Below are 143,692 nucleotides of genomic sequence, written 5' to 3'. Positions count from 1 at the left end.
CAAAGGCACAATTGTTAGTAGGAATGCAGGTATTGAAGGGGCATTAGCTGTTGGCTGATCGCACAGGGCAATTCATACCCATTTTCAAAAGAAAAAATAAATGTTTTAAAAAATAAAATAAAAAATGCCCCGCAGATTCCAGACATTGGATTAGAACTCAGGTCTCCAAAATTCCAAGACCAAGCACTTACCACTTGAGCCACTGGCGAATGTGCTTCTGAGAGTTGGTTTTGGGCCAATATATCTTTCTTCTGCATGCCCCTGCGAGCATACCCATTTGCATTGTGAAACATGTTCACTGAAGAAAATGAGGAAAGAACATCTGCCCCCCCAGCTCCACCAAATACCAGCTAACTGCAGTGGCTTAGAGGTTAAGTGCTTGCGTTACAGCGCTGGGGGCCTGGGTTCGAGTCCTGCTTTCGGCACTTAAACGGAATAGTGGGGTAATCTCCTTGTACAGTTGCTGTGAAACATAGCAGAGAAGTGGGACTGTGAAAGTGAGGGAGTGCAGGCTGAAGGAGGAAGGGGGGCAAGCTAAAGGAGGAGGTAGGGCAGGCAAAAGGGAGAGGGAGGGGTGGATGCAGTGGTCGTGTGGAGAGGAGGCGGGGTAGATCTAGAAGGGCATGGCGTAGGTTCCCTGGTAAAGGGAGGAAGAAGGAATAGAGGAGGCCAGGAAGTGCCCGCTAGTGCCGGATGAGGATAAAAATGTCAGCCCATTGTGGGGTCCATTCCATCTTCCCCTTCCTCAATGGCCCCTTTCCCCACATTAGAACCCTCCCTCCACTATTCAGGGCCCACTTTATCCCACCCCCCCACTCACCCAGGCCGCTCCTCTTCTCCACAGCGACCCCTTCATCCAGCCCTACCTTCCCTTTTTGCCTACCCGGCCTCCTCCTTTATTTACTCTGCACTTCCTCTCCCCCACCTCTACAGTCCTGCCTCCTTTCCACCCTCCCTTTACCAGGGAACTCATTACATAACCACTGAACCTTTTAGAAGGACTGGGTCCCCTCAACTGATTACCCAACTACTCTGTTTCTGTGCCGAAAGCAGGACTCGAACCCAGGCCCCCAGTGCTGTAACACAAGTACTTAACCTCTAGGCCACTGCAGTTAGCTGGTGTTGGGTGGAGCGGGGGGCCAGATGGTCTATCCTCCTTGGCTCCAGTGAACATGTTTCACAACTGAAATGGTTATGCTCACGGGGGCATGCAGAAGAAAGATATATACGCCCAAAAGCTACCCTCAGAAGCACAGCCACCGATGGCTCAAGTAGTAAGTGCTTGGTCTTGGAATGCTGGAGACCTGAGTTCTAATCCAATGTCTGCAATCTCCTGGGCATGTTTTTTTTAATTAAAAAAATATATTTTTTAGTTGAAAATGGGTATGCATTGCCCTGAGCAATCAGCCAACAGCCAATGCCCCTTCAATACCTGCATTCCTACTAGCAGTTGTGCCTTTGTTTTCTGCACTCTGGCCTAGGTAACACCCATACAAAAGTTTGTCTCTCTGGCCCCAGTTGCCTGGAAAAAAACGAGGGGAAAAGGTGTAATCTACGGGTCATGGTTGATACAATAATTGCCCTGGGACTCAAACAGGACACCTTCACGAGGTGCTATGAGGTGACCACCGGCCCCTGCATAGCAAGCAAACCTGTATCAGCATCTCACCAGCAACTGAATGTGTCGCCTGCAGGCTACACATAAGAGGCTGCAGTAGGTGCATTAACCCATCGGGCTGTGGACCCTCCTTCCTCTGAGAGCAGGAAACTGAATTTCCATGTTGCCTTCCTTTGGCACATTTGATCTATCTTTCAACCCAATTCAGAGGGTGTTTTGCTTCACGGAGAGATGATAATCATTGTGAGGTGTCAGCCACTAATAGCTAAGCAGGTCAGTTAAATCTTTGACTTTGTCATTGGGGTGTACTGATATGCGCTGGGCAGTCTTCTGTCCTGTGCTACTGTATGCATTCTTATTGCTGCTTGTTCACGATTCCTAAATGTAAACATTGAAAGATTTGAAAGACTCTTGATGCACCAAGCATTTCCCACTCTTTGCCCTGGGGGTGAGAGGGCTGCTTTCGACCTTCAACACCCTCAATTATGGAGTGGCCGGCTCCACCACTGAGAATGAGGGGCTAATCCTGGTCGGAAACGGGCAGAGGTCTGCGCCCTGCGTCCTCCACGCGTCCCTAACGCTCCCAAACGCGACCACAGCCCTTACGGGCACAGCCCTATGTCGGTGCAGCCTCTATGGTGCAGCCACCCAGGTAGCTTAGGGTTAGGATATGTGCTCTTCAACATAAGCCTGGCCAACCAGGCCCTGGAGAGTGTCACAGCATGCTCTGTAATCCCCTAGTGATGGTGGCCTTGGTGACGATGATCTTGCTGGAATACTGATGCCTTTTTTCCTCCCAGAAGCCCCAGAAGCCTATTGAAATGAAGGGGTGTGCACCTCTCACTGGCCTCTGTTTACCCTCTGGCTAACTGAAATTAGTTCTGGGCTTTCCAGGCAAATGTATCCATTCGGGAGAGAGCTAGGAATAGGAAGGCTCTTTCTGCAGGCTCGGTGGGGAAGAGTCAGAGAGCTACATGCCTGAGGCATCTTTCTTCCTCCTTTGCTCATTGTGTTCCCTAACTTCTAACTCTCTGCCAGGCCAGGCCCTGTTTCTTTTACTGCCAACCCCCCCTAACCCCTCGTCTTCCACCTACTTCCCGCTCTATTATGCCTTCTCCTTTTCTGCTCTCTTCTGTGGCCCTTTGAAAATGAATGCAGGCCTAGCTAAGCCTCATGAAGGAAATCTACCAACAAAAGATGCATTCCTTGCTTATGGGAGGTGCTGTGAGACGAGCAAGAAGGGCTGAAGGGGTGATTGGGTTGTTGAGTCGGGAAGCACTAGAGGTGTAGCCAGGATTGTCTAGCAAATGGAGCCTGATGCTAATGTAGTTGGGCCCACTGCACTGACAAAAATATCTGTAAATACCCACACAGCGCTGCTGAGTGGGCATTTACAGATTTTTGGTGGGCCTTGCCCCTCAGGCCCTACCCTGCCTACGCCTCTGTTCTCTCCCCCAGGGCAAAGAGTGGGAAAGGCTCGCTACAGCAAGAGTCTATCAAATCTTTCACTTTTGAGAGCAGAGTGTTTACATTTAAAAATCTTGAACAAGCAGCAATACCAAAGCATACAGTAGTAGTGGACAGAAGACTGCCCTGCACATATCAGTACACCCCAATGACAAAGGCAAAGATTTAACTGACCTGCTTAGCTATTAGTGGGTGACACCTCACAATGAGTATCATCTCTCCGTGAAGCAAAACATCCTCTGAATTGGGGTGAAAGACAGATCTAATGTGCCAAAGGAAGGCAACATGGAAATTCAGTGTTCTGCCCTCAGGAAGGAGGGTCGACAGCCCAATGGGTTAATGCACCTACTGCAGCCTCCTATGTGTAGCCTGTAGGCGACACATTCAGTTGCTGGTGAGATGCTGATAAGGTTGCTTGCATTGCAGGGGCCGGGGGTCACCTCACAGCGCCTCGAGAAGGTGTCCTGTTTGAGTCCCTGTGCAAATATCTTCTCAACCATGACCCGTAGGTTACACTTTTCCCCTCGTTTTTTCCAGTCAGTTGGGGCCAGAGAGACAAGCTTTTCTATGGGCGTTACCAAGGCCAGAGTGCAGAAAACAAAGGCACAATTGTTAGTAGGAATGCAGGTATTGAAGGGGCATTAGCTGTTGGCTGATCGCACAGGGCAATTCATACCCATTTTCAAAAGAAAAAATAAATGTTTTAAAAAATAAAATAAAAAATGCCCCGCAGATTCCAGACATTGGATTAGAACTCAGGTCTCCAAAATTCCAAGACCAAGCACTTACCACTTGAGCCACTGGCGAATGTGCTTCTGAGAGTTGGTTTTGGGCCAATATATCTTTCTTCTGCATGCCCCTGCGAGCATACCCATTTGCATTGTGAAACATGTTCACTGAAGAAAATGAGGAAAGAACATCTGCCCCCCCAGCTCCACCAAATACCAGCTAACTGCAGTGGCTTAGAGGTTAAGTGCTTGCGTTACAGCGCTGGGGGCCTGGGTTCGAGTCCTGCTTTCGGCACTTAAACGGAATAGTGGGGTAATCTCCTTGTACAGTTGCTGTGAAACATAGCAGAGAAGTGGGACTGTGAAAGTGAGGGAGTGCAGGCTGAAGGAGGAAGGGGGGCAAGCTAAAGGAGGAGGTAGGGCAGGCAAAAGGGAGAGGGAGGGGTGGATGCAGTGGTCGTGTGGAGAGGAGGCGGGGTAGATCTAGAAGGGCATGGCGTAGGTTCCCTGGTAAAGGGAGGAAGAAAGAATAGAGGAGGCCAGGAAGTGCCCGCTAGTGCCGGATGAGGATAAAAATGTCAGCCCATTGTGGGGTCCATTCCATCTTCCCCTTCCTCAATGGCCCCTTTCCCCACATTAGAACCCTCCCTCCACTATTCAGGGCCCACTTTATCCCACCCACCCAGGCCGCTCCTCTTCTCCACAGCGACCCCTTCATCCAGCCCTACCTTCCCTTTTTGCCTACCCGGCCTCCTCCTTTATTTACTCTGCACTTCCTCTCCCCCACCTCTACAGTCCTGCCTCCTTTCCACCCTCCCTTTACCAGGGAACTCATTACATAACCACTGAACCTTTTAGAAGGACTGGGTCCCCTCAACTGATTACCCAACTACTCTGTTTCTGTGCCGAAAGCAGGACTCGAACCCAGGCCCCCAGTGCTGTAACACAAGTACTTAACCTCTAGGCCACTGCAGTTAGCTGGTGTTGGGTGGAGCGGGGGGCCAGATGGTCTATCCTCCTTGGCTCCAGTGAACATGTTTCACAACTGAAATGGTTATGCTCACGGGGGCATGCAGAAGAAAGATATATACGCCCAAAAGCTACCCTCAGAAGCACAGCCACCGATGGCTCAAGTAGTAAGTGCTTGGTCTTGGAATGCTGGAGACCTGAGTTCTAATCCAATGTCTGCAATCTCCTGGGCATGTTTTTTTTAATTAAAAAAATATATTTTTTAGTTGAAAATGGGTATGCATTGCCCTGAGCAATCAGCCAACAGCCAATGCCCCTTCAATACCTGCATTCCTACTAGCAGTTGTGCCTTTGTTTTCTGCACTCTGGCCTAGGTAACACCCATACAAAAGTTTGTCTCTCTGGCCCCAGTTGCCTGGAAAAAAACGAGGGGAAAAGGTGTAATCTACGGGTCATGGTTGATACAATAATTGCCCTGGGACTCAAACAGGACACCTTCACGAGGTGCTATGAGGTGACCACCGGCCCCTGCATAGCAAGCAAACCTGTATCAGCATCTCACCAGCAACTGAATGTGTCGCCTGCAGGCTACACATAAGAGGCTGCAGTAGGTGCATTAACCCATCGGGCTGTGGACCCTCCTTCCTCTGAGAGCAGGAAACTGAATTTCCATGTTGCCTTCCTTTGGCACATTTGATCTATCTTTCAACCCAATTCAGAGGGTGTTTTGCTTCACGGAGAGATGATAATCATTGTGAGGTGTCAGCCACTAATAGCTAAGCAGGTCAGTTAAATCTTTGACTTTGTCATTGGGGTGTACTGATATGCGCTGGGCAGTCTTCTGTCCTGTGCTACTGTATGCATTCTTATTGCTGCTTGTTCACGATTCCTAAATGTAAACATTGAAAGATTTGAAAGACTCTTGATGCACCAAGCATTTCCCACTCTTTGCCCTGGGGGTGAGAGGGCTGCTTTCGGCCTTCAACACCCTCAATTATGGAGTGGCCGGCTCCACCACTGAGAATGAGGGGCTAATCCTGGTCGGAAACGGGCAGAGGTCTGCGCCCTGCGTCCTCCACGCGTCCCTAACGCTCCCAAACGCGACCACAGCCCTTACGGGCACAGCCCTATGTCGGTGCAGCCTCTATGGTGCAGCCACCCAGGTAGCTTAGGGTTAGGATATGTGCTCTTCAACATAAGCCTGGCCAACCAGGCCCTGGAGAGTGTCACAGCATGCTCTGTAATCCCCTAGTGATGGTGGCCTTGGTGACGATGATCTTGCTGGAATACTGATGCCTTTTTTCCTCCCAGAAGCCCCAGAAGCCTATTGAAATGAAGGGGTGTGCACCTCTCACTGGCCTCTGTTTACCCTCTGGCTAACTGAAATTAGTTCTGGGCTTTCCAGGCAAATGTATCCATTCGGGAGAGAGCTAGGAATAGGAAGGCTCTTTCTGCAGGCTCGGTGGGGAAGAGTCAGAGAGCTACATGCCTGAGGCATCTTTCTTCCTCCTTTGCTCATTGTGTTCCCTAACTTCTAACTCTCTGCCAGGCCAGGCCCTGTTTCTTTTACTGCCAACCCCCCCTAACCCCTCGTCTTCCACCTACTTCCCGCTCTATTATGCCTTCTCCTTTTCTGCTCTCTTCTGTGGCCCTTTGAAAATAAATGCAGGCCTAGCTAAGCCTCATGAAGGAAATCTACTAACAAAAGATGCATTCCTTGCTTATGGGAGGTGCTGTGAGACGAGCAAGAAGGGCTGAAGGGGTGATTGGGTTGTTGAGTCGGGAAGCACTAGAGGTGTAGCCAGGATTGTCTAGCAAATGGAGCCTGATGCTAATGTAGTTGGGCCCACTGCACTGACAAAAATATCTGTAAATACCCACACAGCGCTGCTGAGTGGGCATTTACAGATTTTTGGTGGGCCTTGCCCCTCAGGCCCTACCCTGCCTACGCCTCTGTTCTCTCCCCCAGGGCAAAGAGTGGGAAAGGCTCGCTACAGCAAGAGTCTATCAAATCTTTCACTTTTGAGAGCAGAGTGTTTACATTTAAAAATCTTGAACAAGCAGCAATACCAAAGCATACAGTAGTAGTGGACAGAAGACTGCCCTGCACATATCAGTACACCCCAATGACAAAGGCAAAGATTTAACTGACCTGCTTAGCTATTAGTGGGTGACACCTCACAATGAGTATCATCTCTCCGTGAAGCAAAACATCCTCTGAATTGGGGTGAAAGACAGATCTAATGTGCCAAAGGAAGGCAACATGGAAATTCAGTGTTCTGCCCTCAGGAAGGAGGGTCGACAGCCCAATGGGTTAATGCACCTACTGCAGCCTCCTATGTGTAGCCTGTAGGCGACACATTCAGTTGCTGGTGAGATGCTGATAAGGTTGCTTGCATTGCAGGGGCCGTGGGTCACCTCACAGCGCCTCGAGAAGGTGTCCTGTTTGAGTCCCTGTGCAAATATCTTCTCAACCATGACCCGTAGGTTACACTTTTCCCCTCGTTTTTTCCAGTCAGTTGGGGCCAGAGAGACAAGCTTTTCTATGGGCGTTACCAAGGCCAGAGTGCAGAAAACAAAGGCACAATTGTTAGTAGGAATGCAGGTATTGAAGGGGCATTAGCTGTTGGCTGATCGCACAGGGCAATTCATACCCATTTTCAAAAGAAAAAATAAATGTTTTAAAAAATAAAATAAAAAATGCCCCGCAGATTCCAGACATTGGATTAGAACTCAGGTCTCCAAAATTCCAAGACCAAGCACTTACCACTTGAGCCACTGGCGGATGTGCTTCTGAGAGTTGGTTTTGGGCCAATATATCTTTCTTCTGCATGCCCCTGCGAGCATACCCATTTGCATTGTGAAACATGTTCACTGAAGAAAATGAGGAAAGAACATCTGCCCCCCCAGCTCCACCAAATACCAGCTAACTGCAGTGGCTTAGAGGTTAAGTGCTTGCGTTACAGCGCTGGGGGCCTGGGTTCGAGTCCTGCTTTCGGCACTTAAACGGAATAGTGGGGTAATCTCCTTGTACAGTTGCTGTGAAACATAGCAGAGAAGTGGGACTGTGAAAGTGAGGGAGTGCAGGCTGAAGGAGGAAGGGGGGCAAGCTAAAGGAGGAGGTAGGGCAGGCAAAAGGGAGAGGGAGGGGTGGATGCAGTGGTCGTGTGGAGAGGAGGCGGGGTAGATCTAGAAGGGCATGGCGTAGGTTCCCTGGTAAAGGGAGGAAGAAAGAATAGAGGAGGCCAGGAAGTGCCCGCTAGTGCCGGATGAGGATAAAAATGTCAGCCCATTGTGGGGTCCATTCCATCTTCCCCTATGGCCCCTTTCCCCACATTAGAACCCTCCCTCCACTATTCAGGGCCCACTTTATCCCACCCCCCCCCACTCACCCAGGCCGCTCCTCTTCTCCACAGCGACCCCTTCATCCAGCCCTACCTTCCCTTTTTGCCTACCCGGCCTCCTCCTTTATTTACTCTGCACTTCCTCTCCCCCACCTCTACAGTCCTGCCTCCTTTCCACCCTCCCTTTACCAGGGAACTCATTACATAACCACTGAACCTTTTAGAAGGACTGGGTCCCCTCAACTGATTACCCAACTACTCTGTTTCTGTGCCGAAAGCAGGACTCGAACCCAGGCCCCCAGTGCTGTAACACAAGTACTTAACCTCTAGGCCACTGCAGTTAGCTGGTGTTGGGTGGAGCGGGGGGCCAGATGGTCTATCCTCCTTGGCTCCAGTGAACATGTTTCACAACTGAAATGGTTATGCTCACGGGGGCATGCAGAAGAAAGATATATACGCCCAAAAGCTACCCTCAGAAGCACAGCCACCAATGGCTCAAGTAGTAAGTGCTTGGTCTTGGAATGCTGGAGACCTGAGTTCTAATCCAATGTCTGCAATCTCCTGGGCATGTTTTTTTTAATTAAAAAAATATATTTTTTAGTTGAAAATGGGTATGCATTGCCCTGAGCAATCAGCCAACAGCCAATGCCCCTTCAATACCTGCTTTCCTACTAGCAGTTGTGCCTTTGTTTTCTGCACTCTGGCCTAGGTAACACCCATACAAAAGTTTGTCTCTCTGGCCCCAGTTACCTGGAAAAAAACGAGGGGAAAAGGTGTAATCTACGGGTCATGGTTGATACAATAATTGCCCTGGGACTCAAACAGGACACCTTCACGAGGTGCTATGAGGTGACCACCGGCCCCTGCATAGCAAGCAAACCTGTATCAGCATCTCACCAGCAACTGAATGTGTCGCCTGCAGGCTACACATAAGAGGCTGCAGTAGGTGCATTAACCCATCGGGCTGTGGACCCTCCTTCCTCTGAGAGCAGGAAACTGAATTTCCATGTTGCCTTCCTTTGGCACATTTGATCTATCTTTCAACCCAATTCAGAGGGTGTTTTGCTTCACGGAGAGATGATAATCATTGTGAGGTGTCAGCCACTAATAGCTAAGCAGGTCAGTTAAATCTTTGACTTTGTCATTGGGGTGTACTGATATGCGCTGGGCAGTCTTCTGTCCTGTGCTACTGTATGCATTCTTATTGCTGCTTGTTCACGATTCCTAAATGTAAACATTGAAAGATTTGAAAGACTCTTGATGCACCAAGCATTTCCCACTCTTTGCCCTGGGGGTGAGAGGGCTGCTTTCGGCCTTCAACACCCTCAATTATGGAGTGGCCGGCTCCACCACTGAGAATGAGGGGCTAATCCTGGTCGGAAACGGGCAGAGGTCTGCGCCCTGCGTCCTCCACGCGTCCCTAACGCTCCCAAACGCGACCACAGCCCTTACGGGCACAGCCCTATGTCGGTGCAGCCTCTATGGTGCAGCCACCCAGGTAGCTTAGGGTTAGGATATGTGCTCTTCAACATAAGCCTGGCCAACCAGGCCCTGGAGAGTGTCACAGCATGCTCTGTAATCCCCTAGTGATGGTGGCCTTGGTGACGATGATCTTGCTGGAATACTGATGCCTTTTTTCCTCCCAGAAGCCCCAGAAGCCTATTGAAATGAAGGGGTGTGCACCTCTCACTGGCCTCTGTTTACCCTCTGGCTAACTGAAATTAGTTCTGGGCTTTCCAGGCAAATGTATCCATTCGGGAGAGAGCTAGGAATAGGAAGGCTCTTTCTGCAGGCTCGGTGGGGAAGAGTCAGAGAGCTACATGCCTGAGGCATCTTTCTTCCTCCTTTGCTCATTGTGTTCCCTAACTTCTAACTCTCTGCCAGGCCAGGCCCTGTTTCTTTTACTGCCAACCCCCCCTAACCCCTCGTCTTCCACCTACTTCCCGCTCTATTATGCCTTCTCCTTTTCTGCTCTCTTCTGTGGCCCTTTGAAAATAAATGCAGGCCTAGCTAAGCCTCATGAAGGAAATCTACTAACAAAAGATGCATTCCTTGCTTATGGGAGGTGCTGTGAGACGAGCAAGAAGGGCTGAAGGGGTGATTGGGTTGTTGAGTCGGGAAGCACTAGAGGTGTAGCCAGGATTGTCTAGCAAATGGAGCCTGATGCTAATGTAGTTGGGCCCACTGCACTGACAAAAATATCTGTAAATACCCACACAGCGCTGCTGAGTGGGCATTTACAGATTTTTGGTGGGCCTTGCCCCTCAGGCCCTACCCTGCCTACGCCTCTGTTCTCTCCCCCAGGGCAAAGAGTGGGAAAGGCTCGCTACAGCAAGAGTCTATCAAATCTTTCACTTTTGAGAGCAGAGTGTTTACATTTAAAAATCTTGAACAAGCAGCAATACCAAAGCATACAGTAGTAGTGGACAGAAGACTGCCCTGCACATATCAGTACACCCCAATGACAAAGGCAAAGATTTAACTGACCTGCTTAGCTATTAGTGGGTGACACCTCACAATGAGTATCATCTCTCCGTGAAGCAAAACATCCTCTGAATTGGGGTGAAAGACAGATCTAATGTGCCAAAGGAAGGCAACATGGAAATTCAGTGTTCTGCCCTCAGGAAGGAGGGTCGACAGCCCAATGGGTTAATGCACCTACTGCAGCCTCCTATGTGTAGCCTGTAGGCGACACATTCAGTTGCTGGTGAGATGCTGATAAGGTTGCTTGCATTGCAGGGGCCGGGGGTCACCTCACAGCGCCTCGAGAAGGTGTCCTGTTTGAGTCCCTGTGCAAATATCTTCTCAACCATGACCCGTAGGTTACACTTTTCCCCTCGTTTTTTCCAGTCAGTTGGGGCCAGAGAGACAAGCTTTTCTATGGGCGTTACCAAGGCCAGAGTGCAGAAAACAAAGGCACAATTGTTAGTAGGAATGCAGGTATTGAAGGGGCATTAGCTGTTGGCTGATCGCACAGGGCAATTCATACCCATTTTCAAAAGAAAAAATAAATGTTTTAAAAAATAAAATAAAAAATGCCCCGCAGATTCCAGACATTGGATTAGAACTCAGGTCTCCAAAATTCCAAGACCAAGCACTTACCACTTGAGCCACTGGCGGATGTGCTTCTGAGAGTTGGTTTTGGGCCAATATATCTTTCTTCTGCATGCCCCTGCGAGCATACCCATTTGCATTGTGAAACATGTTCACTGAAGAAAATGAGGAAAGAACATCTGCCCCCCCAGCTCCACCAAATACCAGCTAACTGCAGTGGCTTAGAGGTTAAGTGCTTGCGTTACAGCGCTGGGGGCCTGGGTTCGAGTCCTGCTTTCGGCACTTAAACGGAATAGTGGGGTAATCTCCTTGTACAGTTGCTGTGAAACATAGCAGAGAAGTGGGACTGTGAAAGTGAGGGAGTGCAGGCTGAAGGAGGAAGGGGGGCAAGCTAAAGGAGGAGGTAGGGCAGGCAAAAGGGAGAGGGAGGGGTGGATGCAGTGGTCGTGTGGAGAGGAGGCGGGGTAGATCTAGAAGGGCATGGCGTAGGTTCCCTGGTAAAGGGAGGAAGAAAGAATAGAGGAGGCCAGGAAGTGCCCGCTAGTGCCGGATGAGGATAAAAATGTCAGCCCATTGTGGGGTCCATTCCATCTTCCCCTATGGCCCCTTTCCCCACATTAGAACCCTCCCTCCACTATTCAGGGCCCACTTTATCCCACCCCCCCCACTCACCCAGGCCGCTCCTCTTCTCCACAGCGACCCCTTCATCCAGCCCTACCTTCCCTTTTTGCCTACCCGGCCTCCTCCTTTATTTACTCTGCACTTCCTCTCCCCCACCTCTACAGTCCTGCCTCCTTTCCACCCTCCCTTTACCAGGGAACTCATTACATAACCACTGAACCTTTTAGAAGGACTGGGTCCCCTCAACTGATTACCCAACTACTCTGTTTCTGTGCCGAAAGCAGGACTCGAACCCAGGCCCCCAGTGCTGTAACACAAGTACTTAACCTCTAGGCCACTGCAGTTAGCTGGTGTTGGGTGGAGCGGGGGGCCAGATGGTCTATCCTCCTTGGCTCCAGTGAACATGTTTCACAACTGAAATGGTTATGCTCACGGGGGCATGCAGAAGAAAGATATATACGCCCAAAAGCTACCCTCAGAAGCACAGCCACCAATGGCTCAAGTAGTAAGTGCTTGGTCTTGGAATGCTGGAGACCTGAGTTCTAATCCAATGTCTGCAATCTCCTGGGCATGTTTTTTTTAATTAAAAAAATATATTTTTTAGTTGAAAATGGGTATGCATTGCCCTGAGCAATCAGCCAACAGCCAATGCCCCTTCAATACCTGCTTTCCTACTAGCAGTTGTGCCTTTGTTTTCTGCACTCTGGCCTAGGTAACACCCATACAAAAGTTTGTCTCTCTGGCCCCAGTTGCCTGGAAAAAAACGAGGGGAAAAGGTGTAATCTACGGGTCATGGTTGATACAATAATTGCCCTGGGACTCAAACAGGACACCTTCACGAGGTGCTATGAGGTGACCACCGGCCCCTGCATAGCAAGCAAACCTGTATCAGCATCTCACCAGCAACTGAATGTGTCGCCTGCAGGCTACACATAAGAGGCTGCAGTAGGTGCATTAACCCATCGGGCTGTGGACCCTCCTTCCTCTGAGAGCAGGAAACTGAATTTCCATGTTGCCTTCCTTTGGCACATTTGATCTATCTTTCAACCCAATTCAGAGGGTGTTTTGCTTCACGGAGAGATGATAATCATTGTGAGGTGTCAGCCACTAATAGCTAAGCAGGTCAGTTAAATCTTTGACTTTGTCATTGGGGTGTACTGATATGCGCTGGGCAGTCTTCTGTCCTGTGCTACTGTATGCATTCTTATTGCTGCTTGTTCACGATTCCTAAATGTAAACATTGAAAGATTTGAAAGACTCTTGATGCACCAAGCATTTCCCACTCTTTGCCCTGGGGGTGAGAGGGCTGCTTTCGGCCTTCAACACCCTCAATTATGGAGTGGCCGGCTCCACCACTGAGAATGAGGGGCTAATCCTGGTCGGAAACGGGCAGAGGTCTGCGCCCTGCGTCCTCCACGCGTCCCTAACGCTCCCAAACGCGACCACAGCCCTTACGGGCACAGCCCTATGTCGGTGCAGCCTCTATGGTGCAGCCACCCAGGTAGCTTAGGGTTAGGATATGTGCTCTTCAACATAAGCCTGGCCAACCAGGCCCTGGAGAGTGTCACAGCATGCTCTGTAATCCCCTAGTGATGGTGGCCTTGGTGACGATGATCTTGCTGGAATACTGATGCCTTTTTTCCTCCCAGAAGCCCCAGAAGCCTATTGAAATGAAGGGGTGTGCACCTCTCACTGGCCTCTGTTTACCCTCTGGCTAACTGAAATTAGTTCTGGGCTTTCCAGGCAAATGTATCCATTCGGGAGAGAGCTAGGAATAGGAAGGCTCTTTCTGCAGGCTCGGTGGGGAAGAGTCAGAGAGCTACATGCCTGAGGCATCTTTCTTCCTCCTTTGCTCATTGTGTTCCCTAACTTCTAACTCTCTGCCAGGCCAGGCCCTGTTTCTTTTACTGCCAACCCCCCCTAACCCCTCGTCTTCCACCTACTTCCCGCTCTATTATGCCTTCTCCTTTTCTGCTCTCTTCTGTGGCCCTTTGAAAATGAATGCAGGCCTAGCTAAGCCTCATGAAGGAAATCTACCAACAAAAGATGCATTCCTTGCTTATGGGAGGTGCTGTGAGACGAGCAAGAAGGGCTGAAGGGGTGATTGGGTTGTTGAGTCGGGAAGCACTAGAGGTGTAGCCAGGATTGTCTAGCAAATGGAGCCTGATGCTAATGTAGTTGGGCCCACTGCACTGACAAAAATATCTGTAAATACCCACACAGCGCTGCTGAGTGGGCATTTACAGATTTTTGGTGGGCCTTGCCCCTCAGGCCCTACCCTGCCTACGCCTCTGTTCTCTCCCCCAGGGCAAAGAGTGGGAAAGGCTCGCTACAGCAAGAGTCTATCAAATCTTTCACTTTTGAGAGCAGAGTGTTTACATTTAAAAATCTTGAACAAGCAGCAATACCAAAGCATACAGTAGTAGTGGACAGAAGACTGCCCTGCACATATCAGTACACCCCAATGACAAAGGCAAAGATTTAACTGACCTGCTTAGCTATTAGTGGGTGACACCTCACAATGAGTATCATCTCTCCGTGAAGCAAAACATCCTCTGAATTGGGGTGAAAGACAGATCTAATGTGCCAAAGGAAGGCAACATGGAAATTCAGTGTTCTGCCCTCAGGAAGGAGGGTCGACAGCCCAATGGGTTAATGCACCTACTGCAGCCTCCTATGTGTAGCCTGTAGGCGACACATTCAGTTGCTGGTGAGATGCTGATAAGGTTGCTTGCATTGCAGGGGCCGGGGGTCACCTCACAGCGCCTCGAATAGGTGTCCTGTTTGAGTCCCTGTGCAAATATCTTCTCAACCATGACCCGTAGGTTACACTTTTCCCCTCGTTTTTTCCAGTCAGTTGGGGCCAGAGAGACAAGCTTTTCTATGGGCGTTACCAAGGCCAGAGTGCAGAAAACAAAGGCACAATTGTTAGTAGGAATGCAGGTATTGAAGGGGCATTAGCTGTTGGCTGATCGCACAGGGCAATTCATACCCATTTTCAAAAGAAAAAATAAATGTTTTAAAAAATAAAATAAAAAATGCCCCGCAGATTCCAGACATTGGATTAGAACTCAGGTCTCCAAAATTCCAAGACCAAGCACTTACCACTTGAGCCACTGGCGGATGTGCTTCTGAGAGTTGGTTTTGGGCCAATATATCTTTCTTCTGCATGCCCCTGCGAGCATACCCATTTGCATTGTGAAACATGTTCACTGAAGAAAATGAGGAAAGAACATCTGGCCCCCCAGCTCCACCAAATACCAGCTAACTGCAGTGGCTTAGAGGTTAAGTGCTTGCGTTACAGCGCTGGGGGCCTGGGTTCGAGTCCTGCTTTCGGCACTTAAACGGAATAGTGGGGTAATCTCCTTGTACAGTTGCTGTGAAACATAGCAGAGAAGTGGGACTGTGAAAGTGAGGGAGTGCAGGCTGAAGGAGGAAGGGGGGCAAGCTAAAGGAGGAGGTAGGGCAGGCAAAAGGGAGAGGGAGGGGTGGATGCAGTGGTCGTGTGGAGAGGAGGCGGGGTAGATCTAGAAGGGCATGGCGTAGGTTCCCTGGTAAAGGGAGGAAGAAAGAATAGAGGAGGCCAGGAAGTGCCCGCTAGTGCCGGATGAGGATAACAATGTCAGCCCATTGTGGGGTCCATTCCATCTTCCCCTTCCTCAATGGCCCCTTTCCCCACATTAGAACCCTCCCTCCACTATTCAGGGCCCACTTTATCCCACCCACTCACTCACCCAGGCCGCTCCTCTTCTCCACAGCGACCCCTTCATCCAGCCCTACCTTCCCTTTTTGCCTACCCGGCCTCCTCCTTTATTTACTCTGCACTTCCTCTCCCCCACCTCTACAGTCCTGCCTCCTTTCCACCCTCCCTTTACCAGGGAACTCATTACATAACCACTGAACCTTTTAGAAGGACTGGGTCCCCTCAACTGATTACCCAACTACTCTGTTTCTGTGCCGAAAGCAGGACTCGAACCCAGGCCCCCAGTGCTGTAACACAAGTACTTAACCTCTAGGCCACTGCAGTTAGCTGGTGTTGGGTGGAGCGGGGGGCCAGATGGTCTATCCTCCTTGGCTCCAGTGAACATGTTTCACAACTGAAATGGTTATGCTCACGGGGGCATGCAGAAGAAAGATATATACGCCCAAAAGCTACGCTCAGAAGCACAGCCACCGATGGCTCAAGTAGTAAGTGCTTGGTCTTGGAATGCTGGAGACCTGAGTTCTAATCCAATGTCTGCAATCTCCTGGGCATGTTTTTTTTAATTAAAAAAATATATTTTTTAGTTGAAAATGGGTATGCATTGCCCTGAGCAATCAGCCAACAGCCAATGCCCCTTCAATACCTGCTTTCCTACTAGCAGTTGTGCCTTTGTTTTCTGCACTCTGGCCTAGGTAACACCCATACAAAAGTTTGTCTCTCTGGCCCCAGTTGCCTGGAAAAAAACGAGGGGAAAAGGTGTAATCTACGGGTCATGGTTGATACAATAATTGCCCTGGGACTCAAACAGGACACCTTCACGAGGTGCTATGAGGTGACCACCGGCCCCTGCATAGCAAGCAAACCTGTATCAGCATCTCACCAGCAACTGAATGTGTCGCCTGCAGGCTACACATAAGAGGCTGCAGTAGGTGCATTAACCCATCGGGCTGTGGACCCTCCTTCCTCTGAGAGCAGGAAACTGAATTTCCATGTTGCCTTCCTTTGGCACATTTGATCTATCTTTCAACCCAATTCAGAGGGTGTTTTGCTTCACGGAGAGATGATAATCATTGTGAGGTGTCAGCCACTAATAGCTAAGCAGGTCAGTTAAATCTTTGACTTTGTCATTGGGGTGTACTGATATGCGCTGGGCAGTCTTCTGTCCTGTGCTACTGTATGCATTCTTATTGCTGCTTGTTCACGATTCCTAAATGTAAACATTGAAAGATTTGAAAGACTCTTGATGCACCAAGCATTTCCCACTCTTTGCCCTGGGGGTGAGAGGGCTGCTTTCGGCCTTCAACACCCTCAATTATGGAGTGGCCGGCTCCACCACTGAGAATGAGGGGCTAATCCTGGTCGGAAACGGGCAGAGGTCTGCGCCCTGCGTCCTCCACGCGTCCCTAACGCTCCCAAACGCGACCACAGCCCTTACGGGCACAGCCCTATGTCGGTGCAGCCTCTATGGTGCAGCCACCCAGGTAGCTTAGGGTTAGGATATGTGCTCTTCAACATAAGCCTGGCCAACCAGGCCCTGGAGAGTGTCACAGCATGCTCTGTAATCCCCTAGTGATGGTGGCCTTGGTGACGATGATCTTGCTGGAATACTGATGCCTTTTTTCCTCCCAGAAGCCCCAGAAGCCTATTGAAATGAAGGGGTGTGCACCTCTCACTGGCCTCTGTTTACCCTCTGGCTAACTGAAATTAGTTCTGGGCTTTCCAGGCAAATGTATCCATTCGGGAGAGAGCTAGGAATAGGAAGGCTCTTTCTGCAGGCTCGGTGGGGAAGAGTCAGAGAGCTACATGCCTGAGGCATCTTTCTTCCTCCTTTGCTCATTGTGTTCCCTAACTTCTAACTCTCTGCCAGGCCAGGCCCTGTTTCTTTTACTGCCAACCCCCCCTAACCCCTCGTCTTCCACCTACTTCCCGCTCTATTATGCCTTCTCCTTTTCTGCTCTCTTCTGTGGCCCTTTGAAAATGAATGCAGGCCTAGCTAAGCCTCATGAAGGAAATCTACCAACAAAAGATGCATTCCTTGCTTATGGGAGGTGCTGTGAGACGAGCAAGAAGGGCTGAAGGGGTGATTGGGTTGTTGAGTCGGGAAGCACTAGAGGTGTAGCCAGGATTGTCTAGCAAATGGAGCCTGATGCTAATGTAGTTGGGCCCACTGCACTGACAAAAATATCTGTAAATACCCACACAGCGCTGCTGAGTGGGCATTTACAGATTTTTGGTGGGCCTTGCCCCTCGGGCCCTACCCTGCCTACGCCTCTGTTCTCTCCCCCAGGGCAAAGAGTGGGAAAGGCTCGCTACAGCAAGAGTCTATCAAATCTTTCACTTTTGAGAGCAGAGTGTTTACATTTAAAAATCTTGAACAAGCAGCAATACCAAAGCATACAGTAGTAGTGGACAGAAGACTGCCCTGCACATATCAGTACACCCCAATGACAAAGGCAAAGATTTAACTGACCTGCTTAGCTATTAGTGGGTGACACCTCACAATGAGTATCATCTCTCCGTGAAGCAAAACATCCTCTGAATTGGGGTGAAAGACAGATCTAATGTGCCAAAGGAAGGCAACATGGAAATTCAGTGTTCTGCCCTCAGGAAGGAGGGTCGACAGCCCAATGGGTTAATGCACCTACTGCAGCCTCCTATGTGTAGCCTGTAGGCGACACATTCAGTTGCTGGTGAGATGCTGATAAGGTTGCTTGCATTGCAGGGGCCGGGGGTCACCTCACAGCGCCTCGAATAGGTGTCCTGTTTGAGTCCCTGTGCAAATATCTTCTCAACCATGACCCGTAGGTTACACTTTTCCCCTCGTTTTTTCCAGTCAGTTGGGGCCAGAGAGACAAGCTTTTCTATGGGCGTTACCAAGGCCAGAGTGCAGAAAACAAAGGCACAATTGTTAGTAGGAATGCAGGTATTGAAGGGGCATTAGCTGTTGGCTGATCGCACAGGGCAATTCATACCCATTTTCAAAAGAAAAAATAAATGTTTTAAAAAATAAAATAAAAAATGCCCCGCAGATTCCAGACATTGGATTAGAACTCAGGTCTCCAAAATTCCAAGACCAAGCACTTACCACTTGAGCCACTGGCGGATGTGCTTCTGAGAGTTGGTTTTGGGCCAATATATCTTTCTTCTGCATGCCCCTGCGAGCATACCCATTTGCATTGTGAAACATGTTCACTGAAGAAAATGAGGAAAGAACATCTGGCCCCCCAGCTCCACCAAATACCAGCTAACTGCAGTGGCTTAGAGGTTAAGTGCTTGCGTTACAGCGCTGGGGGCCTGGGTTCGAGTCCTGCTTTCGGCACTTAAACGGAATAGTGGGGTAATCTCCTTGTACAGTTGCTGTGAAACATAGCAGAGAAGTGGGACTGTGAAAGTGAGGGAGTGCAGGCTGAAGGAGGAAGGGGGGCAAGCTAAAGGAGGAGGTAGGGCAGGCAAAAGGGAGAGGGAGGGGTGGATGCAGTGGTCGTGTGGAGAGGAGGCGGGGTAGATCTAGAAGGGCATGGCGTAGGTTCCCTGGTAAAGGGAGGAAGAAAGAATAGAGGAGGCCAGGAAGTGCCCGCTAGTGCCGGATGAGGATAACAATGTCAGCCCATTGTGGGGTCCATTCCATCTTCCCCTTCCTCAATGGCCCCTTTCCCCACATTAGAACCCTCCCTCCACTATTCAGGGCCCACTTTATCCCACCCCCCCACTCACTCACCCAGGCCGCTCCTCTTCTCCACAGCGACCCCTTCATCCAGCCCTACCTTCCCTTTTTGCCTACCCGGCCTCCTCCTTTATTTACTCTGCACTTCCTCTCCCCCACCTCTACAGTCCTGCCTCCTTTCCACCCTCCCTTTACCAGGGAACTCATTACATAACCACTGAACCTTTTAGAAGGACTGGGTCCCCTCAACTGATTACCCAACTACTCTGTTTCTGTGCCGAAAGCAGGACTCGAACCCAGGCCCCCAGTGCTGTAACACAAGTACTTAACCTCTAGGCCACTGCAGTTAGCTGGTGTTGGGTGGAGCGGGGGGCCAGATGGTCTATCCTCCTTGGCTCCAGTGAACATGTTTCACAACTGAAATGGTTATGCTCACGGGGGCATGCAGAAGAAAGATATATACGCCCAAAAGCTACGCTCAGAAGCACAGCCACCGATGGCTCAAGTAGTAAGTGCTTGGTCTTGGAATGCTGGAGACCTGAGTTCTAATCCAATGTCTGCAATCTCCTGGGCATGTTTTTTTTTAATTAAAAAAATATATTTTTTAGTTGAAAATGGGTATGCATTGCCCTGAGCAATCAGCCAACAGCCAATGCCCCTTCAATACCTGCTTTCCTACTAGCAGTTGTGCCTTTGTTTTCTGCACTCTGGCCTAGGTAACACCCATACAAAAGTTTGTCTCTCTGGCCCCAGTTGCCTGGAAAAAAACGAGGGGAAAAGGTGTAATCTACGGGTCATGGTTGATACAATAATTGCCCTGGGACTCAAACAGGACACCTTCACGAGGTGCTATGAGGTGACCACCGGCCCCTGCATAGCAAGCAAACCTGTATCAGCATCTCACCAGCAACTGAATGTGTCGCCTGCAGGCTACACATAAGAGGCTGCAGTAGGTGCATTAACCCATCGGGCTGTGGACCCTCCTTCCTCTGAGAGCAGGAAACTGAATTTCCATGTTGCCTTCCTTTGGCACATTTGATCTATCTTTCAACCCAATTCAGAGGGTGTTTTGCTTCACGGAGAGATGATAATCATTGTGAGGTGTCAGCCACTAATAGCTAAGCAGGTCAGTTAAATCTTTGACTTTGTCATTGGGGTGTACTGATATGCGCTGGGCAGTCTTCTGTCCTGTGCTACTGTATGCATTCTTATTGCTGCTTGTTCACGATTCCTAAATGTAAACATTGAAAGATTTGAAAGACTCTTGATGCACCAAGCATTTCCCACTCTTTGCCCTGGGGGTGAGAGGGCTGCTTTCGGCCTTCAACACCCTCAATTATGGAGTGGCCGGCTCCACCACTGAGAATGAGGGGCTAATCCTGGTCGGAAACGGGCAGAGGTCTGCGCCCTGCGTCCTCCACGCGTCCCTAACGCTCCCAAACGCGACCACAGCCCTTACGGGCACAGCCCTATGTCGGTGCAGCCTCTATGGTGCAGCCACCCAGGTAGCTTAGGGTTAGGATATGTGCTCTTCAACATAAGCCTGGCCAACCAGGCCCTGGAGAGTGTCACAGCATGCTCTGTAATCCCCTAGTGATGGTGGCCTTGGTGACGATGATCTTGCTGGAATACTGATGCCTTTTTTCCTCCCAGAAGCCCCAGAAGCCTATTGAAATGAAGGGGTGTGCACCTCTCACTGGCCTCTGTTTACCCTCTGGCTAACTGAAATTAGTTCTGGGCTTTCCAGGCAAATGTATCCATTCGGGAGAGAGCTAGGAATAGGAAGGCTCTTTCTGCAGGCTCGGTGGGGAAGAGTCAGAGAGCTACATGCCTGAGGCATCTTTCTTCCTCCTTTGCTCATTGTGTTCCCTAACTTCTAACTCTCTGCCAGGCCAGGCCCTGTTTCTTTTACTGCCAACCCCCCCTAACCCCTCGTCTTCCACCTACTTCCCGCTCTATTATGCCTTCTCCTTTTCTGCTCTCTTCTGTGGCCCTTTGAAAATGAATGCAGGCCTAGCTAAGCCTCATGAAGGAAATCTACCAACAAAAGATGCATTCCTTGCTTATGGGAGGTGCTGTGAGACGAGCAAGAAGGGCTGAAGGGGTGATTGGGTTGTTGAGTCGGGAAGCACTAGAGGTGTAGCCAGGATTGTCTAGCAAATGGAGCCTGATGCTAATGTAGTTGGGCCCACTGCACTGACAAAAATATCTGTAAATACCCACACAGCGCTGCTGAGTGGGCATTTACAGATTTTTGGTGGGCCTTGCCCCTCAGGCCCTACCCTGCCTACGCCTCTGTTCTCTCCCCCAGGGCAAAGAGTGGGAAAGGCTCGCTACAGCAAGAGTCTATCAAATCTTTCACTTTTGAGAGCAGAGTGTTTACATTTAAAAATCTTGAACAAGCAGCAATACCAAAGCATACAGTAGTAGTGGACAGAAGACTGCCCTGCACATATCAGTACACCCCAATGACAAAGGCAAAGATTTAACTGACCTGCTTAGCTATTAGTGGGTGACACCTCACAATGAGTATCATCTCTCCGTGAAGCAAAACATCCTCTGAATTGGGGTGAAAGACAGATCTAATGTGCCAAAGGAAGGCAACATGGAAATTCAGTGTTCTGCCCTCAGGAAGGAGGGTCGACAGCCCAATGGGTTAATGCACCTACTGCAGCCTCCTATGTGTAGCCTGTAGGCGACACATTCAGTTGCTGGTGAGATGCTGATAAGGTTGCTTGCATTGCAGGGGCCGGGGGTCACCTCACAGCGCCTCGAATAGGTGTCCTGTTTGAGTCCCTGTGCAAATATCTTCTCAACCATGACCCGTAGGTTACACTTTTCCCCTCGTTTTTTCCAGTCAGTTGGGGCCAGAGAGACAAGCTTTTCTATGGGCGTTACCAAGGCCAGAGTGCAGAAAACAAAGGCACAATTGTTAGTAGGAATGCAGGTATGCAGGTATTGAAGGGGCATTAGCTGTTGGCTGATCGCACAGGGCAATTCATACCCATTTTCAAAAGAAAAAATAAATGTTTTAAAAAATAAAATAAAAAATGCCCCGCAGATTCCAGACATTGGATTAGAACTCAGGTCTCCAAAATTCCAAGACCAAGCACTTACCACTTGAGCCACTGGCGGATGTGCTTCTGAGAGTTGGTTTTGGGCCAATATATCTTTCTTCTGCATGCCCCTGCGAGCATACCCATTTGCATTGTGAAACATGTTCACTGAAGAAAATGAGGAAAGAACATCTGGCCCCCCAGCTCCACCAAATACCAGCTAACTGCAGTGGCTTAGAGGTTAAGTGCTTGCGTTACAGCGCTGGGGGCCTGGGTTCGAGTCCTGCTTTCGGCACTTAAACGGAATAGTGGGGTAATCTCCTTGTACAGTTGCTGTGAAACATAGCAGAGAAGTGGGACTGTGAAAGTGAGGGAGTGCAGGCTGAAGGAGGAAGGGGGGCAAGCTAAAGGAGGAGGTAGGGCAGGCAAAAGGGAGAGGGAGGGGTGGATGCAGTGGTCGTGTGGAGAGGAGGCGGGGTAGATCTAGAAGGGCATGGCGTAGGTTCCCTGGTAAAGGGAGGAAGAAAGAATAGAGGAGGCCAGGAAGTGCCCGCTAGTGCCGGATGAGGATAACAATGTCAGCCCATTGTGGGGTCCATTCCATCTTCCCCTTCCTCAATGGCCCCTTTCCCCACATTAGAACCCTCCCTCCACTATTCAGGGCCCACTTTATCCCACCCCCCCACTCACTCACCCAGGCCGCTCCTCTTCTCCACAGCGACCCCTTCATCCAGCCCTACCTTCCCTTTTTGCCTACCCGGCCTCCTCCTTTATTTACTCTGCACTTCCTCTCCCCCACCTCTACAGTCCTGCCTCCTTTCCACCCTCCCTTTACCAGGGAACTCATTACATAACCACTGAACCTTTTAGAAGGACTGGGTCCCCTCAACTGATTACCCAACTACTCTGTTTCTGTGCCGAAAGCAGGACTCGAACCCAGGCCCCCAGTGCTGTAACACAAGTACTTAACCTCTAGGCCACTGCAGTTAGCTGGTGTTGGGTGGAGCGGGGGGCCAGATGGTCTATCCTCCTTGGCTCCAGTGAACATGTTTCACAACTGAAATGGTTATGCTCACGGGGGCATGCAGAAGAAAGATATATACGCCCAAAAGCTACGCTCAGAAGCACAGCCACCGATGGCTCAAGTAGTAAGTGCTTGGTCTTGGAATGCTGGAGACCTGAGTTCTAATCCAATGTCTGCAATCTCCTGGGCATGTTTTTTTTAATTAAAAAAATATATTTTTTAGTTGAAAATGGGTATGCATTGCCCTGAGCAATCAGCCAACAGCCAATGCCCCTTCAATACCTGCTTTCCTACTAGCAGTTGTGCCTTTGTTTTCTGCACTCTGGCCTAGGTAACACCCATACAAAAGTTTGTCTCTCTGGCCCCAGTTGCCTGGAAAAAAACGAGGGGAAAAGGTGTAATCTACGGGTCATGGTTGATACAATAATTGCCCTGGGACTCAAACAGGACACCTTCACGAGGTGCTATGAGGTGACCACCGGCCCCTGCATAGCAAGCAAACCTGTATCAGCATCTCACCAGCAACTGAATGTGTCGCCTGCAGGCTACACATAAGAGGCTGCAGTAGGTGCATTAACCCATCGGGCTGTGGACCCTCCTTCCTCTGAGAGCAGGAAACTGAATTTCCATGTTGCCTTCCTTTGGCACATTTGATCTATCTTTCAACCCAATTCAGAGGGTGTTTTGCTTCACGGAGAGATGATAATCATTGTGAGGTGTCAGCCACTAATAGCTAAGCAGGTCAGTTAAATCTTTGACTTTGTCATTGGGGTGTACTGATATGCGCTGGGCAGTCTTCTGTCCTGTGCTACTGTATGCATTCTTATTGCTGCTTGTTCACGATTCCTAAATGTAAACATTGAAAGATTTGAAAGACTCTTGATGCACCAAGCATTTCCCACTCTTTGCCCTGGGGGTGAGAGGGCTGCTTTCGGCCTTCAACACCCTCAATTATGGAGTGGCCGGCTCCACCACTGAGAATGAGGGGCTAATCCTGGTCGGAAACGGGCAGAGGTCTGCGCCCTGCGTCCTCCACGCGTCCCTAACGCTCCCAAACGCGACCACAGCCCTTACGGGCACAGCCCTATGTCGGTGCAGCCTCTATGGTGCAGCCACCCAGGTAGCTTAGGGTTAGGATATGTGCTCTTCAACATAAGCCTGGCCAACCAGGCCCTGGAGAGTGTCACAGCATGCTCTGTAATCCCCTAGTGATGGTGGCCTTGGTGACGATGATCTTGCTGGAATACTGATGCCTTTTTTCCTCCCAGAAGCCCCAGAAGCCTATTGAAATGAAGGGGTGTGCACCTCTCACTGGCCTCTGTTTACCCTCTGGCTAACTGAAATTAGTTCTGGGCTTTCCAGGCAAATGTATCCATTCGGGAGAGAGCTAGGAATAGGAAGGCTCTTTCTGCAGGCTCGGTGGGGAAGAGTCAGAGAGCTACATGCCTGAGGCATCTTTCTTCCTCCTTTGCTCATTGTGTTCCCTAACTTCTAACTCTCTGCCAGGCCAGGCCCTGTTTCTTTTACTGCCAACCCCCCCTAACCCCTCGTCTTCCACCTACTTCCCGCTCTATTATGCCTTCTCCTTTTCTGCTCTCTTCTGTGGCCCTTTGAAAATGAATGCAGGCCTAGCTAAGCCTCATGAAGGAAATCTACCAACAAAAGATGCATTCCTTGCTTATGGGAGGTGCTGTGAGACGAGCAAGAAGGGCTGAAGGGGTGATTGGGTTGTTGAGTCGGGAAGCACTAGAGGTGTAGCCAGGATTGTCTAGCAAATGGAGCCTGATGCTAATGTAGTTGGGCCCACTGCACTGACAAAAATATCTGTAAATACCCACACAGCGCTGCTGAGTGGGCATTTACAGATTTTTGGTGGGCCTTGCCCCTCAGGCCCTACCCTGCCTACGCCTCTGTTCTCTCCCCCAGGGCAAAGAGTGGGAAAGGCTCGCTACAGCAAGAGTCTATCAAATCTTTCACTTTTGAGAGCAGAGTGTTTACATTTAAAAATCTTGAACAAGCAGCAATACCAAAGCATACAGTAGTAGTGGACAGAAGACTGCCCTGCACATATCAGTACACCCCAATGACAAAGGCAAAGATTTAACTGACCTGCTTAGCTATTAGTGGGTGACACCTCACAATGAGTATCATCTCTCCGTGAAGCAAAACATCCTCTGAATTGGGGTGAAAGACAGATCTAATGTGCCAAAGGAAGGCAACATGGAAATTCAGTGTTCTGCCCTCAGGAAGGAGGGTCGACAGCCCAATGGGTTAATGCACCTACTGCAGCCTCCTATGTGTAGCCTGTAGGCGACACATTCAGTTGCTGGTGAGATGCTGATAAGGTTTGCTTGCTATGCAGGGGCCGGGGGTCACCTCACAGCGCCTCGAGAAGGTGTCCTGTTTGAGTCCCTGTGCAAATATCTTCTCAACCATGACCCGTAGGTTACACTTTTCCCCTCGTTTTTTCCAGTCAGTTGGGGCCAGAGAGACAAGCTTTTCTATGGGCGTTACCAAGGCCAGAGTGCAGAAAACAAAGGCACAATTGTTAGTAGGAATGCAGGTATTGAAGGGGCATTAGCTGTTGGCTGATCGCACAGGGCAATTCATACCCATTTTCAAAAGAAAAAATAAATGTTTTAAAAAATAAAATAAAAAATGCCCCGCAGATTTCAGACATTGGATTAGAACTCAGGTCTCCAAAATTCCAAGACCAAGCACTTACCACTTGAGCCACTGGCGGATGTGCTTCTGAGAGTTGGTTTTGGGCCAATATATCTTTCTTCTGCATGCCCCTGCGAGCATACCCATTTGCATTGTGAAACATGTTCACTGAAGAAAATGAGGAAAGAACATCTGGCCCCCCAGCTCCACCAAATACCAGCTAACTGCAGTGGCTTAGAGGTTAAGTGCTTGCGTTACAGCGCTGGGGGCCTGGGTTCGACGGAATAGTGGGGTAATCTCCTTGTACAGTTGCTGTGAAACATAGCAGAGAAGTGGGACTGTGAAAGTGAGGGAGTGCAGGCTGAAGGAGGAAGGGGGGCAAGCTAAAGGAGGAGGTAGGGCAGGCAAAAGGGAGAGGGAGGGGTGGATGCAGTGGTCGTGTGGAGAGGAGGCGGGGTAGATCTAGAAGGGCATGGCGTAGGTTCCCTGGTAAAGGGAGGAAGAAAGAATAGAGGAGGCCAGGAAGTGCCCGCTAGTGCCGGATGAGGATAAAAATGTCAGCCCATTGTGGGGTCCATTCCATCTTCCCCTTCCTCAATGGCCCCTTTCCCCACATTAGAACCCTCCCTCCACTATTCAGGGCCCACTTTATCCCACCCCCCCCACTCACCCAGGCCGCTCCTCTTCTCCACAGCGACCCCTTCATCCAGCCCTACCTTCCCTTTTTGCCTACCCGGCCTCCTCCTTTATTTACTCTGCACTTCCTCTCCCCCACCTCTACAGTCCTGCCTCCTTTCCACCCTCCCTTTACCAGGGAACTCATTACATAACCACTGAACCTTTTAGAAGGACTGGGTCCCCTCAACTGATTACCCAACTACTCTGTTTCTGTGCCGAAAGCAGGACTCGAACCCAGGCCCCCAGTGCTGTAACACAAGTACTTAACCTCTAGGCCACTGCAGTTAGCTGGTGTTGGGTGGAGCGGGGGGCCAGATGGTCTATCCTCCTTGGCTCCAGTGAACATGTTTCACAACTGAAATGGTTATGCTCACGGGGGCATGCAGAAGAAAGATATATACGCCCAAAAGCTACCCTCAGAAGCACAGCCACCGATGGCTCAAGTAGTAAGTGCTTGGTCTTGGAATGCTGGAGACCTGAGTTCTAATCCAATGTCTGCAATCTCCTGGGCATGTTTTTTTTAATTAAAAAAATATATTTTTTAGTTGAAAATGGGTATGCATTGCCCTGAGCAATCAGCCAACAGCCAATGCCCCTTCAATACCTGCTTTCCTACTAGCAGTTGTGCCTTTGTTTTCTGCACTCTGGCCTAGGTAACACCCATACAAAAGTTTGTCTCTCTGGCCCCAGTTGCCTGGAAAAAAACGAGGGGAAAAGGTGTAATCTACGGGTCATGGTTGATACAATAATTGCCCTGGGACTCAAACAGGACACCTTCACGAGGTGCTATGAGGTGACCACCGGCCCCTGCATAGCAAGCAAACCTGTATCAGCATCTCACCAGCAACTGAATGTGTCGCCTGCAGGCTACACATAAGAGGCTGCAGTAGGTGCATTAACCCATCGGGCTGTGGACCCTCCTTCCTCTGAGAGCAGGAAACTGAATTTCCATGTTGCCTTCCTTTGGCACATTTGATCTATCTTTCAACCCAATTCAGAGGGTGTTTTGCTTCACGGAGAGATGATAATCATTGTGAGGTGTCAGCCACTAATAGCTAAGCAGGTCAGTTAAATCTTTGACTTTGTCATTGGGGTGTACTGATATGCGCTGGGCAGTCTTCTGTCCTGTGCTACTGTATGCATTCTTATTGCTGCTTGTTCACGATTCCTAAATGTAAACATTGAAAGATTTGAAAGACTCTTGATGCACCAAGCACTTCCCACTCTTTGCCCTGGGGGTGAGAGGGCTGCTTTCGGCCTTCAACACCCTCAATTATGGAGTGGCCGGCTCCACCACTGAGAATGAGGGGCTAATCCTGGTCGGAAACGGGCAGAGGTCTGCGCCCTGCGTCCTCCACGCGTCCCTAACGCTCCCAAACGCGACCACAGCCCTTACGGGCACAGCCCTATGTCGGTGCAGCCTCTATGGTGCAGCCACCCAGGTAGCTTAGGGTTAGGATATGTGCTCTTCAACATAAGCCTGGCCAACCAGGCCCTGGAGAGTGTCACAGCATGCTCTGTAATCCCCTAGTGATGGTGGCCTTGGTGACGATGATCTTGCTGGAATACTGATGCCTTTTTTCCTCCCAGAAGCCCCAGAAGCCTATTGAAATGAAGGGGTGTGCACCTCTCACTGGCCTCTGTTTACCCTCTGGCTAACTGAAATTAGTTCTGGGCTTTCCAGGCAAATGTATCCATTCGGGAGAGAGCTAGGAATAGGAAGGCTCTTTCTGCAGGCTCGGTGGGGAAGAGTCAGAGAGCTACATGCCTGAGGCATCTTTCTTCCTCCTTTGCTCATTGTGTTCCCTAACTTCTAACTCTCTGCCAGGCCAGGCCCTGTTTCTTTTACTGCCAACCCCCCCTAACCCCTCGTCTTCCACCTACTTCCCGCTCTATTATGCCTTCTCCTTTTCTGCTCTCTTCTGTGGCCCTTTGAAAATGAATGCAGGCCTAGCTAAGCCTCATGAAGGAAATCTACCAACAAAAGATGCATTCCTTGCTTATGGGAGGTGCTGTGAGACGAGCAAGAAGGGCTGAAGGGGTGATTGGGTTGTTGAGTCGGGAAGCACTAGAGGTGTAGCCAGGATTGTCTAGCAAATGGAGCCTGATGCTAATGTAGTTGGGCCCACTGCACTGACAAAAATATCTGTAAGTACCCACACAGCGCTGCTGAGTGGGCATTTACAGATTTTTGGTGGGCCTTGCCCCTCAGGCCCTACCCTGCCTACGCCTCTGTTCTCTCCCCCAGGGCAAAGAGTGGGAAAGGCTCGCTACAGCAAGAGTCTATCAAATCTTTCACTTTTGAGAGCAGAGTGTTTACATTTAAAAATCTTGAACAAGCAGCAATACCAAAGCATACAGTAGTAGTGGACAGAAGACTGCCCTGCACATATCAGTACACCCCAATGACAAAGGCAAAGATTTAACTGACCTGCTTAGCTATTAGTGGGTGACACCTCACAATGAGTATCATCTCTCCGTGAAGCAAAACATCCTCTGAATTGGGGTGAAAGACAGATCTAATGTGCCAAAGGAAGGCAACATGGAAATTCAGTGTTCTGCCCTCAGGAAGGAGGGTCGACAGCCCAATGGGTTAATGCACCTACTGCAGCCTCCTATGTGTAGCCTGTAGGCGACACATTCAGTTGCTGGTGAGATGCTGATAAGGTTTGCTTGCATTGCAGGGGCCGGGGGTCACCTCACAGCGCCTCGAGAAGGTGTCCTGTTTGAGTCCCTGTGCAAATATCTTCTCAACCATGACCCGTAGGTTACACTTTTCCCCTCGTTTTTTCCAGTCAGTTGGGGCCAGAGAGACAAGCTTTTCTATGGGCGTTACCAAGGCCAGAGTGCAGAAAACAAAGGCACAATTGTTAGTAGGAATGCAGGTATTGAAGGGGCATTAGCTGTTGGCTGATCGCACAGGGCAATTCATACCCATTTTCAAAAGAAAAAATAAATGTTTTAAAAAATAAAATAAAAAATGCCCCGCAGATTCCAGACATTGGATTAGAACTCAGGTCTCCAAAATTCCAAGACCAAGCACTTACCACTTGAGCCACTGGCGGATGTGCTTCTGAGAGTTGGTTTTGGGCCAATATATCTTTCTTCTGCATGCCCCTGCGAGCATACCCATTTGCATTGTGAAACATGTTCACTGAAGAAAATGAGGAAAGAACATCTGCCCCCCCAGCTCCACCAAATACCAGCTAACTGCAGTGGCTTAGAGGTTAAGTGCTTGCGTTACAGCGCTGGGGGCCTGGGTTCGAGTCCTGCTTTCGGCACTTAAACGGAATAGTGGGGTAATCTCCTTGTACAGTTGCTGTGAAACATAGCAGAGAAGTGGGACTGTGAAAGTGAGGGAGTGCAGGCTGAAGGAGGAAGGGGGGCAAGCTAAAGGAGGAGGTAGGGCAGGCAAAAGGGAGAGGGAGGGGTGGATGCAGTGGTCGTGTGGAGAGGAGGCGGGGTAGATCTAGAAGGGCATGGCGTAGGTTCCCTGGTAAAGGGAGGAAGAAAGAATAGAGGAGGCCAGGAAGTGCCCGCTAGTGCCGGATGAGGATAAAAATGTCAGCCCATTGTGGGGTCCATTCCATCTTCCCCTTCCTCAATGGCCCCTTTCCCCACATTAGAACCCTCCCTCCACTATTCAGGGCCCACTTTATCCCACCCCCCACTCACCCAGGCCGCTCCTCTTCTCCACAGCGGCCCCTTCATCCAGCCCTACCTTCCCTTTTTGCCTACCCGGCCTCCTCCTTTATTTACTCTGCACTTCCTCTCCCCCACCTCTACAGTCCTGCCTCCTTTCCACCCTCCCTTTACCAGGGAACTCATTACATAACCACTGAACCTTTTAGAAGGACTGGGTCCCCTCAACTGATTACCCAACTACTCTGTTTCTGTGCCGAAAGCAGGACTCGAACCCAGGCCCCCAGTGCTGTAACACAAGTACTTAACCTCTAGGCCACTGCAGTTAGCTGGTGTTGGGTGGAGCGGGGGGCCAGATGGTCTATTCTCCTTGGCTCCAGTGAACATGTTTCACAACTGAAATGGTTATGCTCACGGGGGCATGCAGAAGAAAGATATATACGCCCAAAAGCTACCCTCAGAAGCACAGCCACCAATGGCTCAAGTAGTAAGTGCTTGGTCTTGGAATGCTGGAGACCTGAGTTCTAATCCAATGTCTGCAATCTCCTGGGCATGTTTTTTTTAATTAAAAAAATATATTTTTTAGTTGAAAATGGGTATGCATTGCCCTGAGCAATCAGCCAACAGCCAATGCCCCTTCAATACCTGCCTTCCTACTAGCAGTTGTGCCTTTGTTTTCTGCACTCTGGCCTAGGTAACACCCATACAAAAGTTTGTCTCTCTGGCCCCAGTTGCCTGGAAAAAAACGAGGGGAAAAGGTGTAATCTACGGGTCATGGTTGATACAATAATTGCCCTGGGACTCAAACAGGACACCTTCACGAGGTGCTATGAGGTGACCACCGGCCCCTGCATAGCAAGCAAACCTGTATCAGCATCTCACCAGCAACTGAATGTGTCGCCTGCAGGCTACACATAAGAGGCTGCAGTAGGTGCATTAACCCATCGGGCTGTGGACCCTCCTTCCTCTGAGAGCAGGAAACTGAATTTCCATGTTGCCTTCCTTTGGCACATTTGATCTATCTTTCAACCCAATTCAGAGGGTGTTTTGCTTCACGGAGAGATGATAATCATTGTGAGGTGTCAGCCACTAATAGCTAAGCAGGTCAGTTAAATCTTTGACTTTGTCATTGGGGTGTACTGATATGCGCTGGGCAGTCTTCTGTCCTGTGCTACTGTATGCATTCTTATTGCTGCTTGTTCACGATTCCTAAATGTAAACATTGAAAGATTTGAAAGACTCTTGATGCACCAAGCACTTCCCACTCTTTGCCCTGGGGGTGAGAGGGCTGCTTTCGGCCTTCAACACCCTCAATTATGGAGTGGCCGGCTCCACCACTGAGAATGAGGGGATAATCCTGGTCGGAAACGGGCAGAGGTCTGCGCCCTGCGTCCTCCACGCGTCCCTAACGCTCCCAAACGCTCCCAAACGCTCCCAAACGCTCCCACAGCCCTTATGGGCACAGCCCTATGTCGGTGCAGCCTCTATGGTGCAGCCACCCAGGTAGCTTAGGGTTAGGATATGTGCTCTTCAACATAAGCCTGGCCAACCAGGCCCTGGAGAGTGTCACAGCATGCTCTGTAATCCCCTAGTGATGGTGGCCTTGGTGACGATGATCTTGCTGGAATACTGATGCCTTTTTTCCTCCCAGAAGCCCCAGAAGCCTATTGAAATGAAGGGGTGTGCACCTCTCACTGGCCTCTGTTTACCCTCTGGCTAACTGAAATTAGTTCTGGGCTTTCCAGGCAAATGTATCCATTCGGGAGAGAGCTAGGAATAGGAAGGCTCTTTCTGCAGGCTCGGTGGGGAAGAGTCAGAGAGCTACATGCCTGAGGCATCTTTCTTCCTCCTTTGCTCATTGTGTTCCCTAACTTCTAACTCTCTGCCAGGCCAGGCCCTGTTTCTTTTACTGCCAACCCCCCCTAACCCCTCGTCTTCCACCTACTTCCCGCTCTATTATGCCTTCTCCTTTTCTGCTCTCTTCTGTGGCCCTTTGAAAATGAATGCAGGCCTAGCTAAGCCTCATGAAGGAAATCTACCAACAAAAGATGCATTCCTTGCTTAAGGGAGGTGCTGTGAGACGAGCAAGAAGGGCTGAAGGGGTGATTGGGTTGTTGAGTCGGGAAGCACTAGAGGTGTAGCCAGGATTGTCTAGCAAATGGAGCCTGATGCTAATGTAGTTGGGCCCAGTGCACTGACAAAAATATCTGTAAGTACCCACACAGCGCTGCTGAGTGGGCATTTACAGATTTTTGGTGGGCCTTGCCCCTCAGGCCCTACCCTGCCTACGCCTCTGTTCTCTCCCCCAGGGCAAAGAGTGGGAAAGGCTCGCTACAGCAAGAGTCTATCAAATCTTTCACTTTTGAGAGCAGAGTGTTTACATTTAAAAATCTTGAACAAGCAGCAATACCAAAGCATACAGTAGTAGTGGACAGAAGACTGCCCTGCACATATCAGTACACCCCAATGACAAAGGCAAAGATTTAACTGACCTGCTTAGCTATTAGTGGGTGACACCTCACAATGAGTATCATCTCTCCGTGAAGCAAAACATCCTCTGAATTGGGGTGAAAGACAGATCTAATGTGCCAAAGGAAGGCAACATGGAAATTCAGTGTTCTGCCCTCAGGAAGGAGGGTCGACAGCCCAATGGGTTAATGCACCTACTGCAGCCTCCTATGTGTAGCCTGTAGGCGACACATTCAGTTGCTGGTGAGATGCTGATAAGGTTTGCTTGCATTGCAGGGGCCGGGGGTCACCTCACAGCGCCTCGAGAAGGTGTCCTGTTTGAGTCCCTGTGCAAATATCTTCTCAACCATGACCCGTAGGTTACACTTTTCCCCTCGTTTTTTCCAGTCAGTTGGGGCCAGAGAGACAAGCTTTTCTATGGGCGTTACCAAGGCCAGAGTGCAGAAAACAAAGGCACAATTGTTAGTAGGAATGCAGGTATTGAAGGGGCATTAGCTGTTGGCTGATCGCACAGGGCAATTCATACCCATTTTCAAAAGAAAAAATAAATGTTTTAAAAAATAAAATAAAAAATGCCCCGCAGATTCCAGACATTGGATTAGAACTCAGGTCTCCAAAATTCCAAGACCAAGCACTTACCACTTGAGCCACTGGCGGATGTGCTTCTGAGAGTTGGTTTTGGGCCAATATATCTTTCTTCTGCATGCCCCTGCGAGCATACCCATTTGCATTGTGAAACATGTTCACTGAAGAAAATGAGGAAAGAACATCTGCCCCCCCAGCTCCACCAAATACCAGCTAACTGCAGTGGCTTAGAGGTTAAGTGCTTGCGTTACAGCGCTGGGGGGAGTCCTGTTTTCGGCACTTAAACGGAATAGTGGGGTAATCTCCTTGTACAGTTGCTGTGAAACATAGCAGAGAAGTGGGACTGTAAAAATGAGGGAGTGCAGGCTGAAGGAGGAAGGGGGGCAAGCTAAAGGAGGAGGTAGGGCAGGCAAAAGGGAGAGGGAGGGGTGGATGCAGTGGTCGTGTGGAGAGGAGGCGGGGTAGATCTAGAAGGGCATGGCGTAGGTTCCCTGGTAAAGGGAGGAAGAAAGAATAGAGGAGGCCAGGAAGTGCCCGCTAGTGCCGGATGAGGATAAAAATGTCAGCCCATTGTGGGGTCCATTCCATCTTCCCCTTCCTCAATGGCCCCTTTCCCCACATTAGAACCCTCCCTCCACTATTCAGGGCCCACTTTATCCCACCCCCCCACTCACCCAGGCCGCTCCTCTTCTCCACAGCGACCCCTTCATCCAGCCCTACCTTCCCTTTTTGCCTACCCGGCCTCCTCCTTTATTTACTCTGCACTTCCTCTCCCCCACCTCTACAGTCCTGCCTCCTTTCCACCCTCCCTTTACCAGGGAACTCATTACATAACCACTGAACCTTTTAGAAGGACTGGGTCCCCTCAACTGATTACCCAACTACTCTGTTTCTGTGCCGAAAGCAGGACTCGAACCCAGGCCCCCAGTGCTGTAACACAAGTACTTAACCTCTAGGCCACTGCAGTTAGCTGGTGTTGGGTGGAGCGGGGGGCCAGATGGTCTATCCTCCTTGGCTCCAGTGAACATGTTTCACAACTGAAATGGTTATGCTCACGGGGGCATGCAGAAGAAAGATATATACGCCCAAAAGCTACCCTCAGAAGCACAGCCACCGATGGCTCAAGTAGTAAGTGCTTGGTCTTGGAATGCTGGAGACCTGAGTTCTAATCCAATGTCTGCAATCTCCTGGGCATGTTTTTTTTAATTAAAAAAATATATTTTTTAGTTGAAAATGGGTATGCATTGCCCTGAGCAATCAGCCAACAGCCAATGCCCCTTCAATACCTGCATTCCTACTAGCAGTTGTGCCTTTGTTTTCTGCACTCTGGCCTAGGTAACACCCATACAAAAGTTTGTCTCTCTGGCCCCAGTTGCCTGGAAAAAAACGAGGGGAAAAGGTGTAATCTACGGGTCATGGTTGATACAATAATTGCCCTGGGACTCAAACAGGACACCTTCACGAGGTGCTATGAGGTGACCACCGGCCCCTGCATAGCAAGCAAACCTGTATCAGCATCTCACCAGCAACTGAATGTGTCGCCTGCAGGCTACACATAAGAGGCTGCAGTAGGTGCATTAACCCATCGGGCTGTGGACCCTCCTTCCTCTGAGAGCAGGAAACTGAATTTCCATGTTGCCTTCCTTTGGCACATTTGATCTATCTTTCAACCCAATTCAGAGGGTGTTTTGCTTCACGGAGAGATGATAATCATTGTGAGGTGTCAGCCACTAATAGCTAAGCAGGTCAGTTAAATCTTTGACTTTGTCATTGGGGTGTACTGATATGCGCTGGGCAGTCTTCTGTCCTGTGCTACTGTATGCATTCTTATTGCTGCTTGTTCACGATTCCTAAATGTAAACATTGAAAGATTTGAAAGACTCTTGATGCACCAAGCATTTCCCACTCTTTGCCCTGGGGGTGAGAGGGCTGCTTTCGGCCTTCAACACCCTCAATTATGGAGTGGCCGGCTCCACCACTGAGAATGAGGGGCTAATCCTGGTCGGAAACGGGCAGAGGTCTGCGCCCTGCGTCCTCCACGCGTCCCTAACGCTCCCAAACGCTCCCACAGCCCTTACGGGCACAGCCCTATGTCGGTGCAGCCTCTATGGTGCAGCCACCCAGGTAGCTTAGGGTTAGGATATGTGCTCTTCAACATAAGCCTGGCCAACCAGGCCCTGGAGAGTGTCACAGCATGCTCTGTAATCCCCTAGTGATGGTGGCCTTGGTGACGATGATCTTGCTGGAATACTGATGCCTTTTTTCCTCCCAGAAGCCCCAGAAGCCTATTGAAATGAAGGGGTGTGCACCTCTCACTGGCCTCTGTTTACCCTCTGGCTAACTGAAATTAGTTCTGGGCTTTCCAGGCAAATGTATCCATTCGGGAGAGAGCTAGGAATAGGAAGGCTCTTTCTGCAGGCTCGGTGGGGAAGAGTCAGAGAGCTACATGCCTGAGGCATCTTTCTTCCTCCTTTGCTCATTGTGTTCCCTAACTTCTAACTCTCTGCCAGGCCAGGCCCTGTTTCTTTTACTGCCAACCCCCCCTAACCCCTCGTCTTCCACCTACTTCCCGCTCTATTATGCCTTCTCCTTTTCTGCTCTCTTCTGTGGCCCTTTGAAAATGAATGCAGGCCTAGCTAAGCCTCATGAAGGAAATCTACCAACAAAAGATGCATTCCTTGCTTATGGGAGGTGCTGTGAGACGAGCAAGAAGGGCTGAAGGGGTGATTGGGTTGTTGAGTCGGGAAGCACTAGAGGTGTAGCCAGGATTGTCTAGCAAATGGAGCCTGATGCTAATGTAGTTGGGCCCACTGCACTGACAAAAATATCTGTAAGTACCCACACAGCGCTGCTGAGTGGGCATTTACAGATTTTTGGTGGGCCTTGCCCCTCAGGCCCTACCCTGCCTACGCCTCTGTTCTCTCCCCCAGGGCAAAGAGTGGGAAAGGCTCGCTACAGCAAGAGTCTATCAAATCTTTCACTTTTGAGAGCAGAGTGTTTACATTTAAAAATCTTGAACAAGCAGCAATACCAAAGCATACAGTAGTAGTGGACAGAAGACTGCCCTGCACATATCAGTACACCCCAATGACAAAGGCAAAGATTTAACTGACCTGCTTAGCTATTAGTGGGTGACACCTCACAATGAGTATCATCTCTCCGTGAAGCAAAACATCCTCTGAATTGGGGTGAAAGACAGATCTAATGTGCCAAAGGAAGGCAACATGGAAATTCAGTGTTCTGCCCTCAGGAAGGAGGGTCGACAGCCCAATGGGTTAATGCACCTACTGCAGCCTCCTATGTGTAGCCTGTAGGCGACACATTCAGTTGCTGGTGAGATGCTGATAAGGTTTGCTTGCATTGCAGGGGCCGGGGGTCACCTCACAGCGCCTCGAGAAGGTGTCCTGTTTGAGTCCCTGTGCAAATATCTTCTCAACCATGACCCGTAGGTTACACTTTTCCCCTCGTTTTTTCCAGTCAGTTGGGGCCAGAGAGACAAGCTTTTCTATGGGCGTTACCAAGGCCAGAGTGCAGAAAACAAAGGCACAATTGTTAGTAGGAATGCAGGTATTGAAGGGGCATTAGCTGTTGGCTGATCGCACAGGGCAATTCATACCCATTTTCAAAAGAAAAAATAAATGTTTTAAAAAATAAAATAAAAAATGCCCCGCAGATTCCAGACATTGGATTAGAACTCAGGTCTCCAAAATTCCAAGACCAAGCACTTACCACTTGAGCCACTGGCGGATGTGCTTCTGAGAGTTGGTTTTGGGCCAATATATCTTTCTTCTGCATGCCCCTGCGAGCATACCCATTTGCATTGTGAAACATGTTCACTGAAGAAAATGAGGAAAGAACATCTGCCCCCCCAGCTCCACCAAATACCAGCTAACTGCAGTGGCTTAGAGGTTAAGTGCTTGCGTTACAGCGCTGGGGGGAGTCCTGTTTTCGGCACTTAAACGGAATAGTGGGGTAATCTCCTTGTACAGTTGCTGTGAAACATAGCAGAGAAGTGGGACTGTGAAAGTGAGGGAGTGCAGGCTGAAGGAGGAAGGGGGGCAAGCTAAAGGAGGAGGTAGGGCAGGCAAAAGGGAGAGGGAGGGGTGGATGCAGTGGTCGTGTGGAGAGGAGGCGGGGTAGATCTAGAAGGGCATGGCGTAGGTTCCCTGGTAAAGGGAGGAAGAAAGAATAGAGGAGGCCAGGAAGTGCCCGCTAGTGCCGGATGAGGATAAAAATGTCAGCCCATTGTGGGGTCCATTCCATCTTCCCCTTCCTCAATGGCCCCTTTCCCCACATTAGAACCCTCCCTCCACTATTCAGGGCCCACTTTATCCCACCCCCCCACTCACCCAGGCCGCTCCTCTTCTCCACAGCGACCCCTTCATCCAGCCCTACCTTCCCTTTTTGCCTACCCGGCCTCCTCCTTTATTTACTCTGCACTTCCTCTCCCCCACCTCTACAGTCCTGCCTCCTTTCCACCCTCCCTTTACCAGGGAACTCATTACATAACCACTGAACCTTTTGGAAGGACTGGGTCCCCTCAACTGATTACCCAACTACTCTGTTTCTGTGCCGAAAGCAGGACTCGAACCCAGGCCCCCAGTGCTGTAACACAAGTACTTAACCTCTAGGCCACTGCAGTTAGCTGGGTTTGGGTGGAGCGGGGGGCCAGATGGTCTATCCTCCTTGGCTCCAGTGAACATGTTTCACAACTGAAATGGTTATGCTCACGGGGGCATGCAGAAGAAAGATATATACGCCCAAAAGCTACCCTCAGAAGCACAGCCACCGATGGCTCAAGTAGTAAGTGCTTGGTCTTGGAATGCTGGAGACCTGAGTTCTAATCCAATGTCTGCAATCTCCTGGGCATGTTTTTTTTAATTAAAAAAATATATTTTTTAGTTGAAAATGGGTATGCATTGCCCTGAGCAATCAGCCAACAGCCAATGCCCCTTCAATACCTGCATTCCTACTAGCAGTTGTGCCTTTGTTTTCTGCACTCTGGCCTAGGTAACACCCATACAAAAGTTTGTCTCTCTGGCCCCAGTTGCCTGGAAAAAAACGAGGGGAAAAGGTGTAATCTACGGGTCATGGTTGATACAATAATTGCCCTGGGACTCAAACAGGACACCTTCACGAGGTGCTATGAGGTGACCACCGGCCCCTGCATAGCAAGCAAACCTGTATCAGCATCTCACCAGCAACTGAATGTGTCGCCTGCAGGCTACACATAAGAGGCTGCAGTAGGTGCATTAACCCATCGGGCTGTGGACCCTCCTTCCTCTGAGAGCAGGAAACTGAATTTCCATGTTGCCTTCCTTTGGCACATTTGATCTATCTTTCAACCCAATTCAGAGGGTGTTTTGCTTCACGGAGAGATGATAATCATTGTGAGGTGTCAGCCACTAATAGCTAAGCAGGTGAGTTAAATCTTTGACTTTGTCATTGGGGTGTACTGATATGCGCTGGGCAGTCTTCTGTCCTGTGCTACTGTATGCATTCTTATTGCTGCTTGTTCACGATTCCTAAATGTAAACATTGAAAGATTTGAAAGACTCTTGATGCACCAAGCATTTCCCACTCTTTGCCCTGGGGGTGAGAGGGCTGCTTTCGGCCTTCAACACCCTCAATTATGGAGTGGCCGGCTCCACCACTGAGAATGAGGGGCTAATCCTGGTCGGAAACGGGCAGAGGTCTGCGCCCTGCGTCCTCCACGCGTCCCTAACGCTCCCAAACGCGACCACAGCCCTTACGGGCACAGCCCTATGTCGGTGCAGCCTCTATGGTGCAGCCACCCAGGTAGCTTAGGGTTAGGATATGTGCTCTTCAACATAAGCCTGGCCAACCAGGCCCTGGAGAGTGTCACAGCATGCTCTGTAATCCCCTAGTGATGGTGGCCTTGGTGACGATGATCTTGCTGGAATACTGATGCCTTTTTTCCTCCCAGAAGCCCCAGAAGCCTATTGAAATGAAGGGGTGTGCACCTCTCACTGGCCTCTGTTTACCCTCTGGCTAACTGAAATTAGTTCTGGGCTTTCCAGGCAAATGTATCCATTCGGGAGAGAGCTAGGAATAGGAAGGCTCTTTCTGCAGGCTCGGTGGGGAAGAGTCAGAGAGCTACATGCCTGAGGCATCTTTCTTCCTCCTTTGCTCATTGTGTTCCCTAACTTCTAACTCTCTGCCAGGCCAGGCCCTGTTTCTTTTACTGCCAACCCCCCCTAACCCCTCGTCTTCCACCTACTTCCCGCTCTATTATGCCTTCTCCTTTTCTGCTCTCTTCTGTGGCCCTTTGAAAATGAATGCAGGCCTAGCTAAGCCTCATGAAGGAAATCTACCAACAAAAGATGCATTCCTTGCTTATGGGAGGTGCTGTGAGACGAGCAAGAAGGGCTGAAGGGGTGATTGGGTTGTTGAGTCGGGAAGCACTAGAGGTGTAGCCAGGATTGTCTAGCAAATGGAGCCTGATGCTAATGTAGTTGGGCCCAGTGCACTGACAAAAATATCTGTAAATACCCACACAGCGCTGCTGAGTGGGCATTTACAGATTTTTGGTGGGCCTTGCCCCTCAGGCCCTACCCTGCCTACGCCTCTGTTCTCTCCCCCAGGGCAAAGAGTGGGAAAGGCTCGCTACAGCAAGAGTCTATCAAATCTTTCACTTTTGAGAGCAGAGTGTTTACATTTAAAAATCTTGAACAAGCAGCAATACCAAAGCATACAGTAGTAGTGGACAGAAGACTGCCCTGCACATATCAGTACACCCCAATGACAAAGGCAAAGATTTAACTGACCTGCTTAGCTATTAGTGGGTGACACCTCACAATGAGTATCATCTCTCCGTGAAGCAAAACATCCTCTGAATTGGGGTGAAAGACAGATCTAATGTGCCAAAGGAAGGCAACATGGAAATTCAGTGTTCTGCCCTCAGGAAGGAGGGTCGACAGCCCAATGGGTTAATGCACCTACTGCAGCCTCCTATGTGTAGCCTGTAGGCGACACATTCAGTTGCTGGTGAGATGCTGATAAGGTTTGCTTGCATTGCAGGGGCCGGGGGTCACCTCACAGCGCCTCGAGAAGGTGTCCTGTTTGAGTCCCTGTGCAAATATCTTCTCAACCATGACCCGTAGGTTACACTTTTCCCCTCGTTTTTTCCAGTCAGTTGGGGCCAGAGAGACAAGCTTTTCTATGGGCGTTACCAAGGCCAGAGTGCAAAAAACAAAGGCACAATTGTTAGTAGGAATGCAGGTATTGAAGGGGCATTAGCTGTTGGCTGATCGCACAGGGCAATTCATACCCATTTTCAAAAGAAAAAATAAATGTTTTAAAAAATAAAATAAAAAATGCCCCGCAGATTCCAGACATTGGATTAGAACTCAGGTCTCCAAAATTCCAAGACCAAGCACTTACCACTTGAGCCACTGGCGGATGTGCTTCTGAGAGTTGGTTTTGGGCCAATATATCTTTCTTCTGCATGCCCCTGCGAGCATACCCATTTGCATTGTGAAACATGTTCACTGAAGAAAATGAGGAAAGAACATCTGCCCCCCCAGCTCCACCAAATACCAGCTAACTGCAGTGGCTTAGAGGTTAAGTGCTTGCGTTACAGCGCTGGGGGGAGTCCTGTTTTCGGCACTTAAACGGAATAGTGGGGTAATCTCCTTGTACAGTTGCTGTGAAACATAGCAGAGAAGTGGGACTGTGAAAGTGAGGGAGTGCAGGCTGAAGGAGGAAGGGGGGCAAGCTAAAGGAGGAGGTAGGGCAGGCAAAAGGGAGAGGGAGGGGTGGATGCAGTGGTCGTGTGGAGAGGAGGCGGGGTAGATCTAGAAGGGCATGGCGTAGGTTCCCTGGTAAAGGGAGGAAGAAAGAATAGAGGAGGCCAGGAAGTGCCCGCTAGTGCCGGATGAGGATAAAAATGTCAGCCCATTGTGGGGTCCATTCCATCTTCCCCTTCCTCAATGGCCCCTTTCCCCACATTAGAACCCTCCCTCCACTATTCAGGGCCCACTTTATCCCACCCCCCCACTCACCCAGGCCGCTCCTCTTCTCCACAGCGACCCCTTCATCCAGCCCTACCTTCCCTTTTTGCCTACCCGGCCTCCTCCTTTATTTACTCTGCACTTCCTCTCCCCCACCTCTACAGTCCTGCCTCCTTTCCACCCTCCCTTTACCAGGGAACTCATTACATAACCACTGAACCTTTTAGAAGGACTGGGTCCCCTCAACTGATTACCCAACTACTCTGTTTCTGTGCCGAAAGCAGGACTCGAACCCAGGCCCCCAGTGCTGTAACACAAGTACTTAACCTCTAGGCCACTGCAGTTAGCTGGTGTTGGGTGGAGCGGGGGGCCAGATGGTCTATCCTCCTTGGCTCCAGTGAACATGTTTCACAACTGAAATGGTTATGCTCACGGGGGCATGCAGAAGAAAGATATATACGCCCAAAAGCTACCCTCAGAAGCACAGCCACCGATGGCTCAAGTAGTAAGTGCTTGGTCTTGGAATGCTGGAGACCTGAGTTCTAATCCAATGTCTGCAATCTCCTGGGCATGTTTTTTTTAATTAAAAAAATATATTTTTTAGTTGAAAATGGGTATGCATTGCCCTGAGCAATCAGCCAACAGCCAATGCCCCTTCAATACCTGCATTCCTACTAGCAGTTGTGCCTTTGTTTTCTGCACTCTGGCCTAGGTAACACCCATACAAAAGTTTGTCTCTCTGGCCCCAGTTGCCTGGAAAAAAACGAGGGGAAAAGGTGTAATCTACGGGTCATGGTTGATACAATAATTGCCCTGGGACTCAAACAGGACACCTTCACGAGGTGCTATGAGGTGACCACCGGCCCCTGCATAGCAAGCAAACCTGTATCAGCATCTCACCAGCAACTGAATGTGTCGCCTGCAGGCTACACATAAGAGGCTGCAGTAGGTGCATTAACCCATCGGGCTGTGGACCCTCCTTCCTCTGAGAGCAGGAAACTGAATTTCCATGTTGCCTTCCTTTGGCACATTTGATCTATCTTTCAACCCAATTCAGAGGGTGTTTTGCTTCACGGAGAGATGATAATCATTGTGAGGTGTCAGCCACTAATAGCTAAGCAGGTCAGTTAAATCTTTGACTTTGTCATTGGGGTGTACTGATATGCGCTGGGCAGTCTTCTGTCCTGTGCTACTGTATGCATTCTTATTGCTGCTTGTTCACGATTCCTAAATGTAAACATTGAAAGATTTGAAAGACTCTTGATGCACCAAGCATTTCCCACTCTTTGCCCTGGGGGTGAGAGGGCTGCTTTCGGCCTTCAACACCCTCAATTATGGAGTGGCCGGCTCCACCACTGAGAATGAGGGGCTAATCCTGGTCGGAAACGGGCAGAGGTCTGCGCCCTGCGTCCTCCACGCGTCCCTAACGCTCCCAAACGCGACCACAGCCCTTACGGGCACAGCCCTATGTCGGTGCAGCCTCTATGGTGCAGCCACCCAGGTAGCTTAGGGTTAGGATATGTGCTCTTCAACATAAGCCTGGCCAACCAGGCCCTGGAGAGTGTCACAGCATGCTCTGTAATCCCCTAGTGATGGTGGCCTTGGTGACGATGATCTTGCTGGAATACTGATGCCTTTTTTCCTCCCAGAAGCCCCAGAAGCCTATTGAAATGAAGGGGTGTGCACCTCTCACTGGCCTCTGTTTACCCTCTGGCTAACTGAAATTAGTTCTGGGCTTTCCAGGCAAATGTATCCATTCGGGAGAGAGCTAGGAATAGGAAGGCTCTTTCTGCAGGCTCGGTGGGGAAGAGTCAGAGAGCTACATGCCTGAGGCATCTTTCTTCCTCCTTTGCTCATTGTGTTCCCTAACTTCTAACTCTCTGCCAGGCCAGGCCCTGTTTCTTTTACTGCCAACCCCCCCTAACCCCTCGTCTTCCACCTACTTCCCGCTCTATTATGCCTTCTCCTTTTCTGCTCTCTTCTGTGGCCCTTTGAAAATGAATGCAGGCCTAGCTAAGCCTCATGAAGGAAATCTACCAACAAAAGATGCATTCCTTGCTTATGGGAGGTGCTGTGAGACGAGCAAGAAGGGCTGAAGGGGTGATTGGGTTGTTGAGTCGGGAAGCACTAGAGGTGTAGCCAGGATTGTCTAGCAAATGGAGCCTGATGCTAATGTAGTTGGGCCCACTGCACTGACAAAAATATCTGTAAATACCCACACAGCGCTGCTGAGTGGGCATTTACAGATTTTTGGTGGGCCTTGCCCCTCAGGCCCTACCCTGCCTACGCCTCTGTTCTCTCCCCCAGGGCAAAGAGTGGGAAAGGCTCGCTACAGCAAGAGTCTATCAAATCTTTCACTTTTGAGAGCAGAGTGTTTACATTTAAAAATCTTGAACAAGCAGCAATACCAAAGCATACAGTAGTAGTGGACAGAAGACTGCCCTGCACATATCAGTACACCCCAATGACAAAGGCAAAGATTTAACTGACCTGCTTAGCTATTAGTGGGTGACACCTCACAATGAGTATCATCTCTCCGTGAAGCAAAACATCCTCTGAATTGGGGTGAAAGACAGATCTAATGTGCCAAAGGAAGGCAACATGGAAATTCAGTGTTCTGCCCTCAGGAAGGAGGGTCGACAGCCCAATGGGTTAATGCACCTACTGCAGCCTCCTATGTGTAGCCTGTAGGCGACACATTCAGTTGCTGGTGAGATGCTGATAAGGTTTGCTTGCTATGCAGGGGCCGGGGGTCACCTCACAGCGCCTCGAGAAGGTGTCCTGTTTGAGTCCCTGTGCAAATATCTTCTCAACCATGACCCGTAGGTTACACTTTTCCCCTCGTTTTTTCCAGTCAGTTGGGGCCAGAGAGACAAGCTTTTCTATGGGCGTTACCAAGGCCAGAGTGCAGAAAACAAAGGCACAATTGTTAGTAGGAATGCAGGTATTGAAGGGGCATTAGCTGTTGGCTGATCGCACAGGGCAATTCATACCCATTTTCAAAAGAAAAAATAAATGTTGCCCCAGAAGCCTATTGAAATGAAGGGGTGTGCACCTCTCACTGGCCTCTGTTTACCCTCTGGCTAACTGAAATTAGTTCTGGGCTTTCCAGGCAAATGTATCCATTCGGGAGAGAGCTAGGAATAGGAAGGCTCTTTCTGCAGGCTCGGTGGGGAAGAGTCAGAGAGCTACATGCCTGAGGCATCTTTCTTCCTCCTTTGCTCATTGTGTTCCCTAACTTCTAACTCTCTGCCAGGCCAGGCCCTGTTTCTTTTACTGCCAACCCCCCCTAACCCCTCGTCTTCCACCTACTTCCCGCTCTATTATGCCTTCTCCTTTTCTGCTCTCTTCTGTGGCCCTTTGAAAATGAATGCAGGCCTAGCTAAGCCTCATGAAGGAAATCTACCAACAAAAGATGCATTCCTTGCTTATGGGAGGTGCTGTGAGACGAGCAAGAAGGGCTGAAGGGGTGATTGGGTTGTTGAGTCGGGAAGCACTAGAGGTGTAGCCAGGATTGTCTAGCAAATGGAGCCTGATGCTAATGTAGTTGGGCCCACTGCACTGACAAAAATATCTGTAAATACCCACACAGCGCTGCTGAGTGGGCATTTACAGATTTTTGGTGGGCCTTGCCCCTCAGGCCCTACCCTGCCTACGCCTCTGTTCTCTCCCCCAGGGCAAAGAGTGGGAAAGGCTCGCTACAGCAAGAGTCTATCAAATCTTTCACTTTTGAGAGCAGAGTGTTTACATTTAAAAATCTTGAACAAGCAGCAATACCAAAGCATACAGTAGTAGTGGACAGAAGACTGCCCTGCACATATCAGTACACCCCAATGACAAAGGCAAAGATTTAACTGACCTGCTTAGCTATTAGTGGGTGACACCTCACAATGAGTATCATCTCTCCGTGAAGCAAAACATCCTCTGAATTCTGGTGAAAGACAGATCTAATGTGCCAAAGGAAGGCAACATGGAAATTCAGTGTTCTGCCCTCAGGAAGGAGGGTCGACAGCCCAATGGGTTAATGCACCTACTGCAGCCTCCTATGTGTAGCCTGTAGGCGACACATTCAGTTGCTGGTGAGATGCTGATAAGGTTTGCTTGCTATGCAGGGGCCGGGGGTCACCTCACAGCGCCTCGAGAAGGTGTCCTGTTTGAGTCCCTGTGCAAATATCTTCTCAACCATGACCCGTAGGTTACACTTTTCCCCTCGTTTTTTCCAGTCAGTTGGGGCCAGAGAGACAAGCTTTTCTATGGGCGTTACCAAGGCCAGAGTGCAGAAAACAAAGGCACAATTGTTAGTAGGAATGCAGGTATTGAAGGGGCATTAGCTGTTGGCTGATCGCACAGGGCAATTCATACCCATTTTCAAAAGAAAAAATAAATGTTTTAAAAAATAAAATAAAAAATGCCCCGCAGATTCCAGACATTGGATTAGAACTCAGGTCTCCAAAATTCCAAGACCAAGCACTTACCACTTGAGCCACTGGCGGATGTGCTTCTGAGAGTTGGTTTTGGGCCAATATATCTTTCTTCTGCATGCCCCTGCGAGCATACCCATTTGCATTGTGAAACATGTTCACTGAAGAAAATGAGGAAAGAACATCTGCCCCCCCAGCTCCACCAAATACCAGCTAACTGCAGTGGCTTAGAGGTTAAGTGCTTGCGTTACAGCGCTGGGGGCCTGGGTTCGAGTCCTGCTTTCGGCACTTAAACGGAATAGTGGGGTAATCTCCTTGTACAGTTGCTGTGAAACATAGCAGAGAAGTGGGACTGTGAAAGTGAGGGAGTGCAGGCTGAAGGAGGAAGGGGGGCAAGCTAAAGGAGGAGGTAGGGCAGGCAAAAGGGAGAGGGAGGGGTGGATGCAGTGGTCGTGTGGAGAGGAGGCGGGGTAGATCTAGAAGGGCATGGCGTAGGTTCCCTGGTAAAGGGAGGAAGAAAGAATAGAGGAGGCCAGGAAGTGCCCGCTAGTGCCGGATGAGGATAAAAATGTCAGCCCATTGTGGGGTCCATTCCATCTTCCCCTTCCTCAATGGCCCCTTTCCCCACATTAGAACCCTCCCTCCACTATTCAGGGCCCACTTTATCCCACCCCCCCCCCCACTCACCCAGGCCGCTCCTCTTCTCCACAGCGACCCCTTCATCCAGCCCTACCTTCCCTTTTTGCCTACCCGGCCTCCTCCTTTATTTACTCTGCACTTCCTCTCCCCCACCTCTACAGTCCTGCCTCCTTTCCACCCTCCCTTTACCAGGGAACTCATTACATAACCACTGAACCTTTTAGAAGGACTGGGTCCCCTCAACTGATTACCCAACTACTCTGTTTCTGTGCCGAAAGCAGGACTCGAACCCAGGCCCCCAGTGCTGTAACACAAGTACTTAACCTCTAGGCCACTGCAGTTAGCTGGTGTTGGGTGGAGCGGGGGGCCAGATGGTCTATCCTCCTTGGCTCCAGTGAACATGTTTCACAACTGAAATGGTTATGCTCACGGGGGCATGCAGAAGAAAGATATATACGCCCAAAAGCTACCCTCAGAAGCACAGCCACCAATGGCTCAAGTAGTAAGTGCTTGGTCTTGGAATGCTGGAGACCTGAGTTCTAATCCAATGTCTGCAATCTCCTGGGCATGTTTTTTTTAATTAAAAAAATATATTTTTTAGTTGAAAATGGGTATGCATTGCCCTGAGCAATCAGCCAACAGCCAATGCCCCTTCAATACCTGCTTTCCTACTAGCAGTTGTGCCTTTGTTTTCTGCACTCTGGCCTAGGTAACACCCATACAAAAGTTTGTCTCTCTGGCCCCAGTTGCCTGGAAAAAAACGAGGGGAAAAGGTGTAATCTACGGGTCATGGTTGATACAATAATTGCCCTGGGACTCAAACAGGACACCTTCACGAGGTGCTATGAGGTGACCACCGGCCCCTGCATAGCAAGCAAACCTGTATCAGCATCTCACCAGCAACTGAATGTGTCGCCTGCAGGCTACACATAAGAGGCTGCAGTAGGTGCATTAACCCATCGGGCTGTGGACCCTCCTTCCTCTGAGAGCAGGAAACTGAATTTCCATGTTGCCTTCCTTTGGCACATTTGATCTATCTTTCAACCCAATTCAGAGGGTGTTTTGCTTCACGGAGAGATGATAATCATTGTGAGGTGTCAGCCACTAATAGCTAAGCAGGTCAGTTAAATCTTTGACTTTGTCATTGGGGTGTACTGATATGCGCTGGGCAGTCTTCTGTCCTGTGCTACTGTATGCATTCTTATTGCTGCTTGTTCACGATTCCTAAATGTAAACATTGAAAGATTTGAAAGACTCTTGATGCACCAAGCACTTCCCACTCTTTGCCCTGGGGGTGAGAGGGCTGCTTTCGGCCTTCAACACCCTCAATTATGGAGTGGCCGGCTCCACCACTGAGAATGAGGGGCTAATCCTGGTCGGAAACGGGCAGAGGTCTGCGCCCTGCGTCCTCCACGCGTCCCTAACGCTCCCAAACGCGACCACAGCCCTTACGGGCACAGCCCTATGTCGGTGCAGCCTCTATGGTGCAGCCACCCAGGTAGCTTAGGGTTAGGATATGTGCTCTTCAACATAAGCCTGGCCAACCAGGCCCTGGAGAGTGTCACAGCATGCTCTGTAATCCCCTAGTGATGGTGGCCTTGGTGACGATGATCTTGCTGGAATACTGATGCCTTTTTTCCTCCCAGAAGCCCCAGAAGCCTATTGAAATGAAGGGGTGTGCACCTCTCACTGGCCTCTGTTTACCCTCTGGCTAACTGAAATTAGTTCTGGGCTTTCCAGGCAAATGTATCCATTCGGGAGAGAGCTAGGAATAGGAAGGCTCTTTCTGCAGGCTCGGTGGGGAAGAGTCAGAGAGCTACATGCCTGAGGCATCTTTCTTCCTCCTTTGCTCATTGTGTTCCCTAACTTCTAACTCTCTGCCAGGCCAGGCCCTGTTTCTTTTACTGCCAACCCCCCCTAACCCCTCGTCTTCCACCTACTTCCCGCTCTATTATGCCTTCTCCTTTTCTGCTCTCTTCTGTGGCCCTTTGAAAATGAATGCAGGCCTAGCTAAGCCTCATGAAGGAAATCTACCAACAAAAGATGCATTCCTTGCTTATGGGAGGTGCTGTGAGACGAGCAAGAAGGGCTGAAGGGGTGATTGGGTTGTTGAGTCGGGAAGCACTAGAGGTGTAGCCAGGATTGTCTAGCAAATGGAGCCTGATGCTAATGTAGTTGGGCCCACTGCACTGACAAAAATATCTGTAAATACCCACACAGCGCTGCTGAGTGGGCATTTACAGATTTTTGGTGGGCCTTGCCCCTCAGGCCCTACCCTGCCTACGCCTCTGTTCTCTCCCCCAGGGCAAAGAGTGGGAAAGGCTCGCTACAGCAAGAGTCTATCAAATCTTTCACTTTTGAGAGCAGAGTGTTTACATTTAAAAATCTTGAACAAGCAGCAATACCAAAGCATACAGTAGTAGTGGACAGAAGACTGCCCTGCACATATCAGTACACCCCAATGACAAAGGCAAAGATTTAACTGACCTGCTTAGCTATTAGTGGGTGACACCTCACAATGAGTATCATCTCTCCGTGAAGCAAAACATCCTCTGAATTGGGGTGAAAGACAGATCTAATGTGCCAAAGGAAGGCAACATGGAAATTCAGTGTTCTGCCCTCAGGAAGGAGGGTCGACAGCCCAATGGGTTAATGCACCTACTGCAGCCTCCTATGTGTAGCCTGTAGGCGACACATTCAGTTGCTGGTGAGATGCTGATAAGGTTTGCTTGCTATGCAGGGGCCGGGGGTCACCTCACAGCGCCTCGAGAAGGTGTCCTGTTTGAGTCCCTGTGCAAATATCTTCTCAACCATGACCCGTAGGTTACACTTTTCCCCTCGTTTTTTCCAGTCAGTTGGGGCCAGAGAGACAAGCTTTTCTATGGGCGTTACCAAGGCCAGAGTGCAGAAAACAAAGGCACAATTGTTAGTAGGAATGCAGGTATTGAAGGGGCATTAGCTGTTGGCTGATCGCACAGGGCAATTCATACCCATTTTCAAAAGAAAAAATAAATGTTGCCCCAGAAGCCTATTGAAATGAAGGGGTGTGCACCTCTCACTGGCCTCTGTTTACCCTCTGGCTAACTGAAATTAGTTCTGGGCTTTCCAGGCAAATGTATCCATTCGGGAGAGAGCTAGGAATAGGAAGGCTCTTTCTGCAGGCTCGGTGGGGAAGAGTCAGAGAGCTACATGCCTGAGGCATCTTTCTTCCTCCTTTGCTCATTGTGTTCCCTAACTTCTAACTCTCTGCCAGGCCAGGCCCTGTTTCTTTTACTGCCAACCCCCCCTAACCCCTCGTCTTCCACCTACTTCCCGCTCTATTATGCCTTCTCCTTTTCTGCTCTCTTCTGTGGCCCTTTGAAAATGAATGCAGGCCTAGCTAAGCCTCATGAAGGAAATCTACCAACAAAAGATGCATTCCTTGCTTATGGGAGGTGCTGTGAGACGAGCAAGAAGGGCTGAAGGGGTGATTGGGTTGTTGAGTCGGGAAGCACTAGAGGTGTATCCAGGATTGTCTAGCAAATGGAGCCTGATGCTAATGTAGTTGGGCCCACTGCACTGACAAAAATATCTGTAAATACCCACACAGCGCTGCTGAGTGGGCATTTACAGATTTTTGGTGGGCCTTGCCCCTCAGGCCCTACCCTGCCTACGCCTCTGTTCTCTCCCCCAGGGCAAAGAGTGGGAAAGGCTCGCTACAGCAAGAGTCTATCAAATCTTTCACTTTTGAGAGCAGAGTGTTTACATTTAAAAATCTTGAACAAGCAGCAATACCAAAGCATACAGTAGTAGTGGACAGAAGACTGCCCTGCACATATCAGTACACCCCAATGACAAAGGCAAAGATTTAACTGACCTGCTTAGCTATTAGTGGGTGACACCTCACAATGAGTATCATCTCTCCGTGAAGCAAAACATCCTCTGAATTCTGGTGAAAGACAGATCTAATGTGCCAAAGGAAGGCAACATGGAAATTCAGTGTTCTGCCCTCAGGAAGGAGGGTCGACAGCCCAATGGGTTAATGCACCTACTGCAGCCTCCTATGTGTAGCCTGTAGGCGACACATTCAGTTGCTGGTGAGATGCTGATAAGGTTTGCTTGCTATGCAGGGGCCGGGGGTCACCTCACAGCGCCTCGAGAAGGTGTCCTGTTTGAGTCCCTGTGCAAATATCTTCTCAACCATGACCCGTAGGTTACACTTTTCCCCTCGTTTTTTCCAGTCAGTTGGGGCCAGAGAGACAAGCTTTTCTATGGGCGTTACCAAGGCCAGAGTGCAGAAAACAAAGGCACAATTGTTAGTAGGAATGCAGGTATTGAAGGGGCATTAGCTGTTGGCTGATCGCACAGGGCAATTCATACCCATTTTCAAAAGAAAAAATAAATGTTTTAAAAAATAAAATAAAAAATGCCCCGCAGATTCCAGACATTGGATTAGAACTCAGGTCTCCAAAATTCCAAGACCAAGCACTTACCACTTGAGCCACTGGCGGATGTGCTTCTGAGAGTTGGTTTTGGGCCAATATATCTTTCTTCTGCATGCCCCTGCGAGCATACCCATTTGCATTGTGAAACATGTTCACTGAAGAAAATGAGGAAAGAACATCTGCCCCCCCAGCTCCACCAAATACCAGCTAACTGCAGTGGCTTAGAGGTTAAGTGCTTGCGTTACAGCGCTGGGGGCCTGGGTTCGAGTCCTGCTTTCGGCACTTAAACGGAATAGTGGGGTAATCTCCTTGTACAGTTGCTGTGAAACATAGCAGAGAAGTGGGACTGTGAAAGTGAGGGAGTGCAGGCTGAAGGAGGAAGGGGGGCAAGCTAAAGGAGGAGGTAGGGCAGGCAAAAGGGAGAGGGAGGGGTGGATGCAGTGGTCGTGTGGAGAGGAGGCGGGGTAGATCTAGAAGGGCATGGCGTAGGTTCCCTGGTAAAGGGAGGAAGAAAGAATAGAGGAGGCCAGGAAGTGCCCGCTAGTGCCGGATGAGGATAAAAATGTCAGCCCATTGTGGGGTCCATTCCATCTTCCCCTTCCTCAATGGCCCCTTTCCCCACATTAGAACCCTCCCTCCACTATTCAGGGCCCACTTTATCCCACCCCCCCCCCCACTCACCCAGGCCGCTCCTCTTCTCCACAGCGACCCCTTCATCCAGCCCTACCTTCCCTTTTTGCCTACCCGGCCTCCTCCTTTATTTACTCTGCACTTCCTCTCCCCCACCTCTACAGTCCTGCCTCCTTTCCACCCTCCCTTTACCAGGGAACTCATTACATAACCACTGAACCTTTTAGAAGGACTGGGTCCCCTCAACTGATTACCCAACTACTCTGTTTCTGTGCCGAAAGCAGGACTCGAACCCAGGCCCCCAGTGCTGTAACACAAGTACTTAACCTCTAGGCCACTGCAGTTAGCTGGTGTTGGGTGGAGCGGGGGGCCAGATGGTCTATCCTCCTTGGCTCCAGTGAACATGTTTCACAACTGAAATGGTTATGCTCACGGGGGCATGCAGAAGAAAGATATATACGCCCAAAAGCTACCCTCAGAAGCACAGCCACCAATGGCTCAAGTAGTAAGTGCTTGGTCTTGGAATGCTGGAGACCTGAGTTCTAATCCAATGTCTGCAATCTCCTGGGCATGTTTTTTTTAATTAAAAAAATATATTTTTTAGTTGAAAATGGGTATGCATTGCCCTGAGCAATCAGCCAACAGCCAATGCCCCTTCAATACCTGCTTTCCTACTAGCAGTTGTGCCTTTGTTTTCTGCACTCTGGCCTAGGTAACACCCATACAAAAGTTTGTCTCTCTGGCCCCAGTTGCCTGGAAAAAAACGAGGGGAAAAGGTGTAATCTACGGGTCATGGTTGATACAATAATTGCCCTGGGACTCAAACAGGACACCTTCACGAGGTGCTATGAGGTGACCACCGGCCCCTGCATAGCAAGCAAACCTGTATCAGCATCTCACCAGCAACTGAATGTGTCGCCTGCAGGCTACACATAAGAGGCTGCAGTAGGTGCATTAACCCATCGGGCTGTGGACCCTCCTTCCTCTGAGAGCAGGAAACTGAATTTCCATGTTGCCTTCCTTTGGCACATTTGATCTATCTTTCAACCCAATTCAGAGGGTGTTTTGCTTCACGGAGAGATGATAATCATTGTGAGGTGTCAGCCACTAATAGCTAAGCAGGTCAGTTAAATCTTTGACTTTGTCATTGGGGTGTACTGATATGCGCTGGGCAGTCTTCTGTCCTGTGCTACTGTATGCATTCTTATTGCTGCTTGTTCACGATTCCTAAATGTAAACATTGAAAGATTTGAAAGACTCTTGATGCACCAAGCACTTCCCACTCTTTGCCCTGGGGGTGAGAGGGCTGCTTTCGGCCTTCAACACCCTCAATTATGGAGTGGCCGGCTCCACCACTGAGAATGAGGGGCTAATCCTGGTCGGAAACGGGCAGAGGTCTGCGCCCTGCGTCCTCCACGCGTCCCTAACGCTCCCAAACGCGACCACAGCCCTTACGGGCACAGCCCTATGTCGGTGCAGCCTCTATGGTGCAGCCACCCAGGTAGCTTAGGGTTAGGATATGTGCTCTTCAACATAAGCCTGGCCAACCAGGCCCTGGAGAGTGTCACAGCATGCTCTGTAATCCCCTAGTGATGGTGGCCTTGGTGACGATGATCTTGCTGGAATACTGATGCCTTTTTTCCTCCCAGAAGCCCCAGAAGCCTATTGAAATGAAGGGGTGTGCACCTCTCACTGGCCTCTGTTTACCCTCTGGCTAACTGAAATTAGTTCTGGGCTTTCCAGGCAAATGTATCCATTCGGGAGAGAGCTAGGAATAGGAAGGCTCTTTCTGCAGGCTCGGTGGGGAAGAGTCAGAGAGCTACATGCCTGAGGCATCTTTCTTCCTCCTTTGCTCATTGTGTTCCCTAACTTCTAACTCTCTGCCAGGCCAGGCCCTGTTTCTTTTACTGCCAACCCCCCCCAACCCCTCGTCTTCCACCTACTTCCCGCTCTATTATGCCTTCTCCTTTTCTGCTCTCTTCTGTGGCCCTTTGAAAATGAATGCAGGCCTAGCTAAGCCTCATGAAGGAAATCTACCAACAAAAGATGCATTCCTTGCTTATGGGAGGTGCTGTGAGACGAGCAAGAAGGGCTGAAGGGGTGATTGGGTTGTTGAGTCGGGAAGCACTAGAGGTGTATCCAGGATTGTCTAGCAAATGGAGCCTGATGCTAATGTAGTTGGGCCCACTGCACTGACAAAAATATCTGTAAATACCCACACAGCGCTGCTGAGTGGGCATTTACAGATTTTTGGTGGGCCTTGCCCCTCAGGCCCTACCCTGCCTACGCCTCTGTTCTCTCCCCCAGGGCAAAGAGTGGGAAAGGCTCGCTACAGCAAGAGTCTATCAAATCTTTCACTTTTGAGAGCAGAGTGTTTACATTTAAAAATCTTGAACAAGCAGCAATACCAAAGCATACAGTAGTAGTGGACAGAAGACTGCCCTGCACATATCAGTACACCCCAATGACAAAGGCAAAGATTTAACTGACCTGCTTAGCTATTAGTGGGTGACACCTCACAATGAGTATCATCTCTCCGTGAAGCAAAACATCCTCTGAATTGGGGTGAAAGACAGATCTAATGTGCCAAAGGAAGGCAACATGGAAATTCAGTGTTCTGCCCTCAGGAAGGAGGGTCGACAGCCCAATGGGTTAATGCACCTACTGCAGCCTCCTATGAGTAGCCTGTAGGCGACACATTCAGTTGCTGGTGAGATGCTGATAAGGTTTGCTTGCATTGCAGGGGCCGGGGGTCACCTCACAGCGCCTCGAGAAGGTGTCCTGTTTGAGTCCCTGTGCAAATATCTTCTCAACCATGACCCGTAGGTTACACTTTTCCCCTCGTTTTTTCCAGTCAGTTGGGGCCAGAGAGACAAGCTTTTCTATGGGCGTTACCAAGGCCAGAGTGCAGAAAACAAAGGCACAATTGTTAGTAGGAATGCAGGTATTGAAGGGGCATTAGCTGTTGGCTGATCGCACAGGGCAATTCATACCCATTTTCAAAAGAAAAAATAAATGTTTTAAAAAATAAAATAAAAAATGCCCCGCAGATTCCAGACATTGGATTAGAACTCAGGTCTCCAAAATTCCAAGACCAAGCACTTACCACTTGAGCCACTGGCGGATGTGCTTCTGAGAGTTGGTTTTGGGCCAATATATCTTTCTTCTGCATGCCCCTGCGAGCATACCCATTTGCATTGTGAAACATGTTCACTGAAGAAAATGAGGAAAGAACATCTGCCCCCCCAGCTCCACCAAATACCAGCTAACTGCAGTGGCTTAGAGGTTAAGTGCTTGCGTTACAGCGCTGGGGGCCTGGGTTCGAGTCCTGCTTTCGGCACTTAAACGGAATAGTGGGGTAATCTCCTTGTACAGTTGCTGTGAAACATAGCAGAGAAGTGGGACTGTGAAAGTGAGGGAGTGCAGGAGGAAGGGGGGCAAGCTAAAGGAGGAGGTAGGGCAGGCAAAAGGGAGAGGGAGGGGTGGATGCAGTGGTCGTGTGGAGAGGAGGCGGGGTAGATCTAGAAGGGCATGGCGTAGGTTCCCTGGTAAAGGGAGGAAGAAAGAATAGAGGAGGCCAGGAAGTGCCCGCTAGTGCCGGATGAGGATAAAAATGTCAGCCCATTGTGGGGTCCATTCCATCTTCCCCTTCCTCAATGGCCCCTTTCCCCACATTAGAACCCTCCCTCCACTATTCAGGGCCCACTTTATCCCACTCACCCAGGCCGCTCCTCTTCTCCACAGCGACCCCTTCATCCAGCCCTACCTTCCCTTTTTGCCTACCCGGCCTCCTCCTTTATTTACTCTGCACTTCCTCTCCCCCACCTCTACAGTCCTGCCTCCTTTCCACCCTCCCTTTACCAGGGAACTCATTACATAACCACTGAACCTTTTAGAAGGACTGGGTCCCCTCAACTGATCACCCAACTACTCTGTTTCTGTGCCGAAAGCAGGACTCGAGCCCAGGCCCCCAGTGCTGTAACACAAGTACTTAACCTCTAGGCCACTGCAGTTAGCTGGTGTTGGGTGGAGCGGGGGGCCAGATGGTCTATCCTCCTTGGCTCCAGTGAACATGTTTCACAACTGAAATGGTTATGCTCACGGGGGCATGCAGAAGAAAGATATATACGCCCAAAAGCTACCCTCAGAAGCACAGCCACCAATGGCTCAAGTAGTAAGTGCTTGGTCTTGGAATGCTGGAGACCTGAGTTCTAATCCAATGTCTGCAATCTCCTGGGCATGTTTTTTTAATTAAAAAAATATATTTTTTAGTTGAAAATGGGTATGCATTGCCCTGAGCAATCAGCCAACAGCCAATGCCCCTTCAATACCTGCTTTCCTACTAGCAGTTGTGCCTTTGTTTTCTGCACTCTGGCCTAGGTAACACCCATACAAAAGTTTGTCTCTCTGGCCCCAGTTGCCTGGAAAAAAACGAGGGGAAAAGGTGTAATCTACGGGTCATGGTTGATACAATAATTGCCCTGGGACTCAAACAGGACACCTTCACGAGGTGCTATGAGGTGACCACCGGCCCCTGCATAGCAAGCAAACCTGTATCAGCATCTCACCAGCAACTGAATGTGTCGCCTGCAGGCTACACATAAGAGGCTGCAGTAGGTGCATTAACCCATCGGGCTGTGGACCCTCCTTCCTCTGAGAGCAGGAAACTGAATTTCCATGTTGCCTTCCTTTGGCACATTTGATCTATCTTTCAACCCAATTCAGAGGGTGTTTTGCTTCACGGAGAGATGATAATCATTGTGAGGTGTCAGCCACTAATAGCTAAGCAGGTCAGTTAAATCTTTGACTTTGTCATTGGGGTGTACTGATATGCGCTGGGCAGTCTTCTGTCCTGTGCTACTGTATGCATTCTTATTGCTGCTTGTTCACGATTCCTAAATGTAAACATTGAAAGATTTGAAAGACTCTTGATGCACCAAGCACTTCCCACTCTTTGCCCTGGGGGTGAGAGGGCTGCTTTCGGCCTTCAACACCCTCAATTATGGAGTGGCCGGCTCCACCACTGAGAATGAGGGGCTAATCCTGGTCGGAAACGGGCAGAGGTCTGCGCCCTGCGTCCTCCACGCGTCCCTAACGCTCCCAAACGCGACCACAGCCCTTACGGGCACAGCCCTATGTCGGTGCAGCCTCTATGGTGCAGCCACCCAGGTAGCTTAGGGTTAGGATATGTGCTCTTCAACATAAGCCTGGCCAACCAGGCCCTGGAGAGTGTCACAGCATGCTCTGTAATCCCCTAGTGATGGTGGCCTTGGTGACGATGATCTTGCTGGAATACTGATGCCTTTTTTCCTCCCAGAAGCCCCAGAAGCCTATTGAAATGAAGGGGTGTGCACCTCTCACTGGCCTCTGTTTACCCTCTGGCTAACTGAAATTAGTTCTGGGCTTTCCAGGCAAATGTATCCATTCGGGAGAGAGCTAGGAATAGGAAGGCTCTTTCTGCAGGCTCGGTGGGGAAGAGTCAGAGAGCTACATGCCTGAGGCATCTTTCTTCCTCCTTTGCTCATTGTGTTCCCTAACTTCTAACTCTCTGCCAGGCCAGGCCCTGTTTCTTTTACTGCCAACCCCCCCTAACCCCTCGTCTTCCACCTACTTCCCGCTCTATTATGCCTTCTCCTTTTCTGCTCTCTTCTGTGGCCCTTTGAAAATGAATGCAGGCCTAGCTAAGCCTCATGAAGGAAATCTACCAACAAAAGATGCATTCCTTGCTTATGGGAGGTGCTGTGAGACGAGCAAGAAGGGCTGAAGGGGTGATTGGGTTGTTGAGTCGGGAAGCACTAGAGGTGTAGCCAGGATTGTCTAGCAAATGGAGCCTGATGCTAATGTAGTTGGGCCCACTGCACTGACAAAAATATCTGTAAATACCCACACAGCGCTGCTGAGTGGGCATTTACAGATTTTTGGTGGGCCTTGCCCCTCAGGCCCTACCCTGCCTACGCCTCTGTTCTCTCCCCCAGGGCAAAGAGTGGGAAAGGCTCGCTACAGCAAGAGTCTATCAAATCTTTCACTTTTGAGAGCAGAGTGTTTACATTTAAAAATCTTGAACAAGCAGCAATACCAAAGCATACAGTAGTAGTGGACAGAAGACTGCCCTGCACATATCAGTACACCCCAATGACAAAGGCAAAGATTTAACTGACCTGCTTAGCTATTAGTGGGTGACACCTCACAATGAGTATCATCTCTCCGTGAAGCAAAACATCCTCTGAATTGGGGTGAAAGACAGATCTAATGTGCCAAAGGAAGGCAACATGGAAATTCAGTGTTCTGCCCTCAGGAAGGAGGGTCGACAGCCCAATGGGTTAATGCACCTACTGCAGCCTCCTATGAGTAGCCTGTAGGCGACACATTCAGTTGCTGGTGAGATGCTGATAAGGTTTGCTTGCATTGCAGGGGCCGGGGGTCACCTCACAGCGCCTCGAGAAGGTGTCCTGTTTGAGTCCCTGTGCAAATATCTTCTCAACCATGACCCGTAGGTTACACTTTTCCCCTCGTTTTTTCCAGTCAGTTGGGGCCAGAGAGACAAGCTTTTCTATGGGCGTTACCAAGGCCAGAGTGCAGAAAACAAAGGCACAATTGTTAGTAGGAATGCAGGTATTGAAGGGGCATTAGCTGTTGGCTGATCGCACAGGGCAATTCATACCCATTTTCAAAAGAAAAAATAAATGTTTTAAAAAATAAAATAAAAAATGCCCCGCAGATTCCAGACATTGGATTAGAACTCAGGTCTCCAAAATTCCAAGACCAAGCACTTACCACTTGAGCCACTGGCGGATGTGCTTCTGAGAGTTGGTTTTGGGCCAATATATCTTTCTTCTGCATGCCCCTGCGAGCATACCCATTTGCATTGTGAAACATGTTCACTGAAGAAAATGAGGAAAGAACATCTGCCCCCCCAGCTCCACCAAATACCAGCTAACTGCAGTGGCTTAGAGGTTAAGTGCTTGCGTTACAGCGCTGGGGGCCTGGGTTCGAGTCCTGCTTTCGGCACTTAAACGGAATAGTGGGGTAATCTCCTTGTACAGTTGCTGTGAAACATAGCAGAGAAGTGGGACTGTGAAAGTGAGGGAGTGCAGGCTGAAGGAGGAAGGGGGGCAAGCTAAAGGAGGAGGTAGGGCAGGCAAAAGGGAGAGGGAGGGGTGGATGCAGTGGTCGTGTGGAGAGGAGGCGGGGTAGATCTAGAAGGGCATGGCGTAGGTTCCCTGGTAAAGGGAGGAAGAAAGAATAGAGGAGGCCAGGAAGTGCCCGCTAGTGCCGGATGAGGATAAAAATGTCAGCCCATTGTGGGGTCCATTCCATCTTCCCCTTCCTCAATGGCCCCTTTCCCCACATTAGAACCCTCCCTCCACTATTCAGGGCCCACTTTATCCCACCCCCCCACTCACCCAGGCCGCTCCTCTTCTCCACAGCGACCCCTTCATCCAGCCCTACCTTCCCTTTTTGCCTACCCGGCCTCCTCCTTTATTTACTCTGCACTTCCTCTCCCCCACCTCTACAGTCCTGCCTCCTTTCCACCCTCCCTTTACCAGGGAACTCATTACATAACCACTGAACCTTTTAGAAGGACTGGGTCCCCTCAACTGATTACCCAACTACTCTGTTTCTGTGCCGAAAGCAGGACTCGAACCCAGGCCCCCAGTGCTGTAACACAAGTACTTAACCTCTAGGCCACTGCAGTTAGCTGGTGTTGGGTGGAGCGGGGGGGCCAGATGGTCTATCCTCCTTGGCTCCAGTGAACATGTTTCACAACTGAAATGGTTATGCTCACGGGGGCATGCAGAAGAAAGATATATACGCCCAAAAGCTACCCTCAGAAGCACAGCCACCAATGGCTCAAGTAGTAAGTGCTTGGTCTTGGAATGCTGGAGACCTGAGTTCTAATCCAATGTCTGCAATCTCCTGGGCATGTTTTTTTTAATTAAAAAAATATATTTTTTAGTTGAAAATGGGTATGCATTGCCCTGAGCAATCAGCCAACAGCCAATGCCCCTTCAATACCTGCTTTCCTACTAGCAGTTGTGCCTTTGTTTTCTGCACTCTGGCCTAGGTAACACCCATACAAAAGTTTGTCTCTCTGGCCCCAGTTGCCTGGAAAAAAACGAGGGGAAAAGGTGTAATCTACGGGTCATGGTTGATACAATAATTGCCCTGGGACTCAAACAGGACACCTTCACGAGGTGCTATGAGGTGACCACCGGCCCCTGCATAGCAAGCAAACCTGTATCAGCATCTCACCAGCAACTGAATGTGTCGCCTGCAGGCTACACATAAGAGGCTGCAGTAGGTGCATTAACCCATCGGGCTGTGGACCCTCCTTCCTCTGAGAGCAGGAAACTGAATTTCCATGTTGCCTTCCTTTGGCACATTTGATCTATCTTTCAACCCAATTCAGAGGGTGTTTTGCTTCACGGAGAGATGATAATCATTGTGAGGTGTCAGCCACTAATAGCTAAGCAGGTCAGTTAAATCTTTGACTTTGTCATTGGGGTGTACTGATATGCGCTGGGCAGTCTTCTGTCCTGTGCTACTGTATGCATTCTTATTGCTGCTTGTTCACGATTCCTAAATGTAAACATTGAAAGATTTGAAAGACTCTTGATGCACCAAGCACTTCCCACTCTTTGCCCTGGGGGTGAGAGGGCTGCTTTCGGCCTTCAACACCCTCAATTATGGAGTGGCCGGCTCCACCACTGAGAATGAGGGGCTAATCCTGGTCGGAAACGGGCAGAGGTCTGCGCCCTGCGTCCTCCACGCGTCCCTAACGCTCCCTAACGCTCCCAAACGCTCCCAAACGCTCCCAAACGCTCCCAAACGCGACCACAGCCCTTACGGGCACAGCCCTATGTCGGTGCAGCCTCTATGGTGCAGCCACCCAGGTAGCTTAGGGTTAGGATATGTGCTCTTCAACATAAGCCTGGCCAACCAGGCCCTGGAGAGTGTCACAGCATGCTCTGTAATCCCCTAGTGATGGTGGCCTTGGTGACGATGATCTTGCTGGAATACTGATGCCTTTTTTCCTCCCAGAAGCCCCAGAAGCCTATTGAAATGAAGGGGTGTGCACCTCTCACTGGCCTCTGTTTACCCTCTGGCTAACTGAAATTAGTTCTGGGCTTTCCAGGCAAATGTATCCATTCGGGAGAGAGCTAGGAATAGGAAGGCTCTTTCTGCAGGCTCGGTGGGGAAGAGTCAGAGAGCTACATGCCTGAGGCATCTTTCTTCCTCCTTTGCTCATTGTGTTCCCTAACTTCTAACTCTCTGCCAGGCCAGGCCCTGTTTCTTTTACTGCCAACCCCCCCTAACCCCTCGTCTTCCACCTACTTCCCGCTCTATTATGCCTTCTCCTTTTCTGCTCTCTTCTGTGGCCCTTTGAAAATGAATGCAGGCCTAGCTAAGCCTCATGAAGGAAATCTACCAACAAAAGATGCATTCCTTGCTTATGGGAGGTGCTGTGAGACGAGCAAGAAGGGCTGAAGGGGTGATTGGGTTGTTGAGTCGGGAAGCACTAGAGGTGTAGCCAGGATTGTCTAGCAAATGGAGCCTGATGCTAATGTAGTTGGGCCCACTGCACTGACAAAAATATCTGTAAATACCCACACAGCGCTGCTGAGTGGGCATTTACAGATTTTTGGTGGGCCTTGCCCCTCAGGCCCTACCCTGCCTACGCCTCTGTTCTCTCCCCCAGGGCAAAGAGTGGGAAAGGCTCGCTACAGCAAGAGTCTATCAAATCTTTCACTTTTGAGAGCAGAGTGTTTACATTTAAAAATCTTGAACAAGCAGCAATACCAAAGCATACAGTAGTAGTGGACAGAAGACTGCCCTGCACATATCAGTACACCCCAATGACAAAGGCAAAGATTTAACTGACCTGCTTAGCTATTAGTGGGTGACACCTCACAATGAGTATCATCTCTCCGTGAAGCAAAACATCCTCTGAAATGGGGGTGAAAGACAGATCTAATGTGCCAAAGGAAGGCAACATGGAAATTCAGTGTTCTGCCCTCAGGAAGGAGGGTCGACAGCCCAATGGGTTAATGCACCTACTGCAGCCTCCTATGAGTAGCCTGTAGGCGACACATTCAGTTGCTGGTGAGATGCTGATAAGGTTTGCTTGCATTGCAGGGGCCGGGGGTCACCTCACAGCGCCTCGAGAAGGTGTCCTGTTTGAGTCCCTGTGCAAATATCTTCTCAACCATGACCCGTAGGTTACACTTTTCCCCTCGTTTTTTCCAGTCAGTTGGGGCCAGAGAGACAAGCTTTTCTATGGGCGTTACCAAGGCCAGAGTGCAGAAAACAAAGGCACAATTGTTAGTAGGAATGCAGGTATTGAAGGGGCATTAGCTGTTGGCTGATCGCACAGGGCAATTCATACCCATTTTCAAAAGAAAAAATAAATGTTTTAAAAAATAAAATAAAAAATGCCCCGCAGATTCCAGACATTGGATTAGAACTCAGGTCTCCAAAATTCCAAGACCAAGCACTTACCACTTGAGCCACTGGCGGATGTGCTTCTGAGAGTTGGTTTTGGGCCAATATATCTTTCTTCTGCATGCCCCTGCGAGCATACCCATTTGCATTGTGAAACATGTTCACTGAAGAAAATGAGGAAAGAACATCTGGCCCCCCAGCTCCACCAAATACCAGCTAACTGCAGTGGCTTAGAGGTTAAGTGCTTGCGTTACAGCGCTGGGGGCCTGGGTTCGAGTCCTGCTTTCGGCACTTAAACGGAATAGTGGGGTAATCTCCTTGTACAGTTGCTGTGAAACATAGCAGAGAAGTGGGACTGTGAAAGTGAGGGAGTGCAGGCTGAAGGAGGAAGGGGGGCAAGCTAAAGGAGGAGGTAGGGCAGGCAAAAGGGAGAGGGAGGGGTGGATGCAGTGGTCGTGTGGAGAGGAGGCGGGGTAGATCTAGAAGGGCATGGCGTAGGTTCCCTGGTAAAGGGAGGAAGAAAGAATAGAGGAGGCCAGGAAGTGCCCGCTAGTGCCGGATGAGGATAAAAATGTCAGCCCATTGTGGGGTCCATTCCATCTTCCCTTCCTCAATGGCCCCTTTCCCCACATTAGAACCCTCCCTCCACTATTCAGGGCCCACTTTATCCCACCCCCCCACTCACCCAGGCTGCTCCTCTTCTCCACAGCGACCCCTTCATCCAGCCCTACCTTCCCTTTTTGCCTACCCGGCCTCCTCCTTTATTTACTCTGCACTTCCTCTCCCCCACCTCTACAGTCCTGCCTCCTTTCCACCCTCCCTTTACCAGGGAACTCATTACATAACCACTGAACCTTTTAGAAGGACTGGGTCCCCTCAACTGATTACCCAACTACTCTGTTTCTGTGCCGAAAGCAGGACTCGAGCCCAGGCCCCCAGTGCTGTAACACAAGTACTTAACCTCTAGGCCACTGCAGTTAGCTGGTGTTGGGTGGAGCGGGGGGCCAGATGGTCTATCCTCCTTGGCTCCAGTGAACATGTTTCACAACTGAAATGGTTATGCTCACGGGGGCATGCAGAAGAAAGATATATACGCCCAAAAGCTACCCTCAGAAGCACAGCCACCAATGGCTCAAGTAGTAAGTGCTTGGTCTTGGAATGCTGGAGACCTGAGTTCTAATCCAATGTCTGCAATCTCCTGGGCATGTTTTTTTTAATTAAAAAAATATATTTTTTAGTTGAAAATGGGTATGCATTGCCCTGAGCAATCAGCCAACAGCCAATGCCCCTTCAATACCTGCTTTCCTACTAGCAGTTGTGCCTTTGTTTTCTGCACTCTGGCCTAGGTAACACCCATACAAAAGTTTGTCTCTCTGGCCCCAGTTGCCTGGAAAAAAACGAGGGGAAAAGGTGTAATCTACGGGTCATGGTTGATACAATAATTGCCCTGGGACTCAAACAGGACACCTTCACGAGGTGCTATGAGGTGACCACCGGCCCCTGCATAGCAAGCAAACCTGTATCAGCATCTCACCAGCAACTGAATGTGTCGCCTGCAGGCTACACATAAGAGGCTGCAGTAGGTGCATTAACCCATCGGGCTGTGGACCCTCCTTCCTCTGAGAGCAGGAAACTGAATTTCCATGTTGCCTTCCTTTGGCACATTTGATCTATCTTTCAACCCAATTCAGAGGGTGTTTTGCTTCACGGAGAGATGATAATCATTGTGAGGTGTCAGCCACTAATAGCTAAGCAGGTCAGTTAAATCTTTGACTTTGTCATTGGGGTGTACTGATATGCGCTGGGCAGTCTTCTGTCCTGTGCTACTGTATGCATTCTTATTGCTGCTTGTTCACGATTCCTAAATGTAAACATTGAAAGATTTGAAAGACTCTTGATGCACCAAGCACTTCCCACTCTTTGCCCTGGGGGTGAGAGGGCTGCTTTCGGCCTTCAACACCCTCAATTATGGAGTGGCCGGCTCCACCACTGAGAATGAGGGGCTAATCCTGGTCGGAAACGGGCAGAGGTCTGCGCCCTGCGTCCTCCACGCGTCCCTAACGCTCCCAAACGCGACCACAGCCCTTACGGGCACAGCCCTATGTCGGTGCAGCCTCTATGGTGCAGCCACCCAGGTAGCTTAGGGTTAGGATATGTGCTCTTCAACATAAGCCTGGCCAACCAGGCCCTGGAGAGTGTCACAGCATGCTCTGTAATCCCCTAGTGATGGTGGCCTTGGTGACGATGATCTTGCTGGAATACTGATGCCTTTTTTCCTCCCAGAAGCCCCAGAAGCCTATTGAAATGAAGGGGTGTGCACCTCTCACTGGCCTCTGTTTACCCTCTGGCTAACTGAAATTAGTTCTGGGCTTTCCAGGCAAATGTATCCATTCGGGAGAGAGCTAGGAATAGGAAGGCTCTTTCTGCAGGCTCGGTGGGGAAGAGTCAGAGAGCTACATGCCTGAGGCATCTTTCTTCCTCCTTTGCTCATTGTGTTCCCTAACTTCTAACTCTCTGCCAGGCCAGGCCCTGTTTCTTTTACTGCCAACCCCCCCTAACCCCTCGTCTTCCACCTACTTCCCGCTCTATTATGCCTTCTCCTTTTCTGCTCTCTTCTGTGGCCCTTTGAAAATGAATGCAGGCCTAGCTAAGCCTCATGAAGGAAATCTACCAACAAAAGATGCATTCCTTGCTTATGGGAGGTGCTGTGAGACGAGCAAGAAGGGCTGAAGGGGTGATTGGGTTGTTGAGTCGGGAAGCACTAGAGGTGTAGCCAGGATTGTCTAGCAAATGGAGCCTGATGCTAATGTAGTTGGGCCCACTGCACTGACAAAAATATCTGTAAATACCCACACAGCGCTGCTGAGTGGGCATTTACAGATTTTTGGTGGGCCTTGCCCCTCAGGCCCTACCCTGCCTACGCCTCTGTTCTCTCCCCCAGGGCAAAGAGTGGGAAAGGCTCGCTACAGCAAGAGTCTATCAAATCTTTCACTTTTGAGAGCAGAGTGTTTACATTTAAAAATCTTGAACAAGCAGCAATACCAAAGCATACAGTAGTAGTGGACAGAAGACTGCCCTGCACATATCAGTACACCCCAATGACAAAGGCAAAGATTTAACTGACCTGCTTAGCTATTAGTGGGTGACACCTCACAATGAGTATCATCTCTCCGTGAAGCAAAACATCCTCTGAATTGGGGTGAAAGACAGATCTAATGTGCCAAAGGAAGGCAACATGGAAATTCAGTGTTCTGCCCTCAGGAAGGAGGGTCGACAGCCCAATGGGTTAATGCACCTACTGCAGCCTCCTATGAGTAGCCTGTAGGCGACACATTCAGTTGCTGGTGAGATGCTGATAAGGTTTGCTTGCATTGCAGGGGCCGGGGGTCACCTCACAGCGCCTCGAGAAGGTGTCCTGTTTGAGTCCCTGTGCAAATATCTTCTCAACCATGACCCGTAGGTTACACTTTTCCCCTCGTTTTTTCCAGTCAGTTGGGGCCAGAGAGACAAGCTTTTCTATGGGCGTTACCAAGGCCAGAGTGCAGAAAACAAAGGCACAATTGTTAGTAGGAATGCAGGTATTGAAGGGGCATTAGCTGTTGGCTGATCGCACAGGGCAATTCATACCCATTTTCAAAAGAAAAAATAAATGTTTTAAAAAATAAAATAAAAAATGCCCCGCAGATTCCAGACATTGGATTAGAACTCAGGTCTCCAAAATTCCAAGACCAAGCACTTACCACTTGAGCCACTGGCGGATGTGCTTCTGAGAGTTGGTTTTGGGCCAATATATCTTTCTTCTGCATGCCCCTGCGAGCATTCCCATTTGCATTGTGAAACATGTTCACTGAAGAAAATGAGGAAAGAACATCTGCCCCCCCAGCTCCACCAAATACCAGCTAACTGCAGTGGCTTAGAGGTTAAGTGCTTGCGTTACAGCGCTGGGGGCCTGGGTTCGAGTCCTGCTTTCGGCACTTAAACGGAATAGTGGGGTAATCTCCTTGTACAGTTGCTGTGAAACATAGCAGAGAAGTGGGACTGTGAAAGTGAGGGAGTGCAGGCTGAAGGAGGAAGGGGGGCAAGCTAAAGGAGGAGGTAGGGCAGGCAAAAGGGAGAGGGAGGGGTGGATGCAGTGGTCGTGTGGAGAGGAGGCGGGGTAGATCTAGAAGGGCATGGCGTAGGTTCCCTGGTAAAGGGAGGAAGAAAGAATAGAGGAGGCCAGGAAGTGCCCGCTAGTGCCGGATGAGGATAAAAATGTCAGCCCATTGTGGGGTCCATTCCATCTTCCCCTTCCTCAATGGCCCCTTTCCCCACATTAGAACCCTCCCTCCACTATTCAGGGCCCACTTTATCCCACCCCCCCACTCACCCAGGCTGCTCCTCTTCTCCACAGCGACCCCTTCATCCAGCCCTACCTTCCCTTTTTGCCTACCCGGCCTCCTCCTTTATTTACTCTGCACTTCCTCTCCCCCACCTCTACAGTCCTGCCTCCTTTCCACCCTCCCTTTACCAGGGAACTCATTACATAACCACTGAACCTTTTAGAAGGACTGGGTCCCCTCAACTGATTACCCAACTACTCTGTTTCTGTGCCGAAAGCAGGACTCGAACCCAGGCCCCCAGTGCTGTAACACAAGTACTTAACCTCTAGGCCACTGCAGTTAGCTGGTGTTGGGTGGAGCGGGGGGCCAGATGGTCTATCCTCCTTGGCTCCAGTGAACATGTTTCACAACTGAAATGGTTATGCTCACGGGGGCATGCAGAAGAAAGATATATACGCCCAAAAGCTACCCTCAGAAGCACAGCCACCAATGGCTCAAGTAGTAAGTGCTTGGTCTTGGAATGCTGGAGACCTGAGTTCTAATCCAATGTCTGCAATCTCCTGGGCATGTTTTTTTTAATTAAAAAAATATATTTTTTAGTTGAAAATGGGTATGCATTGCCCTGAGCAATCAGCCAACAGCCAATGCCCCTTCAATACCTGCTTTCCTACTAGCAGTTGTGCCTTTGTTTTCTGCACTCTGGCCTAGGTAACACCCATACAAAAGTTTGTCTCTCTGGCCCCAGTTGCCTGGAAAAAAACGAGGGGAAAAGGTGTAATCTACGGGTCATGGTTGATACAATAATTGCCCTGGGACTCAAACAGGACACCTTCACGAGGTGCTATGAGGTGACCACCGGCCCCTGCATAGCAAGCAAACCTGTATCAGCATCTCACCAGCAACTGAATGTGTCGCCTGCAGGCTACACATAAGAGGCTGCAGTAGGTGCATTAACCCATCGGGCTGTGGACCCTCCTTCCTCTGAGAGCAGGAAACTGAATTTCCATGTTGCCTTCCTTTGGCACATTTGATCTATCTTTCAACCCAATTCAGAGGGTGTTTTGCTTCACGGAGAGATGATAATCATTGTGAGGTGTCAGCCACTAATAGCTAAGCAGGTCAGTTAAATCTTTGACTTTGTCATTGGGGTGTACTGATATGCGCTGGGCAGTCTTCTGTCCTGTGCTACTGTATGCATTCTTATTGCTGCTTGTTCACGATTCCTAAATGTAAACATTGAAAGATTTGAAAGACTCTTGATGCACCAAGCACTTCCCACTCTTTGCCCTGGGGGTGAGAGGGCTGCTTTCGGCCTTCAACACCCTCAATTATGGAGTGGCCGGCTCCACCACTGAGAATGAGGGGCTAATCCTGGTCGGAAACGGGCAGAGGTCTGCGCCTTGCGTCCTCCACGCGTCCCTAACGCTCCCAAACGCGACCACAGCCCTTACGGGCACAGCCCTATGTCGGTGCAGCCTCTATGGTGCAGCCACCCAGGTAGCTTAGGGTTAGGATATGTGCTCTTCAACATAAGCCTGGCCAACCAGGCCCTGGAGAGTGTCACAGCATGCTCTGTAATCCCCTAGTGATGGTGGCCTTGGTGACGATGATCTTGCTGGAATACTGATGCCTTTTTTCCTCCCAGAAGCCCCAGAAGCCTATTGAAATGAAGGGGTGTGCACCTCTCACTGGCCTCTGTTTACCCTCTGGCTAACTGAAATTAGTTCTGGGCTTTCCAGGCAAATGTATCCATTCGGGAGAGAGCTAGGAATAGGAAGGCTCTTTCTGCAGGCTCGGTGGGGAAGAGTCAGAGAGCTACATGCCTGAGGCATCTTTCTTCCTCCTTTGCTCATTGTGTTCCCTAACTTCTAACTCTCTGCCAGGCCAGGCCCTGTTTCTTTTACTGCCAACCCCCCCTAACCCCTCGTCTTCCACCTACTTCCCGCTCTATTATGCCTTCTCCTTTTCTGCTCTCTTCTGTGGCCCTTTGAAAATGAATGCAGGCCTAGCTAAGCCTCATGAAGGAAATCTACCAACAAAAGATGCATTCCTTGCTTATGGGAGGTGCTGTGAGACGAGCAAGAAGGGCTGAAGGGGTGATTGGGTTGTTGAGTCGGGAAGCACTAGAGGTGTAGCCAGGATTGTCTAGCAAATGGAGCCTGATGCTAATGTAGTTGGGCCCACTGCACTGACAAAAATATCTGTAAATACCCACACAGCGCTGCTGAGTGGGCATTTACAGATTTTTGGTGGGCCTTGCCCCTCAGGCCCTACCCTGCCTACGCCTCTGTTCTCTCCCCCAGGGCAAAGAGTGGGAAAGGCTCGCTACAGCAAGAGTCTATCAAATCTTTCACTTTTGAGAGCAGAGTGTTTACATTTAAAAATCTTGAACAAGCAGCAATACCAAAGCATACAGTAGTAGTGGACAGAAGACTGCCCTGCACATATCAGTACACCCCAATGACAAAGGCAAAGATTTAACTGACCTGCTTAGCTATTAGTGGGTGACACCTCACAATGAGTATCATCTCTCCGTGAAGCAAAACATCCTCTGAAATGGGGGTGAAAGACAGATCTAATGTGCCAAAGGAAGGCAACATGGAAATTCAGTGTTCTGCCCTCAGGAAGGAGGGTCGACAGCCCAATGGGTTAATGCACCTACTGCAGCCTCCTATGAGTAGCCTGTAGGCGACACATTCAGTTGCTGGTGAGATGCTGATAAGGTTTGCTTGCATTGCAGGGGCCGGGGGTCACCTCACAGCGCCTTGAGAAGGTGTCCTGTTTGAGTCCCTGTGCAAATATCTTCTCAACCATGACCCGTAGGTTACACTTTTCCCCTCGTTTTTTCCAGTCAGTTGGGGCCAGAGAGACAAGCTTTTCTATGGGCGTTACCAAGGCCAGAGTGCAGAAAACAAAGGCACAATTGTTAGTAGGAATGCAGGTATTGAAGGGGCATTAGCTGTTGGCTGATCGCACAGGGCAATTCATACCCATTTTCAAAAGAAAAAATAAATGTTTTAAAAAATAAAATAAAAAATGCCCCGCAGATTCCAGACATTGGATTAGAACTCAGGTCTCCAAAATTCCAAGACCAAGCACTTACCACTTGAGCCACTGGCGGATGTGCTTCTGAGAGTTGGTTTTGGGCCAATATATCTTTCTTCTGCATGCCCCTGCGAGCATACCCATTTGCATTGTGAAACATGTTCACTGAAGAAAATGAGGAAAGAACATCTGCCCCCCCAGCTCCACCAAATACCAGCTAACTGCAGTGGCTTAGAGGTTAAGTGCTTGCGTTACAGCGCTGGGGGCCTGGGTTCGAGTCCTGCTTTCGGCACTTAAACGGAATAGTGGGGTAATCTCCTTGTACAGTTGCTGTGAAACATAGCAGAGAAGTGGGACTGTGAAAGTGAGGGAGTGCAGGCTGAAGGAGGAAGGGGGGCAAGCTAAAGGAGGAGGTAGGGCAGGCAAAAGGGAGAGGGAGGGGTGGATGCAGTGGTCGTGTGGAGAGGAGGCGGGGTAGATCTAGAAGGGCATGGCGTAGGTTCCCTGGTAAAGGGAGGAAGAAAGAATAGAGGAGGCCAGGAAGTGCCCGCTAGTGCCGGATGAGGATAAAAATGTCAGCCCATTGTGGGGTCCATTCCATCTTCCCCTTCCTCAATGGCCCCTTTCCCCACATTAGAACCCTCCCTCCACTATTCAGGGCCCACTTTATCCCACCCCCCCACTCACCCAGGCCGCTCCTCTTCTCCACAGCGACCCCTTCATCCAGCCCTACCTTCCCTTTTTGCCTACCCGGCCTCCTCCTTTATTTACTCTGCACTTCCTCTCCCCCACCTCTACAGTCCTGCCTCCTTTCCACCCTCCCTTTACCAGGGAACTCATTACATAACCACTGAACCTTTTAGAAGGACTGGGTCCCCTCAACTGATTACCCAACTACTCTGTTTCTGTGCCGAAAGCAGGACTCGAACCCAGGCCCCCAGTGCTGTAACACAAGTACTTAACCTCTAGGCCACTGCAGTTAGCTGGTGTTGGGTGGAGCGGGGGGCCAGATGGTCTATCCTCCTTGGCTCCAGTGAACATGTTTCACAACTGAAATGGTTATGCTCACGGGGGCATGCAGAAGAAAGATATATACGCCCAAAAGCTACCCTCAGAAGCACAGCCACCAATGGCTCAAGTAGTAAGTGCTTGGTCTTGGAATGCTGGAGACCTGAGTTCTAATCCAATGTCTGCAATCTCCTGGGCATGTTTTTTTTAATTAAAAAAATATATTTTTTAGTTGAAAATGGGTATGCATTGCCCTGAGCAATCAGCCAACAGCCAATGCCCCTTCAATACCTGCTTTCCTACTAGCAGTTGTGCCTTTGTTTTCTGCACTCTGGCCTAGGTAACACCCATACAAAAGTTTGTCTCTCTGGCCCCAGTTGCCTGGAAAAAAACGAGGGGAAAAGGTGTAATCTACGGGTCATGGTTGATTGTCACGCGCCGCTGTACCTGGCGTCTTTGGCCCTTCAGGCTACGGAGTAGCCGATGATCGTTTTTTCCTCTTCCTGGTTTGGTTGTGGGTCTAGTCTTTCTTTTCCGGTTTTCCTCTTAACCCCTCCCCTCCCCCCTGTCTGTGCGTTGCAACTCACTGTGTTTCCTTCCGTGAGTAACGCTCGTTTCACAGCTACTCTCCTGTTCCTTCCCTTTCTCCGTTCCCCTACCTCCTTATTCTTTCTGCTTGGCGGGGTTACTCCAGCTCCGTCACCCCTCCTGCTTCAATCCAAGTCTCCGCCGGAGTTCCTTCGGCTCGCGGCTTCCACCAGGCTGTTTCCGACTTCAGAGGGTTCTCCTTCTGCATACGGAGTCCCTTCAGATCCGTATTTGCTACACAAGCCTTCCGGACCATTACCCCCCCGGGTAGGAACCTACGTCCTCCTCAGTTGCATTCTGGGACCTGTGGTCCGAATACCTACCTTTCCGGACTTGTTATCATCAAGAGGTTGTTTTTGCAATCGCCTTTTTTCCTCTTGAATACCGGACTTCTTCGGAAGGAAGCCCCTCCTGTTTGCCAACACTAAAGGGCATCAGGGTGGCTTCCGACCGAGGAAGACCATTCCTCTTCGACCGGAGGCATCCGAAGCCAAGGAAGGAAAGACGAAGAAAGGACAGCCCCATAACAACAGGTGAGGAGGCGGAGGAGGAGGAAAGGGGCAAGATTAACAGAGTTTCGGAACAGTCTATTTGTGTAGTTCCCGAAGACAGACCTGTTTACCCGACTAGTTGTGAGAGATTGCAACGCCCAACCAAAAACATTGTGATGGCTACTCCCGAACAGTTGCAGGAAGTAGTCAATGCCGTACAGGCTTTGACCCAAGAAGTACAAACTCTAAAGAATGAGAACGCTACTCTTAGACAAACAATCGATACTCGAGAGCTATTGCGGTCTGAATTGCCTCCACTACCCCTTACCTCTGGTAAATACGACGGATCACCTCGCAAGTTTAAAGAGTTCATGGAAGCGTGCATAATACATTTCACTTTCCGCCCTCAGTCCTTTTTGTCCGATAGGGCACGTATAGGGTTTTTGATTTCTAACCTTACGGGCAATGCGTTGGCCTGGGCTGCGCCTTTAGTTACTAGCGGCAGTCCCCTGCTACAGGATTATGGTGCCTTTACCGCCCAATTCAAGGCTGCGTTTGAACAACAGGAATCAGCCCAGGTAGCCAGTGAGGAGCTGTTGGACATCCGACAAGGCACTTGTGAACTGCTGAGTTACATATCCCACTTTAAACGAGTAGCAGTGGAGACTGGATGGCCTGACACTGCCCAATATGCCATATTCCGCAGAGGACTTAGGGAGGAACTCAAAGATGAACTTGCACGGGTACCTAGACCAGCAACGCTTTCCGACATGATTTCCACTGTACTTCAGATCGACTTCCGTTTGAATGAAAGACGGTCCGAACGCCGCAAGAATCGCGGCATTTCTGTTAGAGTTGATTCCCCTATTCCCAGTTCCTCCTCACCACCTACCAACGTACACGAAGAACCAATGCAGATCGGTGTCATGAGAGGCCCTTTAAGTGTGGAGGAAAGAAAGAGAAGAAAAGACCATAACCTTTGTATGTACTGTGGTTCGGCCAAACACTTATTACGAGACTGCCCTCTCGTACCCCCACGGCGCCAGGGAAACGACCAACCTCGGAAGTAGAAGGGGCCGATTTCCGAGGTACATCAAGAGGTCCTTACGTTACCTTAGCCATTACCACCACGTTGCCCTCCGATGATAACCGACTCATGGTAATGGGTGTCCAGCTTCAAACCAAGAATGGAAGACTTGAAGTACTAGCACTAGTGGACTGCGGAGCCGCTGGCTGTTTTATGGACATTTCCTGGGCAAAAAGGAAGGGCATCGAGACACAAGAGAAGGAAGAAAATCAGAAGGTAGAGGGAGTCGATGGCAAACCACTTTGTTCCGGTCTGATTACTCATTCCACGATTCCCTTAACTATGTGGGTCACGCACCACGAAGAGACCATCCAATTTGACCTTATTAAGGCAGCGCATTTTCCAGTCATACTAGGCATAACTTGGCTCCGGAGACATAATCCGGCCGTAGATTGGATGAAGAATCAGATGGCCTTTTCTTCTGACTACTGTCATCAAACTTGCCTCCTGAAGGAGCACTTCGCCAAAGTAGACATGGTCCCAGCAGAAACGATGACGATAACTGCTGCAGAAATCCTTCCGTTTCCAGCCTTCTTGACGGACCTCAAGGGGGCGTTCAACTGCGAAGGTCCTCTAGCACTACCCCCGCACAGGCCGGAGGATTGTTCTATTGATTTAGTTCCGGATGCCATTGTGCCTTTTGGTAGGATGTTCTCCTTGTCCCTCAAAGAAAAGGAAGCGCTGCGGAAGTACCTAGATGGGAACCTCCAGAACGGTCTTATCCAACCCTCCCGTTCTCCTGCTGGGGCACCACTATTCTTCATCCCAAAGAAGGATTCTCAAGAGCTCCGCCCCTGTATAGACTATCGTGGTCTCAATGGGGTTACTGTTCGAGACCGATACCCCATGCCCCTGATTAAGGACGTATTGGAAGCAGTACAGGGGGCTGTCATATTCTCTAAACTGGACCTCCGACAAGCCTACCATCTCTTAAGGGTCAGAAAGGGAGACGAATGGAAAACGGCTTTCCGGACTCCGTTCGGTCTCTTCGAGTACCGTGTCATGCCTTTTGGCCTGGTTAACGCCCCTGCGGTTTTTCAAAGGTTCATGGACCGTATTTTTTCGGACCTCCTTTTTCTTAACACTATTGTTTATTTAGATGATATCCTTGTTTACTCGTCTTCACAGACGGAACACAAAGATCACCTACGTCAGGTCATTCTAAGGCTTCAAGAACACAAGCTGTTAATAAATCTTAATAAATGCCTTTTTCAAGTATCCACTATCCCCTACTTAGGATTTCTCTTGTCCCGAGAAGGAATCCGGATGGACCCCAAAAAGATCACCGCCATACTAGAATGGCCAACACCAGATTCAGTCAAGGAAGTTCAAAGATTTTTGGGTTTGAGCAACTTTTATAGGAAGTTCATATCAGGATTCTCCAAGACGGTACTACCCATTACGGCCCTTCTAAAAAAGGGGATCCAACCCTTCAAGTGGACTGAGGAGGCCAATCAAGCTTTTAACCAACTCAAGACCGCCTTCTGTTCAGCACCCGTTCTACGCCAACCCGACCAAACTCTACCGTTTATCGTTGAGACGGATGCATCAGCAGCTGCCTTAGGAGCAGTCCTTCTGCAAGAGCATGGGGGTCTAGAACATCCCATAGCCTACCTTTCAAAAACGTTGACACCCAGTCAGACGAATTATTCAGTCCTTGAAAAGGAGTTGCTTGCAATGAAGACAGCGTGTGAAGAATGGCGGCACTTACTCCAAGGCTCAGCTCATCCCTTCATCATAAGAACTGACCATAAGAATTTAAGGGTGCTGCAACGAATGGAGTGTGTTAATTCCAGGCAAGCCAGATGGGCGCATTTTTTTTCCCAGTACGAGTTCAGCATAACATACCTACCCGGAACTAAGAACATTCTAGCAGACGCCCTTTCTCGTCAACCTATGCCGGGCAGGGTTGTTTGTAGCAGTCCAGAGTATATGTTCCCTCCAAAAAGAATCATTAATGCTGTGTCCTTTTTTCTCCAAAAGGTGAGAAGGGCCATGATTTCTCATTCTCCCTTACCTCCGGATGTGACTCACAGGGAAGGTCTGTGTTTTAGGAACCAAAGGTTGTTTCTGCCTGATCCAGAGACCAGGCGGCAAGCACTTGAATGGTGTCATGACAGTCCGATAGCGGGACACAGAGGGATCACTAATACCATTGAGCTGCTACAACGGCAGTTTTGGTGGCCTGGGATAAGGAGAGACACTCAAAGTTATGTACAGAATTGTCCCACATGTTGCATGTCCAAATACGATACCAGAAGACCGTTGGGTTTGTTACAGCACGAACCCATCCCTGAAAGACCTTGGTGTACCATAACTACAGATTTCATAGTTGAATTACCGCAATCAGAAGGTTTTACGTGCGTTATGGTTACAGTTGACTCCTTTACCAAGATGGCTCATTTCACTCCTCTACCTGGTGTACCCACTGCTGCTGAGATGGCTACGGTGTTTATCCGAGACATATTCCGTCTACATGGTCTTCCTATCAAGATCATATCCGACCGAGGAAGTCAGTATACTTCTCAATTTTGGAAGACCCTCTGCGCCAAGTTAGGTGTACAAAGAGCTTTATCGTCTGGTTTCCACCCACAAACCAACGGACAGACCGAGAGACTGAATGCCTCACTGGAACAATACCTCCGGTGTTTTATAAATCATCAGCAAGATAATTGGGTGGCACTACTCCCCTTGGCAGAGTTTTCGTATAACAACAGTAAACATAGTTCTACTTCTCTCAGTCCGTTTTTCTGTTCCAACGGAATCCACCCTCAAGCCATATTTCCGGACGATCTTCAAGCTACATCCATTCCTTCGGTTGATCACTTGCTAACTAACATTGTGGAAGCCCACAAGGTAGCCAAGAGGAGTCTATTAGACACCCGTCAACGTTACTGCAATCAAGCCAACCGTCATCGACTGCCTTCCCCCTCCTGGCAGGAAGGAACCAAGGTATGGCTTTCTACAAGATACTTACCTCGTTGGTTGAAAAGATCAAAGCTTTCACCTCGCTATGTGGGTCCGTTCACCATCTCTAAACGGATCAACCCTGTAGCCTATAAACTTCATTTGCCCAATCACATGAAACAAATCCATCCGGTGTTTCACTCCTCTCTGCTCAAGGAATGTCAATCAGATCCCTTTGAGAGATCTTCTCCTACCATAAGACCCCCCCTAGGTGTCGAACCAGAGGAATACGAGGTGGCTTCCATACAGGATTCCAGGTACCGGAATGGGAGGCTGGAATATCTCGTTCACTGGAAGGGGTATCCTCATACGGAGGATTCCTGGGAACCAAGACCTCATGTCCATGCTCCGTTATTGGTGCGCCGATTCCATCGATCCCACCCGGGAAAACCGGGTGGCATCTCTTCAGGGGGGGGTCATACTGTCACGCGCCGCTGTACCTGGCGTCTTTGGCCCTTCAGGCTACGGAGTAGCCGATGATCGTTTTTTCCTCTTCCTGGTTTGGTTGTGGGTCTAGTCTTTCTTTTCCGGTTTTCCTCTTAACCCCTCCCCTCCCCCCTGTCTGTGCGTTGCAACTCACTGTGTTTCCTTCCGTGAGTAACGCTCGTTTCACAGCTACTCTCCTGTTCCTTCCCTTTCTCCGTTCCCCTACCTCCTTATTCTTTCTGCTTGGCGGGGTTACTCCAGCTCCGTCACCCCTCCTGCTTCAATCCAAGTCTCCGCCGGAGTTCCTTCGGCTCGCGGCTTCCACCAGGCTGTTTCCGACTTCAGAGGGTTCTCCTTCTGCATACGGAGTCCCTTCAGATCCGTATTTGCTACACAAGCCTTCCGGACCATTACCCCCCCGGGTAGGAACCTACGTCCTCCTCAGTTGCATTCTGGGACCTGTGGTCCGAATACCTACCTTTCCGGACTTGTTATCATCAAGAGGTTGTTTTTGCAATCGCCTTTTTTCCTCTTGAATACCGGACTTCTTCGGAAGGAAGCCCCTCCTGTTTGCCAACACTAAAGGGCATCAGGGTGGCTTCCGACCGAGGAAGACCATTCCTCTTCGACCGGAGGCATCCGAAGCCAAGGAAGGAAAGACGAAGAAAGGACAGCCCCATAACAACAGGTGAGGAGGCGGAGGAGGAGGAAAGGGGCAAGATTAACAGAGTTTCGGAACAGTCTATTTGTGTAGTTCCCGAAGACAGACCTGTTTACCCGACTAGTTGTGAGATTGATACAATAATTGCCCTGGGACTCAAACAGGACACCTTCACGAGGTGCTATGAGGTGACCACCGGCCCCTGCATAGCAAGCAAACCTGTATCAGCATCTCACCAGCAACTGAATGTGTCGCCTGCAGGCTACACATAAGAGGCTGCAGTAGGTGCATTAACCCATCGGGCTGTGGACCCTCCTTCCTCTGAGAGCAGGAAACTGAATTTCCATGTTGCCTTCCTTTGGCACATTTGATCTATCTTTCAACCCAATTCAGAGGGTGTTTTGCTTCACGGAGAGATGATAATCATTGTGAGGTGTCAGCCACTAATAGCTAAGCAGGTCAGTTAAATCTTTGACTTTGTCATTGGGGTGTACTGATATGCGCTGGGCAGTCTTCTGTCCTGTGCTACTGTATGCATTCTTATTGCTGCTTGTTCACGATTCCTAAATGTAAACATTGAAAGATTTGAAAGACTCTTGATGCACCAAGCACTTCCCACTCTTTGCCCTGGGGGTGAGAGGGCTGCTTTCGGCCTTCAACACCCTCAATTATGGAGTGGCCGGCTCCACCACTGAGAATGAGGGGCTAATCCTGGTCGGAAACGGGCAGAGGTCTGCGCCCTGCGTCCTCCACGCGTCCCTAACGCTCCCAAACGCGACCACAGCCCTTACGGGCACAGCCCTATGTCGGTGCAGCCTCTATGGTGCAGCCACCCAGGTAGCTTAGGGTTAGGATATGTGCTCTTCAACATAAGCCTGGCCAACCAGGCCCTGGAGAGTGTCACAGCATGCTCTGTAATCCCCTAGTGATGGTGGCCTTGGTGACGATGATCTTGCTGGAATACTGATGCCTTTTTTCCTCCCAGAAGCCCCAGAAGCCTATTGAAATGAAGGGGTGTGCACCTCTCACTGGCCTCTGTTTACCCTCTGGCTAACTGAAATTAGTTCTGGGCTTTCCAGGCAAATGTATCCATTCGGGAGAGAGCTAGGAATAGGAAGGCTCTTTCTGCAGGCTCGGTGGGGAAGAGTCAGAGAGCTACATGCCTGAGGCATCTTTCTTCCTCCTTTGCTCATTGTGTTCCCTAACTTCTAACTCTCTGCCAGGCCAGGCCCTGTTTCTTTTACTGCCAACCCCCCCTAACCCCTCGTCTTCCACCTACTTCCCGCTCTATTATGCCTTCTCCTTTTCTGCTCTCTTCTGTGGCCCTTTGAAAATGAATGCAGGCCTAGCTAAGCCTCATGAAGGAAATCTACCAACAAAAGATGCATTCCTTGCTTATGGGAGGTGCTGTGAGACGAGCAAGAAGGGCTGAAGGGGTGATTGGGTTGTTGAGTCGGGAAGCACTAGAGGTGTAGCCAGGATTGTCTAGCAAATGGAGCCTGATGCTAATGTAGTTGGGCCCACTGCACTGACAAAAATATCTGTAAATACCCACACAGCGCTGCTGAGTGGGCATTTACAGATTTTTGGTGGGCCTTGCCCCTCAGGCCCTACCCTGCCTACGCCTCTGTTCTCTCCCCCAGGGCAAAGAGTGGGAAAGGCTCGCTACAGCAAGAGTCTATCAAATCTTTCACTTTTGAGAGCAGAGTGTTTACATTTAAAAATCTTGAACAAGCAGCAATACCAAAGCATACAGTAGTAGTGGACAGAAGACTGCCCTGCACATATCAGTACACCCCAATGACAAAGGCAAAGATTTAACTGACCTGCTTAGCTATTAGTGGGTGACACCTCACAATGAGTATCATCTCTCCGTGAAGCAAAACATCCTCTGAATTGGGGTGAAAGACAGATCTAATGTGCCAAAGGAAGGCAACATGGAAATTCAGTGTTCTGCCCTCAGGAAGGAGGGTCGACAGCCCAATGGGTTAATGCACCTACTGCAGCCTCCTATGTGTAGCCTGTAGGCGACACATTCAGTTGCTGGTGAGATGCTGATAAGGTTTGCTTGCATTGCAGGGGCCGGGGGTCACCTCACAGCGCCTCGAGAAGGTGTCCTGTTTGAGTCCCTGTGCAAATATCTTCTCAACCATGACCCGTAGGTTACACTTTTCCCCTCGTTTTTTCCAGTCAGTTGGGGCCAGAGAGACAAGCTTTTCTATGGGCGTTACCAAGGCCAGAGTGCAGAAAACAAAGGCACAATTGTTAGTAGGAATGCAGGTATTGAAGGGGCATTAGCTGTTGGCTGATCGCACAGGGCAATTCATACCCATTTTCAAAAGAAAAAATAAATGTTTTAAAAAATAAAATAAAAAATGCCCCGCAGATTCCAGACATTGGATTAGAACTCAGGTCTCCAAAATTCCAAGACCAAGCACTTACCACTTGAGCCACTGGCGGATGTGCTTCTGAGAGTTGGTTTTGGGCCAATATATCTTTCTTCTGCATGCCCCTGCGAGCATACCCATTTGCATTGTGAAACATGTTCACTGAAGAAAATGAGGAAAGAACATCTGGCCCCCCAGCTCCACCAAATACCAGCTAACTGCAGTGGCTTAGAGGTTAAGTGCTTGCGTTACAGCGCTGGGGGCCTGGGTTCGAGTCCTGCTTTCGGCACTTAAACGGAATAGTGGGGTAATCTCCTTGTACAGTTGCTGTGAAACATAGCAGAGAAGTGGGACTGTGAAAGTGAGGGAGTGCAGGCTGAAGGAGGAAGGGGGGCAAGCTAAAGGAGGAGGTAGGGCAGGCAAAAGGGAGAGGGAGGGGTGGATGCAGTGGTCGTGTGGAGAGGAGGCGGGGTAGATCTAGAAGGGCATGGCGTAGGTTCCCTGGTAAAGGGAGGAAGAAAGAATAGAGGAGGCCAGGAAGTGCCCGCTAGTGCCGGATGAGGATAAAAATGTCAGCCCATTGTGGGGTCCATTCCATCTTCCCTTCCTCAATGGCCCCTTTCCCCACATTAGAACCCTCCCTCCACTATTCAGGGCCCACTTTATCCCACCCCCCCACTCACCCAGGCTGCTCCTCTTCTCCACAGCGACCCCTTCATCCAGCCCTACCTTCCCTTTTTGCCTACCCGGCCTCCTCCTTTATTTACTCTGCACTTCCTCTCCCCCACCTCTACAGTCCTGCCTCCTTTCCACCCTCCCTTTACCAGGGAACTCATTACATAACCACTGAACCTTTTAGAAGGACTGGGTCCCCTCAACTGATTACCCAACTACTCTGTTTCTGTGCCGAAAGCAGGACTCGAGCCCAGGCCCCCAGTGCTGTAACACAAGTACTTAACCTCTAGGCCACTGCAGTTAGCTGGTGTTGGGTGGAGCGGGGGGCCAGATGGTCTATCCTCCTTGGCTCCAGTGAACATGTTTCACAACTGAAATGGTTATGCTCACGGGGGCATGCAGAAGAAAGATATATACGCCCAAAAGCTACCCTCAGAAGCACAGCCACCAATGGCTCAAGTAGTAAGTGCTTGGTCTTGGAATGCTGGAGACCTGAGTTCTAATCCAATGTCTGCAATCTCCTGGGCATGTTTTTTTTAATTAAAAAAATATATTTTTTAGTTGAAAATGGGTATGCATTGCCCTGAGCAATCAGCCAACAGCCAATGCCCCTTCAATACCTGCTTTCCTACTAGCAGTTGTGCCTTTGTTTTCTGCACTCTGGCCTAGGTAACACCCATACAAAAGTTTGTCTCTCTGGCCCCAGTTGCCTGGAAAAAAACGAGGGGAAAAGGTGTAATCTACGGGTCATGGTTGATACAATAATTGCCCTGGGACTCAAACAGGACACCTTCACGAGGTGCTATGAGGTGACCACCGGCCCCTGCATAGCAAGCAAACCTGTATCAGCATCTCACCAGCAACTGAATGTGTCGCCTGCAGGCTACACATAAGAGGCTGCAGTAGGTGCATTAACCCATCGGGCTGTGGACCCTCCTTCCTCTGAGAGCAGGAAACTGAATTTCCATGTTGCCTTCCTTTGGCACATTTGATCTATCTTTCAACCCAATTCAGAGGGTGTTTTGCTTCACGGAGAGATGATAATCATTGTGAGGTGTCAGCCACTAATAGCTAAGCAGGTCAGTTAAATCTTTGACTTTGTCATTGGGGTGTACTGATATGCGCTGGGCAGTCTTCTGTCCTGTGCTACTGTATGCATTCTTATTGCTGCTTGTTCACGATTCCTAAATGTAAACATTGAAAGATTTGAAAGACTCTTGATGCACCAAGCACTTCCCACTCTTTGCCCTGGGGGTGAGAGGGCTGCTTTCGGCCTTCAACACCCTCAATTATGGAGTGGCCGGCTCCACCACTGAGAATGAGGGGCTAATCCTGGTCGGAAACGGGCAGAGGTCTGCGCCCTGCGTCCTCCACGCGTCCCTAACGCTCCCAAACGCGACCACAGCCCTTACGGGCACAGCCCTATGTCGGTGCAGCCTCTATGGTGCAGCCACCCAGGTAGCTTAGGGTTAGGATATGTGCTCTTCAACATAAGCCTGGCCAACCAGGCCCTGGAGAGTGTCACAGCATGCTCTGTAATCCCCTAGTGATGGTGGCCTTGGTGACGATGATCTTGCTGGAATACTGATGCCTTTTTTCCTCCCAGAAGCCCCAGAAGCCTATTGAAATGAAGGGGTGTGCACCTCTCACTGGCCTCTGTTTACCCTCTGGCTAACTGAAATTAGTTCTGGGCTTTCCAGGCAAATGTATCCATTCGGGAGAGAGCTAGGAATAGGAAGGCTCTTTCTGCAGGCTCGGTGGGGAAGAGTCAGAGAGCTACATGCCTGAGGCATCTTTCTTCCTCCTTTGCTCATTGTGTTCCCTAACTTCTAACTCTCTGCCAGGCCAGGCCCTGTTTCTTTTACTGCCAACCCCCCCTAACCCCTCGTCTTCCACCTACTTCCCGCTCTATTATGCCTTCTCCTTTTCTGCTCTCTTCTGTGGCCCTTTGAAAATGAATGCAGGCCTAGCTAAGCCTCATGAAGGAAATCTACCAACAAAAGATGCATTCCTTGCTTATGGGAGGTGCTGTGAGACGAGCAAGAAGGGCTGAAGGGGTGATTGGGTTGTTGAGTCGGGAAGCACTAGAGGTGTAGCCAGGATTGTCTAGCAAATGGAGCCTGATGCTAATGTAGTTGGGCCCACTGCACTGACAAAAATATCTGTAAATACCCACACAGCGCTGCTGAGTGGGCATTTACAGATTTTTGGTGGGCCTTGCCCCTCAGGCCCTACCCTGCCTACGCCTCTGTTCTCTCCCCCAGGGCAAAGAGTGGGAAAGGCTCGCTACAGCAAGAGTCTATCAAATCTTTCACTTTTGAGAGCAGAGTGTTTACATTTAAAAATCTTGAACAAGCAGCAATACCAAAGCATACAGTAGTAGTGGACAGAAGACTGCCCTGCACATATCAGTACACCCCAATGACAAAGGCAAAGATTTAACTGACCTGCTTAGCTATTAGTGGGTGACACCTCACAATGAGTATCATCTCTCCGTGAAGCAAAACATCCTCTGAATTGGGGTGAAAGACAGATCTAATGTGCCAAAGGAAGGCAACATGGAAATTCAGTGTTCTGCCCTCAGGAAAGAGGGTCGACAGCCCAATGGGTTAATGCACCTACTGCAGCCTCCTATGTGTAGCCTGTAGGCGACACATTCAGTTGCTGGTGAGATGCTGATAAGGTTTGCTTGCTATGCAGGGGCCGGGGGTCACCTCACAGCGCCTCGAGAAGGTGTCCTGTTTGAGTCCCTGTGCAAATATCTTCTCAACCATGACCCGTAGGTTACACTTTTCCCCTCGTTTTTTCCAGTCAGTTGGGGCCAGAGAGACAAGCTTTTCTATGGGCGTTACCAAGGCCAGAGTGCAGAAAACAAAGGCACAATTGTTAGTAGGAATGCAGGTATTGAAGGGGCATTAGCTGTTGGCTGATCGCACAGGGCAATTCATACCCATTTTCAAAAGAAAAAATAAATGTTTTAAAAAATAAAATAAAAAATGCCCCGCAGATTCCAGACATTGGATTAGAACTCAGGTCTCCAAAATTCCAAGACCAAGCACTTACCACTTGAGCCACTGGCAGATGTGCTTCTGAGAGTTGGTTTTGGGCCAATATATCTTTCTTCTGCATGCCCCTGCGAGCATACCCATTTGCATTGTGAAACATGTTCACTGAAGAAAATGAGGAAAGAACATCTGGCCCCCCAGCTCCACCAAATACCAGCTAACTGCAGTGGCTTAGAGGTTAAGTGCTTGCGTTACAGCGCTGGGGGCCTGGGTTCGAGTCCTGCTTTCGGCACTTAAACGGAATAGTGGGGTAATCTCCTTGTACAGTTGCTGTGAAACATAGCAGAGAAGTGGGACTGTGAAAGTGAGGGAGTGCAGGCTGAAGGAGGAAGGGGGGCAAGCTAAAGGAGGAGGTAGGGCAGGCAAAAGGGAGAGGGAGGGGTGGATGCAGTGGTCGTGTGGAGAGGAGGCGGGGTAGATCTAGAAGGGCATGGCGTAGGTTCCCTGGTAAAGGGAGGAAGAAAGAATAGAGGAGGCCAGGAAGTGCCCGCTAGTGCCGGATGAGGATAAAAATGTCAGCCCATTGTGGGGTCCATTCCATCTTCCCCTTCCTCAATGGCCCCTTTCCCCACATTAGAACCCTCCCTCCACTATTCAGGGCCCACTTTATCCCACCCCCCCACTCACCCAGGCCGCTCCTCTTCTCCACAGCGACCCCTTCATCCAGCCCTACCTTCCCTTTTTGCCTACCCGGCCTCCTCCTTTATTTACTCTGCACTTCCTCTCCCCCACCTCTACAGTCCTGCCTCCTTTCCACCCTCCCTTTACCAGGGAACTCATTACATAACCACTGAACCTTTTAGAAGGACTGGGTCCCCTCAACTGATTACCCAACTACTCTGTTTCTGTGCCGAAAGCAGGACTCGAACCCAGGCCCCCAGTGCTGTAACACAAGTACTTAACCTCTAGGCCACTGCAGTTAGCTGGTGTTGGGTGGAGCGGGGGGCCAGATGGTCTATCCTCCTTGGCTCCAGTGAACATGTTTCACAACTGAAATGGTTATGCTCACGGGGGCATGCAGAAGAAAGATATATACGCCCAAAAGCTACCCTCAGAAGCACAGCCACCCATGGCTCAAGTAGTAAGTGCTTGGTCTTGGAATGCTGGAGACCTGAGTTCTAATCCAATGTCTGCAATCTCCTGGGCATGTTTTTTTTAATTAAAAAAATATATTTTTTAGTTGAAAATGGGTATGCATTGCCCTGAGCAATCAGCCAACAGCCAATGCCCCTTCAATACCTGCTTTCCTACTAGCAGTTGTGCCTTTGTTTTCTGCACTCTGGCCTAGGTAACACCCATACAAAAGTTTGTCTCTCTGGCCCCAGTTGCCTGGAAAAAAACGAGGGGAAAAGGTGTAATCTACGGGTCATGGTTGATACAATAATTGCCCTGGGACTCAAACAGGACACCTTCACGAGGTGCTATGAGGTGACCACCGGCCCCTGCATAGCAAGCAAACCTGTATCAGCATCTCACCAGCAACTGAATGTGTCGCCTGCAGGCTACACATAAGAGGCTGCAGTAGGTGCATTAACCCATCGGGCTGTGGACCCTCCTTCCTCTGAGAGCAGGAAACTGAATTTCCATGTTGCCTTCCTTTGGCACATTTGATCTATCTTTCAACCCAATTCAGAGGGTGTTTTGCTTCACGGAGAGATGATAATCATTGTGAGGTGTCAGCCACTAATAGCTAAGCAGGTCAGTTAAATCTTTGACTTTGTCATTGGGGTGTACTGATATGCGCTGGGCAGTCTTCTGTCCTGTGCTACTGTATGCATTCTTATTGCTGCTTGTTCACGATTCCTAAATGTAAACATTGAAAGATTTGAAAGACTCTTGATGCACCAAGCACTTCCCACTCTTTGCCCTGGGGGTGAGAGGGCTGCTTTCGGCCTTCAACACCCTCAATTATGGAGTGGCCGGCTCCACCACTGAGAATGAGGGGCTAATCCTGGTCGGAAACGGGCAGAGGTCTGCGCCCTGCGTCCTCCACGCGTCCCTAACGCTCCCAAACGCGACCACAGCCCTTACGGGCACAGCCCTATGTCGGTGCAGCCTCTATGGTGCAGCCACCCAGGTAGCTTAGGGTTAGGATATGTGCTCTTCAACATAAGCCTGGCCAACCAGGCCCTGGAGAGTGTCACAGCATGCTCTGTAATCCCCTAGTGATGGTGGCCTTGGTGACGATGATCTTGCTGGAATACTGATGCCTTTTTTCCTCCCAGAAGCCCCAGAAGCCTATTGAAATGAAGGGGTGTGCACCTCTCACTGGCCTCTGTTTACCCTCTGGCTAACTGAAATTAGTTCTGGGCTTTCCAGGCAAATGTATCCATTCGGGAGAGAGCTAGGAATAGGAAGGCTCTTTCTGCAGGCTCGGTGGGGAAGAGTCAGAGAGCTACATGCCTGAGGCATCTTTCTTCCTCCTTTGCTCATTGTGTTCCCTAACTTCTAACTCTCTGCCAGGCCAGGCCCTGTTTCTTTTACTGCCAACCCCCCCTAACCCCTCGTCTTCCACCTACTTCCCGCTCTATTATGCCTTCTCCTTTTCTGCTCTCTTCTGTGGCCCTTTGAAAATGAATGCAGGCCTAGCTAAGCCTCATGAAGGAAATCTACCAACAAAAGATGCATTCCTTGCTTATGGGAGGTGCTGTGAGACGAGCAAGAAGGGCTGAAGGGGTGATTGGGTTGTTGAGTCGGGAAGCACTAGAGGTGTAGCCAGGATTGTCTAGCAAATGGAGCCTGATGCTAATGTAGTTGGGCCCACTGCACTGACAAAAATATCTGTAAATACCCACACAGCGCTGCTGAGTGGGCATTTACAGATTTTTGGTGGGCTTTGCCCCTCAGGCCCTACCCTGCCTACGCCTCTGTTCTCTCCCCCAGGGCAAAGAGTGGGAAAGGCTCGCTACAGCAAGAGTCTATCAAATCTTTCACTTTTGAGAGCAGAGTGTTTACATTTAAAAATCTTGAACAAGCAGCAATACCAAAGCATACAGTAGTAGTGGACAGAAGACTGCCCTGCACATATCAGTACACCCCAATGACAAAGGCAAAGATTTAACTGACCTGCTTAGCTATTAGTGGGTGACACCTCACAATGAGTATCATCTCTCCGTGAAGCAAAACATCCTCTGAATTGGGGTGAAAGACAGATCTAATGTGCCAAAGGAAGGCAACATGGAAATTCAGTGTTCTGCCCTCAGGAAGGAGGGTCGACAGCCCAATGGGTTAATGCACCTACTGCAGCCTCCTATGTGTAGCCTGTAGGCGACACATTCAGTTGCTGGTGAGATGCTGATAAGGTTTGCTTGCATTGCAGGGGCCGGGGGTCACCTCACAGCGCCTCGAGAAGGTGTCCTGTTTGAGTCCCTGTGCAAATATCTTCTCAACCATGACCCGTAGGTTACACTTTTCCCCTCGTTTTTTCCAGTCAGTTGGGGCCAGAGAGACAAGCTTTTCTATGGGCGTTACCAAGGCCAGAGTGCAGAAAACAAAGGCACAATTGTTAGTAGGAATGCAGGTATTGAAGGGGCATTAGCTGTTGGCTGATCGCACAGGGCAATTCATACCCATTTTCAAAAGAAAAAATAAATGTTTTAAAAAATAAAATAAAAAATGCCCCGCAGATTCCAGACATTGGATTAGAACTCAGGTCTCCAAAATTCCAAGACCAAGCACTTACCACTTGAGCCACTGGCGGATGTGCTTCTGAGAGTTGGTTTTGGGCCAATATATCTTTCTTCTGCATGCCCCTGCGAGCATACCCATTTGCATTGTGAAACATGTTCACTGAAGAAAATGAGGAAAGAACATCTGGCCCCCCAGCTCCACCAAATACCAGCTAACTGCAGTGGCTTAGAGGTTAAGTGCTTGCGTTACAGCGCTGGGGGCCTGGGTTCGAGTCCTGCTTTCGGCACTTAAACGGAATAGTGGGGTAATCTCCTTGTACAGTTGCTGTGAAACATAGCAGAGAAGTGGGACTGTGAAAGTGAGGGAGTGCAGGCTGAAGGAGGAAGGGGGGCAAGCTAAAGGAGGAGCTAGGGCAGGCAAAAGGGAGAGGGAGGGGTGGATGCAGTGGTCGTGTGGAGAGGAGGCGGGGTAGATCTAGAAGGGCATGGCGTAGGTTCCCTGGTAAAGGGAGGAAGAAAGAATAGAGGAGGCCAGGAAGTGCCCGCTAGTGCCGGATGAGGATAAAAATGTCAGCCCATTGTGGGGTCCATTCCATCTTCCCTTCCTCAATGGCCCCTTTCCCCACATTAGAACCCTCCCTCCACTATTCAGGGCCCACTTTATCCCACCCCCCCACTCACCCAGGCCGCTCCTCTTCTCCACAGCGACCCCTTCATCCAGCCCTACCTTCCCTTTTTGCCTACCCGGCCTCCTCCTTTATTTACTCTGCACTTCCTCTCCCCCACCTCTACAGTCCTGCCTCCTTTCCACCCTCCCTTTACCAGGGAACTCATTACATAACCACTGAACCTTTTAGAAGGACTGGGTCCCCTCAACTGATTACCCAACTACTCTGTTTCTGTGCCGAAAGCAGGACTCGAGCCCAGGCCCCCAGTGCTGTAACACAAGTACTTAACCTCTAGGCCACTGCAGTTAGCTGGTGTTGGGTGGAGCGGGGGGCCAGATGGTCTATCCTCCTTGGCTCCAGTGAACATGTTTCACAACTGAAATGGTTATGCTCACGGGGGCATGCAGAAGAAAGATATATACGCCCAAAAGCTACCCTCAGAAGCACAGCCACCAATGGCTCAAGTAGTAAGTCCTTGGTCTTGGAATGCTGGAGACCTGAGTTCTAATCCAATGTCTGCAATCTCCTGGGCATGTTTTTTTTAATTAAAAAAATATATTTTTTAGTTGAAAATGGGTATGCATTGCCCTGAGCAATCAGCCAACAGCCAATGCCCCTTCAATACCTGCTTTCCTACTAGCAGTTGTGCCTTTGTTTTCTGCACTCTGGCCTAGGTAACACCCATACAAAAGTTTGTCTCTCTGGCCCCAGTTGCCTGGAAAAAAAACGAGGGGAAAAGGTGTAATCTACGGGTCATGGTTGATACAATAATTGCCCTGGGACTCAAACAGGACACCTTCACGAGGTGCTATGAGGTGACCACCGGCCCCTGCATAGCAAGCAAACCTGTATCAGCATCTCACCAGCAACTGAATGTGTCGCCTGCAGGCTACACATAAGAGGCTGCAGTAGGTGCATTAACCCATCGGGCTGTGGACCCTCCTTCCTCTGAGAGCAGGAAACTGAATTTCCATGTTGCCTTCCTTTGGCACATTTGATCTATCTTTCAACCCAATTCAGAGGGTGTTTTGCTTCACGGAGAGATGATAATCATTGTGAGGTGTCAGCCACTAATAGCTAAGCAGGTCAGTTAAATCTTTGACTTTGTCATTGGGGTGTACTGATATGCGCTGGGCAGTCTTCTGTCCTGTGCTACTGTATGCATTCTTATTGCTGCTTGTTCACGATTCCTAAATGTAAACATTGAAAGATTTGAAAGACTCTTGATGCACCAAGCACTTCCCACTCTTTGCCCTGGGGGTGAGAGGGCTGCTTTCGGCCTTCAACACCCTCAATTATGGAGTGGCCGGCTCCACCACTGAGAATGAGGGGCTAATCCTGGTCGGAAACGGGCAGAGGTCTGCGCCCTGCGTCCTCCACGCGTCCCTAACGCTCCCAAACGCGACCACAGCCCTTACGGGCACAGCCCTATGTCGGTGCAGCCTCTATGGTGCAGCCACCCAGGTAGCTTAGGGTTAGGATATGTGCTCTTCAACATAAGCCTGGCCAACCAGGCCCTGGAGAGTGTCACAGCATGCTCTGTAATCCCCTAGTGATGGTGGCCTTGGTGACGATGATCTTGCTGGAATACTGATGCCTTTTTTCCTCCCAGAAGCCCCAGAAGCCTATTGAAATGAAGGGGTGTGCACCTCTCACTGGCCTCTGTTTACCCTCTGGCTAACTGAAATTAGTTCTGGGCTTTCCAGGCAAATGTATCCATTCGGGAGAGAGCTAGGAATAGGAAGGCTCTTTCTGCAGGCTCGGTGGGGAAGAGTCAGAGAGCTACATGCCTGAGGCATCTTTCTTCCTCCTTTGCTCATTGTGTTCCCTAACTTCTAACTCTCTGCCAGGCCAGGCCCTGTTTCTTTTACTGCCAACCCCCCCTAACCCCTCGTCTTCCACCTACTTCCCGCTCTATTATGCCTTCTCCTTTTCTGCTCTCTTCTGTGGCCCTTTGAAAATGAATGCAGGCCTAGCTAAGCCTCATGAAGGAAATCTACCAACAAAAGATGCATTCCTTGCTTATGGGAGGTGCTGTGAGACGAGCAAGAAGGGCTGAAGGGGTGATTGGGTTGTTGAGTCGGGAAGCACTAGAGGTGTAGCCAGGATTGTCTAGCAAATGGAGCCTGATGCTAATGTAGTTGGGCCCACTGCACTGACAAAAATATCTGTAAATACCCACACAGCGCTGCTGAGTGGGCATTTACAGATTTTTGGTGGGCCTTGCCCCTCAGGCCCTACCCTGCCTACGCCTCTGTTCTCTCCCCCAGGGCAAAGAGTGGGAAAGGCTCGCTACAGCAAGAGTCTATCAAATCTTTCACTTTTGAGAGCAGAGTGTTTACATTTAAAAATCTTGAACAAGCAGCAATACCAAAGCATACAGTAGTAGTGGACAGAAGACTGCCCTGCACATATCAGTACACCCCAATGACAAAGGCAAAGATTTAACTGACCTGCTTAGCTATTAGTGGGTGACACCTCACAATGAGTATCATCTCTCCGTGAAGCAAAACATCCTCTGAATTGGGGTGAAAGACAGATCTAATGTGCCAAAGGAAGGCAACATGGAAATTCAGTGTTCTGCCCTCAGGAAAGAGGGTCGACAGCCCAATGGGTTAATGCACCTACTGCAGCCTCCTATGTGTAGCCTGTAGGCGACACATTCAGTTGCTGGTGAGATGCTGATAAGGTTTGCTTGCTATGCAGGGGCCGGGGGTCACCTCACAGCGCCTCGAGAAGGTGTCCTGTTTGAGTCCCTGTGCAAATATCTTCTCAACCATGACCCGTAGGTTACACTTTTCCCCTCGTTTTTTCCAGTCAGTTGGGGCCAGAGAGACAAGCTTTTCTATGGGCGTTACCAAGGCCAGAGTGCAGAAAACAAAGGCACAATTGTTAGTAGGAATGCAGGTATTGAAGGGGCATTAGCTGTTGGCTGATCGCACAGGGCAATTCATACCCATTTTCAAAAGAAAAAATAAATGTTTTAAAAAATAAAATAAAAAATGCCCCGCAGATTCCAGACATTGGATTAGAACTCAGGTCTCCAAAATTCCAAGACCAAGCACTTACCACTTGAGCCACTGGCGGATGTGCTTCTGAGAGTTGGTTTTGGGCCAATATATCTTTCTTCTGCATGCCCCTGCGAGCATACCCATTTGCATTGTGAAACATGTTCACTGAAGAAAATGAGGAAAGAACATCTGGCCCCCCAGCTCCACCAAATACCAGCTAACTGCAGTGGCTTAGAGGTTAAGTGCTTGCGTTACAGCGCTGGGGGCCTGGGTTCGAGTCCTGCTTTCGGCACTTAAACGGAATAGTGGGGTAATCTCCTTGTACAGTTGCTGTGAAACATAGCAGAGAAGTGGGACTGTGAAAGTGAGGGAGTGCAGGCTGAAGGAGGAAGGGGGGCAAGCTAAAGGAGGAGGTAGGGCAGGCAAAAGGGAGAGGGAGGGGTGGATGCAGTGGTCGTGTGGAGAGGAGGCGGGGTAGATCTAGAAGGGCATGGCGTAGGTTCCCTGGTAAAGGGAGGAAGAAAGAATAGAGGAGGCCAGGAAGTGCCCGCTAGTGCCGGATGAGGATAAAAATGTCAGCCCATTGTGGGGTCCATTCCATCTTCCCCTTCCTCAATGGCCCCTTTCCCCACATTAGAACCCTCCCTCCACTATTCAGGGCCCACTTTATCCCACCCCCCCACTCACCCAGGCCGCTCCTCTTCTCCACAGCGACCCCTTCATCCAGCCCTACCTTCCCTTTTTGCCTACCCGGCCTCCTCCTTTATTTACTCTGCACTTCCTCTCCCCCACCTCTACAGTCCTGCCTCCTTTCCACCCTCCCTTTACCAGGGAACTCATTACATAACCACTGAACCTTTTAGAAGGACTGGGTCCCCTCAACTGATTACCCAACTACTCTGTTTCTGTGCCGAAAGCAGGACTCGAACCCAGGCCCCCAGTGCTGTAACACAAGTACTTAACCTCTAGGCCACTGCAGTTAGCTGGTGTTGGGTGGAGCGGGGGGCCAGATGGTCTATCCTCCTTGGCTCCAGTGAACATGTTTCACAACTGAAATGGTTATGCTCACGGGGGCATGCAGAAGAAAGATATATACGCCCAAAAGCTACCCTCAGAAGCACAGCCACCAATGGCTCAAGTAGTAAGTGCTTGGTCTTGGAATGCTGGAGACCTGAGTTCTAATCCAATGTCTGCAATCTCCTGGGCATGTTTTTTTTAATTAAAAAAATATATTTTTTAGTTGAAAATGGGTATGCATTGCCCTGAGCAATCAGCCAACAGCCAATGCCCCTTCAATACCTGCTTTCCTACTAGCAGTTGTGCCTTTGTTTTCTGCACTCTGGCCTAGGTAACACCCATACAAAAGTTTGTCTCTCTGGCCCCAGTTGCCTGGAAAAAAACGAGGGGAAAAGGTGTAATCTACGGGTCATGGTTGATACAATAATTGCCCTGGGACTCAAACAGGACACCTTCACGAGGTGCTATGAGGTGACCACCGGCCCCTGCATAGCAAGCAAACCTGTATCAGCATCTCACCAGCAACTGAATGTGTCGCCTGCAGGCTACACATAAGAGGCTGCAGTAGGTGCATTAACCCATCGGGCTGTGGACCCTCCTTCCTCTGAGAGCAGGAAACTGAATTTCCATGTTGCCTTCCTTTGGCACATTTGATCTATCTTTCAACCCAATTCAGAGGGTGTTTTGCTTCACGGAGAGATGATAATCATTGTGAGGTGTCAGCCACTAATAGCTAAGCAGGTCAGTTAAATCTTTGACTTTGTCATTGGGGTGTACTGATATGCGCTGGGCAGTCTTCTGTCCTGTGCTACTGTATGCATTCTTATTGCTGCTTGTTCACGATTCCTAAATGTAAACATTGAAAGATTTGAAAGACTCTTGATGCACCAAGCACTTCCCACTCTTTGCCCTGGGGGTGAGAGGGCTGCTTTCGGCCTTCAACACCCTCAATTATGGAGTGGCCGGCTCCACCACTGAGAATGAGGGGCTAATCCTGGTCGGAAACGGGCAGAGGTCTGCGCCCTGCGTCCTCCACGCGTCCCTAACGCTCCCAAACGCGACCACAGCCCTTACGGGCACAGCCCTATGTCGGTGCAGCCTCTATGGTGCAGCCACCCAGGTAGCTTAGGGTTAGGATATGTGCTCTTCAACATAAGCCTGGCCAACCAGGCCCTGGAGAGTGTCACAGCATGCTCTGTAATCCCCTAGTGATGGTGGCCTTGGTGACGATGATCTTGCTGGAATACTGATGCCTTTTTTCCTCCCAGAAGCCCCAGAAGCCTATTGAAATGAAGGGGTGTGCACCTCTCACTGGCCTCTGTTTACCCTCTGGCTAACTGAAATTAGTTCTGGGCTTTCCAGGCAAATGTATCCATTCGGGAGAGAGCTAGGAATAGGAAGGCTCTTTCTGCAGGCTCGGTGGGGAAGAGTCAGAGAGCTACATGCCTGAGGCATCTTTCTTCCTCCTTTGCTCATTGTGTTCCCTAACTTCTAACTCTCTGCCAGGCCAGGCCCTGTTTCTTTTACTGCCAACCCCCCCTAACCCCTCGTCTTCCACCTACTTCCCGCTCTATTATGCCTTCTCCTTTTCTGCTCTCTTCTGTGGCCCTTTGAAAATGAATGCAGGCCTAGCTAAGCCTCATGAAGGAAATCTACCAACAAAAGATGCATTCCTTGCTTATGGGAGGTGCTGTGAGACGAGCAAGAAGGGCTGAAGGGGTGATTGGGTTGTTGAGTCGGGAAGCACTAGAGGTGTAGCCAGGATTGTCTAGCAAATGGAGCCTGATGCTAATGTAGTTGGGCCCACTGCACTGACAAAAATATCTGTAAATACCCACACAGCGCTGCTGAGTGGGCATTTACAGATTTTTGGTGGGCCTTGCCCCTCAGGCCCTACCCTGCCTACGCCTCTGTTCTCTCCCCCAGGGCAAAGAGTGGGAAAGGCTCGCTACAGCAAGAGTCTATCAAATCTTTCACTTTTGAGAGCAGAGTGTTTACATTTAAAAATCTTGAACAAGCAGCAATACCAAAGCATACAGTAGTAGTGGACAGAAGACTGCCCTGCACATATCAGTACACCCCAATGACAAAGGCAAAGATTTAACTGACCTGCTTAGCTATTAGTGGGTGACACCTCACAATGAGTATCATCTCTCCGTGAAGCAAAACATCCTCTGAATTGGGGTGAAAGACAGATCTAATGTGCCAAAGGAAGGCAACATGGAAATTCAGTGTTCTGCCCTCAGGAAGGAGGGTCGACAGCCCAATGGGTTAATGCACCTACTGCAGCCTCCTATGTGTAGCCTGTAGGCGACACATTCAGTTGCTGGTGAGATGCTGATAAGGTTTGCTTGCATTGCAGGGGCCGGGGGTCACCTCACAGCGCCTCGAGAAGGTGTCCTGTTTGAGTCCCTGTGCAAATATCTTCTCAACCATGACCCGTAGGTTACACTTTTCCCCTCGTTTTTTCCAGTCAGTTGGGGCCAGAGAGACAAGCTTTTCTATGGGCGTTACCAAGGCCAGAGTGCAGAAAACAAAGGCACAATTGTTAGTAGGAATGCAGGTATTGAAGGGGCATTAGCTGTTGGCTGATCGCACAGGGCAATTCATACCCATTTTCAAAAGAAAAAATAAATGTTTTAAAAAATAAAATAAAAAATGCCCCGCAGATTCCAGACATTGGATTAGAACTCAGGTCTCCAAAATTCCAAGACCAAGCACTTACCACTTGAGCCACTGGCGGATGTGCTTCTGAGAGTTGGTTTTGGGCCAATATATCTTTCTTCTGCATGCCCCTGCGAGCATACCCATTTGCATTGTGAAACATGTTCACTGAAGAAAATGAGGAAAGAACATCTGGCCCCCCAGCTCCACCAAATACCAGCTAACTGCAGTGGCTTAGAGGTTAAGTGCTTGCGTTACAGCGCTGGGGGCCTGGGTTCGAGTCCTGCTTTCGGCACTTAAACGGAATAGTGGGGTAATCTCCTTGTACAGTTGCTGTGAAACATAGCAGAGAAGTGGGACTGTGAAAGTGAGGGAGTGCAGGCTGAAGGAGGAAGGGGGGCAAGCTAAAGGAGGAGCTAGGGCAGGCAAAAGGGAGAGGGAGGGGTGGATGCAGTGGTCGTGTGGAGAGGAGGCGGGGTAGATCTAGAAGGGCATGGCGTAGGTTCCCTGGTAAAGGGAGGAAGAAAGAATAGAGGAGGCCAGGAAGTGCCCGCTAGTGCCGGATGAGGATAAAAATGTCAGCCCATTGTGGGGTCCATTCCATCTTCCCTTCCTCAATGGCCCCTTTCCCCACATTAGAACCCTCCCTCCACTATTCAGGGCCCACTTTATCCCACCCCCCCACTCACCCAGGCCGCTCCTCTTCTCCACAGCGACCCCTTCATCCAGCCCTACCTTCCCTTTTTGCCTACCCGGCCTCCTCCTTTATTTACTCTGCACTTCCTCTCCCCCACCTCTACAGTCCTGCCTCCTTTCCACCCTCCCTTTACCAGGGAACTCATTACATAACCACTGAACCTTTTAGAAGGACTGGGTCCCCTCAACTGATTACCCAACTACTCTGTTTCTGTGCCGAAAGCAGGACTCGAGCCCAGGCCCCCAGTGCTGTAACACAAGTACTTAACCTCTAGGCCACTGCAGTTAGCTGGTGTTGGGTGGAGCGGGGGGCCAGATGGTCTATCCTCCTTGGCTCCAGTGAACATGTTTCACAACTGAAATGGTTATGCTCACGGGGGCATGCAGAAGAAAGATATATACGCCCAAAAGCTACCCTCAGAAGCACAGCCACCAATGGCTCAAGTAGTAAGTCCTTGGTCTTGGAATGCTGGAGACCTGAGTTCTAATCCAATGTCTGCAATCTCCTGGGCATGTTTTTTTTAATTAAAAAAATATATTTTTTAGTTGAAAATGGGTATGCATTGCCCTGAGCAATCAGCCAACAGCCAATGCCCCTTCAATACCTGCTTTCCTACTAGCAGTTGTGCCTTTGTTTTCTGCACTCTGGCCTAGGTAACACCCATACAAAAGTTTGTCTCTCTGGCCCCAGTTGCCTGGAAAAAAACGAGGGGAAAAGGTGTAATCTACGGGTCATGGTTGATACAATAATTGCCCTGGGACTCAAACAGGACACCTTCACGAGGTGCTATGAGGTGACCACCGGCCCCTGCATAGCAAGCAAACCTGTATCAGCATCTCACCAGCAACTGAATGTGTCGCCTGCAGGCTACACATAAGAGGCTGCAGTAGGTGCATTAACCCATCGGGCTGTGGACCCTCCTTCCTCTGAGAGCAGGAAACTGAATTTCCATGTTGCCTTCCTTTGGCACATTTGATCTATCTTTCAACCCAATTCAGAGGGTGTTTTGCTTCACGGAGAGATGATAATCATTGTGAGGTGTCAGCCACTAATAGCTAAGCAGGTCAGTTAAATCTTTGACTTTGTCATTGGGGTGTACTGATATGCGCTGGGCAGTCTTCTGTCCTGTGCTACTGTATGCATTCTTATTGCTGCTTGTTCACGATTCCTAAATGTAAACATTGAAAGATTTGAAAGACTCTTGATGCACCAAGCACTTCCCACTCTTTGCCCTGGGGGTGAGAGGGCTGCTTTCGGCCTTCAACACCCTCAATTATGGAGTGGCCGGCTCCACCACTGAGAATGAGGGGCTAATCCTGGTCGGAAACGGGCAGAGGTCTGCGCCCTGCGTCCTCCACGCGTCCCTAACGCTCCCAAACGCGACCACAGCCCTTACGGGCACAGCCCTATGTCGGTGCAGCCTCTATGGTGCAGCCACCCAGGTAGCTTAGGGTTAGGATATGTGCTCTTCAACATAAGCCTGGCCAACCAGGCCCTGGAGAGTGTCACAGCATGCTCTGTAATCCCCTAGTGATGGTGGCCTTGGTGACGATGATCTTGCTGGAATACTGATGCCTTTTTTCCTCCCAGAAGCCCCAGAAGCCTATTGAAATGAAGGGGTGTGCACCTCTCACTGGCCTCTGTTTACCCTCTGGCTAACTGAAATTAGTTCTGGGCTTTCCAGGCAAATGTATCCATTCGGGAGAGAGCTAGGAATAGGAAGGCTCTTTCTGCAGGCTCGGTGGGGAAGAGTCAGAGAGCTACATGCCTGAGGCATCTTTCTTCCTCCTTTGCTCATTGTGTTCCCTAACTTCTAACTCTCTGCCAGGCCAGGCCCTGTTTCTTTTACTGCCAACCCCCCCTAACCCCTCGTCTTCCACCTACTTCCCGCTCTATTATGCCTTCTCCTTTTCTGCTCTCTTCTGTGGCCCTTTGAAAATGAATGCAGGCCTAGCTAAGCCTCATGAAGGAAATCTACCAACAAAAGATGCATTCCTTGCTTATGGGAGGTGCTGTGAGACGAGCAAGAAGGGCTGAAGGGGTGATTGGGTTGTTGAGTCGGGAAGCACTAGAGGTGTAGCCAGGATTGTCTAGCAAATGGAGCCTGATGCTAATGTAGTTGGGCCCACTGCACTGACAAAAATATCTGTAAATACCCACACAGCGCTGCTGAGTGGGCATTTACAGATTTTTGGTGGGCCTTGCCCCTCAGGCCCTACCCTGCCTACGCCTCTGTTCTCTCCCCCAGGGCAAAGAGTGGGAAAGGCTCGCTACAGCAAGAGTCTATCAAATCTTTCACTTTTGAGAGCAGAGTGTTTACATTTAAAAATCTTGAACAAGCAGCAATACCAAAGCATACAGTAGTAGTGGACAGAAGACTGCCCTGCACATATCAGTACACCCCAATGACAAAGGCAAAGATTTAACTGACCTGCTTAGCTATTAGTGGGTGACACCTCACAATGAGTATCATCTCTCCGTGAAGCAAAACATCCTCTGAATTGGGGTGAAAGACAGATCTAATGTGCCAAAGGAAGGCAACATGGAAATTCAGTGTTCTGCCCTCAGGAAGGAGGGTCGACAGCCCAATGGGTTAATGCACCTACTGCAGCCTCCTATGTGTAGCCTGTAGGCGACACATTCAGTTGCTGGTGAGATGCTGATAAGGTTTGCTTGCATTGCAGGGGCCGGGGGTCACCTCACAGCGCCTCGAGAAGGTGTCCTGTTTGAGTCCCTGTGCAAATATCTTCTCAACCATGACCCGTAGGTTACACTTTTCCCCTCGTTTTTTCCAGTCAGTTGGGGCCAGAGAGACAAGCTTTTCTATGGGCGTTACCAAGGCCAGAGTGCAGAAAACAAAGGCACAATTGTTAGTAGGAATGCAGGTATTGAAGGGGCATTAGCTGTTGGCTGATCGCACAGGGCAATTCATACCCATTTTCAAAAGAAAAAATAAATGTTTTAAAAAATAAAATAAAAAATGCCCCGCAGATTCCAGACATTGGATTAGAACTCAGGTCTCCAAAATTCCAAGACCAAGCACTTACCACTTGAGCCACTGGCGGATGTGCTTCTGAGAGTTGGTTTTGGGCCAATATATCTTTCTTCTGCATGCCCCTGCGAGCATACCCATTTGCATTGTGAAACATGTTCACTGAAGAAAATGAGGAAAGAACATCTGGCCCCCCAGCTCCACCAAATGCCAGCTAACTGCAGTGGCTTAGAGGTTAAGTGCTTGCGTTACAGCGCTGGGGGCCTGGGTTCGAGTCCTGCTTTCGGCACTTAAACGGAATAGTGGGGTAATCTCCTTGTACAGTTGCTGTGAAACATAGCAGAGAAGTGGGACTGTGAAAGTGAGGGAGTGCAGGCTGAAGGAGGAAGGGGGGCAAGCTAAAGGAGGAGCTAGGGCAGGCAAAAGGGAGAGGGAGGGGTGGATGCAGTGGTCGTGTGGAGAGGAGGCGGGGTAGATCTAGAAGGGCATGGCGTAGGTTCCCTGGTAAAGGGAGGAAGAAAGAATAGAGGAGGCCAGGAAGTGCCCGCTAGTGCCGGATGAGGATAAAAATGTCAGCCCATTGTGGGGTCCATTCCATCTTCCCTTCCTCAATGGCCCCTTTCCCCACATTAGAACCCTCCCTCCACTATTCAGGGCCCACTTTATCCCACCCCCCCACTCACCCAGGCCGCTCCTCTTCTCCACAGCGACCCCTTCATCCAGCCCTACCTTCCCTTTTTGCCTACCCGGCCTCCTCCTTTATTTACTCTGCACTTCCTCTCCCCCACCTCTACAGTCCTGCCTCCTTTCCACCCTCCCTTTACCAGGGAACTCATTACATAACCACTGAACCTTTTAGAAGGACTGGGTCCCCTCAACTGATTACCCAACTACTCTGTTTCTGTGCCGAAAGCAGGACTCGAGCCCAGGCCCCCAGTGCTGTAACACAAGTACTTAACCTCTAGGCCACTGCAGTTAGCTGGTGTTGGGTGGAGCGGGGGGCCAGATGGTCTATCCTCCTTGGCTCCAGTGAACATGTTTCACAACTGAAATGGTTATGCTCACGGGGGCATGCAGAAGAAAGATATATACGCCCAAAAGCTACCCTCAGAAGCACAGCCACCAATGGCTCAAGTAGTAAGTCCTTGGTCTTGGAATGCTGGAGACCTGAGTTCTAATCCAATGTCTGCAATCTCCTGGGCATGTTTTTTTTAATTAAAAAAATATATTTTTTAGTTGAAAATGGGTATGCATTGCCCTGAGCAATCAGCCAACAGCCAATGCCCCTTCAATACCTGCTTTCCTACTAGCAGTTGTGCCTTTGTTTTCTGCACTCTGGCCTAGGTAACACCCATACAAAAGTTTGTCTCTCTGGCCCCAGTTGCCTGGAAAAAAACGAGGGGAAAAGGTGTAATCTACGGGTCATGGTTGATACAATAATTGCCCTGGGACTCAAACAGGACACCTTCACGAGGTGCTATGAGGTGACCACCGGCCCCTGCATAGCAAGCAAACCTGTATCAGCATCTCACCAGCAACTGAATGTGTCGCCTGCAGGCTACACATAAGAGGCTGCAGTAGGTGCATTAACCCATCGGGCTGTGGACCCTCCTTCCTCTGAGAGCAGGAAACTGAATTTCCATGTTGCCTTCCTTTGGCACATTTGATCTATCTTTCAACCCAATTCAGAGGGTGTTTTGCTTCACGGAGAGATGATAATCATTGTGAGGTGTCAGCCACTAATAGCTAAGCAGGTCAGTTAAATCTTTGACTTTGTCATTGGGGTGTACTGATATGCGCTGGGCAGTCTTCTGTCCTGTGCTACTGTATGCATTCTTATTGCTGCTTGTTCACGATTCCTAAATGTAAACATTGAAAGATTTGAAAGACTCTTGATGCACCAAGCACTTCCCACTCTTTGCCCTGGGGGTGAGAGGGCTGCTTTCGGCCTTCAACACCCTCAATTATGGAGTGGCCGGCTCCACCACTGAGAATGAGGGGCTAATCCTGGTCGGAAACGGGCAGAGGTCTGCGCCCTGCGTCCTCCACGCGTCCCTAACGCTCCCAAACGCGACCACAGCCCTTACGGGCACAGCCCTATGTCGGTGCAGCCTCTATGGTGCAGCCACCCAGGTAGCTTAGGGTTAGGATATGTGCTCTTCAACATAAGCCTGGCCAACCAGGCCCTGGAGAGTGTCACAGCATGCTCTGTAATCCCCTAGTGATGGTGGCCTTGGTGACGATGATCTTGCTGGAATACTGATGCCTTTTTTCCTCCCAGAAGCCCCAGAAGCCTATTGAAATGAAGGGGTGTGCACCTCTCACTGGCCTCTGTTTACCCTCTGGCTAACTGAAATTAGTTCTGGGCTTTCCAGGCAAATGTATCCATTCGGGAGAGAGCTAGGAATAGGAAGGCTCTTTCTGCAGGCTCGGTGGGGAAGAGTCAGAGAGCTACATGCCTGAGGCATCTTTCTTCCTCCTTTGCTCATTGTGTTCCCTAACTTCTAACTCTCTGCCAGGCCAGGCCCTGTTTCTTTTACTGCCAACCCCCCCTAACCCCTCGTCTTCCACCTACTTCCCGCTCTATTATGCCTTCTCCTTTTCTGCTCTCTTCTGTGGCCCTTTGAAAATGAATGCAGGCCTAGCTAAGCCTCATGAAGGAAATCTACCAACAAAAGATGCATTCCTTGCTTATGGGAGGTGCTGTGAGACGAGCAAGAAGGGCTGAAGGGGTGATTGGGTTGTTGAGTCGGGAAGCACTAGAGGTGTAGCCAGGATTGTCTAGCAAATGGAGCCTGATGCTAATGTAGTTGGGCCCACTGCACTGACAAAAATATCTGTAAATACCCACACAGCGCTGCTGAGTGGGCATTTACAGATTTTTGGTGGGCCTTGCCCCTCAGGCCCTACCCTGCCTACGCCTCTGTTCTCTCCCCCAGGGCAAAGAGTGGGAAAGGCTCGCTACATCAAGAGTCTATCAAATCTTTCACTTTTGAGAGCAGAGTGTTTACATTTAAAAATCTTGAACAAGCAGCAATACCAAAGCATACAGTAGTAGTGGACAGAAGACTGCCCTGCACATATCAGTACACCCCAATGACAAAGGCAAAGATTTAACTGACCTGCTTAGCTATTAGTGGGTGACACCTCACAATGAGTATCATCTCTCCGTGAAGCAAAACATCCTCTGAATTGGGGTGAAAGACAGATCTAATGTGCCAAAGGAAGGCAACATGGAAATTCAGTGTTCTGCCCTCAGGAAAGAGGGTCGACAGCCCAATGGGTTAATGCACCTACTGCAGCCTCCTATGTGTAGCCTGTAGGCGACACATTCAGTTGCTGGTGAGATGCTGATAAGGTTTGCTTGCTATGCAGGGGCCGGGGGTCACCTCACAGCGCCTCGAGAAGGTGTCCTGTTTGAGTCCCTGTGCAAATATCTTCTCAACCATGACCCGTAGGTTACACTTTTCCCCTCGTTTTTTCCAGTCAGTTGGGGCCAGAGAGACAAGCTTTTCTATGGGCGTTACCAAGGCCAGAGTGCAGAAAACAAAGGCACAATTGTTAGTAGGAATGCAGGTATTGAAGGGGCATTAGCTGTTGGCTGATCGCACAGGGCAATTCATACCCATTTTCAAAAGAAAAAATAAATGTTTTAAAAAATAAAATAAAAAATGCCCCGCAGATTCCAGACATTGGATTAGAACTCAGGTCTCCAAAATTCCAAGACCATGCACTTACCACTTGAGCCACTGGCGGATGTGCTTCTGAGAGTTGGTTTTGGGCCAATATATCTTTCTTCTGCATGCCCCTGCGAGCATACCCATTTGCATTGTGAAACATGTTCACTGAAGAAAATGAGGAAAGAACATCTGGCCCCCCAGCTCCACCAAATACCAGCTAACTGCAGTGGCTTAGAGGTTAAGTGCTTGCATTACAGCGCTGGGGGCCTGGGTTCGAGTCCTGCTTTCGGCACTTAAACGGAATAGTGGGGTAATCTCCTTGTACAGTTGCTGTGAAACATAGCAGAGAAGTGGGACTGTGAAAGTGAGGGAGTGCAGGCTGAAGGAGGAAGGGGGGCAAGCTAAAGGAGGAGGTAGGGCAGGCAAAAGGGAGAGGGAGGGGTGGATGCAGTGGTCGTGTGGAGAGGAGGCGGGGTAGATCTAGAAGGGCATGGCGTAGGTTCCCTGGTAAAGGGAGGAAGAAAGAATAGAGGAGGCCAGGAAGTGCCCGCTAGTGCCGGATGAGGATAAAAATGTCAGCCCATTGTGGGGTCCATTCCATCTTCCCCTTCCTCAATGGCCCCTTTCCCCACATTAGAACCCTCCCTCCACTATTCAGGGCCCACTTTATCCCACCCCCCCACTCACCCAGGCCGCTCCTCTTCTCCACAGCGACCCCTTCATCCAGCCCTACCTTCCCTTTTTGCCTACCCGGCCTCCTCCTTTATTTACTCTGCACTTCCTCTCCCCCACCTCTACAGTCCTGCCTCCTTTCCACCCTCCCTTTACCAGGGAACTCATTACATAACCACTGAACCTTTTAGAAGGACTGGGTCCCCTCAACTGATTACCCAACTACTCTGTTTCTGTGCCGAAAGCAGGACTCGAGCCCAGGCCCCCAGTGCTGTAACACAAGTACTTAACCTCTAGGCCACTGCAGTTAGCTGGTGTTGGGTGGAGCGGGGGGCCAGATGGTCTATCCTCCTTGGCTCCAGTGAACATGTTTCACAACTGAAATGGTTATGCTCACGGGGGCATGCAGAAGAAAGATATATACGCCCAAAAGCTACCCTCAGAAGCACAGCCACCAATGGCTCAAGTAGTAAGTCCTTGGTCTTGGAATGCTGGAGACCTGAGTTCTAATCCAATGTCTGCAATCTCCTGGGCATGTTTTTTTTAATTAAAAAAATATATTTTTTAGTTGAAAATGGGTATGCATTGCCCTGAGCAATCAGCCAACAGCCAATGCCCCTTCAATACCTGCTTTCCTACTAGCAGTTGTGCCTTTGTTTTCTGCACTCTGGCCTAGGTAACACCCATACAAAAGTTTGTCTCTCTGGCCCCAGTTGCCTGGAAAAAAACGAGGGGAAAAGGTGTAATCTACGGGTCATGGTTGATACAATAATTGCCCTGGGACTCAAACAGGACACCTTCACGAGGTGCTATGAGGTGACCACCGGCCCCTGCATAGCAAGCAAACCTGTATCAGCATCTCACCAGCAACTGAATGTGTCGCCTGCAGGCTACACATAAGAGGCTGCAGTAGGTGCATTAACCCATCGGGCTGTGGACCCTCCTTCCTCTGAGAGCAGGAAACTGAATTTCCATGTTGCCTTCCTTTGGCACATTTGATCTATCTTTCAACCCAATTCAGAGGGTGTTTTGCTTCACGGAGAGATGATAATCATTGTGAGGTGTCAGCCACTAATAGCTAAGCAGGTCAGTTAAATCTTTGACTTTGTCATTGGGGTGTACTGATATGCGCTGGGCAGTCTTCTGTCCTGTGCTACTGTATGCATTCTTATTGCTGCTTGTTCACGATTCCTAAATGTAAACATTGAAAGATTTGAAAGACTCTTGATGCACCAAGCACTTCCCACTCTTTGCCCTGGGGGTGAGAGGGCTGCTTTCGGCCTTCAACACCCTCAATTATGGAGTGGCCGGCTCCACCACTGAGAATGAGGGGCTAATCCTGGTCGGAAACGGGCAGAGGTCTGCGCCCTGCGTCCTCCACGCGTCCCTAACGCTCCCAAACGCGACCACAGCCCTTACGGGCACAGCCCTATGTCGGTGCAGCCTCTATGGTGCAGCCACCCAGGTAGCTTAGGGTTAGGATATGTGCTCTTCAACATAAGCCTGGCCAACCAGGCCCTGGAGAGTGTCACAGCATGCTCTGTAATCCCCTAGTGATGGTGGCCTTGGTGACGATGATCTTGCTGGAATACTGATGCCTTTTTTCCTCCCAGAAGCCCCAGAAGCCTATTGAAATGAAGGGGTGTGCACCTCTCACTGGCCTCTGTTTACCCTCTGGCTAACTGAAATTAGTTCTGGGCTTTCCAGGCAAATGTATCCATTCGGGAGAGAGCTAGGAATAGGAAGGCTCTTTCTGCAGGCTCGGTGGGGAAGAGTCAGAGAGCTACATGCCTGAGGCATCTTTCTTCCTCCTTTGCTCATTGTGTTCCCTAACTTCTAACTCTCTGCCAGGCCAGGCCCTGTTTCTTTTACTGCCAACCCCCCCTAACCCCTCGTCTTCCACCTACTTCCCGCTCTATTATGCCTTCTCCTTTTCTGCTCTCTTCTGTGGCCCTTTGAAAATGAATGCAGGCCTAGCTAAGCCTCATGAAGGAAATCTACCAACAAAAGATGCATTCCTTGCTTATGGGAGGTGCTGTGAGACGAGCAAGAAGGGCTGAAGGGGTGATTGGGTTGTTGAGTCGGGAAGCACTAGAGGTGTAGCCAGGATTGTCTAGCAAATGGAGCCTGATGCTAATGTAGTTGGGCCCACTGCACTGACAAAAATATCTGTAAATACCCACACAGCGCTGCTGAGTGGGCATTTACAGATTTTTGGTGGGCCTTGCCCCTCAGGCCCTACCCTGCCTACGCCTCTGTTCTCTCCCCCAGGGCAAAGAGTGGGAAAGGCTCGCTACAGCAAGAGTCTATCAAATCTTTCACTTTTGAGAGCAGAGTGTTTACATTTAAAAATCTTGAACAAGCAGCAATACCAAAGCATACAGTAGTAGTGGACAGAAGACTGCCCTGCACATATCAGTACACCCCAATGACAAAGGCAAAGATTTAACTGACCTGCTTAGCTATTAGTGGGTGACACCTCACAATGAGTATCATCTCTCCGTGAAGCAAAACATCCTCTGAATTGGGGTGAAAGACAGATCTAATGTGCCAAAGGAAGGCAACATGGAAATTCAGTGTTCTGCCCTCAGGAAGGAGGGTCGACAGCCCAATGGGTTAATGCACCTACTGCAGCCTCCTATGTGTAGCCTGTAGGCGACACATTCAGTTGCTGGTGAGATGCTGATAAGGTTTGCTTACATTGCAGGGGCCGGGGGTCACCTCACAGCGCCTCGAGAAGGTGTCCTGTTTGAGTCCCTGTGCAAATATCTTCTCAACCATGACCCGTAGGTTACACTTTTCCCCTCGTTTTTTCCAGTCAGTTGGGGCCAGAGAGACAAGCTTTTCTATGGGCGTTACCAAGGCCAGAGTGCAGAAAACAAAGGCACAATTGTTAGTAGGAATGCAGGTATTGAAGCTAAAGGAGGAGGTAGGGCAGGCAAAAGGGAGAGGGAGGGGTGGATGCAGTGGTCGTGTGGAGAGGAGGCGGGGTAGATCTAGAAGGGCATGGCGTAGGTTCCCTGGTAAAGGGAGGAAGAAAGAATAGAGGAGGCCAGGAAGTGCCCGCTAGTGCCGGATGAGGATAAAAATGTCAGCCCATTGTGGGGTCCATTCCATCTTCCCCTTCCTCAATGGCCCCTTTCCCCACATTAGAACCCTCCCTCCACTATTCAGGGCCCACTTTATCCCACCCCCCCACTCACCCAGGCCGCTCCTCTTCTCCACAGCGACCCCTTCATCCAGCCCTACCTTCCCTTTTTGCCTACCCGGCCTCCTCCTTTATTTACTCTGCACTTCCTCTCCCCCACCTCTACAGTCCTGCCTCCTTTCCACCCTCCCTTTACCAGGGAACTCATTACATAACCACTGAACCTTTTAGAAGGACTGGGTCCCCTCAACTGATTACCCAACTACTCTGTTTCTGTGCCGAAAGCAGGACTCGAACCCAGGCCCCCAGTGCTGTAACACAAGTACTTAACCTCTAGGCCACTGCAGTTAGCTGGTGTTGGGTGGAGCGGGGGGCCAGATGGTCTATCCTCCTTGGCTCCAGTGAACATGTTTCACAACTGAAATGGTTATGCTCACGGGGGCATGCAGAAGAAAGATATATACGCCCAAAAGCTACCCTCAGAAGCACAGCCACCAATGGCTCAAGTAGTAAGTGCTTGGTCTTGGAATGCTGGAGACCTGAGTTCTAATCCAATGTCTGCAATCTCCTGGGCATGTTTTTTTTAATTAAAAAAATATATTTTTTAGTTGAAAATGGGTATGCATTGCCCTGAGCAATCAGCCAACAGCCAATGCCCCTTCAATACCTGCTTTCCTACTAGCAGTTGTGCCTTTGTTTTCTGCACTCTGGCCTAGGTAACACCCATACAAAAGTTTGTCTCTCTGGCCCCAGTTGCCTGGAAAAAAACGAGGGGAAAAGGTGTAATCTACGGGTCATGGTTGATACAATAATTGCCCTGGGACTCAAACAGGACACCTTCACGAGGTGCTATGAGGTGACCACCGGCCCCTGCATAGCAAGCAAACCTGTATCAGCATCTCACCAGCAACTGAATGTGTCGCCTGCAGGCTACACATAAGAGGCTGCAGTAGGTGCATTAACCCATCGGGCTGTGGACCCTCCTTCCTCTGAGAGCAGGAAACTGAATTTCCATGTTGCCTTCCTTTGGCACATTTGATCTATCTTTCAACCCAATTCAGAGGGTGTTTTGCTTCACGGAGAGATGATAATCATTGTGAGGTGTCAGCCACTAATAGCTAAGCAGGTCAGTTAAATCTTTGACTTTGTCATTGGGGTGTACTGATATGCGCTGGGCAGTCTTCTGTCCTGTGCTACTGTATGCATTCTTATTGCTGCTTGTTCACGATTCCTAAATGTAAACATTGAAAGATTTGAAAGACTCTTGATGCACCAAGCACTTCCCACTCTTTGCCCTGGGGGTGAGAGGGCTGCTTTCGGCCTTCAACACCCTCAATTATGGAGTGGCCGGCTCCACCACTGAGAATGAGGGGCTAATCCTGGTCGGAAACGGGCAGAGGTCTGCGCCCTGCGTCCTCCACGCGTCCCTAACGCTCCCAAACGCGACCACAGCCCTTACGGGCACAGCCCTATGTCGGTGCAGCCTCTATGGTGCAGCCACCCAGGTAGCTTAGGGTTAGGATATGTGCTCTTCAACATAAGCCTGGCCAACCAGGCCCTGGAGAGTGTCACAGCATGCTCTGTAATCCCCTAGTGATGGTGGCCTTGGTGACGATGATCTTGCTGGAATACTGATGCCTTTTTTCCTCCCAGAAGCCCCAGAAGCCTATTGAAATGAAGGGGTGTGCACCTCTCACTGGCCTCTGTTTACCCTCTGGCTAACTGAAATTAGTTCTGGGCTTTCCAGGCAAATGTATCCATTCGGGAGAGAGCTAGGAATAGGAAGGCTCTTTCTGCAGGCTCGGTGGGGAAGAGTCAGAGAGCTACATGCCTGAGGCATCTTTCTTCCTCCTTTGCTCATTGTGTTCCCTAACTTCTAACTCTCTGCCAGGCCAGGCCCTGTTTCTTTTACTGCCAACCCCCCCTAACCCCTCGTCTTCCACCTACTTCCCGCTCTATTATGCCTTCTCCTTTTCTGCTCTCTTCTGTGGCCCTTTGAAAATGAATGCAGGCCTAGCTAAGCCTCATGAAGGAAATCTACCAACAAAAGATGCATTCCTTGCTTATGGGAGGTGCTGTGAGACGAGCAAGAAGGGCTGAAGGGGTGATTGGGTTGTTGAGTCGGGAAGCACTAGAGGTGTAGCCAGGATTGTCTAGCAAATGGAGCCTGATGCTAATGTAGTTGGGCCCACTGCACTGACAAAAATATCTGTAAATACCCACACAGCGCTGCTGAGTGGGCATTTACAGATTTTTGGTGGGCCTTGCCCCTCAGGCCCTACCCTGCCTACGCCTCTGTTCTCTCCCCCAGGGCAAAGAGTGGGAAAGGCTCGCTACAGCAAGAGTCTATCAAATCTTTCACTTTTGAGAGCAGAGTGTTTACATTTAAAAATCTTGAACAAGCAGCAATACCAAAGCATACAGTAGTAGTGGACAGAAGACTGCCCTGCACATATCAGTACACCCCAATGACAAAGGCAAAGATTTAACTGACCTGCTTAGCTATTAGTGGGTGACACCTCACAATGAGTATCATCTCTCCGTGAAGCAAAACATCCTCTGAATTGGGGTGAAAGACAGATCTAATGTGCCAAAGGAAGGCAACATGGAAATTCAGTGTTCTGCCCTCAGGAAGGAGGGTCGACAGCCCAATGGGTTAATGCACCTACTGCAGCCTCCTATGTGTAGCCTGTAGGCGACACATTCAGTTGCTGGTGAGATGCTGATAAGGTTTGCTTACATTGCAGGGGCCGGGGGTCACCTCACAGCGCCTCGAGAAGGTGTCCTGTTTGAGTCCCTGTGCAAATATCTTCTCAACCATGACCCGTAGGTTACACTTTTCCCCTCGTTTTTTCCAGTCAGTTGGGGCCAGAGAGACAAGCTTTTCTATGGGCGTTACCAAGGCCAGAGTGCAGAAAACAAAGGCACAATTGTTAGTAGGAATGCAGGTATTGAAGCTAAAGGAGGAGGTAGGGCAGGCAAAAGGGAGAGGGAGGGGTGGATGCAGTGGTCGTGTGGAGAGGAGGCGGGGTAGATCTAGAAGGGCATGGCGTAGGTTCCCTGGTAAAGGGAGGAAGAAAGAATAGAGGAGGCCAGGAAGTGCCCGCTAGTGCCGGATGAGGATAAAAATGTCAGCCCATTGTGGGGTCCATTCCATCTTCCCCTTCCTCAATGGCCCCTTTCCCCACATTAGAACCCTCCCTCCACTATTCAGGGCCCACTTTATCCCACCCCCCCACTCACCCAGGCCGCTCCTCTTCTCCACAGCGACCCCTTCATCCAGCCCTACCTTCCCTTTTTGCCTACCCGGCCTCCTCCTTTATTTACTCTGCACTTCCTCTCCCCCACCTCTACAGTCCTGCCTCCTTTCCACCCTCCCTTTACCAGGGAACTCATTACATAACCACTGAACCTTTTAGAAGGACTGGGTCCCCTCAACTGATTACCCAACTACTCTGTTTCTGTGCCGAAAGCAGGACTCGAACCCAGGCCCCCAGTGCTGTAACACAAGTACTTAACCTCTAGGCCACTGCAGTTAGCTGGTGTTGGGTGGAGCGGGGGGCCAGATGGTCTATCCTCCTTGGCTCCAGTGAACATGTTTCACAACTGAAATGGTTATGCTCACGGGGGCATGCAGAAGAAAGATATATACGCCCAAAAGCTACCCTCAGAAGCACAGCCACCAATGGCTCAAGTAGTAAGTGCTTGGTCTTGGAATGCTGGAGACCTGAGTTCTAATCCAATGTCTGCAATCTCCTGGGCATGTTTTTTTTAATTAAAAAAATATATTTTTTAGTTGAAAATGGGTATGCATTGCCCTGAGCAATCAGCCAACAGCCAATGCCCCTTCAATACCTGCTTTCCTACTAGCAGTTGTGCCTTTGTTTTCTGCACTCTGGCCTAGGTAACACCCATACAAAAGTTTGTCTCTCTGGCCCCAGTTGCCTGGAAAAAAACGAGGGGAAAAGGTGTAATCTACGGGTCATGGTTGATACAATAATTGCCCTGGGACTCAAACAGGACACCTTCACGAGGTGCTATGAGGTGACCACCGGCCCCTGCATAGCAAGCAAACCTGTATCAGCATCTCACCAGCAACTGAATGTGTCGCCTGCAGGCTACACATAAGAGGCTGCAGTAGGTGCATTAACCCATCGGGCTGTGGACCCTCCTTCCTCTGAGAGCAGGAAACTGAATTTCCATGTTGCCTTCCTTTGGCACATTTGATCTATCTTTCAACCCAATTCAGAGGGTGTTTTGCTTCACGGAGAGATGATAATCATTGTGAGGTGTCAGCCACTAATAGCTAAGCAGGTCAGTTAAATCTTTGACTTTGTCATTGGGGTGTACTGATATGCGCTGGGCAGTCTTCTGTCCTGTGCTACTGTATGCATTCTTATTGCTGCTTGTTCACGATTCCTAAATGTAAACATTGAAAGATTTGAAAGACTCTTGATGCACCAAGCACTTCCCACTCTTTGCCCTGGGGGTGAGAGGGCTGCTTTCGGCCTTCAACACCCTCAATTATGGAGTGGCCGGCTCCACCACTGAGAATGAGGGGCTAATCCTGGTCGGAAACGGGCAGAGGTCTGCGCCCTGCGTCCTCCACGCGTCCCTAACGCTCCCAAACGCGACCACAGCCCTTACGGGCACAGCCCTATGTCGGTGCAGCCTCTATGGTGCAGCCACCCAGGTAGCTTAGGGTTAGGATATGTGCTCTTCAACATAAGCCTGGCCAACCAGGCCCTGGAGAGTGTCACAGCATGCTCTGTAATCCCCTAGTGATGGTGGCCTTGGTGACGATGATCTTGCTGGAATACTGATGCCTTTTTTCCTCCCAGAAGCCCCAGAAGCCTATTGAAATGAAGGGGTGTGCACCTCTCACTGGCCTCTGTTTACCCTCTGGCTAACTGAAATTAGTTCTGGGCTTTCCAGGCAAATGTATCCATTCGGGAGAGAGCTAGGAATAGGAAGGCTCTTTCTGCAGGCTCGGTGGGGAAGAGTCAGAGAGCTACATGCCTGAGGCATCTTTCTTCCTCCTTTGCTCATTGTGTTCCCTAACTTCTAACTCACTGCCAGGCCAGGCCCTGTTTCTTTTACTGCCAACCCCCCCTAACCCCTCGTCTTCCACCTACTTCCCGCTCTATTATGCCTTCTCCTTTTCTGCTCTCTTCTGTGGCCCTTTGAAAATGAATGCAGGCCTAGCTAAGCCTCATGAAGGAAATCTACCAACAAAAGATGCATTCCTTGCTTATGGGAGGTGCTGTGAGACGAGCAAGAAGGGCTGAAGGGGTGATTGGGTTGTTGAGTCGGGAAGCACTAGAGGTGTAGCCAGGATTGTCTAGCAAATGGAGCCTGATGCTAATGTAGTTGGGCCCACTGCACTGACAAAAATATCTGTAAATACCCACACAGCGCTGCTGAGTGGGCATTTACAGATTTTTGGTGGGCCTTGCCCCTCAGGCCCTACCCTGCCTACGCCTCTGTTCTCTCCCCCAGGGCAAAGAGTGGGAAAGGCTCGCTACAGCAAGAGTCTATCAAATCTTTCACTTTTGAGAGCAGAGTGTTTACATTTAAAAATCTTGAACAAGCAGCAATACCAAAGCATACAGTAGTAGTGGACAGAAGACTGCCCTGCACATATCAGTACACCCCAATGACAAAGGCAAAGATTTAACTGACCTGCTTAGCTATTAGTGGGTGACACCTCACAATGAGTATCATCTCTCCGTGAAGCAAAACATCCTCTGAATTGGGGTGAAAGACAGATCTAATGTGCCAAAGGAAGGCAACATGGAAATTCAGTGTTCTGCCCTCAGGAAAGAGGGTCGACAGCCCAATGGGTTAATGCACCTACTGCAGCCTCCTATGTGTAGCCTGTAGGCGACACATTCAGTTGCTGGTGAGATGCTGATAAGGTTTGCTTGCTATGCAGGGGCCGGGGGTCACCTCACAGCGCCTCGAGAAGGTGTCCTGTTTGAGTCCCTGTGCAAATATCTTCTCAACCATGACCCGTAGGTTACACTTTTCCCCTCGTTTTTTCCAGTCAGTTGGGGCCAGAGAGACAAGCTTTTCTATGGGCGTTACCAAGGCCAGAGTGCAGAAAACAAAGGCACAATTGTTAGTAGGAATGCAGGTATTGAAGGGGCATTAGCTGTTGGCTGATCGCACAGGGCAATTCATACCCATTTTCAAAAGAAAAAATAAATGTTTTAAAAAATAAAATAAAAAATGCCCCGCAGATTCCAGACATTGGATTAGAACTCAGGTCTCCAAAATTCCAAGACCATGCACTTACCACTTGAGCCACTGGCGGATGTGCTTCTGAGAGTTGGTTTTGGGCCAATATATCTTTCTTCTGCATGCCCCTGCGAGCATACCCATTTGCATTGTGAAACATGTTCACTGAAGAAAATGAGGAAAGAACATCTGGCCCCCCAGCTCCACCAAATACCAGCTAACTGCAGTGGCTTAGAGGTTAAGTGCTTGCATTACAGCGCTGGGGGCCTGGGTTCGAGTCCTGCTTTCGGCACTTAAACGGAATAGTGGGGTAATCTCCTTGTACAGTTGCTGTGAAACATAGCAGAGAAGTGGGACTGTGAAAGTGAGGGAGTGCAGGCTGAGGAAGGGGGGCAAGCTAAAGGAGGAGGTAGGGCAGGCAAAAGGGAGAGGGAGGGGTGGATGCAGTGGTCGTGTGGAGAGGAGGCGGGGTAGATCTAGAAGGGCATGGCGTAGGTTCCCTGGTAAAGGGAGGAAGAAAGAATAGAGGAGGCCAGGAAGTGCCCGCTAGTGCCGGATGAGGATAAAAATGTCAGCCCATTGTGGGGTCCATTCCATCTTCCCCTTCCTCAATGGCCCCTTTCCCCACATTAGAACCCTCCCTCCACTATTCAGGGCCCACTTTATCCCACCCCCCCCACTCACCCAGGCCGCTCCTCTTCTCCACAGCGACCCCTTCATCCAGCCCTACCTTCCCTTTTTGCCTACCCGGCCTCCTCCTTTATTTACTCTGCACTTCCTCTCCCCCACCTCTACAGTCCTGCCTCCTTTCCACCCTCCCTTTACCAGGGAACTCATTACATAACCACTGAACCTTTTAGAAGGACTGGGTCCCCTCAACTGATTACCCAACTACTCTGTTTCTGTGCCGAAAGCAGGACTCGAACCCAGGCCCCCAGTGCTGTAACACAAGTACTTAACCTCTAGGCCACTGCAGTTAGCTGGTGTTGGGTGGAGCGGGGGGCCAGATGGTCTATCCTCCTTGGCTCCAGTGAACATGTTTCACAACTGAAATGGTTATGCTCACGGGGGCATGCAGAAGAAAGATATATACGCCCAAAAGCTACCCTCAGAAGCACAGCCACCAATGGCTCAAGTAGTAAGTGCTTGGTCTTGGAATGCTGGAGACCTGAGTTCTAATCCAATGTCTGCAATCTCCTGGGCATGTTTTTTTTAATTAAAAAAATATATTTTTTAGTTGAAAATGGGTATGCATTGCCCTGAGCAATCAGCCAACAGCCAATGCCCCTTCAATACCTGCTTTCCTACTAGCAGTTGTGCCTTTGTTTTCTGCACTCTGGCCTAGGTAACACCCATACAAAAGTTTGTCTCTCTGGCCCCAGTTGCCTGGAAAAAAACGAGGGGAAAAGGTGTAATCTACGGGTCATGGTTGATACAATAATTGCCCTGGGACTCAAACAGGACACCTTCACGAGGTGCTATGAGGTGACCACCGGCCCCTGCATAGCAAGCAAACCTGTATCAGCATCTCACCAGCAACTGAATGTGTCGCCTGCAGGCTACACATAAGAGGCTGCAGTAGGTGCATTAACCCATCGGGCTGTGGACCCTCCTTCCTCTGAGAGCAGGAAACTGAATTTCCATGTTGCCTTCCTTTGGCACATTTGATCTATCTTTCAACCCAATTCAGAGGGTGTTTTGCTTCACGGAGAGATGATAATCATTGTGAGGTGTCAGCCACTAATAGCTAAGCAGGTCAGTTAAATCTTTGACTTTGTCATTGGGGTGTACTGATATGCGCTGGGCAGTCTTCTGTCCTGTGCTACTGTATGCATTCTTATTGCTGCTTGTTCACGATTCCTAAATGTAAACATTGAAAGATTTGAAAGACTCTTGATGCACCAAGCACTTCCCACTCTTTGCCCTGGGGGTGAGAGGGCTGCTTTCGGCCTTCAACACCCTCAATTATGGAGTGGCCGGCTCCACCACTGAGAATGAGGGGCTAATCCTGGTCGGAAACGGGCAGAGGTCTGCGCCCTGCGTCCTCCACGCGTCCCTAACGCTCCCAAACGCGACCACAGCCCTTATGGGCACAGCCCTATGTCGGTGCAGCCTCTATGGTGCAGCCACCCAGGTAGCTTAGGGTTAGGATATGTGCTCTTCAACATAAGCCTGGCCAACCAGGCCCTGGAGAGTGTCACAGCATGCTCTGTAATCCCCTAGTGATGGTGGCCTTGGTGACGATGATCTTGCTGGAATACTGATGCCTTTTTTCCTCCCAGAAGCCCCAGAAGCCTATTGAAATGAAGGGGTGTGCACCTCTCACTGGCCTCTGTTTACCCTCTGGCTAACTGAAATTAGTTCTGGGCTTTCCAGGCAAATGTATCCATTCGGGAGAGAGCTAGGAATAGGAAGGCTCTTTCTGCAGGCTCGGTGGGGAAGAGTCAGAGAGCTACATGCCTGAGGCATCTTTCTTCCTCCTTTGCTCATTGTGTTCCCTAACTTCTAACTCTCTGCCAGGCCAGGCCCTGTTTCTTTTACTGCCAACCCCCCCTAACCCCTCGTCTTCCACCTACTTCCCGCTCTATTATGCCTTCTCCTTTTCTGCTCTCTTCTGTGGCCCTTTGAAAATGAATGCAGGCCTAGCTAAGCCTCATGAAGGAAATCTACCAACAAAAGATGCATTCCTTGCTTATGGGAGGTGCTGTGAGACGAGCAAGAAGGGCTGAAGGGGTGATTGGGTTGTTGAGTCGGGAAGCACTAGAGGTGTAGCCAGGATTGTCTAGCAAATGGAGCCTGATGCTAATGTAGTTGGGCCCACTGCACTGACAAAAATATCTGTAAATACCCACACAGCGCTGCTGAGTGGGCATTTACAGATTTTTGGTGGGCCTTGCCCCTCAGGCCCTACCCTGCCTACGCCTCTGTTCTCTCCCCCAGGGCAAAGAGTGGGAAAGGCTCGCTACAGCAAGAGTCTATCAAATCTTTCACTTTTGAGAGCAGAGTGTTTACATTTAAAAATCTTGAACAAGCAGCAATACCAAAGCATACAGTAGTAGTGGACAGAAGACTGCCCTGCACATATCAGTACACCCCAATGACAAAGGCAAAGATTTAACTGACCTGCTTAGCTATTAGTGGGTGACACCTCACAATGAGTATCATCTCTCCGTGAAGCAAAACATCCTCTGAATTGGGGTGAAAGACAGATCTAATGTGCCAAAGGAAGGCAACATGGAAATTCAGTGTTCTGCCCTCAGGAAGGAGGGTCGACAGCCCAATGGGTTAATGCACCTACTGCAGCCTCCTATGTGTAGCCTGTAGGCGACACATTCAGTTGCTGGTGAGATGCTGATAAGGTTTGCTTGCATTGCAGGGGCCGGGGGTCACCTCACAGCGCCTCGAGAAGGTGTCCTGTTTGAGTCCCTGTGCAAATATCTTCTCAACCATGACCCGTAGGTTACACTTTTCCCCTCGTTTTTTCCAGTCAGTTGGGGCCAGAGAGACAAGCTTTTCTATGGGCGTTACCAAGGCCAGAGTGCAGAAAACAAAGGCACAATTGTTAGTAGGAATGCAGGTATTGAAGGGGCATTAGCTGTTGGCTGATCGCACAGGGCAATTCATACCCATTTTCAAAAGAAAAAATAAATGTTTTAAAAAATAAAATAAAAAATGCCCCGCAGATTCCAGACATTGGATTAGAACTCAGGTCTCCAAAATTCCAAGACCAAGCACTTACCACTTGAGCCACTGGCGGATGTGCTTCTGAGAGTTGGTTTTGGGCCAATATATCTTTCTTCTGCATGCCCCTGCGAGCATACCCATTTGCATTGTGAAACATGTTCACTGAAGAAAATGAGGAAAGAACATCTGGCCCCCCAGCTCCACCAAATACCAGCTAACTGCAGTGGCTTAGAGGTTAAGTGCTTGCGTTACAGCGCTGGGGGCCTGGGTTCGAGTCCTGCTTTCGGCACTTAAACGGAATAGTGGGGTAATCTCCTTGTACAGTTGCTGTGAAACATAGCAGAGAAGTGGGACTGTGAAAGTGAGGGAGTGCAGGCTGAAGGAGGAAGGGGGGCAAGCTAAAGGAGGAGGTAGGGCAGGCAAAAGGGAGAGGGAGGGGTGGATGCAGTGGTCGTGTGGAGAGGAGGCGGGGTAGATCTAGAAGGGCATGGCGTAGGTTCCCTGGTAAAGGGAGGAAGAAAGAATAGAGGAGGCCAGGAAGTGCCCGCTAGTGCCGGATGAGGATAAAAATGTCAGCCCATTGTGGGGTCCATTCCATCTTCCCTTCCTCAATGGCCCCTTTCCCCACATTAGAACCCTCCCTCCACTATTCAGGGCCCACTTTATCCCACCCCCCCACTCACCCAGGCCGCTCCTCTTCTCCACAGCGACCCCTTCATCCAGCCCTACCTTCCCTTTTTGCCTACCCGGCCTCCTCCTTTATTTACTCTGCACTTCCTCTCCCCCACCTCTACAGTCCTGCCTCCTTTCCACCCTCCCTTTACCAGGGAACTCATTACATAACCACTGAACCTTTTAGAAGGACTGGGTCCCCTCAACTGATTACCCAACTACTCTGTTTCTGTGCCGAAAGCAGGACTCGAGCCCAGGCCCCCAGTGCTGTAACACAAGTACTTAACCTCTAGGCCACTGCAGTTAGCTGGTGTTGGGTGGAGCGGGGGGCCAGATGGTCTATCCTCCTTGGCTCCAGTGAACATGTTTCACAACTGAAATGGTTATGCTCACGGGGGCATGCAGAAGAAAGATATATACGCCCAAAAGCTACCCTCAGAAGCACAGCCACCAATGGCTCAAGTAGTAAGTGCTTGGTCTTGGAATGCTGGAGACCTGAGTTCTAATCCAATGTCTGCAATCTCCTGGGCATGTTTTTTTTAATTAAAAAAATATATTTTTTAGTTGAAAATGGGTATGCATTGCCCTGAGCAATCAGCCAACAGCCAATGCCCCTTCAATACCTGCTTTCCTACTAGCAGTTGTGCCTTTGTTTTCTGCACTCTGGCCTAGGTAACACCCATACAAAAGTTTGTCTCTCTGGCCCCAGTTGCCTGGAAAAAAACGAGGGGAAAAGGTGTAATCTACGGGTCATGGTTGATACAATAATTGCCCTGGGACTCAAACAGGACACCTTCACGAGGTGCTATGAGGTGACCACCGGCCCCTGCATAGCAAGCAAACCTGTATCAGCATCTCACCAGCAACTGAATGTGTCGCCTGCAGGCTACACATAAGAGGCTGCAGTAGGTGCATTAACCCATCGGGCTGTGGACCCTCCTTCCTCTGAGAGCAGGAAACTGAATTTCCATGTTGCCTTCCTTTGGCACATTTGATCTATCTTTCAACCCAATTCAGAGGGTGTTTTGCTTCACGGAGAGATGATAATCATTGTGAGGTGTCAGCCACTAATAGCTAAGCAGGTCAGTTAAATCTTTGACTTTGTCATTGGGGTGTACTGATATGCGCTGGGCAGTCTTCTGTCCTGTGCTACTGTATGCATTCTTATTGCTGCTTGTTCACGATTCCTAAATGTAAACATTGAAAGATTTGAAAGACTCTTGATGCACCAAGCACTTCCCACTCTTTGCCCTGGGGGTGAGAGGGCTGCTTTCGGCCTTCAACACCCTCAATTATGGAGTGGCCGGCTCCACCACTGAGAATGAGGGGCTAATCCTGGTCGGAAACGGGCAGAGGTCTGCGCCCTGCGTCCTCCACGCGTCCCTAACGCTCCCAAACGCGACCACAGCCCTTACGGGCACAGCCCTATGTCGGTGCAGCCTCTATGGTGCAGCCACCCAGGTAGCTTAGGGTTAGGATATGTGCTCTTCAACATAAGCCTGGCCAACCAGGCCCTGGAGAGTGTCACAGCATGCTCTGTAATCCCCTAGTGATGGTGGCCTTGGTGACGATGATCTTGCTGGAATACTGATGCCTTTTTTCCTCCCAGAAGCCCCAGAAGCCTATTGAAATGAAGGGGTGTGCACCTCTCACTGGCCTCTGTTTACCCTCTGGCTAACTGAAATTAGTTCTGGGCTTTCCAGGCAAATGTATCCATTCGGGAGAGAGCTAGGAATAGGAAGGCTCTTTCTGCAGGCTCGGTGGGGAAGAGTCAGAGAGCTACATGCCTGAGGCATCTTTCTTCCTCCTTTGCTCATTGTGTTCCCTAACTTCTAACTCTCTGCCAGGCCAGGCCCTGTTTCTTTTACTGCCAACCCCCCCTAACCCCTCGTCTTCCACCTACTTCCCGCTCTATTATGCCTTCTCCTTTTCTGCTCTCTTCTGTGGCCCTTTGAAAATGAATGCAGGCCTAGCTAAGCCTCATGAAGGAAATCTACCAACAAAAGATGCATTCCTTGCTTATGGGAGGTGCTGTGAGACGAGCAAGAAGGGCTGAAGGGGTGATTGGGTTGTTGAGTCGGGAAGCACTAGAGGTGTAGCCAGGATTGTCTAGCAAATGGAGCCTGATGCTAATGTAGTTGGGCCCACTGCACTGACAAAAATATCTGTAAATACCCACACAGCGCTGCTGAGTGGGCATTTACAGATTTTTGGTGGGCCTTGCCCCTCAGGCCCTACCCTGCCTACGCCTCTGTTCTCTCCCCCAGGGCAAAGAGTGGGAAAGGCTCGCTACAGCAAGAGTCTATCAAATCTTTCACTTTTGAGAGCAGAGTGTTTACATTTAAAAATCTTGAACAAGCAGCAATACCAAAGCATACAGTAGTAGTGGACAGAAGACTGCCCTGCACATATCAGTACACCCCAATGACAAAGGCAAAGATTTAACTGACCTGCTTAGCTATTAGTGGGTGACACCTCACAATGAGTATCATCTCTCCGTGAAGCAAAACATCCTCTGAATTGGGGTGAAAGACAGATCTAATGTGCCAAAGGAAGGCAACATGGAAATTCAGTGTTCTGCCCTCAGGAAGGAGGGTCGACAGCCCAATGGGTTAATGCACCTACTGCAGCCTCCTATGTGTAGCCTGTAGGCGACACATTCAGTTGCTGGTGAGATGCTGATAAGGTTTGCTTGCATTGCAGGGGCCGGGGGTCACCTCACAGCGCCTCGAGAAGGTGTCCTGTTTGAGTCCCTGTGCAAATATCTTCTCAACCATGACCCGTAGGTTACACTTTTCCCCTCGTTTTTCCCAGTCAGTTGGGGCCAGAGAGACAAGCTTTTCTATGGGCGTTACCAAGGCCAGAGTGCAGAAAACAAAGGCACAATTGTTAGTAGGAATGCAGGTATTGAAGGGGCATTAGCTGTTGGCTGATCGCACAGGGCAATTCATACCCATTTTCAAAAGAAAAAATAAATGTTTTAAAAAATAAAATAAAAAATGCCCCGCAGATTCCAGACATTGGATTAGAACTCAGGTCTCCAAAATTCCAAGACCAAGCACTTACCACTTGAGCCACTGGCGGATGTGCTTCTGAGAGTTGGTTTTGGGCCAATATATCTTTCTTCTGCATGCCCCTGCGAGCATACCCATTTGCATTGTGAAACATGTTCACTGAAGAAAATGAGGAAAGAACATCTGGCCCCCCAGCTCCACCAAATACCAGCTAACTGCAGTGGCTTAGAGGTTAAGTGCTTGCGTTACAGCGCTGGGGGCCTGGGTTCGAGTCCTGCTTTCGGCACTTAAACGGAATAGTGGGGTAATCTCCTTGTACAGTTGCTGTGAAACATAGCAGAGAAGTGGGACTGTGAAAGTGAGGGAGTGCAGGCTGAAGGAGGAAGGGGGGCAAGCTAAAGGAGGAGGTAGGGCAGGCAAAAGGGAGAGGGAGGGGTGGATGCAGTGGTCGTGTGGAGAGGAGGCGGGGTAGATCTAGAAGGGCATGGCGTAGGTTCCCTGGTAAAGGGAGGAAGAAAGAATAGAGGAGGCCAGGAAGTGCCCGCTAGTGCCGGATGAGGATAAAAATGTCAGCCCATTGTGGGGTCCATTCCATCTTCCCTTCCTCAATGGCCCCTTTCCCCACATTAGAACCCTCCCTCCACTATTCAGGGCCCACTTTATCCCACCCCCCCACTCACCCAGGCCGCTCCTCTTCTCCACAGCGACCCCTTCATCCAGCCCTACCTTCCCTTTTTGCCTACCCGGCCTCCTCCTTTATTTACTCTGCACTTCCTCTCCCCCACCTCTACAGTCCTGCCTCCTTTCCACCCTCCCTTTACCAGGGAACTCATTACATAACCACTGAACCTTTTAGAAGGACTGGGTCCCCTCAACTGATTACCCAACTACTCTGTTTCTGTGCCGAAAGCAGGACTCGAGCCCAGGCCCCCAGTGCTGTAACACAAGTACTTAACCTCTAGGCCACTGCAGTTAGCTGGTGTTGGGTGGAGCGGGGGGCCAGATGGTCTATCCTCCTTGGCTCCAGTGAACATGTTTCACAACTGAAATGGTTATGCTCACGGGGGCATGCAGAAGAAAGATATATACGCCCAAAAGCTACCCTCAGAAGCACAGCCACCAATGGCTCAAGTAGTAAGTGCTTGGTCTTGGAATGCTGGAGACCTGAGTTCTAATCCAATGTCTGCAATCTCCTGGGCATGTTTTTTTTAATTAAAAAAATATATTTTTTAGTTGAAAATGGGTATGCATTGCCCTGAGCAATCAGCCAACAGCCAATGCCCCTTCAATACCTGCTTTCCTACTAGCAGTTGTGCCTTTGTTTTCTGCACTCTGGCCTAGGTAACACCCATACAAAAGTTTGTCTCTCTGGCCCCAGTTGCCTGGAAAAAAACGAGGGGAAAAGGTGTAATCTACGGGTCATGGTTGATACAATAATTGCCCTGGGACTCAAACAGGACACCTTCACGAGGTGCTATGAGGTGACCACCGGCCCCTGCATAGCAAGCAAACCTGTATCAGCATCTCACCAGCAACTGAATGTGTCGCCTGCAGGCTACACATAAGAGGCTGCAGTAGGTGCATTAACCCATCGGGCTGTGGACCCTCCTTCCTCTGAGAGCAGGAAACTGAATTTCCATGTTGCCTTCCTTTGGCACATTTGATCTATCTTTCAACCCAATTCAGAGGGTGTTTTGCTTCACGGAGAGATGATAATCATTGTGAGGTGTCAGCCACTAATAGCTAAGCAGGTCAGTTAAATCTTTGACTTTGTCATTGGGGTGTACTGATATGCGCTGGGCAGTCTTCTGTCCTGTGCTACTGTATGCATTCTTATTGCTGCTTGTTCACGATTCCTAAATGTAAACATTGAAAGATTTGAAAGACTCTTGATGCACCAAGCACTTCCCACTCTTTGCCCTGGGGGTGAGAGGGCTGCTTTCGGCCTTCAACACCCTCAATTATGGAGTGGCCGGCTCCACCACTGAGAATGAGGGGCTAATCCTGGTCGGAAACGGGCAGAGGTCTGCGCCCTGCGTCCTCCACGCGTCCCTAACGCTCCCAAACGCGACCACAGCCCTTACGGGCACAGCCCTATGTCGGTGCAGCCTCTATGGTGCAGCCACCCAGGTAGCTTAGGGTTAGGATATGTGCTCTTCAACATAAGCCTGGCCAACCAGGCCCTGGAGAGTGTCACAGCATGCTCTGTAATCCCCTAGTGATGGTGGCCTTGGTGACGATGATCTTGCTGGAATACTGATGCCTTTTTTCCTCCCAGAAGCCCCAGAAGCCTATTGAAATGAAGGGGTGTGCACCTCTCACTGGCCTCTGTTTACCCTCTGGCTAACTGAAATTAGTTCTGGGCTTTCCAGGCAAATGTATCCATTCGGGAGAGAGCTAGGAATAGGAAGGCTCTTTCTGCAGGCTCGGTGGGGAAGAGTCAGAGAGCTACATGCCTGAGGCATCTTTCTTCCTCCTTTGCTCATTGTGTTCCCTAACTTCTAACTCTCTGCCAGGCCAGGCCCTGTTTCTTTTACTGCCAACCCCCCCTAACCCCTCGTCTTCCACCTACTTCCCGCTCTATTATGCCTTCTCCTTTTCTGCTCTCTTCTGTGGCCCTTTGAAAATGAATGCAGGCCTAGCTAAGCCTCATGAAGGAAATCTACCAACAAAAGATGCATTCCTTGCTTATGGGAGGTGCTGTGAGACGAGCGAGAAGGGCTGAAGGGGTGATTGGGTTGTTGAGTCGGGAAGCACTAGAGGTGTAGCCAGGATTGTCTAGCAAATGGAGCCTGATGCTAATGTAGTTGGGCCCACTGCACTGACAAAAATATCTGTAAATACCCACACAGCGCTGCTGAGTGGGCATTTACAGATTTTTGGTGGGCCTTGCCCCTCAGGCCCTACCCTGCCTACGCCTCTGTTCTCTCCCCCAGGGCAAAGAGTGGGAAAGGCTCGCTACAGCAAGAGTCTATCAAATCTTTCACTTTTGAGAGCAGAGTGTTTACATTTAAAAATCTTGAACAAGCAGCAATACCAAAGCATACAGTAGTAGTGGACAGAAGACTGCCCTGCACATATCAGTACACCCCAATGACAAAGGCAAAGATTTAACTGACCTGCTTAGCTATTAGTGGGTGACACCTCACAATGAGTATCATCTCTCCGTGAAGCAAAACATCCTCTGAATTGGGGTGAAAGACAGATCTAATGTGCCAAAGGAAGGCAACATGGAAATTCAGTGTTCTGCCCTCAGGAAGGAGGGTCGACAGCCCAATGGGTTAATGCACCTACTGCAGCCTCCTATGTGTAGCCTGTAGGCGACACATTCAGTTGCTGGTGAGATGCTGATAAGGTTTGCTTGCATTGCAGGGGCCGGGGGTCACCTCACAGCGCCTCGAGAAGGTGTCCTGTTTGAGTCCCTGTGCAAATATCTTCTCAACCATGACCCGTAGGTTACACTTTTCCCCTCGTTTTTTCCAGTCAGTTGGGGCCAGAGAGACAAGCTTTTCTATGGGCGTTACCAAGGCCAGAGTGCAGAAAACAAAGGCACAATTGTTAGTAGGAATGCAGGTATTGAAGGGGCATTAGCTGTTGGCTGATCGCACAGGGCAATTCATACCCATTTTCAAAAGAAAAAATAAATGTTTTAAAAAATAAAATAAAAAATGCCCCGCAGATTCCAGACATTGGATTAGAACTCAGGTCTCCAAAATTCCAAGACCAAGCACTTACCACTTGAGCCACTGGCGGATGTGCTTCTGAGAGTTGGTTTTGGGCCAATATATCTTTCTTCTGCATGCCCCTGCGAGCATACCCATTTGCATTGTGAAACATGTTCACTGAAGAAAATGAGGAAAGAACATCTGGCCCCCCAGCTCCACCAAATACCAGCTAACTGCAGTGGCTTAGAGGTTAAGTGCTTGCGTTACAGCGCTGGGGGCCTGGGTTCGAGTCCTGCTTTCGGCACTTAAACGGAATAGTGGGGTAATCTCCTTGTACAGTTGCTGTGAAACATAGCAGAGAAGTGGGACTGTGAAAGTGAGGGAGTGCAGGCTGAAGGAGGAAGGGGGGCAAGCTAAAGGAGGAGGTAGGGCAGGCAAAAGGGAGAGGGAGGGGTGGATGCAGTGGTCGTGTGGAGAGGAGGCGGGGTAGATCTAGAAGGGCATGGCGTAGGTTCCCTGGTAAAGGGAGGAAGAAAGAATAGAGGAGGCCAGGAAGTGCCCGCTAGTGCCGGATGAGGATAAAAATGTCAGCCCATTGTGGGGTCCATTCCATCTTCCCTTCCTCAATGGCCCCTTTCCCCACATTAGAACCCTCCCTCCACTATTCAGGGCCCACTTTATCCCACCCCCCCACTCACCCAGGCCGCTCCTCTTCTCCACAGCGACCCCTTCATCCAGCCCTACCTTCCCTTTTTGCCTACCCGGCCTCCTCCTTTATTTACTCTGCACTTCCTCTCCCCCACCTCTACAGTCCTGCCTCCTTTCCACCCTCCCTTTACCAGGGAACTCATTACATAACCACTGAACCTTTTAGAAGGACTGGGTCCCCTCAACTGATTACCCAACTACTCTGTTTCTGTGCCGAAAGCAGGACTCGAGCCCAGGCCCCCAGTGCTGTAACACAAGTACTTAACCTCTAGGCCACTGCAGTTAGCTGGTGTTGGGTGGAGCGGGGGGCCAGATGGTCTATCCTCCTTGGCTCCAGTGAACATGTTTCACAACTGAAATGGTTATGCTCACGGGGGCATGCAGAAGAAAGATATATACGCCCAAAAGCTACCCTCAGAAGCACAGCCACCAATGGCTCAAGTAGTAAGTGCTTGGTCTTGGAATGCTGGAGACCTGAGTTCTAATCCAATGTCTGCAATCTCCTGGGCATGTTTTTTTTAATTAAAAAAATATATTTTTTAGTTGAAAATGGGTATGCATTGCCCTGAGCAATCAGCCAACAGCCAATGCCCCTTCAATACCTGCTTTCCTACTAGCAGTTGTGCCTTTGTTTTCTGCACTCTGGCCTAGGTAACACCCATACAAAAGTTTGTCTCTCTGGCCCCAGTTGCCTGGAAAAAAACGAGGGGAAAAGGTGTAATCTACGGGTCATGGTTGATACAATAATTGCCCTGGGACTCAAACAGGACACCTTCACGAGGTGCTATGAGGTGACCACCGGCCCCTGCATAGCAAGCAAACCTGTATCAGCATCTCACCAGCAACTGAATGTGTCGCCTGCAGGCTACACATAAGAGGCTGCAGTAGGTGCATTAACCCATCGGGCTGTGGACCCTCCTTCCTCTGAGAGCAGGAAACTGAATTTCCATGTTGCCTTCCTTTGGCACATTTGATCTATCTTTCAACCCAATTCAGAGGGTGTTTTGCTTCACGGAGAGATGATAATCATTGTGAGGTGTCAGCCACTAATAGCTAAGCAGGTCAGTTAAATCTTTGACTTTGTCATTGGGGTGTACTGATATGCGCTGGGCAGTCTTCTGTCCTGTGCTACTGTATGCATTCTTATTGCTGCTTGTTCACGATTCCTAAATGTAAACATTGAAAGATTTGAAAGACTCTTGATGCACCAAGCACTTCCCACTCTTTGCCCTGGGGGTGAGAGGGCTGCTTTCGGCCTTCAACACCCTCAATTATGGAGTGGCCGGCTCCACCACTGAGAATGAGGGGCTAATCCTGGTCGGAAACGGGCAGAGGTCTGCGCCCTGCGTCCTCCACGCGTCCCTAACGCTCCCAAACGCGACCACAGCCCTTACGGGCACAGCCCTATGTCGGTGCAGCCTCTATGGTGCAGCCACCCAGCTTAGGGTTAGGATATGTGCTCTTCAACATAAGCCTGGCCAACCAGGCCCTGGAGAGTGTCACAGCATGCTCTGTAATCCCCTAGTGATGGTGGCCTTGGTGACGATGATCTTGCTGGAATACTGATGCCTTTTTTCCTCCCAGAAGCCCCAGAAGCCTATTGAAATGAAGGGGTGTGCACCTCTCACTGGCCTCTGTTTACCCTCTGGCTAACTGAAATTAGTTCTGGGCTTTCCAGGCAAATGTATCCATTCGGGAGAGAGCTAGGAATAGGAAGGCTCTTTCTGCAGGCTCGGTGGGGAAGAGTCAGAGAGCTACATGCCTGAGGCATCTTTCTTCCTCCTTTGCTCATTGTGTTCCCTAACTTCTAACTCTCTGCCAGGCCAGGCCCTGTTTCTTTTACTGCCAACCCCCCCTAACCCCTCGTCTTCCACCTACTTCCCGCTCTATTATGCCTTCTCCTTTTCTGCTCTCTTCTGTGGCCCTTTGAAAATGAATGCAGGCCTAGCTAAGCCTCATGAAGGAAATCTACCAACAAAAGATGCATTCCTTGCTTATGGGAGGTGCTGTGAGACGAGCAAGAAGGGCTGAAGGGGTGATTGGGTTGTTGAGTCGGGAAGCACTAGAGGTGTAGCCAGGATTGTCTAGCAAATGGAGCCTGATGCTAATGTAGTTGGGCCCACTGCACTGACAAAAATATCTGTAAATACCCACACAGCGCTGCTGAGTGGGCATTTACAGATTTTTGGTGGGCCTTGCCCCTCAGGCCCTACCCTGCCTACGCCTCTGTTCTCTCCCCCAGGGCAAAGAGTGGGAAAGGCTCGCTACAGCAAGAGTCTATCAAATCTTTCACTTTTGAGAGCAGAGTGTTTACATTTAAAAATCTTGAACAAGCAGCAATACCAAAGCATACAGTAGTAGTGGACAGAAGACTGCCCTGCACATATCAGTACACCCCAATGACAAAGGCAAAGATTTAACTGACCTGCTTAGCTATTAGTGGGTGACACCTCACAATGAGTATCATCTCTCCGTGAAGCAAAACATCCTCTGAATTGGGGTGAAAGACAGATCTAATGTGCCAAAGGAAGGCAACATGGAAATTCAGTGTTCTGCCCTCAGGAAGGAGGGTCGACAGCCCAATGGGTTAATGCACCTACTGCAGCCTCCTATGTGTAGCCTGTAGGCGACACATTCAGTTGCTGGTGAGATGCTGATAAGGTTTGCTTGCTATGCAGGGGCCGGGGGTCACCTCACAGCGCCTCGAGAAGGTGTCCTGTTTGAGTCCCTGTGCAAATATCTTCTCAACCATGACCCGTAGGTTACACTTTTCCCCTCGTTTTTTCCAGTCAGTTGGGGCCAGAGAGACAAGCTTTTCTATGGGCGTTACCAAGGCCAGAGTGCAGAAAACAAAGGCACAATTGTTAGTAGGAATGCAGGTATTGAAGGGGCATTAGCTGTTGGCTGATCGCACAGGGCAATTCATACCCATTTTCAAAAGAAAAAATGAATGTTTTAAAAAATAAAATAAAAAATGCCCCGCAGATTCCAGACATTGGATTAGAACTCAGGTCTCCAAAATTCCAAGACCAAGCACTTACCACTTGAGCCACTGGCGGATGTGCTTCTGAGAGTTGGTTTTGGGCCAATATATCTTTCTTCTGCATGCCCCTGCGAGCATACCCATTTGCATTGTGAAACATGTTCACTGAAGAAAATGAGGAAAGAACATCTGGCCCCCCAGCTCCACCAAATACCAGCTAACTGCAGTGGCTTAGAGGTTAAGTGCTTGCGTTACAGCGCTGGGGGCCTGGGTTCGAGTCCTGCTTTCGGCACTTAAACGGAATAGTGGGGTAATCTCCTTGTACAGTTGCTGTGAAACATAGCAGAGAAGTGGGACTGTGAAAGTGAGGGAGTGCAGGCTGAAGGAGGAAGGGGGGCAAGCTAAAGGAGGAGGTAGGGCAGGCAAAAGGGAGAGGGAGGGGTGGATGCAGTGGTCGTGTGGAGAGGAGGCGGGGTAGATCTAGAAGGGCATGGCGTAGGTTCCCTGGTAAAGGGAGGAAGAAAGAATAGAGGAGGCCAGGAAGTGCCCGCTAGTGCCGGATGAGGATAAAAATGTCAGCCCATTGTGGGGTCCATTCCATCTTCCCTTCCTCAATGGCCCCTTTCCCCACATTAGAACCCTCCCTCCACTATTCAGGGCCCACTTTATCCCACCCCCCCACTCACCCAGGCCGCTCCTCTTCTCCACAGCGACCCCTTCATCCAGCCCTACCTTCCCTTTTTGCCTACCCGGCCTCCTCCTTTATTTACTCTGCACTTCCTCTCCCCCACCTCTACAGTCCTGCCTCCTTTCCACCCTCCCTTTACCAGGGAACTCATTACATAACCACTGAACCTTTTAGAAGGACTGGGTCCCCTCAACTGATTACCCAACTACTCTGTTTCTGTGCCGAAAGCAGGACTCGAGCCCAGGCCCCCAGTGCTGTAACACAAGTACTTAACCTCTAGGCCACTGCAGTTAGCTGGTGTTGGGTGGAGCGGGGGGCCAGATGGTCTATCCTCCTTGGCTCCAGTGAACATGTTTCACAACTGAAATGGTTATGCTCACGGGGGCATGCAGAAGAAAGATATATACGCCCAAAAGCTACCCTCAGAAGCACAGCCACCAATGGCTCAAGTAGTAAGTGCTTGGTCTTGGAATGCTGGAGACCTGAGTTCTAATCCAATGTCTGCAATCTCCTGGGCATGTTTTTTTTAATTAAAAAAATATATTTTTTAGTTGAAAATGGGTATGCATTGCCCTGAGCAATCAGCCAACAGCCAATGCCCCTTCAATACCTGCTTTCCTACTAGCAGTTGTGCCTTTGTTTTCTGCACTCTGGCCTAGGTAACACCCATACAAAAGTTTGTCTCTCTGGCCCCAGTTGCCTGGAAAAAAACGAGGGGAAAAGGTGTAATCTACGGGTCATGGTTGATACAATAATTGCCCTGGGACTCAAACAGGACACCTTCACGAGGTGCTATGAGGTGACCACCGGCCCCTGCATAGCAAGCAAACCTGTATCAGCATCTCACCAGCAACTGAATGTGTCGCCTGCAGGCTACACATAAGAGGCTGCAGTAGGTGCATTAACCCATCGGGCTGTGGACCCTCCTTCCTCTGAGAGCAGGAAACTGAATTTCCATGTTGCCTTCCTTTGGCACATTTGATCTATCTTTCAACCCAATTCAGAGGGTGTTTTGCTTCACGGAGAGATGATAATCATTGTGAGGTGTCAGCCACTAATAGCTAAGCAGGTCAGTTAAATCTTTGACTTTGTCATTGGGGTGTACTGATATGCGCTGGGCAGTCTTCTGTCCTGTGCTACTGTATGCATTCTTATTGCTGCTTGTTCACGATTCCTAAATGTAAACATTGAAAGATTTGAAAGACTCTTGATGCACCAAGCACTTCCCACTCTTTGCCCTGGGGGTGAGAGGGCTGCTTTCGGCCTTCAACACCCTCAATTATGGAGTGGCCGGCTCCACCACTGAGAATGAGGGGCTAATCCTGGTCGGAAACGGGCAGAGGTCTGCGCCCTGCGTCCTCCACGCGTCCCTAACGCTCCCAAACGCGACCACAGCCCTTACGGGCACAGCCCTATGTCGGTGCAGCCTCTATGGTGCAGCCACCCAGGTAGCTTAGGGTTAGGATATGTGCTCTTCAACATAAGCCTGGCCAACCAGGCCCTGGAGAGTGTCACAGCATGCTCTGTAATCCCCTAGTGATGGTGGCCTTGGTGACGATGATCTTGCTGGAATACTGATGCCTTTTTTCCTCCCAGAAGCCCCAGAAGCCTATTGAAATGAAGGGGTGTGCACCTCTCACTGGCCTCTGTTTACCCTCTGGCTAACTGAAATTAGTTCTGGGCTTTCCAGGCAAATGTATCCATTCGGGAGAGAGCTAGGAATAGGAAGGCTCTTTCTGCAGGCTCGGTGGGGAAGAGTCAGAGAGCTACATGCCTGAGGCATCTTTCTTCCTCCTTTGCTCATTGTGTTCCCTAACTTCTAACTCTCTGCCAGGCCAGGCCCTGTTTCTTTTACTGCCAACCCCCCCTAACCCCTCGTCTTCCACCTACTTCCCGCTCTATTATGCCTTCTCCTTTTCTGCTCTCTTCTGTGGCCCTTTGAAAATGAATGCAGGCCTAGCTAAGCCTCATGAAGGAAATCTACCAACAAAAGATGCATTCCTTGCTTATGGGAGGTGCTGTGAGACGAGCAAGAAGGGCTGAAGGGGTGATTGGGTTGTTGAGTCGGGAAGCACTAGAGGTGTAGCCAGGATTGTCTAGCAAATGGAGCCTGATGCTAATGTAGTTGGGCCCACTGCACTGACAAAAATATCTGTAAATACCCACACAGCGCTGCTGAGTGGGCATTTACAGATTTTTGGTGGGCCTTGCCCCTCAGGCCCTACCCTGCCTACGCCTCTGTTCTCTCCCCCAGGGCAAAGAGTGGGAAAGGCTCGCTACAGCAAGAGTCTATCAAATCTTTCACTTTTGAGAGCAGAGTGTTTACATTTAAAAATCTTGAACAAGCAGCAATACCAAAGCATACAGTAGTAGTGGACAGAAGACTGCCCTGCACATATCAGTACACCCCAATGACAAAGGCAAAGATTTAACTGACCTGCTTAGCTATTAGTGGGTGACACCTCACAATGAGTATCATCTCTCCGTGAAGCAAAACATCCTCTGAATTGGGGTGAAAGACAGATCTAATGTGCCAAAGGAAGGCAACATGGAAATTCAGTGTTCTGCCCTCAGGAAGGAGGGTCGACAGCCCAATGGGTTAATGCACCTACTGCAGCCTCCTATGTGTAGCCTGTAGGCGACACATTCAGTTGCTGGTGAGATGCTGATAAGGTTTGCTTGCTATGCAGGGGCCGGGGGTCACCTCACAGCGCCTCGAGAAGGTGTCCTGTTTGAGTCCCTGTGCAAATATCTTCTCAACCATGACCCGTAGGTTACACTTTTCCCCTCGTTTTTTCCAGTCAGTTGGGGCCAGAGAGACAAGCTTTTCTATGGGCGTTACCAAGGCCAGAGTGCAGAAAACAAAGGCACAATTGTTAGTAGGAATGCAGGTATTGAAGGGGCATTAGCTGTTGGCTGATCGCACAGGGCAATTCATACCCATTTTCAAAAGAAAAAATGAATGTTTTAAAAAATAAAATAAAAAATGCCCCGCAGATTCCAGACATTGGATTAGAACTCAGGTCTCCAAAATTCCAAGACCAAGCACTTACCACTTGAGCCACTGGCGGATGTGCTTCTGAGAGTTGGTTTTGGGCCAATATATCTTTCTTCTGCATGCCCCTGCGAGCATACCCATTTGCATTGTGAAACATGTTCACTGAAGAAAATGAGGAAAGAACATCTGGCCCCCCAGCTCCACCAAATACCAGCTAACTGCAGTGGCTTAGAGGTTAAGTGCTTGCGTTACAGCGCTGGGGGCCTGGGTTCGAGTCCTGCTTTCGGCACTTAAACGGAATAGTGGGGTAATCTCCTTGTACAGTTGCTGTGAAACATAGCAGAGAAGTGGGACTGTGAAAGTGAGGGAGTGCAGGCTGAAGGAGGAAGGGGGGCAAGCTAAAGGAGGAGGTAGGGCAGGCAAAAGGGAGAGGGAGGGGTGGATGCAGTGGTCGTGTGGAGAGGAGGCGGGGTAGATCTAGAAGGGCATGGCGTAGGTTCCCTGGTAAAGGGAGGAAGAAAGAATAGAGGAGGCCAGGAAGTGCCCGCTAGTGCCGGATGAGGATAAAAATGTCAGCCCATTGTGGGGTCCATTCCATCTTCCCCTTCCTCAATGGCCCCTTTCCCCACATTAGAACCCTCCCTCCACTATTCAGGGCCCACTTTATCCCACCCCCCCACTCACCCAGGCCGCTCCTCTTCTCCACAGCGACCCCTTCATCCAGCCCTACCTTCCCTTTTTGCCTACCCGGCCTCCTCCTTTATTTACTCTGCACTTCCTCTCCCCCACCTCTACAGCCCTGCCTCCTTTCCACCCTCCCTTTACCAGGGAACTCATTACATAACCACTGAACCTTTTAGAAGGACTGGGTCCCCTCAACTGATTACCCAACTACTCTGTTTCTGTGCCGAAAGCAGGACTCGAACCCAGGCCCCCAGTGCTGTAACACAAGTACTTAACCTCTAGGCCACTGCAGTTAGCTGGTGTTGGGTGGAGCGGGGGGCCAGATGGTCTATCCTCCTTGGCTCCAGTGAACATGTTTCACAACTGAAATGGTTATGCTCACGGGGGCATGCAGAAGAAAGATATATACGCCCAAAAGCTACCCTCAGAAGCACAGCCACCAATGGCTCAAGTAGTAAGTGCTTGGTCTTGGAATGCTGGAGACCTGAGTTCTAATCCAATGTCTGCAATCTCCTGGGCATGTTTTTTTTAATTAAAAAAATATATTTTTTAGTTGAAAATGGGTATGCATTGCCCTGAGCAATCAGCCAACAGCCAATGCCCCTTCAATACCTGCTTTCCTACTAGCAGTTGTGCCTTTGTTTTCTGCACTCTGGCCTAGGTAACACCCATACAAAAGTTTGTCTCTCTGGCCCCAGTTGCCTGGAAAAAAACGAGGGGAAAAGGTGTAATCTACGGGTCATGGTTGATACAATAATTGCCCTGGGACTCAAACAGGACACCTTCACGAGGTGCTATGAGGTGACCACCGGCCCCTGCATAGCAAGCAAACCTGTATCAGCATCTCACCAGCAACTGAATGTGTCGCCTGCAGGCTACACATAAGAGGCTGCAGTAGGTGCATTAACCCATCGGGCTGTGGACCCTCCTTCCTCTGAGAGCAGGAAACTGAATTTCCATGTTGCCTTCCTTTGGCACATTTGATCTATCTTTCAACCCAATTCAGAGGGTGTTTTGCTTCACGGAGAGATGATAATCATTGTGAGGTGTCAGCCACTAATAGCTAAGCAGGTCAGTTAAATCTTTGACTTTGTCATTGGGGTGTACTGATATGCGCTGGGCAGTCTTCTGTCCTGTGCTACTGTATGCATTCTTATTGCTGCTTGTTCACGATTCCTAAATGTAAACATTGAAAGATTTGAAAGACTCTTGATGCACCAAGCACTTCCCACTCTTTGCCCTGGGGGTGAGAGGGCTGCTTTCGGCCTTCAACACCCTCAATTATGGAGTGGCCGGCTCCACCACTGAGAATGAGGGGCTAATCCTGGTCGGAAACGGGCAGAGGTCTGCGCCCTGCGTCCTCCACGCGTCCCTAACGCTCCCAAACGCGACCACAGCCCTTACGGGCACAGCCCTATGTCGGTGCAGCCTCTATGGTGCAGCCACCCAGGTAGCTTAGGGTTAGGATATGTGCTCTTCAACATAAGCCTGGCCAACCAGGCCCTGGAGAGTGTCACAGCATGCTCTGTAATCCCCTAGTGATGGTGGCCTTGGTGACGATGATCTTGCTGGAATACTGATGCCTTTTTTCCTCCCAGAAGCCCCAGAAGCCTATTGAAATGAAGGGGTGTGCACCTCTCACTGGCCTCTGTTTACCCTCTGGCTAACTGAAATTAGTTCTGGGCTTTCCAGGCAAATGTATCCATTCGGGAGAGAGCTAGGAATAGGAAGGCTCTTTCTGCAGGCTCGGTGGGGAAGAGTCAGAGAGCTACATGCCTGAGGCATCTTTCTTCCTCCTTTGCTCATTGTGTTCCCTAACTTCTAACTCTCTGCCAGGCCAGGCCCTGTTTCTTTTACTGCCAACCCCCCCTAACCCCTCGTCTTCCACCTACTTCCCGCTCTATTATGCCTTCTCCTTTTCTGCTCTCTTCTGTGGCCCTTTGAAAATGAATGCAGGCCTAGCTAAGCCTCATGAAGGAAATCTACCAACAAAAGATGCATTCCTTGCTTATGGGAGGTGCTGTGAGACGAGCAAGAAGGGCTGAAGGGGTGATTGGGTTGTTGAGTCGGGAAGCACTAGAGGTGTAGCCAGGATTGTCTAGCAAATGGAGCCTGATGCTAATGTAGTTGGGCCCACTGCACTGACAAAAATATCTGTAAATACCCACACAGCGCTGCTGAGTGGGCATTTACAGATTTTTGGTGGGCCTTGCCCCTCAGGCCCTACCCTGCCTACGCCTCTGTTCTCTCCCCCAGGGCAAAGAGTGGGAAAGGCTCGCTACAGCAAGAGTCTATCAAATCTTTCACTTTTGAGAGCAGAGTGTTTACATTTAAAAATCTTGAACAAGCAGCAATACCAAAGCATACAGTAGTAGTGGACAGAAGACTGCCCTGCACATATCAGTACACCCCAATGACAAAGGCAAAGATTTAACTGACCTGCTTAGCTATTAGTGGGTGACACCTCACAATGAGTATCATCTCTCCGTGAAGCAAAACATCCTCTGAATTGGGGTGAAAGACAGATCTAATGTGCCAAAGGAAGGCAACATGGAAATTCAGTGTTCTGCCCTCAGGAAGGAGGGTCGACAGCCCAATGGGTTAATGCACCTACTGCAGCCTCCTATGTGTAGCCTGTAGGCGACACATTCAGTTGCTGGTGAGATGCTGATAAGGTTTGCTTACATTGCAGGGGCCGGGGGTCACCTCACAGCGCCTCGAGAAGGTGTCCTGTTTGAGTCCCTGTGCAAATATCTTCTCAACCATGACCCGTAGGTTACACTTTTCCCCTCGTTTTTTCCAGTCAGTTGGGGCCAGAGAGACAAGCTTTTCTATGGGCGTTACCAAGGCCAGAGTGCAGAAAACAAAGGCACAATTGTTAGTAGGAATGCAGGTATTGAAGCTAAAGGAGGAGGTAGGGCAGGCAAAAGGGAGAGGGAGGGGTGGATGCAGTGGTCGTGTGGAGAGGAGGCGGGGTAGATCTAGAAGGGCATGGCGTAGGTTCCCTGGTAAAGGGAGGAAGAAAGAATAGAGGAGGCCAGGAAGTGCCCGCTAGTGCCGGATGAGGATAAAAATGTCAGCCCATTGTGGGGTCCATTCCATCTTCCCCTTCCTCAATGGCCCCTTTCCCCACATTAGAACCCTCCCTCCACTATTCAGGGCCCACTTTATCCCACCCCCCCACTCACCCAGGCCGCTCCTCTTCTCCACAGCGACCCCTTCATCCAGCCCTACCTTCCCTTTTTGCCTACCCGGCCTCCTCCTTTATTTACTCTGCACTTCCTCTCCCCCACCTCTACAGTCCTGCCTCCTTTCCACCCTCCCTTTACCAGGGAACTCATTACATAACCACTGAACCTTTTAGAAGGACTGGGTCCCCTCAACTGATTACCCAACTACTCTGTTTCTGTGCCGAAAGCAGGACTCGAACCCAGGCCCCCAGTGCTGTAACACAAGTACTTAACCTCTAGGCCACTGCAGTTAGCTGGTGTTGGGTGGAGCGGGGGGCCAGATGGTCTATCCTCCTTGGCTCCAGTGAACATGTTTCACAACTGAAATGGTTATGCTCACGGGGGCATGCAGAAGAAAGATATATACGCCCAAAAGCTACCCTCAGAAGCACAGCCACCAATGGCTCAAGTAGTAAGTGCTTGGTCTTGGAATGCTGGAGACCTGAGTTCTAATCCAATGTCTGCAATCTCCTGGGCATGTTTTTTTTAATTAAAAAAATATATTTTTTAGTTGAAAATGGGTATGCATTGCCCTGAGCAATCAGCCAACAGCCAATGCCCCTTCAATACCTGCTTTCCTACTAGCAGTTGTGCCTTTGTTTTCTGCACTCTGGCCTAGGTAACACCCATACAAAAGTTTGTCTCTCTGGCCCCAGTTGCCTGGAAAAAAACGAGGGGAAAAGGTGTAATCTACGGGTCATGGTTGATACAATAATTGCCCTGGGACTCAAACAGGACACCTTCACGAGGTGCTATGAGGTGACCACCGGCCCCTGCATAGCAAGCAAACCTGTATCAGCATCTCACCAGCAACTGAATGTGTCGCCTGCAGGCTACACATAAGAGGCTGCAGTAGGTGCATTAACCCATCGGGCTGTGGACCCTCCTTCCTCTGAGAGCAGGAAACTGAATTTCCATGTTGCCTTCCTTTGGCACATTTGATCTATCTTTCAACCCAATTCAGAGGGTGTTTTGCTTCACGGAGAGATGATAATCATTGTGAGGTGTCAGCCACTAATAGCTAAGCAGGTCAGTTAAATCTTTGACTTTGTCATTGGGGTGTACTGATATGCGCTGGGCAGTCTTCTGTCCTGTGCTACTGTATGCATTCTTATTGCTGCTTGTTCACGATTCCTAAATGTAAACATTGAAAGATTTGAAAGACTCTTGATGCACCAAGCACTTCCCACTCTTTGCCCTGGGGGTGAGAGGGCTGCTTTCGGCCTTCAACACCCTCAATTATGGAGTGGCCGGCTCCACCACTGAGAATGAGGGGCTAATCCTGGTCGGAAACGGGCAGAGGTCTGCGCCCTGCGTCCTCCACGCGTCCCTAACGCTCCCAAACGCGACCACAGCCCTTACGGGCACAGCCCTATGTCGGTGCAGCCTCTATGGTGCAGCCACCCAGGTAGCTTAGGGTTAGGATATGTGCTCTTCAACATAAGCCTGGCCAACCAGGCCCTGGAGAGTGTCACAGCATGCTCTGTAATCCCCTAGTGATGGTGGCCTTGGTGACGATGATCTTGCTGGAATACTGATGCCTTTTTTCCTCCCAGAAGCCCCAGAAGCCTATTGAAATGAAGGGGTGTGCACCTCTCACTGGCCTCTGTTTACCCTCTGGCTAACTGAAATTAGTTCTGGGCTTTCCAGGCAAATGTATCCATTCGGGAGAGAGCTAGGAATAGGAAGGCTCTTTCTGCAGGCTCGGTGGGGAAGAGTCAGAGAGCTACATGCCTGAGGCATCTTTCTTCCTCCTTTGCTCATTGTGTTCCCTAACTTCTAACTCTCTGCCAGGCCAGGCCCTGTTTCTTTTACTGCCAACCCCCCCTAACCCCTCGTCTTCCACCTACTTCCCGCTCTATTATGCCTTCTCCTTTTCTGCTCTCTTCTGTGGCCCTTTGAAAATGAATGCAGGCCTAGCTAAGCCTCATGAAGGAAATCTACCAACAAAAGATGCATTCCTTGCTTATGGGAGGTGCTGTGAGACGAGCAAGAAGGGCTGAAGGGGTGATTGGGTTGTTGAGTCGGGAAGCACTAGAGGTGTAGCCAGGATTGTCTAGCAAATGGAGCCTGATGCTAATGTAGTTGGGCCCACTGCACTGACAAAAATATCTGTAAATACCCACACAGCGCTGCTGAGTGGGCATTTACAGATTTTTGGTGGGCCTTGCCCCTCAGGCCCTACCCTGCCTACGCCTCTGTTCTCTCCCCCAGGGCAAAGAGTGGGAAAGGCTCGCTACAGCAAGAGTCTATCAAATCTTTCACTTTTGAGAGCAGAGTGTTTACATTTAAAAATCTTGAACAAGCAGCAATACCAAAGCATACAGTAGTAGTGGACAGAAGACTGCCCTGCACATATCAGTACACCCCAATGACAAAGGCAAAGATTTAACTGACCTGCTTAGCTATTAGTGGGTGACACCTCACAATGAGTATCATCTCTCCGTGAAGCAAAACATCCTCTGAATTGGGGTGAAAGACAGATCTAATGTGCCAAAGGAAGGCAACATGGAAATTCAGTGTTCTGCCCTCAGGAAGGAGGGTCGACAGCCCAATGGGTTAATGCACCTACTGCAGCCTCCTATGTGTAGCCTGTAGGCGACACATTCAGTTGCTGGTGAGATGCTGATAAGGTTTGCTTACATTGCAGGGGCCGGGGGTCACCTCACAGCGCCTCGAGAAGGTGTCCTGTTTGAGTCCCTGTGCAAATATCTTCTCAACCATGACCCGTAGGTTACACTTTTCCCCTCGTTTTTTCCAGTCAGTTGGGGCCAGAGAGACAAGCTTTTCTATGGGCGTTACCAAGGCCAGAGTGCAGAAAACAAAGGCACAATTGTTAGTAGGAATGCAGGTATTGAAGCTAAAGGAGGAGGTAGGGCAGGCAAAAGGGAGAGGGAGGGGTGGATGCAGTGGTCGTGTGGAGAGGAGGCGGGGTAGATCTAGAAGGGCATGGCGTAGGTTCCCTGGTAAAGGGAGGAAGAAAGAATAGAGGAGGCCAGGAAGTGCCCGCTAGTGCCGGATGAGGATAAAAATGTCAGCCCATTGTGGGGTCCATTCCATCTTCCCCTTCCTCAATGGCCCCTTTCCCCACATTAGAACCCTCCCTCCACTATTCAGGGCCCACTTTATCCCACCCCCCCACTCACCCAGGCCGCTCCTCTTCTCCACAGCGACCCCTTCATCCAGCCCTACCTTCCCTTTTTGCCTACCCGGCCTCCTCCTTTATTTACTCTGCACTTCCTCTCCCCCACCTCTACAGTCCTGCCTCCTTTCCACCCTCCCTTTACCAGGGAACTCATTACATAACCACTGAACCTTTTAGAAGGACTGGGTCCCCTCAACTGATTACCCAACTACTCTGTTTCTGTGCCGAAAGCAGGACTCGAACCCAGGCCCCCAGTGCTGTAACACAAGTACTTAACCTCTAGGCCACTGCAGTTAGCTGGTGTTGGGTGGAGCGGGGGGCCAGATGGTCTATCCTCCTTGGCTCCAGTGAACATGTTTCACAACTGAAATGGTTATGCTCACGGGGGCATGCAGAAGAAAGATATATACGCCCAAAAGCTACCCTCAGAAGCACAGCCACCAATGGCTCAAGTAGTAAGTGCTTGGTCTTGGAATGCTGGAGACCTGAGTTCTAATCCAATGTCTGCAATCTCCTGGGCATGTTTTTTTTAATTAAAAAAATATATTTTTTAGTTGAAAATGGGTATGCATTGCCCTGAGCAATCAGCCAACAGCCAATGCCCCTTCAATACCTGCTTTCCTACTAGCAGTTGTGCCTTTGTTTTCTGCACTCTGGCCTAGGTAACACCCATACAAAAGTTTGTCTCTCTGGCCCCAGTTGCCTGGAAAAAAACGAGGGGAAAAGGTGTAATCTACGGGTCATGGTTGATACAATAATTGCCCTGGGACTCAAACAGGACACCTTCACGAGGTGCTATGAGGTGACCACCGGCCCCTGCATAGCAAGCAAACCTGTATCAGCATCTCACCAGCAACTGAATGTGTCGCCTGCAGGCTACACATAAGAGGCTGCAGTAGGTGCATTAACCCATCGGGCTGTGGACCCTCCTTCCTCTGAGAGCAGGAAACTGAATTTCCATGTTGCCTTCCTTTGGCACATTTGATCTATCTTTCAACCCAATTCAGAGGGTGTTTTGCTTCACGGAGAGATGATAATCATTGTGAGGTGTCAGCCACTAATAGCTAAGCAGGTCAGTTAAATCTTTGACTTTGTCATTGGGGTGTACTGATATGCGCTGGGCAGTCTTCTGTCCTGTGCTACTGTATGCATTCTTATTGCTGCTTGTTCACGATTCCTAAATGTAAACATTGAAAGATTTGAAAGACTCTTGATGCACCAAGCACTTCCCACTCTTTGCCCTGGGGGTGAGAGGGCTGCTTTCGGCCTTCAACACCCTCAATTATGGAGTGGCCGGCTCCACCACTGAGAATGAGGGGCTAATCCTGGTCGGAAACGGGCAGAGGTCTGCGCCCTGCGTCCTCCACGCGTCCCTAACGCTCCCAAACGCGACCACAGCCCTTACGGGCACAGCCCTATGTCGGTGCAGCCTCTATGGTGCAGCCACCCAGGTAGCTTAGGGTTAGGATATGTGCTCTTCAACATAAGCCTGGCCAACCAGGCCCTGGAGAGTGTCACAGCATGCTCTGTAATCCCCTAGTGATGGTGGCCTTGGTGACGATGATCTTGCTGGAATACTGATGCCTTTTTTCCTCCCAGAAGCCCCAGAAGCCTATTGAAATGAAGGGGTGTGCACCTCTCACTGGCCTCTGTTTACCCTCTGGCTAACTGAAATTAGTTCTGGGCTTTCCAGGCAAATGTATCCATTCGGGAGAGAGCTAGGAATAGGAAGGCTCTTTCTGCAGGCTCGGTGGGGAAGAGTCAGAGAGCTACATGCCTGAGGCATCTTTCTTCCTCCTTTGCTCATTGTGTTCCCTAACTTCTAACTCTCTGCCAGGCCAGGCCCTGTTTCTTTTACTGCCAACCCCCCCTAACCCCTCGTCTTCCACCTACTTCCCGCTCTATTATGCCTTCTCCTTTTCTGCTCTCTTCTGTGGCCCTTTGAAAATGAATGCAGGCCTAGCTAAGCCTCATGAAGGAAATCTACCAACAAAAGATGCATTCCTTGCTTATGGGAGGTGCTGTGAGACGAGCAAGAAGGGCTGAAGGGGTGATTGGGTTGTTGAGTCGGGAAGCACTAGAGGTGTAGCCAGGATTGTCTAGCAAATGGAGCCTGATGCTAATGTAGTTGGGCCCACTGCACTGACAAAAATATCTGTAAATACCCACACAGCGCTGCTGAGTGGGCATTTACAGATTTTTGGTGGGCCTTGCCCCTCAGGCCCTACCCTGCCTACGCCTCTGTTCTCTCCCCCAGGGCAAAGAGTGGGAAAGGCTCGCTACAGCAAGAGTCTATCAAATCTTTCACTTTTGAGAGCAGAGTGTTTACATTTAAAAATCTTGAACAAGCAGCAATACCAAAGCATACAGTAGTAGTGGACAGAAGACTGCCCTGCACATATCAGTACACCCCAATGACAAAGGCAAAGATTTAACTGACCTGCTTAGCTATTAGTGGGTGACACCTCACAATGAGTATCATCTCTCCGTGAAGCAAAACATCCTCTGAATTGGGGTGAAAGACAGATCTAATGTGCCAAAGGAAGGCAACATGGAAATTCAGTGTTCTGCCCTCAGGAAGGAGGGTCGACAGCCCAATGGGTTAATGCACCTACTGCAGCCTCCTATGTGTAGCCTGTAGGCGACACATTCAGTTGCTGGTGAGATGCTGATAAGGTTTGCTTACATTGCAGGGGCCGGGGGTCACCTCACAGCGCCTCGAGAAGGTGTCCTGTTTGAGTCCCTGTGCAAATATCTTCTCAACCATGACCCGTAGGTTACACTTTTCCCCTCGTTTTTTCCAGTCAGTTGGGGCCAGAGAGACAAGCTTTTCTATGGGCGTTACCAAGGCCAGAGTGCAGAAAACAAAGGCACAATTGTTAGTAGGAATGCAGGTATTGAAGCTAAAGGAGGAGGTAGGGCAGGCAAAAGGGAGAGGGAGGGGTGGATGCAGTGGTCGTGTGGAGAGGAGGCGGGGTAGATCTAGAAGGGCATGGCGTAGGTTCCCTGGTAAAGGGAGGAAGAAAGAATAGAGGAGGCCAGGAAGTGCCCGCTAGTGCCGGATGAGGATAAAAATGTCAGCCCATTGTGGGGTCCATTCCATCTTCCCCTTCCTCAATGGCCCCTTTCCCCACATTAGAACCCTCCCTCCACTATTCAGGGCCCACTTTATCCCACCCCCCCACTCACCCAGGCCGCTCCTCTTCTCCACAGCGACCCCTTCATCCAGCCCTACCTTCCCTTTTTGCCTACCCGGCCTCCTCCTTTATTTACTCTGCACTTCCTCTCCCCCACCTCTACAGTCCTGCCTCCTTTCCACCCTCCCTTTACCAGGGAACTCATTACATAACCACTGAACCTTTTAGAAGGACTGGGTCCCCTCAACTGATTACCCAACTACTCTGTTTCTGTGCCGAAAGCAGGACTCGAACCCAGGCCCCCAGTGCTGTAACACAAGTACTTAACCTCTAGGCCACTGCAGTTAGCTGGTGTTGGGTGGAGCGGGGGGCCAGATGGTCTATCCTCCTTGGCTCCAGTGAACATGTTTCACAACTGAAATGGTTATGCTCACGGGGGCATGCAGAAGAAAGATATATACGCCCAAAAGCTACCCTCAGAAGCACAGCCACCAATGGCTCAAGTAGTAAGTGCTTGGTCTTGGAATGCTGGAGACCTGAGTTCTAATCCAATGTCTGCAATCTCCTGGGCATGTTTTTTTTAATTAAAAAAATATATTTTTTAGTTGAAAATGGGTATGCATTGCCCTGAGCAATCAGCCAACAGCCAATGCCCCTTCAATACCTGCTTTCCTACTAGCAGTTGTGCCTTTGTTTTCTGCACTCTGGCCTAGGTAACACCCATACAAAAGTTTGTCTCTCTGGCCCCAGTTGCCTGGAAAAAAACGAGGGGAAAAGGTGTAATCTACGGGTCATGGTTGATACAATAATTGCCCTGGGACTCAAACAGGACACCTTCACGAGGTGCTATGAGGTGACCACCGGCCCCTGCATAGCAAGCAAACCTGTATCAGCATCTCACCAGCAACTGAATGTGTCGCCTGCAGGCTACACATAAGAGGCTGCAGTAGGTGCATTAACCCATCGGGCTGTGGACCCTCCTTCCTCTGAGAGCAGGAAACTGAATTTCCATGTTGCCTTCCTTTGGCACATTTGATCTATCTTTCAACCCAATTCAGAGGGTGTTTTGCTTCACGGAGAGATGATAATCATTGTGAGGTGTCAGCCACTAATAGCTAAGCAGGTCAGTTAAATCTTTGACTTTGTCATTGGGGTGTACTGATATGCGCTGGGCAGTCTTCTGTCCTGTGCTACTGTATGCATTCTTATTGCTGCTTGTTCACGATTCCTAAATGTAAACATTGAAAGATTTGAAAGACTCTTGATGCACCAAGCACTTCCCACTCTTTGCCCTGGGGGTGAGAGGGCTGCTTTCGGCCTTCAACACCCTCAATTATGGAGTGGCCGGCTCCACCACTGAGAATGAGGGGCTAATCCTGGTCGGAAACGGGCAGAGGTCTGCGCCCTGCGTCCTCCACGCGTCCCTAACGCTCCCAAACGCGACCACAGCCCTTACGGGCACAGCCCTATGTCGGTGCAGCCTCTATGGTGCAGCCACCCAGGTAGCTTAGGGTTAGGATATGTGCTCTTCAACATAAGCCTGGCCAACCAGGCCCTGGAGAGTGTCACAGCATGCTCTGTAATCCCCTAGTGATGGTGGCCTTGGTGACGATGATCTTGCTGGAATACTGATGCCTTTTTTCCTCCCAGAAGCCCCAGAAGCCTATTGAAATGAAGGGGTGTGCACCTCTCACTGGCCTCTGTTTACCCTCTGGCTAACTGAAATTAGTTCTGGGCTTTCCAGGCAAATGTATCCATTCGGGAGAGAGCTAGGAATAGGAAGGCTCTTTCTGCAGGCTCGGTGGGGAAGAGTCAGAGAGCTACATGCCTGAGGCATCTTTCTTCCTCCTTTGCTCATTGTGTTCCCTAACTTCTAACTCTCTGCCAGGCCAGGCCCTGTTTCTTTTACTGCCAACCCCCCCTAACCCCTCGTCTTCCACCTACTTCCCGCTCTATTATGCCTTCTCCTTTTCTGCTCTCTTCTGTGGCCCTTTGAAAATGAATGCAGGCCTAGCTAAGCCTCATGAAGGAAATCTACCAACAAAAGATGCATTCCTTGCTTATGGGAGGTGCTGTGAGACGAGCAAGAAGGGCTGAAGGGGTGATTGGGTTGTTGAGTCGGGAAGCACTAGAGGTGTAGCCAGGATTGTCTAGCAAATGGAGCCTGATGCTAATGTAGTTGGGCCCACTGCACTGACAAAAATATCTGTAAATACCCACACAGCGCTGCTGAGTGGGCATTTACAGATTTTTGGTGGGCCTTGCCCCTCAGGCCCTACCCTGCCTACGCCTCTGTTCTCTCCCCCAGGGCAAAGAGTGGGAAAGGCTCGCTACAGCAAGAGTCTATCAAATCTTTCACTTTTGAGAGCAGAGTGTTTACATTTAAAAATCTTGAACAAGCAGCAATACCAAAGCATACAGTAGTAGTGGACAGAAGACTGCCCTGCACATATCAGTACACCCCAATGACAAAGGCAAAGATTTAACTGACCTGCTTAGCTATTAGTGGGTGACACCTCACAATGAGTATCATCTCTCCGTGAAGCAAAACATCCTCTGAATTGGGGTGAAAGACAGATCTAATGTGCCAAAGGAAGGCAACATGGAAATTCAGTGTTCTGCCCTCAGGAAGGAGGGTCGACAGCCCAATGGGTTAATGCACCTACTGCAGCCTCCTATGTGTAGCCTGTAGGCGACACATTCAGTTGCTGGTGAGATGCTGATAAGGTTTGCTTACATTGCAGGGGCCGGGGGTCACCTCACAGCGCCTCGAGAAGGTGTCCTGTTTGAGTCCCTGTGCAAATATCTTCTCAACCATGACCCGTAGGTTACACTTTTCCCCTCGTTTTTTCCAGTCAGTTGGGGCCAGAGAGACAAGCTTTTCTATGGGCGTTACCAAGGCCAGAGTGCAGAAAACAAAGGCACAATTGTTAGTAGGAATGCAGGTATTGAAGCTAAAGGAGGAGGTAGGGCAGGCAAAAGGGAGAGGGAGGGGTGGATGCAGTGGTCGTGTGGAGAGGAGGCGGGGTAGATCTAGAAGGGCATGGCGTAGGTTCCCTGGTAAAGGGAGGAAGAAAGAATAGAGGAGGCCAGGAAGTGCCCGCTAGTGCCGGATGAGGATAAAAATGTCAGCCCATTGTGGGGTCCATTCCATCTTCCCCTTCCTCAATGGCCCCTTTCCCCACATTAGAACCCTCCCTCCACTATTCAGGGCCCACTTTATCCCACCCCCCCACTCACCCAGGCCGCTCCTCTTCTCCACAGCGACCCCTTCATCCAGCCCTACCTTCCCTTTTTGCCTACCCGGCCTCCTCCTTTATTTACTCTGCACTTCCTCTCCCCCACCTCTACAGTCCTGCCTCCTTTCCACCCTCCCTTTACCAGGGAACTCATTACATAACCACTGAACCTTTTAGAAGGACTGGGTCCCCTCAACTGATTACCCAACTACTCTGTTTCTGTGCCGAAAGCAGGACTCGAACCCAGGCCCCCAGTGCTGTAACACAAGTACTTAACCTCTAGGCCACTGCAGTTAGCTGGTGTTGGGTGGAGCGGGGGGCCAGATGGTCTATCCTCCTTGGCTCCAGTGAACATGTTTCACAACTGAAATGGTTATGCTCACGGGGGCATGCAGAAGAAAGATATATACGCCCAAAAGCTACCCTCAGAAGCACAGCCACCAATGGCTCAAGTAGTAAGTGCTTGGTCTTGGAATGCTGGAGACCTGAGTTCTAATCCAATGTCTGCAATCTCCTGGGCATGTTTTTTTTAATTAAAAAAATATATTTTTTAGTTGAAAATGGGTATGCATTGCCCTGAGCAATCAGCCAACAGCCAATGCCCCTTCAATACCTGCTTTCCTACTAGCAGTTGTGCCTTTGTTTTCTGCACTCTGGCCTAGGTAACACCCATACAAAAGTTTGTCTCTCTGGCCCCAGTTGCCTGGAAAAAAACGAGGGGAAAAGGTGTAATCTACGGGTCATGGTTGATACAATAATTGCCCTGGGACTCAAACAGGACACCTTCACGAGGTGCTATGAGGTGACCACCGGCCCCTGCATAGCAAGCAAACCTGTATCAGCATCTCACCAGCAACTGAATGTGTCGCCTGCAGGCTACACATAAGAG

This window comes from Ambystoma mexicanum, chromosome 3q, assembly GCF_040938575.1.
Source record: "Ambystoma mexicanum isolate Mex_15411 chromosome 3q, UKY_AmexF1_1, whole genome shotgun sequence".
NCBI lineage: Eukaryota > Metazoa > Chordata > Amphibia > Caudata > Ambystomatidae > Ambystoma > Ambystoma mexicanum.
This window is presented reverse-complemented; position numbering follows the sequence as displayed.